At 41.9% G+C, this 144179-nt stretch overlaps 4 protein-coding genes and 2 long non-coding RNA genes across 10 annotated transcripts; 2 read left to right on the top strand and 4 right to left on the bottom strand.

The window, feature by feature from the left end:
* Window positions 1-6714: 6714 nt before the first annotated feature.
* On the bottom strand, window positions 6715-15761 carry LOC116039180. 2 transcript variants are annotated; one of them, XR_004102279.2, is made up of 3 exons: window positions 15561-15761; window positions 14650-14801; window positions 6715-6771 (listed from the first exon to the last, which is right to left on the bottom strand). It is a non-coding gene; the product is annotated as an uncharacterized LOC116039180 (long non-coding RNA). The 2 variants fall into 2 exon arrangements; XR_004102278.2 differs by having other exon boundaries at window positions 6727-6774.
* Window positions 15762-27855: 12094 nt separating this feature from the next.
* Window positions 27856-100382, top strand: vps13d (vacuolar protein sorting 13 homolog D). Of its 4 annotated transcripts, none has more exons than XM_036008501.1 (69): window positions 27856-28334; window positions 29046-29220; window positions 29761-29838; window positions 34602-34792; window positions 37023-37103; window positions 38148-38264; window positions 38525-38629; window positions 39428-39598; window positions 40991-41091; window positions 41344-41512; window positions 43449-43550; window positions 43786-43975; window positions 44275-44457; window positions 46947-47077; window positions 47224-47278; window positions 48056-48232; window positions 53685-53815; window positions 53910-54042; window positions 54138-56408; window positions 56546-56697; window positions 59182-60234; window positions 60847-60937; window positions 61059-61185; window positions 61278-61458; window positions 61694-61876; window positions 67514-67658; window positions 67798-67996; window positions 70184-70355; window positions 70525-70640; window positions 72775-72999; window positions 73084-73373; window positions 73904-74037; window positions 74600-74755; window positions 75961-76135; window positions 76647-76721; window positions 76828-77028; window positions 77197-77286; window positions 78224-78364; window positions 78452-78577; window positions 81395-81500; window positions 82006-82158; window positions 83102-83237; window positions 83345-83392; window positions 84372-84522; window positions 84705-84921; window positions 85008-85255; window positions 85351-85542; window positions 85667-85793; window positions 86069-86211; window positions 86988-87118; window positions 87369-87544; window positions 89719-89842; window positions 90000-90235; window positions 90334-90436; window positions 91246-91403; window positions 91580-91688; window positions 91974-92144; window positions 92529-92633; window positions 92811-92960; window positions 93320-93478; window positions 93593-93689; window positions 93796-93944; window positions 94822-94956; window positions 95358-95525; window positions 95712-95844; window positions 96158-96353; window positions 97216-97347; window positions 97432-97672; window positions 99635-100382. In XM_036008501.1, the coding sequence occupies exons 2-69, from the start codon at window positions 29124-29126 to the stop codon at window positions 99764-99766; spliced, it is 13041 nt and encodes a 4346-aa protein (XP_035864394.1). In that variant the 5' UTR covers window positions 27856-28334; window positions 29046-29123; the 3' UTR covers window positions 99767-100382. The 4 variants fall into 4 exon arrangements, with proteins under 4 accessions (XP_035864394.1, XP_031139845.1, XP_031139842.1 ...); XM_031283985.2 differs by having other exon boundaries at window positions 67511-67658; XM_031283982.2 differs by having other exon boundaries at window positions 61694-61918; window positions 67511-67658.
* A 7639-nt stretch (window positions 100383-108021) lies between these two features.
* Window positions 108022-112020, bottom strand: nppa (natriuretic peptide A). Its single transcript, XM_031283990.1, has 3 exons — window positions 111893-112020; window positions 108668-108986; window positions 108022-108089 (listed from the first exon to the last, which is right to left on the bottom strand). Exons 1-3 carry the CDS (start codon window positions 112001-112003, stop codon window positions 108085-108087), a joined length of 435 nt encoding a protein of 144 aa, XP_031139850.1. The 5' UTR covers window positions 112004-112020; the 3' UTR covers window positions 108022-108084.
* Window positions 109921-111989, top strand: LOC116039184. The gene is made up of 2 exons (XR_004102280.2): window positions 109921-110522; window positions 110560-111989. It is a non-coding gene; the product is annotated as an uncharacterized LOC116039184 (long non-coding RNA).
* A 7353-nt stretch (window positions 112021-119373) lies between the features above and the next one.
* On the bottom strand, window positions 119374-120778 carry nppb (natriuretic peptide B). Its single transcript, XM_031284044.1, has 3 exons — window positions 120561-120778; window positions 119746-120016; window positions 119374-119558 (listed from the first exon to the last, which is right to left on the bottom strand). Exons 1-3 carry the CDS (start codon window positions 120660-120662, stop codon window positions 119548-119550), a joined length of 384 nt encoding a protein of 127 aa, XP_031139904.1. The 5' UTR covers window positions 120663-120778; the 3' UTR covers window positions 119374-119547.
* A 3656-nt stretch (window positions 120779-124434) lies between these two features.
* Window positions 124435-126187, bottom strand: nppal (natriuretic peptide A-like). Its single transcript, XM_031283947.2, has 3 exons — window positions 125925-126187; window positions 125342-125661; window positions 124435-124620 (listed from the first exon to the last, which is right to left on the bottom strand). The coding sequence occupies exons 1-2, from the start codon at window positions 126006-126008 to the stop codon at window positions 125350-125352; spliced, it is 396 nt and encodes a 131-aa protein (XP_031139807.1). The 5' UTR covers window positions 126009-126187; the 3' UTR covers window positions 124435-124620; window positions 125342-125349.
* Between the last annotated feature and the right edge of the window lie 17992 nt (window positions 126188-144179).

The raw sequence follows: 144179 nt of genomic DNA, 5'->3' as shown, positions 1-144179 counted from the left end.
TGAATAAGCTACATCACTTATCTGCGGTGTACAATTAATTTATTGTGTCCATGCTTAAACTTTGCCGTGAAAGAAGACAGGTTATTTTAAACTTGAAAGGCAACTCTTTTTTGTTGCAACACACACACACATGCTTTTTTTTCAACTGATAACTTACATACCCAAGTTCAATCAACACATACATATCTGACAGAAAATTAAAATAGTCGACCCAATGAATAAATTAATAAAAAGTTTAACTTTCAAAAACTCATAAAGTTGAGTTCAAAATCCACAACTTCTATAAGCTCGTTCAGTTAAAAATAAGAAATAAGTGGACATAACTAAATTGGTCTGTAATGTTTTACAGTGTGGATATTTGGTTTTGTTCATCGTTAAGGTGTAACAGACTGACAAATTGACTGCTGAAATTCTATATCTTGAGATTTAGTTTTGTTCATCACTAAAGTGTCGCAACATTTCTGAATATCACCTATGAGTCACATCATTAGCCTTGCTTCTGTTCCAATATAAATGCCCTAATAGAATTTAGTTAAAAATAAGTATAAAAATCTCTTGAAAAGAAAAATGTGATACAGAATTGGTATCTTGTCATGGTAACGGTCGACTCGGTAATTATGTGTTATTAAACCCTAGGTTCATTTTGCGCTGGAATATTCCTTTAACTAACCATTATCAACAGTTAAAGGGTAACTATAGTTTTGTTCAACCTGGGCCCCATTTCCTCATGCATTTGTGTCTAATAGACTGATGTGACCAAAAATCTCTTTGGTCCAGTACTGAGCGAGATCACAATGAGGGGCCAGCACTAGGGCTAGGACGGTTACAGCATTACCGCAATACCGCGGTCACGTGACGCCTACCGGGGGTCTGAGCTCGTCACTGTCATCACCACAAAAAAACATTGGCCTACACGTTGTGTCTAATGACATGGATTCAATGTGTCTCATGAAATGGATTCATTGATTCTAATGACATGGATTGTGTCTGATGACATTGTGTCTTACATGGATTCAAGGATTTCTAAACAAAACTTATCATCAAAAGATGGAGCAAATCCGACCTTTCGCGAGTTGGGGAGCGCAATGTTCCATACCGTGTATTACGGTAGGAAAGGTAAAGACATTTCTCCGTTCTCAGCTGAGGTAGACACATCAACGTTACAGCTGTAGTGTTTACCATTGCACATTAGCCTAGCAGCTAGCAGAGTTTACTTCTGTTTATAGCTTTATCCTGATAAAGCATCACATTGAATTTCGGCCTGCATGCACGTTTTGTAGCCTAAAACAGAGCAGCTTATATCGGTAGAGAGAGCAACAAGTGAGTAACAACTGCCGAGTGACCGAGTCGCCCTCTCGGCTCTCCGTCTGCTCAGCTGCTAGACAGGCTGCACTCAGGCTGCAACATGTTGTAAGGTTTAAGCCGATGTTTTTTCAGAGGTAACTCCATTCACTTTACCGGCAGTATTGACAATAGATAAAGCCACCGTGGCTTGAGAAGCTCTAGCTTGTTGTTTTATTGTTCACTTTAAACTCACTTTTCATCATCTTTGCTATTTTCTTTTTCCTCTCTCTTTTCCTCACAGCGGCACTCTACTCTCCGTTACCGCTCGCTCTCCTTGCGCGACCACACGGGCACTGACTCTCGCTCTAACTTACGCTACTCTCATAAGGGGGTTGCGGTATACCGCTCTTCCGCGGGAATTTCTTGCTTTTCAACCGCGGTAGAAAAAAATACATACCGCCCCAGCCCTAGCCGGCGCGAACCAAGCTTGAATGTAACCTAATGGGGCAATTGTGGAGCCTTGCTTTTTGTCCAATAAAAGTGATTTTTGTTTTGCTACTGACAAGGTCAGATTGTTCTGTATTTAACCTACTACATACTGAAATTTAGGCAATATAGTAAATTGTTGAACTATCAAAATTAAGTAAGTCACTTATTGCATACGGAAAATTTAAAGTAATCAATTTCTTTACATTAACTTGATAAATTCAGCTATTATGTTTTCATTACTTAACTGAATCTAATCTAATCTCTTTTTTCACAAGGAAAGCACCTTCCCAAAATGATGATGATCTTTGTCCTTGTTCTTCTGTGTGTTGGTAAGTTCAAAATTATTAATTAAAAATAAATGTGCTGTAAAGAGAAGTCTTAAAATGTGGGATCAAAATCTGAATGTTATACTGATCAACCATGACATTGTTGAAAACCATCAGACAATGCACTTGTCAAATGAGTTTAAAATGTTAAACTAAATGTGCACCTGATCAAACAATTTCTACAACAGCTGCCCCAGCAGTAACTACAGCTGACCTAGAAATAATGACAGCTGCCCCAGCATCAACCACAGCTGCCCCAGCAGTAACAACAGCTGCCCCAGCATCAACCACAGCTGCCCCAGCAGTAACCACAGTGGCCCCAGCAGTAACCACAGCTCCCCCACCATCAACCACAGCTGCCCCACCAGTAACCACAGCTGCCCCAGCAGTAACCACAGCTTCCCCAGCATCAACCACAGCTGCCCCAGCATTAACAACAGCGGCCCCAGCAGTTACCACAGCCGCCCCTGCAGTAACCACAGCTGCCCCAGCAGTGACGACAGCAGCCCCAGCAGTAATAACACCTTTGACAACCACAGCTGCAGCAACAACAAGCACAGCTGCCCCAACAACAAGCACAGCTGCCCCAACAACAACGAGTGCTGCACCTACAACAGTTGCACCTACAACTGTAGCTCTTACAACTGCTGTAACTACTACAACAGCAGCACCAATCACTTTGGCCCCTGAACCAGTTTATAGCCTCTCAGTAGACTTGACAGCAGTACCTTTGTCACCTGCCCTTACTGACCCCAGCAACACTGAATTCAAAAATCTTGCACAACGAGTCATAAATACTGTGAGTGCATTTTCAAATTATACACTTGTCATTGATTGCATCAGTGTTTTGAATGAGGATTGCATAGAATATTTTACCTAAAACACAAATCTGTTAAGATTTGTATACATTTCATTAATTACAGTGAAATTGTATGTACTTGAAATCTACTTAAGGTCCCTCAATATTGTTTTCTTGCAGTGTACTGCGATTTACCAAAAACAATTTGGAAGACATTTTAACAGATGCAATGTGAAAACGTTCAGGTAAAATCATTTTTTCTATAGTGGTTTATTGATTTGACTTCATATGCAAGGTTTTGATCTTGAAATTGGTATAATCTAATGTTAATAGTATCCTGTGTAAAACGCACATGACACCAGGCAATCAAAACCAGTCATATAATTTATTAACTCTTGTCCCATTTGGTTTTTTGATACAGTGCCATACCTTCACGAGCAACTGGAACTGAAGCGGTATTGGAGGTTGTGTTCAATAGAACTACTCCTATTGCAGATCTCCCACAAAATAATGACATTGGTAAAATCTTAGTAACAGCTGTGAGTAATCCCAACAATACCTTCGAAGTGAGCATAGATCCAGGATCAGTCAAAGTATTAGGTAAGTAAACATAAACATTTTGCTCTTCTTATGTAAAACCCCTTCATAAAGACAACTTCCGTGTTGTACAGTTCAATCCATGAAGGATGAGCTATTCTCTAAGCTACCTTGTATGCAGTCAGAATGCTTGTTATGTAAAGAATGTGTCATTCACTTTAACATTTTATTTACATTGGCCACTTCAGGACTACATAAGATGCTATTAAGTCTGCAAAGCCAACTATTTGTAAACATTTTATGATGGTTCTTATAAGTCTGTGAAACTGGCACCAAAGTCAGTTTGACATCAAACAAGGAACAAGAAATCCTTTTCGTTTGGACACCAATAATTTCTTTAAAAATATGTTTTTACAGCAGGTCCATTTCCAAATACAACTGAAGCACCTACAACTGCTGCGCCTACTACAGTTGCACCTACAACTACTGTATCCACTACTGCTGCACCTACAACTATAGCACTCACAACAGCTAGGGTGTCTTTCAGATCTGTTAAAAGCACTTTTACAAACGACTTGCTGAATCCATCATCAACAGCTTTTAAAAATCGAGCTGCAATAATAAAGGGACAGGTAAGCACTCACCAAAGAACTGAACAATCCCTTGACAGTCTACATATAAAAACGTCACTTGTCCAAATTTCCAGAAAGAATCGATGACAGAGACATTAAAGGGAATACGTTAGGAAGATAAAACTACACCTCCAGCTCACTGTACAACTTATATGTTCAAAGTAAAAAGTCTTTAAATACAACTTATTTTGTTTCTGCAGCTTGAACCTGTCTTCCAAAGGACATTCTCTTCCTCCTTCAGGTCTTTGACAGTGGTGGCATTCAGGTAATTTAATTTATGTTCAGGTAATATAATTTAAGAATAGTGGACTTAATCTGATATTTCAAACTATATTATGTGTTTCTCTTTATGCAGCAGTGGATCAGTCATCAACACCATGGACCTTAGCTTTGTAAGCACGTTTGCTCCTAATAACACTCAGATTGGAAGGGCTTTGATCAACGCAGCTTCAAGCGTCAGTGGCTTCGACATTGAAGGCAGCTCCATCAACGTGAATGGCATCTGTAAGCAATACTGAGTGCTACTTGATAAAAATATTTTTAAAAAGGTACACAACTGTTTGTTAAACTAATGTCCTTCTCCTCATTTACAGCTTCGGGTGGAGTAAGCCACAAAATCAGTCTCGTCACTGCATCCTGCCTGGTACTGTTGTCATGGCTACTGTAAAGCAAGCAATAGCATCCGTGCTGTTGTATGTACGCATGCATTTGTGTATATGTGCATGTATGTGTGTGTGTATGTGTGTGTATGTATGTGCTACATAAGCTTATATGAAGTTGTACAGGTGTTCCTATAAGGTCAAAAAAATGTACCACATAGTTTAACTTTGTTGTCTGTAAACATCTTTTATTTTTGATATTTTAAAGGCCCTTCTAACAGGCATTAGAAATTAGCAGTAGCTATAAATGTAAGATACATCACATTGGATAAGTGTATTAAAGTAAATTACTTAAATGGACACAGTAATGACAGTGGACAGGAATGTTTGTCGAACTGAACACATTTCAGTGTGGGATTGTCCAGAATGCTGGGCTGGACAGAATGACACAGACAACTTTAAGCACCTGGTCCACTGAATCATCACTAGAATATAAGCCAAACCATTTAAAATCAAGCCCTGGGATGTCAAAAAGAGTGCTATAGCAATATTTAACTTAGTAACAGTTACTAATGCTGTCCTGTTTAGTCACTGCAAAAACTAAACAAGTACAAGTATTATCATATGGTATACATGATATATATATTTTTACAAAACAATGCACTGTCAATGTTCTTATTTTTACAAAGTGTATTTATGTAATCATGCATATCTGTATTCTGTGAGATTTCTTGTAGTTTGTACAATTTCTGATTAACTTTACAATGATCACAATACAAAGAAGAAAATAAATTGTCTCTTGTGTGATGTTTTGCAATGTATTTGGGTAAAGAAAAAGTTTATCAGGGCATGCTGTCAAAGACAAAGTTGACAAAGAAGCCACTTCTGTTATCGTTAGAAATAAAGGTGCAGATTACTTGTGAATTTGTGACACAAATGCTTGTAAGGTAGTTTATGAGCTAAGTCTTAGCAAGACACACATTTTTAGTTAAAGCAGCCATATTATGCTCATTTTCAGGTTCATAATTGTATTTTAAGGTTGTACCAGAATAGGTTTACATGGTTTAATTTTCAAAAAACACCATATTTGTGTTGTACTGCACCGCTCTATCTCACTGCTGCAGATCCTCTTTTCAGCTGGTCTCTGTTTTAGCTACAGAGTGAGACCTCTTTTCTTCTTCTTCTTCTGTACTATCTTTGATTGCACTGCACATGCCCAGTAGCTCAGATGTAGATCATGTCAGCTAGCTAGCTCCATAGACAGTAAAAGAAAGGCTGTTTCTACAACTTCAGTCAGTTACAAGGCAGGATTAGCTGGGAGACTTCAAAATGAGGGCGCACATGTAAGTAGTTCTTTTGTAGATTATGGTGAACTTGTGTGTGTTGTAGCAGTGCTTTGCTATTGAGAACGAGGTAGCATGCTAGCGTTAGCATGCTAGCGTTAGCATGCTAGCGTTAGCCATAGCGTTAGCATGCTAACGCTACGAGCTAATGGTTGCGGTTAGCCTGCTCGTTTCGGCTTGTGACGTCACAAGCCGTGCCGATTTTGAACAGCTCACCCAGAGACTGAAGGCAGGACACATTCAGAAACCGTATCTCACTATAAACAGCATGGATGGATTTTTTTCAAAGTTTGTATGTGTGTGGAAGCACCAGAGACACAACATAACACCCCAAATCCCAGAAAAAGTGATTTTTTCATAATATGGGCACTTTAAGAAAACAAAGACTTTGGGTTAGAATTATGGCGTACCACATCTTTAGTCCTTACAATCTTGACTATTATTTTTGAACAGCGACTACACCTGCTCAAAAAAATCATAATCATATACTAAACTGTAACTGTTCCTTCCATCCACAAAACAAACTTAAAAGAATCCAAAACCCATTTTTCAACTACTTTTCGAAAAGAAAAACAAAGGAAACAAAATATCCTAAAGAGATTCAATACAACAGTCAAAGGTGACATGTCACAAATTTGTGTTAAAGCGAGAGCATTCTGTCAACCATACATCACATGATGAACCCATTTGATCAAACACTGGAAAGAGCATCTTTACCATGTTACATTAGGTCAGGTAGCATCAGAAGCCATCTCTGCAGATCTGCTGAATGCAAAGGAAATAGGTGAGAAGGCATTTGTTGAATTCTTTCAGCAATGTCTCAACACAGATGAGGTTGAATTTTATGCACCATTGAAAAAAATGAAACTCAAGACATTTAAGGACACAGCTACCTCAAGTGTCACCAAAGTGAGAGGCCGGGAGATAGCCCTCAAAGCAGATAGAGATCTCTTCGCAAGGCTTATTGTGGTTGGAACAGTGAGGAAGATAGACATAGGGGAAATGCTGGTCTATAGTCTGGGGCCCTTGCCTGCAGCAATTGCAAACGTTGATGGCTCGATTGTAAAAGCAGACAAAGCTAAATTAATACACTTTCTAGAAAGGTCAGTAAATCCACCAGCCACAGTTGAAATCCCTGATGGCTCAACCTGGGTGTGTGATGCAATGGCACTAGTACAAGCCATGAAACCCCAAAATACATTTGGAAGATTTGCCAACAATGTACTTATGTACCTGATCAATACAGCCAAAGCAAGTAAATCAAAAGTTGTGCATTTTGTCCCTGATACCTACAAACAGATGAGCATAAAGAACACGGAACGAGACAGACGAGCTACAAAAGGATGTCAGTTGACTAAAATATATTCGGCTGACCAGAAAACACCAAAACAATAGTCCAAGTTCTTGTCTTGTGGTGACAACAAGGAGCAACTGCAACAGTTTTTCTTTGAGTCGTGGTCTAAGCATAGACTGTATATATTAATGGACAGAGCATGTGTGACGTCACCCATTGGTTTGTGGAGATCAGTTATCCGTCGTCGAGTTTGCGTTTATGGGCGCAGCCATCCTGGTTGCGGATGTGACGTTTTTAGACGAGAGGGCGTAGTGAGGGAGGAGCCATACCGACTGTTGGGCGGTGTCTGACTTTTTTTTTTGGAGTTGACAACGCTGCCTACACTCTACGTTACCTTACACACGTTCACTGGCAATCTGGATGCAACTGCTGCTGAAAGCTAGCATACATAATTCGAGGTAAGATATAGCTTCGCTAGGTTTTAAATATATCTTTGTCCAATAGTTATGTTATAAGATGAGTCACATTGTAAAGTAAATGTATCTGAAGTTACCATGTAAATTGTCTGTAATGTTAGCTAGCCACTGGTAAAACATGCTAACGTTAATTTTCTGCAAATCGAAGTTTACGTTGTCCTAATTTAAACGTAGTGTCAGCGAAATGCAAAACGGGGATTGTTAATGCTTATCATTATCTAACACTAAGTATTAGCAGATGTATAACAAAGTTTCTTAGAACGTTTGGTTAACTGTAATAACCATAATGCACTGATAATGTCTTGCTACTGTTTGCTCCATCAGTCTATGGTTGGCACAATTAGCCTTTACATGCTTTTAAGAGCTAACATTAGCAGAAATAAGCTCATTTAACTAAATTAAAGTTACACTAAAGAACAATAGACTGTTGTTGATTCATCTGTATTCTCCCCCGATAATTAATGAAGTACAGTTACATGCTAGTGTGCATATATATTTAACTATGAGGGGCTCAAATGGAAATTGATGACTCTTTCTTTCAGAAATAGAAGTGTGGAGAGCCACGATGGCATGTGCACCCACCCAATACCTCAGAAGTAAGTCCATTTTCTCTGGCATCACCCAGAGATGCAGGTGGAGAGCTGTTAACAATCCGGGGAAGATCGACAAGGCTCGCAGGTTTTTTTTTTCTTTTTCCACTGTGCATTACAGACAACCAACAGACTGTCACACTATGCTCACTTTAATTGTAAAGGCAGCTTTTATTTCTTTACCCAGGCATTTGGACTTGACTGAACAGAGTGCTGCACAAGTGTTTTAAGCTTTATATGTTAAGCTATATTTTTATATTGTGGTTTGTAATGTCAACCATTTCTACTGTAATTAACAATGTGACACTAGTGATTCAACTACCCTTTTTTTTTTCATATGCAGACATGTCTTACCTTGACCCACAGCAGTGTTTTATGTGTGGAATGTACACCGGATTGTAAAAGGTGAACTACATTATTTAATTCATCAATTTAACCCCTAACCCTAACATAATCTTAAAAATATTGCCAGTGTTTGTGGTTTATGTAGTTTTTGTAGTTAATGCCCATTTCAATGTGAAATAAAGGTCTTTCTAAAGCTACATTTGTTTTTCTGAAACAACTATAGGAACATACACAATATTGTAGTCATACAAGAAGACATTGGTAATTTGATAGAATTTGTAATTGATTAAAAGTGTCTATTTTGGCTTTAATCAACACAAATATGATTTCTCAAATGTTACCATATTTGAATGTTGACAAAGAAGGATCAGGGAAATGTAGTTTGTGCTTTTCTTGTGTGTCTTTATGTACTTGTCAATTTTAATCACCATGAAAACACTTCACCAAAATCCTTTTAGATTAATTTATAGACATATTTATTTTGACATACATAGTCAAGTGTTTACACCCTCTCCTGGAACCATCACCTTATCGTGGTGGAGAGGTTTGTGTGTCCCTATGAACCTGAGGGCTGTGTTGTCTGGAGCTTTGTGCTCCTGGTAGGGTCTCCCAAGGCAAAGTGGTCTCAGGGGAGGGGCCAGACAAAGAATGGTTCAAAAACCCTATGAAAAAACGAGGTAGAGATGGAGTGACCCTGCCCGGAGGAAGCCCGGGGCCCCCGTCTGGAGCCAGGCCCAGATGGAGGGCCCGTCAGCGAGCGCCTGGTGGCCGGGTTTGCCACGGAGCCCGGCCGGGCACAGCCCGAAAAAGCTACGTGGCACCTCTCTCTCCAACCCATGGGCCCACCACCTGTGGGAGGAACCGCTGGGGTCGGGTGCGCTGCCACATGGGTGGCAGTGAAGGTCAGGATCCTCGACGGACCAGACCCGGGCAGCAGACGCTGGCTCTGGGGACTTGGAACGTCACCTCTCTGTGGGGGAAGGAGCCGGAACTTGTGCGGGAGGTGGAGCGCTACCAGTTGGATCTGGTGGGGCTTACCTCTACGCACAGTCTCGGTTCTGGAACCATACTCCTGGATAGGGGTTGGACTCTTTTCTTCTCCGGAGTTGCCCAGGGTGTGAGGCGCCGGGCGGGTGTGGGGATACTCACAAGCCCCCAGCTGAGCGCCGCTACGTTGGAGTTTACCCCGGTGGACGAGAGGGTCGCCTCCCTACGCCTGCGGGTTGTGGGGGGGAAAACTCTGACTGTTGTTTGTGCGTATGCACCAAACAAGAGCTCGGAGTATTCGGCCTTCTTGGAGACCTTGAATGGAGTCCTGTATGGGGCTCCAGTGGGGGACTCCATAGTTCTGCTGGGGGACTTCAACGTGCACGTGGGAAATGATGGAGACACATGGAGAGGCGTGATTGGGAGGAACGGCCTCCCTGATCTAAACCAGAGTGGTTGTTTGTTGTTGGACTTCTGTGCTAGTCATGGATTGTCTATAACGAACACCATGTTCGAACATAGGGATGCTCATAAGTGTACTTGGTACCAGAGCACCCTAGGCCAAAGGTCAATGATCGATTTTATAATCGTTTCATCTGATCTGAGGCCGTATGTTTTGGACACTCGGGTGAAGAGAGGGGCAGAACTGTCAACTGATCACCATCTGGTGGTGAGTTGGGTCAGAGGGTGTGGGAAGACTCTGGACAGACCTGGTAAGCCCAAACGGGTAGTGTGGGTAAATTGGGAACGTCTGGAGGAGGCCCCTGTCCGACAGACTTTCAACTCACACCTCCGGCGGAGCTTTTCGTGCATCCCTGTGGAGGCTGGGGGCATTGAACCTGAGTGGACAATGTTCAAAGTTTCCATTGCTGAAGCTGCGGCGGGGAGCTGTGGTCTTAGGGTCTTAGGTGCCTCAAGGGGCGGTAACCCACGAACACCGTGGTGGACACCGGTGGTCAGGGAAGCCGTCCGACTGAAGAAGGAGTCTTTCCAGGATATGTTATCCCAGAGGACTCCGGAGGCAGTTGCAAGGTACCGAAGGGCCCGAAGGGCTGCAGCCTCTGCCGTGAAAGAGGCAAAGCAGCGGGTGTGGGGGAAGTTCGGAGAAGACATGGAGAAGGACTTGCGGGCGGCACCAAGGTGCTTCTGGAAAACCGTTTGCCACCTCAGGAGGGGGAAGCGGGGAACCATCCAAGCTGTGTACAGTAAGGATGGGACGCTGTTGACCTCAACTGAGGAGGTAATAGGGCGGTGGAAGGAGCACTTTGAGGAACTCCTAAATCTGACTAATACGCCCTCTATGGTAGAGGCAGAGCTGGAGGATGATGGGGGATTGTCGTCAATTTCCCTGGTGGAAGTTGCTGAGGTAGTTAAACAACTCCACAGTGGCAAAGCCCCAGGGATTGATGAGATCCGTCCAGAAATGCTTAAAGCTCTGGGTGTGGAGGGGTTGTCTTGGTTGACACGCCTCTTCAACATTGCGTGGAAGTCGGGGACGGTGCCTAAGGAGTGGCAGACCGGGGTGGTGGTTCCCCTTTTCAAAAAGGGGGACCAGAGGGTGTGTGCCAATTACAGGGGTATCACACTTCTCAGCCTCCCCGGTAAAGTCTACTCCAAGGTGCTGGAAAGGAGGGTTCGGTCGATAGTCGAACCTCAGGTTGAAGAAGAACAATGCAGATTCCGTCCTGGTCGTGGAACAACGGACCAGATCTTTACTCTCGCAAGGATCCTGGAGGGAGCCTGGGAGTATGCCCAACCGGTCTACATGTGCTTTGTGGATCTGGAGAAGGCGTATGACCGGGTCCCCCGGGAGATACTGTGGGAGGTGCTGCGGGAGTATGGGGTGAGGGGGTCCCTTCTCAGGGCCATCCAATCTCTGTACGACCAAAGCGAGAGCTGTGTCCGGGTTCTCGGCAGTAAGTCGGACTCGTTTCAGGTGAGAGTTGGCCTCCGCCAGGGCTGCGCTTTGTCACCAATCCTGTTTGTAGTATTTATGGACAGGATATTGAGGCGTAGTCGGGGTGGAGAGGGGTTGCAGTTTGGTGAGCTGGGGATCTCATCGCTGCTTTTTGCGGATGATGTGGTCCTGATGGCATCGTCGGCCTGTGACCTTCAGCACTCACTGGATCGGTTCGCAGCCGAGTGTGAAGCGGCTGGGATGAGGATCAGCACCTCTAAATCTGAGGCCATGGTTCTCAGCAGGAAACCGATGGAGTGCCTTCTCCAGGTAGGGAATGAGTCTTTACCCCAAGTGAAGGAGTTCAAGTACCTTGGGGTATTGTTCGCGAGTGAGGGGACAATGGAGCGGGAGATTGGTTGGAGAATCGGCGCAGCGGGTGCGGTATTACACTCAATCTATCGCACCGTTGTGGCCTCGGGAAGACCCAGGACTAGGTGGAGGGATTATATCTCCAACCTGGCCTGGAAACGCCTCGGGATCCCCCAGTCAGAGCTGGTTAATGTGGCTCGGGAAAGGGAAGTTTGGGGTCCCCTGCTGGAGCTGCTACCCCCGCGACCCGTTACCGGATAAGCGGAAGAAGATGGATGGATGGATGGATAGTCAAGTGTTTAGTAGGTAATTGAAAATGCACTAGGTGCTGTTTAATCTGTGTAAGGTTATTGCAAATTCATTATAACAAAAGTATTATCACAAATTGTTGGTTGATTGTGGTAGATGAGAGGCAGCTGGAACCCAGACTCCCACCCTCTAGACTCCACTCCTGCAATAAGAGACAGACAGAGAGAGGAGAGACAGACAGAGAGAGGGAGAGAGGAGAGACAGACAGAGAGAGGGAGGGAGGAGAGACAGACAGAGAGAGGGAGGGAGGAGAGACAGAGAAGCTACCTAGGAGCAGCAGGCCTAACAGTAACACAAGAGGACACATCTATTACAGGACTCACATTTTAAACCTCTAAATACCAATGATGCTAAAGTGCTAAAAGTTGGTCTGTCCTTTCAGCAGAAGAAGCTGAACCGAAAATGATTTTCTGGCATCGTTATAATCAGAACACATTTGAGAACTTTGGATGTGGTCAATTGCAATCAGTTTTCCACAACAAGATGATTGGCACCAAATACGCTGCTCTATACACCAGGTCTTCCCTCTGGCTCTGGTCATTCAGTTTTCAGTGTGGATACCTTTGTAAAGACAAACATGTAGTTAAGGCATGGTAGATCACAATGAATTATATTAATATATGAGCTTGTACATAAAGGTATGCTTCACTTGAGGACATGCAGTATTAAGTAAACATACTCCTACATGTCAAATTTATCTTAGACAATGTGTGTTGTACGCAACACTTTTTTAGTGATATGTACATTTTAGTAATAAACAGAATTTGTAGATTGTAACATGTATGTGACTCATCTTAAAACAGTTTAATGTGCTGACAGAAGGTCTTCAAATAGATTAGCAGACACAACTACAGTAAGTGGAAGAAAGACATCAGTGTAACAGCATCAGCAACAGTGGTTAGTAACTTCTGCAACATGCTTGTTAACAGTCTGAAATAATGTATTTAGAATTTTGAGAAAAGAATATTGAACCTGGTGCTTTATACAATACATTTGGCTGCAGAACTGAAGATTTTTCAAGATAGAACACTTATGTAACTTTACAATAATATATATATATTTTTTCATGTGCGACATTTTATTGCAAAAACGGATATTCTGGCCTACTGCCCCGTCCGTCGACGCGCTCCAGCACGGCTTTGTCCGAGGTGAGGGTGACGGTGATGCTGTGTGGGTGTCTGTGCCTGTCCTTCGGGCGCCTCCGGGTAACGTTGCCCAACTCTCGGGCGGGGTACATATATTTCAGTATATTCAAGTAAAAGCATCTCCGCTTGTCCCGTGCGAATGCCCCACACAAAACTCAGATGAGAGGGGGTACTTTCTAAATCACAAAATGTCCCAAAATGATTCTAATCCCGTACGAATAGGATTTATATGAATTTGCACTATAACGTTAGCTATATCAGGCTTTGACTTTAAGCTAACATTACCATTACATGCGCATCAATTAGCAATAACATCACATATGGTTAAAAACAGATTACCGGCGAGACCGTTGTGCATACCTACTGTATACGACTGTAACGTTAAATATATTAATTTGAATCCGTTTATACGGTCTGGTCTGCATAACGTTATTAGTTAGCCCGCTAGCTTGGTTAGCAAGGTGCAATCTAGCTAGCTAACTGATATTCATTGGGATGCTAACGTTGGCTAACGAAAAACGGTATTAAAACAAAATGTAACGTTACTTACCGGAAAAACTGAACTGCCGACTCCTTTGAGTGTCTTGTCGTACAACCGAACGTTGAACAAGACATTATTAGGCGACCAAGTGTCACAGTCACGAAGACGAAAGCTGGTCAACCCCCAAAGTGAAGTTTACATGCCATGGATAAGCTTTGCTGCTGGAATTCAGATAGAATGCAGGTTTAAGGCACTTCCGCATTTGCCGCATTTTGCTGAACCGGATGCGCTCGCTGTCCACTAATATATACAGTCTATGGGTCTAAGTCTAGGATTGATCAAATTGAGGCCATTACATTGGTAGTTGGACATGGCTCTGAGTGTCACATAATCAGCATAAACAACAGTGGCACAGACCTTGAGGTGTTACCACTGCCAGCATTGTCTACAATACAGGAGGAAGCATACAGTGCTCAGTATGGCGTTGGTAAAGTGAAGGCAATTAAAACACTGCTTTCTAACGAAGACCATTGTGCCACAATGAGTAGGTTGGGAACAGCTTTTCAACTGCCAGCAGAGCTGTATGAAGCTACAGAAGCATTTACCTGTGCACTCTATGACCTTAAAGACTGTAGGGATGTCAATTATGCAAGGTCTCAGCTGTTCAAGAGTGGAAAGTGCACAGACAGAAGTCTACCACCAAACAGGGATGCCTTGCATAACCACACCCAGCGGGCAAACTACCAGGCAGCCATATACAGAAGGTCCCTGAAGAGTCAGCCTGATGTTCCCCCACCAATGGCCCATGGTTGGAAGATTGAGGGAGACTTCTTTGGGATTGACTGGATGACACTTCCCCTAGCCCCTGTCGGCATCTTGGAGCTTGTGTACTGCTCCTGTAAAAAAACACAATGTGTCAAAGGGAGATGCACATGCAAATTGAAAGAGCTCCCATGTACAGACATGTGTCTTTGTGTGGACTGTGAGAACTTCCCAAATTAGGTATCAGCGTAGGCGTCTTTCTAGCAAGCGGAACGAGAAATGTAAAATAAATTTAGTTTTAATTGCTTTGTTGTTGTTTGATGACAAAATCTATAACATTAAGGATAAATATTGTAATGTAATGTTATTTAATACATGGTATCTCTTCCATGACTAGCTATTAGGATATCTGCTGTTGATGTAAACCTATGTAATACATGTTATCTCTTCCATGCCTAGCTAGTAACGTTAGGTCATCTGTAGTTGATGTAATCTTATGTAGCTAGCTAATAACGTTACATGTTATCTCTTCCATGACTAGCTATTAGGTGATGTAGCTAGTAGATGTAAACTTATATGATAAATGTTATCTTTTCCACTTTAATCTCTGTCTAGTAATCGTCTTTCATATCATAATTTCCGGCGCTACAGCCTGACAGAATAACTGTGTTTACGTTAACGTTAACATGCACTGCTAACATTACATCTAGCTAACGTTTACATGCTAACACGTTAGCTCTGTATCTGTGTGTATCTATGTCATTTCTAACAAATATAACGTTACCTGTAAATACAAACATAAAACGGAATAGCGTTATATGTTCACGGTTTACAGAGTTCATGCACTAAGCTGACATTAACGTTATAAGACAGGTATAAACAGCATTATTTACTAGAGCCATTACACCTGGAATCTTGGATGCCGCTGTTAATGTTTCTCGACTTTGGATAGGATTCCTGCTGGAAAATGTTTGATTGTGTAGTTTTCGTTAGAGAAGATTTTATGGTGATTTCCCCAAGATTTTACACTATAGAAAGTGCTCCCGCTGTTATGGCATGTGCTCATGGATGTAGCTAGCTAGCTAGAGAACACATATGCTACGCTACAGTCGTGGTATTGGCACTTCATTTTGAACGAATATTATTGGCAGACTTTATTCACGTGACGATAGAATTAGTTTTTTGATTGGATAGATGTATAGTACTCCCTCGCATTTGCCTAATCTGTTTATTAAACGTAAATTTAGTTTTCAAAAAAATATGATCGACTTGACATTGCCAACAAACGGATACGTGTTCAGAAAAAAATGATTTAGTTTGTGTAAAAAAAGCAGCTAGCAGCGTTCGGCCCACCACCTAGAGAGGTTAAGGGCTCCTTTGATCAAAAAACATGACTTTATGTACAAAAAACTGCAAAAGTAAAGCCGTAAATTAAATAGCACAGTGCATCATTAATCCCTACCAACTAAACAACGGGGGATACGACATAGCAGGACCGGTAAGGTGCAACAAACAAAAGCGCAGGTGTGCATGAATACAAGATCCCAAACTGGAAAAATGCCGCCGACAAACACAGCTAGATTCGACGATTTGGACAGTAAACTTGATAAGCTCCTGGCATTACAAACGGAGCGAGAGAAAAATCTAAAACTTTTCAATGTGCCAGAGTCAGAAGAAAGCAGCAAGGGGATTGTTCCCTTTCTAGTGAACCTAATACAGACTGAATGGGGTTTTAGCGCTACAGGAGACGGATATTGAGAAGGCGCATCGACTATGCCCATGCCAGCAAAAACCACGAAATCCACGAGGCATAATATTCCGGGTCCAGCACTTCCAAAGTTACAAATCTTGAAATCCGTTAATGCAAGCAAAGCAAACCAGGCAAATCTAACCGAGGAGACGGGGCCAAAGACCAGTAAGTACAGAATCATATCTGACATTTCTGTACAATTAAGGAAGAAATGTGATGCATTCTGGCCTCTGAGGGAGAAATTGCACGAGCTAAACATTACAACTAGGATGAGACATCCAGCAGTTCTGGGGGTTGTGATTGGAGATGAAGAACTAAGATTCCCCACTGTATGTGAAGCAAAACGCGAGCTGTGCAAAAGCTATCCATTGATTAAACTGCGAGAGAGGGCCAACTAACCAAGTAGGTCCTGAGGCAGCTGAGTGAGTGAAGAGAAGGATTTGAACTGAACTTTCTTTTTTAATTATTTTTATTTTTATTTTGACCCTTCTCTCCTTCTCAGTTTGGGAATTCAACGACTGGAGAACAAAAAACTAACTTTTTTTCATTGATAAATGTATTGTATCTCAAGGCTTTTTTTATCCTTTCTTCCACTTAACTGGGTTCCCCTTGAGATGTTTCCGTCCTCGACAATTAATGGATAAAAAATGGACAAGTAGGGTTACAGACATGTTTTGTTGTTGGCGGTGTTGCTGCCTGTCAAACCAACATAGACATATATGATACCCAAAGGACGGATCTGATGTCTGATTTAAGTTATAATAAGGGAGAGCTGTTTAAATTTGCGATACAAATTTTTATGATAGGGATGAGAGGGAGTGGGAGGATGGGTTAGGGATGGGGGGGAAGGTTTGTTTGCATAAGCCGACCGTCGGCAGAAAAGGCAGTCGGACTGATCAGTCGGGTCCCCGAGGTCCAAAAAAATGCCTCAGAACACACTGAGGCGACACCGACTTGAGCTTACGCTCTGCGCGTAATACGTCTCCATAGCAGCAGGGGGCGCTTCTCTATATTGTTTCCCAGAAAATGAAAACCGGCAGCTGATAGGACGAACGTGGCTCTTTTTTCTCTGGAAATTCACAGCCAGACTGTCATGGCGGCTTGTTCAGAATCAAGGGGGTAAGGTTCTCCTCACAACGCGTAGCTACTATGGCGCCATTTTGATGCTATCAAGCACTCACCTCCCGTTAGCATCCCATTGACTGCCATTCATTCTGACGTCACTTTGACAGAGAATAACTTTACATCTGAAGAGTTTAAAGACTCTATTTGTCCATTGTTTATTTCTAAAGAAACACAACAATGTATAAAAGGCTCCATTACCTTGTACCTCACGTTATGGCTCCGTAGCAGACGTTTTTATAAAAATAGGCTAACGATTGGGTCATAACCACGAGACTTACTGTCTCATAGTAGAGGAATTACCGTATAGTACAGGAGAAGCTCTCAGGCAGTTTGGACTTCCATTAGCTGTTTAAGTTTAATTACTAATGTTAACTATCATTTTAGTGATCAATAATTAGCCTGTGTCTATGTTATCTCCTTACATATACCTACGCTCTCCGTCTCTGCTAGATTGGGAATGATTGAGATTTCTCTTGGCACAGCTACCATAAGACTTCCAACTTTCAGACAGGTTGCTCACGTCACATCTACGTCTTCAAGCTCAGTTGGAGGCTGCTCAGTAACGCTCAGCCATCACCGGAAAAGTGCTTCTAATATCCTTCACTGGTCTCCGTCCAGAGAAACGGGACCTGTTGGTCCATTCTATATACAGTCTATGTTCAGAATACGATCTCATATTGTACTAAAATAGTTCACCAAAACGTGTTTCTGAAAACATTTTAAGCGAGAAATAGGCCATGCAGTTGCTGAATCTGTCTTCATTTTAGAACAGCACATCTGCTTTACAAATCAGAATCAAAATGGGATGTACCTTTCTGTTCTCTTGTAAAATAGTCTTATTTTTAAAGGCTGTTGAAAGTGAACCTCCTTTCCTGCAATGCGACCACTAGATGTCAGTGTTTACCAAGGATACCCCCCCATCATGTTCAAGCTAACTGACTGCAGGAGACTTCTCTCTTTAGGTCTCCTCACATGTTCACCAAGGATACCCCCCCGTCATGTTTAAGATAACTGACTGCAGGAGGCTTCTCTCTTTAGGTCTAACTCCAAACACTTTCAATGGAATCACAAGTTGACAAGAATCCTGGGATCACAATCTTCTGTGAAACAAAATGAGACACTCGACAATGAGTCACGTGTCGTTTATTTTAAAGTACTCTTAACAGAGTTTGGAGCAAACTGGAGTTCACTTGGACATCCAGCTGCTGGGTTAGGGTTAGAGTGGGTTAGGGTCTGTCACAGCATGTTCTAAAACAAAGCCACAACAATACCCAAAAAGGAAACAAAAATGTTGAAAGAAATGACAAAAAATAAAAAAAAAACCCCAACATAAATGGAAAAAGAGGCCAGAAATATTCAATGAAACAAGATGAGATACTTTGACGTGTGTTGTGTATTTGAAGCATATACTCTTAACACAGTTTTGTAGATGAACTGTAATATTATCATGCAGGAGAGTGGAGAGGAAAACACTGCCAGTTCCATGAAATCCAGTTCAGATTATTGACCTTTTCAAAGCTATATATGCATGTGTATTAAAAAGCAATTTACCAAGCTAAACACATGAACAAAGTTGGCTCTCCCAGCTGCAGGAACATATCTAATGATTACTATTATTACTATCCCAGACACATTACACTTACAGAGTAAGGATGAAAATGTTACTTTTGCATCCAGTTGAGGGCATGTTTTTGTATCTTTTAGCAAAAAGTTTGATAACTACCGTCAACACAAAGATGACTTTGTGTCTCTGAGACATTCTCCAGACTTTTCTTTCTGACTGATAATATGGCAGAACATTTTATTAATGAAGATAATATGTTACCTAGGAATGAACCATATTCTATAATCTTTACTTTTACTGAACGGCAGCAAGCCCCTATGATGTCCTGTGTGGCGAGTTGTTTGTTTTTGTTCTGTGGAGGAAAATACATGTGTAATAATCACTCACATTTCATATTTTGAAAATAATTTCTTACATTAGGTATTTGTTATAAACACTATAATCATTAGCGTACTTACACTGAACAACTTGAAAGACTGAATTCTGTAGAAAATCAAAAAGAGGAAGATATTAGGGTTAGGTTTGGGTTAAAACGGGCACAAGGGGACAGCTGATGTGGATAAAACACTTAAACACCTCCTTAAAATACCAAGTTGGGTTATATAAAACGCTGTTTAAAGGAAAGCCAGAGATTAGAAGCAGGTTAAAAGAACCACAGGACAGGACGGTCAGTGGGAGTATACAACTTTAAATAAAAGGTCACCTCCCCCCCTGCTCTCTCCTAGAAAGATTACAGATAAAAATAATCAAATAAATATAACAGCTCAAATATGTAGGAGTCATTTTCTCTTTCAGAAAGTTATTGAGAGTGCTGGCATCTCCACAACACCCCACAATAGTTAGATTTGAATCTCAGGTAAGACCATTTACAATACATCTTGACAAGTCTGCCGTGAGCTGAGGCAGGGATTCCCAGCTCACGGCAGACCCACGATGCCTTGTCCTTTATAGGACCTCCTGGACTGGACATCCTGGACTGGAATGTGTCCAGGATGTTCTGTAAAGGGACTTGTTTGGTTTTGTTCTGTGGAGGAAAATACATGTGTAATAATCAATTACATAGTTGAAATTAACTTCTTACATTAGGCATTTGTTATAAACAACATAATCATTAGCATACTTACATAGATCATCCTGAAGATAAACATTCTGTAGAAAATCAAAAGGAGGAAGATATTAGGGTTACATCATACATATTCTTACTGAATATACTGGTTAAAGGTACAATATGTAACATTTCTGCATTAAAACCAGGCATGTCGTTAGGCCTATTTTAGGGGGGCTGACGCTACCCAAAATGTCCCTAAGCCCCCCCAAATAAGGAAAATATTTTTATTTTTACAGCGCACTCTGTATCACTCACTTCTTTGAATCAATCTTCCTTCACCATTCATCTGTTGTTGTCGTCATGCACAGCAGTCTGTCGGTTTTATTTATACTACTATAGTATAGAGCCCGTTCAAAATGTGTCTGTTTGGAACGGGCTTGGGATTGCTTGGCCCACTTAATATGCAACTCCACTGTATAGCCTACTATCTTGACTTAGTGTAGGCTACATCTACATCAGAGGAAGACATTGTACTACTATATTTACCTGACAAAGAACGCTGCAGATTCAGAATGTAATCACAAAATATCACAATAAAAATGTGAAGTAATCAGACATTAGCCTCATGGACTCATGGCAGTGCACTTCCCACCCGGCCCGTTATGAGAGCTAATCAGCATGGAACCGGACCGTTTGTGTGTGTGTGTGTGTGTGTGTGTGTGTGTGTGTGTGTGTGTGTGTGTGTGTGTTTGTGTGTGTGTGGGTGTGCGCAGAGAGAGAGAGAGAGAGAGAGAGAGAGAGAGAGAGAGAGAGTGAGAGAGCGAGAGAGAGAGAGACACGTTGTCTCGTGTCGTATGATCGTTAACGAATTTAACATTTCAGCAGTGGCTTGACGGTTAACGGTGAAGTAGGGGATTTGATTCTCATGGGTATTTTGGTGACGGTAATGTTATTAGTTAGCTTAATTAACCCGGGGGGGGGGTCTGATGAAAAGTGCTGTGTCTGCCCGGTTCAGCTCTGAGATTTTTCTCACATTGCACAGCGCTGTGAAGGAATAATCTCAGAGATTAGGGGGAGAACCGTGTTGAATGAAACAGTTTTTAATTAAACGTCATTTACAAAGACATCGTAGAACACTGAAAGCTAATATTTTGTCACTAGCAACCTATATCTGTCCTCTGTCAAATACAGTTGCATTTTCAGCTCGGAACGAAACCGTTCGGGAGTTATTTAAGGAGAAGTCAGACGTGCGTTTTGTTTCATTCGTCCCTCCTGGCCTGGACGAATGAAACAGGCACGGGGGACGAAAGAAACATACAGTTCAAGCACTTCCCACAACTTCAATATTTGGCAACATATCATGAATGGTACTTAAGATAGGTGTTATTTCAGATAGATTGCTGCAGAGCTATACGTCTTGGTGAATGTCTGTTAACTCATTGCCGTCATCGTGAAGCGCGTATCTCGCGGTTATGGAAATACCATGCATTATGCCATTTATATAGCTAGAATAATACATGTTTCCAATTATATAATGTTTCTATAGTACAAAATGTTACTGCACTCTGTTCTTATGTGGGTAAGGCCACCGCCCATCCAAATAAGTGCCCTTCATGACCCACAGGCCGTCAGTCTCCATAGGTTAACATGGCAAAACTTGACCCCCTAACAGATAGCCCCAAATATATTTTCATCTTTCTAAAACCACTTTTCCATGTCTCACCTGCATAAAATATAGTATAAACACAGATATGTGTGCAATTACTTAGAATACATGGGGTTTACTGCCTGGTCGAAGACATTAAGCATTATAGGCTGTTCTGCATCCATTGCAAACAAACATGCAATGTGAAAGTCTGAGATTGGAGAGAGCACTAAATGGTCTACTGAATAAGCATGACGTTGAACCTTTACATGAAAAACACTCTTTAATAATCAAAAAAAATAAACTGCTAATGAAGTTTACTTTTGACTATCAAAAATCATTTATCGCCTGTAACTCTGATAAAAGGACGTAACAGGAAGGTATTTGGCTGAGCAACGGAGGTTAATATGTTCTATGTTTTGTCCAAATTATGTCTGTCTGTGGTCGTTGCACTCGGAGAAAAGTGGAATGTTTCATTCGTCCCCCGTTTCAATCGTCCCGGTTGTACCCTACGTTATGTTCTGCCTCTGTTTAGAAGTGGTGAATGTAGGATACAGCTCACAGCAACTTAATACTATATAGTGTCTGGCTTTTGTTTGATATTTAGTGTTGGCAAATGGCTTTTTGTTGAGTTTCCTCTTAGCGAAAAAATAGACACGGAAAAGCGTAGCGCCATTTTTTCCGCCAACCTTATTCCACACAACAGTTGCGATGTTCCTTTTAGCTATCTGCTTGTGCTCCAGGAAAGTGTTGTAAAGTGTTCTGCATGTGACATACAGGTTACTTTCCCACCAAACACGGACACAAACGCATACATACAGATACGTCTCGCTTTATTGGATAGATTTCGCGAACTGTCAACTGGTGGATAAGGCAGAGACAAGCGTCCGCGTGCACGTAACGGTATGTGAGCGAGCGAGGTAGAGAGTGACTGAAGAAAGAAGAGCGCCTGGCGGCAATAAAAAAGGCAGTAAATCAGAGAAATAAAACGTTTTCACAGATTTCTCACTCGAAATGCAACTGTAGCAAGCATACCGCCATCGCTAACGTTATCCAAATTCATATTTAGACGCAACAAATAATATATCCAGCTACAAAAAAGCAGAAAGTCGAAAGTTAAACAGAAGTACAGAGTCGATGGCAATGAAGATGATACACCATCATGTCTCATTTATCATGGTACAATGGCGGACTCAAATGCACGACTCAACACAGGGAATCACAAGTAAGTCTATTTATTGTTCAATGAACAATGCAGGCAAAGGTACAAAAAGTGGCAGGCAAAAATCGTAGTCAAAAAACAGTCAAAAGTCTAGAAAACACTGGGAATACAAACAACAAGGAAAACCGCTGGAGAGAGTGACTTACGTACAACTACAATCTGGCAGAGCTAAGTGGGACTGGTGAGTATTTATGCATGGGGCTTGGGGAAGATGAAAACAAACAGGTGAAACAAATTAGGGGCGGAGATAGTAATAATACAGGCAGGAAAGCAGACAAAGGGAGGAAGGGCAAGAGACCTGAAATGAGATAGACGGTGATATCAAAATAAAACAGGAAACGCAAACAAATAACCAAAACACAAAATAAAAGCAGGAGCTGAACATGACATCATTGGTGTAAACTGGCAGCATTCAGACCGGTGCGTTGCAGGTAGCTGCAGGATTCATCACGTCTTCATTTTTTTAAGGTTAAAATTAAGTGTATTGACTTCTTCAATTACAAAAAAACTCCTATACAATGTAGTATGCAGTTATATCATACTAATGTTGTATCTACTCACTCTCTTCTGTGCCTTCTGCTAATGTTTTCTATATGGTTCACACAGTCTTTCAATTACATTTACTTCATTCTATTTGGTAATTCTACTAAATCAATTCATTCAGACATAATTGAAAATATTACTAAAATCTACTCATTATTTATGGCTTGTTTACTTGATTTCAAAGCTTTGTAACTTACTCAGTATTTCTGAGTGTAGAAATGTTTCACTAATTAATGCAATATTTCTGATGGAGTATTTGCTGATGGCGGAGGAATAAAAGTTTCGATATGCATGTATGTATGTATGTATGTATGTATGGCCTACAACATCTACATACTTGTTTCAATTATTACAGCATAGTGAATGCAGAAAGTTAAGTTGGTCAGAATTCTGGTGCAAAATATTCTGCATTTAGTTTTCAGTGACAACATTCTGTGAGGACTGATACTTCAAGTAAATGTAGCTAAAGTTAAGCAAGTAAAAGTCATTAACAACAACTTACAATTACACTCTGTCTCACTCTCAAACACAGGTAAGAAAGGTTTAGAGCCTCTGAACTAACATTTATGGATATGCTATTTAGCCAGTAGAAATAAAGATTAATAATGACATATTTCCCTTCCTTGTCCATCTTAAGCTCCACCCCACCAAAGAAAACATCCTTAAAACAAAAAGAAAAATCCTTAACAAAATAGGTTTGGATAAATTCAAGGACATCTGACCAGAATTTTTCTGTTTAGGAACATCTCCTAAATAAATGGGAAATATTTTCATCTGACCTTTTACAGAAAGAGCATTCAGATTCCATATCTAGTTTATACCACATAAGCACACACTTTGCTGGGTAGAATCTATGAATTAATTTAAACATAACTTCTTTCACTTTATTATTAAGCAGATATTTGAAAGGCAAAGACCAAACGTTTTTCCAAGGGGCATTCTCTATTAAACTATTCCAATATGGGATTATATAAGGAATGGTAACAATATCTTTTTGGTATAGAGTCCTAATTGTTTTATTTTTAGTCCGGCACACCGCCGAAAAGCATAAACACGGATGTATTAAGAGAACTGTGTACCAGAGTTGGATCATTCAGATGAGAACTTCCCAGTGGAGAGTAAAATACTGTTCGCACAAGCTTTCACCTAATGATGAATACATCAGGGCCATCTGCCTACCACTATCAGGTAGAATAAATAAATAGTTTTAGCTGTCGGATAAGTAGGACTATCTCAACTAAATATGGCTTATGGCAAATAGCATCAAGCCTGGTTGGAACGAGCAGGTAGCAGAACTTCATGCCAAAGCTCGGTGTGCATTAAAGCCTGGATAGAGTCTGGTAGAGATAGACAGGGCTCTTTATTTGAAGAGAAGAAACGGGCAAATGCAAATTTTAAATATGCACTTAGATTTATAAAAAGGAATGAGAACTTGATGAGGTCTGACTCTTTGGCATGTAAGATGCATAATAGATGTTATAATGACTTCTCGAAAGAGGTCAGATCCATGAACAGTAGTAAAATGTCTTTACCCTCAAATATTGACGGAGTCAGTGGCTCAGATGTAATCTGCCAGATGTGGCGGCAACATTATAATGAGTTGTTTAACTGTATTGGGAGGAATACTTTTGAGGTGGAAAATATTGATCATAATGAAAATGTGGTTATTAATTCAGAAGAGGTACAATCTGCAGTATTGGGATTAGATGACAATAAAGTGTGTGGCGCCGATAAAATAACTGCTGAACATCTAAAATATGCAAGCAAGAAACTTATTCCTCTGTTTGCTATCTGTATGACAGGTTTCTTAGTTGAAGGGACTCAGCCTGAAACTATCTTACCTGTATTATTAGTGCCCGTCATCAAAGACAAAACTGGCAAAATAAACTGCATGGACAATTCTAGACCTATAGTCCTTGCTAGCATTGTATCTAAAGTGTTGGAGAGAATTATTCTCAACAGGTTGGAACAGTATATTCTTACCACTGACAACCAATTTGGTTTTGAACGTCAGTACGGTACAGACATGTGTATATTTGCCTTTAAGGAAATTTTAGATCATTATAATAGCCAGAATTCCACACCTTTTATGTGTTTTATAGATGCCTCTAAGGCATTTGATATAAACCAGGGGTCATCAACTACATTTTTCCAAGGGCCAGAATGTTTCTAAGCAGACACTCCGGGCCGGACTTACAAATAAAGAAAATAAAATGAATTTATACCTAATATGCCTATTCTTTTAGAAATTTTCACTTTCTTACTGAATTAATGCTATATTTAATTTTTTTTTTACATGTAAGCAAACTCCTAAAAAACATGGAAACTCCATAATGATAACTATCTCTTTAAGTAGAAAAAGATCTCAGACTATGAGGCAGTTCACTGAGGAGTGATGGTTAAAGTCTGTGATTAGGAAACATGGTTGTAGTATGCGGCGTCCTGATTGGTGGAGAATGCTTGCGGAAAGAACTGGCTGTTGTCAGGTAATGGTGAATGATGAATGGACTGATAAGCAGACTATGCATTCGTCATGTATGCCCCATTTGCAATGAAACCATGCTGTTGCAAAATAATACAACATCATCATCAACAATGAAGAACGCCAACATAACGATTGCGTCATTCACGTGCATATTAAGTAGCCACATGTATGTTTTGGTCTTAATGTACATCCACAGATTTACCGCTCCAGCGGAGAGGATGGCTCGTTCAGCCAGCAGTTAAATTCATAAGAATTTGTCCAAATTTCAAAATTCCCAGTAAACTAAGATAAACAGTTAGACTACAAACAGACAGCTTGTGTTTTAGTTTGTTTGTAAAAATTCTCTATTTGCAGAGTAGAGCTGTGTTCCCGTAAAACAGCGCGGTGGACAAGAGTGGACTGAGCAGATTGAAATATGGCTTTCTACATGTTTATGCCTGTCTGTACAGGTGAGTGCATTGATAAGTATTGACTTTTTACTCACAAAGGTTTTATGGTAGCCTACTTACAGTAACGAGACTAGCGTGAGTTCCGAGCGAGCGCAGGCATCGCTGTACAGAATCCCGGCATGTGAATAGAGATGTAAATACAGGGGCTGGGTTTGTGCTCTACCTGTGTAATGTTAACTGCTGTAAATGCTTGAAATGCTAAATAACAATAAATGTGGCCCGCTGGCCGCCAGTTGACGTTGGTTGGTGTAAACCATGAACAATTATTTCTTAAATTGCAACATAGAGGAGTCCCAAAAGTAATTCGAAGAATTCTAGTCTTCTGGTATTCTCATCAGTCTATGCAGGTGAATTGGGGGGGGGGGAGGTGGGGGTACTGTATCAGAACCATTTTTTGTTGGTAACGGAGTTCGTCAGGGTGGTATTTTGTCACCTTTCCTTTTTAATGTGTATATGGATGATTTGTCACAACAATTAAATAAATACAATACAGGATGTATGATAGGCTATACTCTCATTAATCACCTTATGTATGCAAATGATTTGGTAATAATTTGCCCATGTAGTGCTGGGTTACAACAACTTTTGAAGGTTTGTTCTCAGTACGGTGTGGATTTCGATATTAAATCTAATGCAAATAAGGGCAATATTATGATTGTTAGAAGTAAAGAAGACAGGAAATTAATATTTCCTGATTTCTGTTCATCTGGTACTGCCCTTAAAGTGTGTGATGAGATTAAATATCTTGGCCATCATATTGATTTATCAGATGATAAGGACATCAACAGACAGTATATGCTCAGGCTAATGAGCTTGCACGTACATTTGGCATGTGTTCTGCTAATGTTAAGGTAGCTTTATTCAAAGCATTCTGTACACCACTATATACTGCCCACTTGTGGCGGTCCTAGACTGAATGTAGCGCATAATGACGGCATGAGACTGCTGGGTTAGGGTTAGGGTTAGGGTTAGGATCCTTGACATTGAGAAACGCCTTCTGTCTCTGAAAACAGAATTATACAAGCGTTAGCCCACAATGATTTTAGCTCTGTCAGGTATGCATCTAGACTGTGGAGACATTGGCGCTCCTGTTTGTACATTACAGGTGAATGTTGTTGACCTTTTATTAATGAATATGAATTGTACTGCATATTTATTGCTATGTTTGTAAATATCATTTTTTTAATGTACTATGGACCTTCCACTTGTGGCCTGAATAAAGTCATTCTTCTTCTTATTATTATTATAAATATAATGCAACCCTGTTTTAAGTTGTGTATCAATAATACATTACAGTGCATTGTTTTCAGCGGTGGGACTTGAACGCCACACGAAGGAACGGTTTGTTTTCGTCACATGACAGGAAGTAGCTAGCTATGTGTTGGACGCTCGCTCTACGCTTTTAGGAAGTGTCTAAGACACAACTCCGAAGCTTTGAAATACCACAATATCCATTTATTGGAGAATTAAGTGTGTTCTCAATTAAAATGCACGCGCGTCGTGTTGTTTTTTGGTCGGATTTATCGCCAGCTGTCTGTTTTCGGCTGTAAATAATCAACCTTCGCAAGCTAGTTTTAGCAAAGTGGCTAACGTTAAGTAGGATCACAACCTTGCCCTGTCCGTCACCACAAACACGCTGTCTGCTGATGGAAACAGCTTTTCAATAAACCTGTCAACGTTAGTTAATGTCGGAACAGTGGCTGGCAGTCCGCAGTGTGCACTTGGTGTCCCTGTAGACATGTCCTGAGTGGGTCTGGACACGACATGATGACCACCTCCTGGCAGGGGACTTTGGCTGGCATGATGCAAAGCTAACGTTCCAACGGTCGTCTGGCGGTGAGTCACAAACATTACTTTAACGTTAGCTGTAACGTTAGCAAGGTCATGATACGATGCTGCTGTGGATGCTAACTTTAGTTGAATACCCTAAAGTTACTGTCACTCTGCCAACGCCGGATAACGTTACGTCAAGGCTGTCTTTGGTCACGTTAACTAACTATAATGCTGTCATGGAGACACGACGTCAGAAAGCTTCAGTCTGGTGTCGGCCTCCAAATTGTTGCTAATTAAATTAGCCTAGTTGTCTAGCTCAAAATTAAGAATACCAGTTATCCCTAAACAATAGCTATCTAGCGTTACACTTCGTTAAAAGACTTGACACAGACGAAAATAGCGTGGACAAAGACACGCCACTCCCTAATAGAACTAGCTAGACTTGAGTGGTCTTTGGTGTCCTCAGTCAGTATCAGGAATGACCATAGTCATATATCACATGAACTAACTTCGGCTGTTGTTAGGCACGTGCCTCATGCCTTGTATGATGACATGTATCATCACACTGTAGCATGTACAGTACCTACTTGTGGCTTTGAACAAAGTCCCTTTTTAAAATGCTTGATTTTAGAATGGACTTTGATGGACAATGATGGCTCCCCCTTACAGGAGAACAGAATGTATAGCCTAAAGACAGAGTTCAGATCAACTTAACATTTATGGAAACCACTATATCTCTACAGATTAATAAACTGTATGTCCGGTGTTTATTAGACATTGAACTCGTCCCCTGTGAGGTCTACAAGCGAGAGGCTGGTGCTTTACCCGCCTCAGCATCCCTGAGCCAGCAGGATGTTGGAGGGCCTTGTTGCCTGGGTGCTAAACACATACCTGGGGAAATATGTCAGCAACCTGAACACAGATCAGCTCTCCATCGCCCTTCTGAAAGGTAATTACATATGCTTCTTTCTTTCTGTTTCCATTTGCAAAGCATGCTGCAGTGTTCCAGATGTTGGAAGGTGTGTTCCTCTCCGTCCTCCTCCATCTCCTCCTGTATTAAATCAGCTTGCATAGACTCAACACTCAAAACGTTTGTGCTTAATTCTATTGGGTTATACTTACAGGTGCTTTTATTATTTTGTCCACCCCATTCATATCAATAAGGAGGCTAAATAACACAAAGCTGCTTCCAAATGATCATACAGTTGAGTTCAGCTTCCTAAAACCGTTTAACACAAACTGAACCATAGAACCATCATGAAGGGAGGAGTTATTGGATTACACTGCATTAGTTTTAGCTAAGTGGAACCAAAAAAACAGAGCACTTAGTGTGTGTTAAGGTAGGAGCCTTTACATTGGACAATCCTGTACTCACTGTGCAATGAACCGTTTTTACAACTTGAATTAGTTTAATTGAAATCTTGAACAGCTGTTGGAAAGGGGAGGCAGCCCAACTTTGAGTGTTTGTCTGTTTCCTTCCATTCCTCAGGTGCAGTGGAGCTGGAGAACCTCCCTTTGAGGAAAGATGCCCTCCGAGAGTTTGACCTGCCGTTTGAAGTTAAAGCAGGTGAGACACGCTAACTGATGACCTCACAAAGTTTAAACACGACTAACAAGTTACCCCTGTTTTACCGGGCGCTGCGTCCCAGAAGCGTGCGTGAAGCGGCTCTCCGCTCCACTAAAGAGGCTCCACCCCCCCCAATATTGTATAGGTCTCCTCTACAACACCATGGACAACGAGAGATTGGAGGTGGAAAAACATAATACGACATCACAGATCCTTTTTATCAGGACAATGCCAGAAAAGAGAAGTCATGGAGTTTAATTTTCCTGGCAGCTGATGGAGTCATTATGGCTGGTACATGACCATCACACAAATGTCATTATCTTAACTAGGTCCACTTCTTCAGTCAGCTACCAACACTGCTGCTATTGTTTGATTCAGTTGATCGAGTTTAAGGTCACCACCGTCAACCTAGCAGCTTGTTTTATTTCAAGCTCTTGGCACAGTACATTACCTGTGTTTTACATTGTGCCTGAGAATAGAAGATATCCAAAAATGTTCGGTGAATAAAGCAAGGTATGTTGGAGAGGAGTTGTGCAACAGGTTTAATTTTGATGGCCCAATCTCAACAAAATGTCTACTTTTTTAAATGATATTGTCTTAAAAGGTCAGTTCATGCAAATCACAAAAATCCTACAGATGAGCGACAAATTAAAGTAAGTAAGTAAAATATATTTATATAGCGCTTTTCACAGATAAAAATCACAGAGTGCTTTACATAAAGCATAGAGTATGATACATATTAAGACACATTGCACAATTAAAATCATAGAGTAATGAATACAAATAAAATGAAGTGTGGAGAGGTCATCCAAAGGCCTGTTTAAAAAGGTAGGTCTTCAACTGAGTCCACAAAGACAGCAGAGTGTATTGGAGGAGGTAGAGTGTTCCAGAGTCTCGGTGCTACGGACTCAAAAGAACGGTCCCCACTGGTCCTTAGTCGGGTGCAAGAAACAGTCAGGAGATTGGACATATTGGACCTTAGGGGGCGTGCTGAGAAATAGGGTTGTATGTTAGTGTGAGAAGTTTAAAGTGAATCATATTTCCCAGATGGAAAAACAAGATTGGGTTAGCTGCTTTACATGGAAAGGACAAACCAACATGCAGAATGGTAGAAAGGTAGTGTTTCACAAGCCTCTACCTGAGCTATGAAGCCTGTTTGTCAGATGCCAGAATAGAAAAGAAAGTCTCAGTTCAGTGTTTCTCGTTTCACTTTTAGTAGCTTGATTGCAAGTTTCTCCTGGAGGCCGTCATCAAAACAATCTGAATCAGGATTTTCCTGTCTGGTGACATGTGCTCTAATTAGGGGTGGTACGGTTCGGTTCGTATCAGGGTTTTAGGGCCACGGTTTTCGGTTCTGTACCGTTCTTGTTATTTTTTCTTTTAATCTTTAACACTCCAGAAATGTACTTCAGCATATGATATATAGCTAAAATTAGCATATTGAATTAGGGGTGGGAATTTTACGATACGATATCATCACGATACTTATGCCACGATATGATATTATTGCGATTTTAAACATATTGCAATATTCTGCAATATATTGCAATTCATTAACTTTTTTCCAACTTCTAATTTTTCCCAATTTCAAAGTATGTCCCCAAAAGGAAACTTTGTCAACATCTGTTTTATCTAAAAAGATATATTTCATCTGTTTGTTCATCTCACTTCAATTGTGTTGCTGCAAATATGGGATTGCCAAGCAGACAAACTGACCAACACATATATAATAAAAGATCCATACTTGGCGTCTGTGTGTCCATACAGTATTGCCACAGAAAATATTGCGATACTATGCGGTATCGATTTTTCCCCCACCCCTATATTGAATGCATGTTGCACAATACATGCATACAGTGGCAGTTCTATCTATTGTTTTATTTCCGCTGAAATCATAGGTAACATGAAATCCAAAATGTTCCCACACACCAGACTATATACAACGCTGGAGCATCCTCCAACTCCGGGCAGCCTTCCTTATCTCTCCCACTTACCATTTCTGCATGTGACGTGACCTGCAGCACTCCGCACGCCACCTGAGGAGCGGTCGGCTCGGCGCCTCTCAAAATCTGACGAAAATCTTTTAAACGGACCTTTGTCGAACAAAAAAACAGACAGATTCATCAACTGCATGGCCTATTTCTCGCTTAAAATGTTTTCAGAAACACTTTTCGGTGAACTATTTTCGTAAAATACGAGATCGTATTCAGAACGAGACGCCATTAGAGTCTGTTTTGAAATTCGGGAGCAGCAAGAACCACATGACGCGTTCGTCCAATCAGCTGCCATGTGTTGCGTTCATGTTGCTCATCCTCCTCGTCGTTTCCAGTAAGTGTTTTAACATAGGTGTATAAAGTGGTACTACAGCAGTAAGTGGTTAGTGACCATTAACAGTGGACTGACGATCCGTGAGACGCACACACGCTCCGAACAGAGACAAGCCAACCGAGCGGTTCGGATGGTTTTTCATGAACCGTACCACCCCTAGCTCTAATGTATGACGGAGGAGCAGCATTCTTCATCATACCTGCCTTCTCTCACTGCTGAAATGAAAAGAGTCTGAGGGAGTTTTGAGTGGTGCTGATAGAGGGAAAGTCAGGGAGAAACATCAGTGCTAGAAAGACCCAGCGGCAGACATGAATCCGTGGGCAGCCCAATGAAAACATAATGTATGGATCAGGCTGATTATACAGCACATTCTCCTTAAAGACAGAATCACTGTAATGTCGCCCTAACACAAAAATCATCATGTGTGACATCTGGCCGTTGATTTGAATTGTGAAGATATGTGAAATCAGCAAACTTGTTTCTTTCTGTTGCCATTTTCAGCTGTAACTGTAAGGTTTAAAGATACATAGTTAACACTGAGGTCCCACCTATCTGTGGTCGCTGCTGCAGGGCAGGTCTCTGCATTATTTGTACTTTAAACTGCTTTAAATTGTATATGGTTCAAGGTTGATTTATTAAAACCAGACGGACTCCTGGAGAATTCATTCCAGTCAGCTAGAGTGACACTTGCATGTAGGACATTAAATGGTACTTTCAAAGACCGTATTAAATATGGGCAAAAAAAATGACTGTTTGCTTGGAAAATTCCACCACTATAGGGTAGGCTAAACAACACCACAGTTGCTTTAAATAAGTTTGATGTATGTTTTTAAATTCTATCTTCAGTTGCTGTCATGTGTGTTTTGTGCCTGTGCCTGAACAAAAGACACGCACATACACACAAATGTTGAATAAGTGAAATACTCGAGATTCAACTTCAATTCTTTTTTTAAATTAATACTCACACATTGACTTGGTCAGTGTTCTGCCAGGCCAGCTCATTTTCTTTTGCTCTTGCAACTGTATTGCTCTTTTTCTTAAATATATGTTCATATTCCGCATGTCATCTGTATTCCATTGATGAGGGCTTTTTATATGCTCGTACATGCCCTTTACCCAGGGTTAACTTAAGTGATAGAAGATTGACCTCATTCTTATCACCTGTTCTGAAACAGGACACTCCGAGTTAAACCGGCTTTCTGAAATACCCCTCAGTCACACATTGTAGTAATCTTTTGATTTAATACAATAAATATATTGCATATTGGACCTTTTATTATTTCAGAAATTGAGTTTCAGTTTGTACGGTAGAAAAGCAGTTGTGCATAAAGTGGTAACATGCGTTGGCATATAAGGGGAGACACTAAAGCATTTATTGCTTTATTTCAAACAGGGATAAGATAGTGTAAGACAATACATGTATTGCATCAGATATAGCACAATGCTAATTTGCTAATGTTGTCTCTCAGCGTGTATATAGAAAAATATAATTCCACATAACACTAATAAGTACACCTGTAGGACAGACCAGTGTGTAAACATTCAGAGAGGCATGGTCAGACCTAATAACAACATGACTCTTTTAACAGTAGTTTTACACGGACTACAACTAATACACTAGTATTTGTGGGGAGAGCACTCGTTGTTGAGCAAAATAATCCCCTTGTGGATTATCTTCTTTGTCTTATTTCATCATGAGCTGTTAGAATAAATTGTTTAAGGGTTAGGAGAGCTGAACCATGCAGTATCTTATAAAGTAAAGACACATTGGTCATGAAACAATATTCTAAGCTCAATAAGTTGTATTTTTCATTTGCAATAATGGTATGAGTTTGTTTCTTTGTTTTCCAGTGCTTTAAGAGCTTGTTTGAAGGCTCAGCCTGGGTTAGCATACTGCATGATAAATCCATTTAATAGCTTCATTCTGCGTACTACTGATTATGTGCTGTTTGGGAACTTCATTGTTTTGAGCACATGGTGACAGTCCAAGGGCACTAAGATGAATAGATCCACATTATGATCATCATCCTCAGATGCTGCAAAGACCTATGGGAGGATATTCCACCACATTGAATTTGTTTTTACTGTTGCTTTTTATATATTGCTTTGTACTCAGTAGTGTCTTAGATTAGACCATCTCCAGATTGTAATGCACGCTGTCTGTTAAAAATGGTAAGTCTCAAGAACAGGCTGAGCTGTTTTTTGTTACCAGGCATTTAGTTGTTGTCACGGGCTCATTAGTGCTGCAAACACATTTCACAAGAAGACACTCAAACACAAGTTTAAGTTTAAAAAAGATTATCCAAAACATCTGCGGAAGCTTTACAAATGGCCTCTTATTTGGCGCCGAAAAACCAGATTTGGATGTTGTTTCAACAGAAATGAGCAGGCTGTGTCCTCTTGTGTGATCCATGCATCATGTTGTCTTTCACCAGGTTTCATTGGAAAGATTACTCTCCAGATCCCTTTCTACCGACCTCACAGTGACCCTTGGGTCATCTCCATGTCCCAGCTCAACCTGATCATCGGCCCCGCCCAGCTTCTAGACTATGATGGAGAGAAGGAGAGAGAGGAGGAGAGAGAGCGCAAAACACGCCTCCTCAAGGCTCTCGAAGACAAATTCAAAGTAGGTGGATCAATACTACAGATTATAAATTGTGCTTTTTGTATGGTAAGGATAAAAAAATTTAAAAACATTCATCAAGCAATGAAGTTTTCTTGTCTCTAATGAGCATCACAGCCTCAGAGTGACACTAGAGTAGCTACACTCTTGTGCATCATATTATAGCACACATCCTCTACACCAGCCTAGATTGCCTGGAAATGAAGGGAACCTATGTGAGATTGCTGTTCACTGACTACAGTTCAGCCTTTAACACTATAGTTCCTCCGGGCTCGTCACAAAGCTCAAGGACCTGGGATTAAACACCTCACTGTGCATGTGGATCCTTGACTTCCTGACAGGCAGAGCCAGCTGGTAAGGGTGGGCGGATACACCTCTTCCACTCTCACCCTTAACACCAGAGCACCCGAGGGCTGTGTTCCTACTTAGCCTGAATGGAATAAACCAAATGTTCTACCTCTGTGACAATGGCACAGTGAGATTGGCAGTCAAGGCTCCTTAGGGTCACCCCTAATTGGTTGATTTTTTTACACCAGGGGTCATCAACTACATTTTTCCAAGGACCAGAATTTTTCTAAGCTTACACTCCAGGGTCCAGACTTTCAAATCAAGAAAAACAAATGTCAAAGAGCCTGAAGCGAAAAGTTGACATGGAAAACCGCAGCTTTAATGAAGAATGGACTGATAGTAGGCTACACATTTGTTTAGTCGTCGTTCACGTGCATATTAAGTAGCCACATGGATTTGTTTTGGTCTATAATATATCCATGGATTTACCACTCCAGCGGAGAGGATGGTTTGTTTAGCCAGCAGCTAAGTTTACAAGAATTTGTCCAAATTTCAAGATTCCTGGCAAACTAAGATTAGCAGTTAGACTACAAACCCACATCTTTCATTTTAGCTTGTTTGTAAAAATTCACTAGGCTATTTGCAGAGTGGCGCGCTGTGTTTGTGTAAAACGGCTCAATGGACAAAAGTGGACTGCGCAGACGGAGCAGATTGAAATATCGCAAAATGTCTACATGTTTATGCCTGTAGACTGGTAAGTGTAATTACCAAAGAAACAAAAACAAACCCACAACAACCGTTCACATTTACTCATACGATGACCACAAAGTGGTCAAGCTGCTGGGGCTCCACACTCATGCCACCACGCACACACAAAGGCACAGCAGCCACACTGCTCAAACCCTTAATACCAGCAGCAACTATCTAAAGCAAGCAGCAATAGCTAGCAAAATCATTTAACTAAAATGCAGAAAAATCCATTTAACAAAATCTGCTCATGATTTGACGAAAAAGGACATCCTCCTTTCTTTCATTACCTTTACATCTAAAACTCTAAACGAACTTGAACGTTACTGCTACGGTTATGTAATGCTAGCTAGTTTGGCTTCTCGGCCACCGTTTACTAACTGGTCCAAAAAATGCCGACGTAGATGGCTAGCTGTCAAAGAATACGCCCAACAGGGCAAACTCGAAATTTGATTGGCTAAAGAATATGACAATCAACAACATTGTCTCCTGTTTGCTTAAACAGCAGAGGGATTCACTCGAAATTCTGAAGGCCTCAGATTAGACGCTCTAATTAATGAAATGCAATGGAAGCCGCAAAACTGAGGGAGAGAGTAGCAACGAAATTACCGTAATAGACTTGTGGGAACGGACTTTGTAAAATATATATATATATATATATATTTTAGAAATGAATATGGCCTCCAACAGGACTCCATGTTGCCTTTGGGTGCACCTTGTTAAACTAATGGTGTATTCAGTTGTGCCTTGTGAACTCTAACTGTTGTTGTAAAGTACCCTTCTGCCATCCAGTGGCTCTTATTGTGGCATTGCTGTCCCTGTTGAAATTTGTTTTTTAATTTAATGAATCGAATTGTGACCTTAAAATCCAAAGTCAAATTGAATCGTGACACCCCTATCCTGAACTATTGTTTCTATTGTGTTCTCACGGTGAAAGCACAGGTATCAGGTTGTTCTCGTAGCAGAAGAAAGGGTTTACATGTCTGAATTGTCCCACTCAGGAAAACCGACAACCTTACCTAAACCGAATAATGGAATTGAATTAGGTAGCTTGGCCTTTCACTTACTATATTGTGTATAACTTATATCATTCTCTGCTATCTTGCACTTTTATCTTAAAGGTTCTTGTAGTTGTAGTAGTTGTTGTGTATGTCTTCATGTTTATATATATATGATGGTATGTGTTTGGTTCCTGCAGAGTGAGTGTGAACAGAGAGGAGAGTCTTACTGGTCTTCTGTCACTGCCTCAGTGGTCACCAGGATTGTGGAAAACATTGAGGTAAGCCATCCAACATTAGATACCAGAGCTGGGACTGTTAAGCCCAGTTCATACCAAAGATTTGCGACGAGACAAAACCGTTTTAGAATCTTGCAGAGAAACGTTTCAAAGCTCTGAACTGGCCCGTCTCAGCTCGACTCAAACCAGCTGTGACTCCGCTCGTCAAGTCTTCAGAGGCCTGTCTATAATCCATTTTATTTCTGTTACAAACTGGTAACTGGTCGAAATGGCAGAGGTTTGTCGCATTGGTGTGAACTGGCAGGTTTTAGAACGCTCTAGACCGGTGCATTGCAAGTAGTTGCACGTTTTAACTTGTCTCGTTGTGAATCTTTGGTCTGAACTAGGCTTTAGAAACAACACATGTATTCTATAATCAGCTTAAACAGTCCCCCCCGCAATGTACAGTACCAGTCCAAAGTTTGGACACACCATCTCAATCAATGGTTGTCATTCATTTTTATTATTTCCTACATTGTAGATTTATATTAAAGACATCAAAACTATGAAGGAACACATTTGGAATGAAATAGTAAACAAAAAGTTTTAAACAATATGAATATGGTTTATATTTTAGATTCTTCAAAGTGGCCACCTTTTGCTTTGATGACAGCTTTGCACACTGTTGGCATTCTCTCAATCAGCTTCATGAGGTAGTCACCAGGAATGGTTGCTCAGAGGTGCTGAGCACTTGTTGGCTGCTTTGCCTTCACTCTGCGGTCCAACTCATCCCAAACCAGCTCAATTGGGTTAAGGTCGGGTGATTGTGGAGGCCAGGTCATCTGACACAGCACTCCATCACTCTCTTTCTTGCTCAGATAGCCCTTACATAGCCTGGAGGTATGTTTGGGATCATTACATTTAAAAACTAATGATGGTCCCACTAAGCACAAACCAGATCAGATGGCCTGTCGCTGCAGAAGGCTGTGGTAGCCATGCTGGTTAAGTGTACCAACCGTGTCACCTGCAAAGCACCCCCCCCCCCAAATGAATCATGTAGTTGTTCTTGTTGAGTAACAGACGGACTTTGATTTGGTTTGTCTGTAGCTGAAGATCCAAGATGTGCATCTTAGATTTGAGGATGACGTGTCCAACCCAGAGAAACCTTCTTCCTTTGGGGTTTGCATCAACAACTTTTCTGCTCAGAACCCCTCCAAAGAGACGGTTAGTGTTCACTCAAAGCGTGTGAAATCACACTTCATTACTTTTCATTTGGGCTTTTAGTGGATAGGAAGAATTTAAAGATTAGTGATATTAAGAACAGGTGCTACAGTAGTCAAAATTCCTTTTTCTAGGTCAGTAATCTGGAAGTCTTTCTAGTGATAACTTAGTATGTTATACCGTATTTATCCTTATTATCTTCATATTGTGCTTGATTCAGGACTAGCACGGGTCTTTGCATGAGATTGTGTTTGTATTTGCAGGTGCAGAAGCTCCTCCGACAAAAGCAGCTGGAGATAGAAGACTTCAGCGTCTACTGGGACACAGAGTGTGAAATGCTGGGAAAGCTGCCCACAAATCAGATCCAGGTCAGGACAGTTAAGAGTATTAGTGCTCAGTTCTTTATTTGAGTTTAAGTTTTCCATTTCACTTTTTGGCTTTGTCTTTTTTATAGCTGAGCAGTCTGAACCGTACAATAGAGCCCTTCCTGTTACTGCACACAGCACAGCATACAGTAATGAATGATTGTTGTTTGTATCTAGGGTTAGAACAGGCATGTTTTACTTCCAGGTGTTGTACAGTGAAAGACCACTATGGTTTCTGCCACTTTAGATTTAATCCAATAGACAAACTATCAATACGTCCACAGACCAGAGTTCTGGGACTGCCCTCGTTTGCTCTTCCTCAACAACCGTATATGTGCCTCAGTAAACTGAATGTGGGCTGTGAGAACTGAATGTTGAAGTATAGAGAGTTACATTTTGAGTGAGGATCAAATACAGTTTCAGAGCAACTGGATTCTATTTCATAACATTACATTCCGTTTCAAGTTTACTGGATTTCAGTTTGAAACTAATAAATTCAATTAAAATTAGGTGATTCAGTTAACCAAAACAAATGATTCAGTTTTTGCTTTTTTAGACACATATTTATGCCCATAGGCGTCCACCTGTCTGAAGGAAATACATTTACCCACATGACTAAAAACACTGTAATAAAGTCATGATGTCGGTTTAGGTATATCTGATAATTGAATGTCTAAGCATACCTGGTAATGAATCATTCTTTACTGAAGGTGGAGCTCTTGTACTGTCAGAACTGTGGAACCTGCTCTGGAATGATCTCTAGCCCTATATGAATAGTGTGATTGTTTTGTACCTGTGCAGGATGCCATGACCCAGTGTATGCAGAGCCGTGAGCATCAGTACATCTTTGAACCAGTGTGTGCCTCCGTGCTGCTCAGACGAAACACCTCCAAGGAGCCCCTGAGGTCCCGACACACCCCACGCATTGAAGGCCAAGTTCAGCTGGAGCCCATGTCCCTACGCCTGTCTCAGGTCTGTACCAACACCTGACAGCCTTCTTTAGTTCAGCTGGAGCCCATGTCCCTATGCCTAATTCAAGGAAAACTGCTAGGTGAGAAAACATAAGGGCTCCAGGGAATAAGCCTCCCAGAGCTAGGTTTGTAACAAGCATTTCTGAGGCATGAGTGCACACAGATGGAAAGAGCGAGGAGAGATGAGCTCAGTGTGTCAAAGGGAGGAAGTCCCCCGGCAGTCTAAAACTATAACAGCATAACTAAGAGCTGGTGCAAGGCAAACCTGAGCCAGCTCTGTAATGGTTGGTAGATGAATCTGACCACTATGAAGAGAAGCAGACTCCTCCCTCTGACACAGCGCTCTTTAATTTACTCATTCATTCTTTCACTTAACTCTGAGTGAACCTACTCTGAGTTGATTGAACCAACTCTAATCAGCTGTTCTGGAGCCGAAAACTCAGTTTCCATCTCAGGGTAAATCTACTCAGACATCAGGGTTAGACTCAGAGGTTGTTAAACCTCCTTCCTGAAACAGACCCCTGCACTTTTAGCGTGTATAGAGCCAGCATATCTCCACATGTAAATGGGTGAATTAAGGGTTTATTTCTACCAAATCAGAGTGGTGATTCTTGGACCAGTGGAAAGACGAACAAATACAGCTTTTGATTGTTTAATTTTATTTATGTTGACTTTGATTAAAGTGTCTTTTATGATGATTAAAGTACTGTTTATTTACATGGAGTCTAGTGGGTTTGGTGATGGTGATTTTGGGGCTGCTTTTAGTCACTTAGACACCAATGCATGGGAAAATAGGATCCAAGTTGAAAAATACTGAAACATCATTATTTATGCAAATTAGCACATATTTGTCATCTCATTTGCATAATTAAACATAAAAGTTCAGAAAACTTGTAATACAAAACAGTATTGTTAATGTAAGTAATCAACTGGGGAAGTTCCATGCTGATATCTGTTAGTTCAAATATTTTCCCTATTTGCCTGTAGTGTAACCAATTTCACTAATTTTCAATGCTTTCCACCATTTGCATTTCTTCAGACTTTTTATATGTTGCATAATGTCTGTACTATTAAACTGACCTTTTGAAAACAGCAAACAGCAAAGCTAACGTTGCTACACCGAAACTCCTCCAACTGCAGAACGGCTGCGGATCGGCTCCGCTGCGTGTCAGCGCCGTGCTCCGCCGTCCTTCAATACCCACCAGGTCCGGATTTGTTGCGTAACGGCTGCGGCCATGACTGGCAGCTGTAGTCATGAGGACCCACGAGATCTCGCAAATTAACGTAGAATAGAACCACAAAACCAACAACAGTTTGTTTCCATCCAGAGGAGTAGAGGGGACAGGAGCATGCAGACAGAGCACTGACTGACTGTGTTTCTCTTCTCTCGTAGGTCCAATACCAGCAGATCATGGCATTCCTTAAAGAGCTGGACCGTTGGGAGAGAGAGATGCTTTACCAAAAGTGGAGACCAAAAGTGCCAATTTCTGGGAAGTAAGTTCACAGTCACAGTCCAACAGTCAATTGACTTTCTTACATCGGGAAACTTCTTCAGGCACAAAAAACTGGTTCAGACTCTGTCTCTTAAACAAAGTCAAATGGAATTATCCAACTGTCTTATTTTTCACACTAGTCTTTTAGCACAGCCTTAAGAGCACGCTACATCACATTTCGCTACACATTTTGTGTGTGTAATAATCCGCCTTTGAATCAGATTTGAGCTTGTAACATAGTTTTTCCCTGCAGCTGCCGGCAGTGGTGGATGTTTGCCATTCAGGCCAACCTGAGTGAAATCAGAGAGCAGCGGCGGCGAGGCAGCTGGGGCTTTGCCCTGCAGCGGGCCCGAGATGCCCAGACATACACCAGCCTCTACTTCCGAAGGCTCAAAGGAATCCCACTGAGTTCTCAGGAAGAGGTACTACACCGTAACACAGACATGATGTATCAACAAACATTTAGGGAAATAGATTGCTCAGATCCTTAAACACCCAAATACTGCATCTGAACAACAAAGACTACCAAATATTGTCCCTCATATTCCCTTCAGTTTACTAATAGAACTCATAAAATGATCCGATTTAACAATGCCACAAATCTTTTCATAAGATAAAATGGAAGAAAACAGAAAATCAAAGCTAAGCAGTTTGATTAACCGTCTGAAAACGACGGCCTTTGTTCATGAACAGAACCTTCTTTGAAGATGGGACGGAGAACACAGTGAGCATGCTAAATGATCTGGACATGGGATGGAACGCAGGTTACTATCTAAGATATAAGATAAGATATAAGACCTAGTATTGCCTTTTTATTTGGATTTCCCCCCCAAAGAAGATTACAATTAAGGTACGGTTTTATTATTTAATAATAATATTTCACAAAACAATAAAACAGAGCAGTCATAAAAACATCAGGTTTTTAAAACAAAAACAAATAAACAATTTGGTGTACAAAAACCTGTACGGTGAAGGTAAGAAGAGTTCAGAGGAGGTTCAAGCATTGTGTAAATATGTTATGACTAAATATAATACAAACTTATATTTAAACAATTTCCCACTAATTAAATGCATAAATACATTTTAAATATACATTTTTATACATGTGCAATGTAGTAGGCTACTCCTATGTACATAGTGTCCTCCTAATGTAGATATAAAGTGAGGTGTTTAACCCCAGCTCCTTGAGGAGGAACTATAGTGTTAAAGGCTGAACTGTAGCAGTGTGTGTGTTTATGGTATCCTGGATGGTTCTGGTAATCCATGCTTTCTTGTTGGGGAATGATTAAACTGTAGTTTTGGCTACAGTTGTTTCTGTTGTTTCACAAATGTAATCTACAACAGACTCCGTGAATCCATTGATGTCATCGGTGATGTTGACGGTGGTGTCCTGGAACATGCTCCAGACTGCGTCCTGTAGTGTAGACTGTAGGGCGGCCTCTGATTGGCTTGACCATTTCCTGACCTCACGTGTCACTGGGGGCACGTGCCATAGTTTGTTTACTTACTTTGACCTCAACAAGATGGCTGCATGGTCGCTGTTCTCAGCATCGCGGGTAGCGAATCTTCTCTGTAGCCGTTTTTGAATGGTGTATAGCAGTGATCCAGAGTGTTTGTTCCCCTTGAGCACAGTCAAGGTGTTGATGGAAATCAAGTTAAGGTTAGCTTGATGGAAGTTTCCAGCATCAATGAGCACAGCATCAGAATTATCAGTCTGTGAGCAGTTCACGTCTTTGCAAAAATCCGACAGGGCAGCCTCTGTACTCGCTCATGGTGGGATGTCCACCACTGTGATGATGGCTGATGTAGATTCCCTTGGTACAAAGTGCGGCATTTGATTGACAGCCACTCCAGATCAGGTGGGCAGAAACTGGATTTTAGTATTTTAATATTCCTGCTGTCACATCAGTCCTAATTCACCATAAAGCACCTCTGACAGACAGTGTCTCCCTGAAGACATGCATAGTTTAGTCAAGAATGAAAAAGAGCTGAGAGAAGTTCACAGCCTGGCTCCTTTCTCACCTCTGTACAGCTAACCAATCACACCGTGAAGCCTGTGTGAATGTCACATTGTCGGTTTCGGAAATCTACAGAAGTTGTCGGATGCTGACCCCCTTATCTGACATCAGAAAGGTGTGGGGGGGAGTGGTTTTCTAAAGCTATTTGAACATCTGACAAGCAGTTCTAATGAAGCATATTTGCAGCTTAAAGGTTACCACACTATGTGGTACAATGTCTGAGCCGCCTGCCCCCAAGTACATGAATAGGCCCCCCAGTTTAACCCAGTTTGTTATTTTGAGAACACACTGACAAACACACATCAATGAACTGATGCCTGAGTTTGTCTTCATCACCTAGATTGAGCTGGAGCGAGTGGAAGAGGAGCAGACGTTGGAGGAGCTGCAGAGTCTCCGAGAAATTGTCCACGACTGGTTTCGAAAGCAGGAAGAGATCGCAGAGGTAAGCTTAGATGATTCATACACTTGTGTTTACTGGTCTTTGTGGCCTTTGAGGGAAGAGAAGTGGCCTCTCTGTTAACGTTACTCAGCTTTCAACGGTTCAACAGACTGTGTGTTTGTGAACTCACAAATGACACAGATGACTGACCACAATCAATCATCAAACTTTCACTGATCTTCTAAATGTGTCCTTGTTATAGTTTCAGCCTGTGTCCTACCCCTGTCTCCTCTTCCAGAATGTGCGTGAGCCCAGCAGTGACCCCCAGCCCTGTTTACCCACCACATCCATCCCCAAGAGTGGGAGCTCAGGGATGATCCAGTACCTGCAGTCTTGGTTCCCAGGCTGGGGAGGCTGGTATGGAGATTCCCAGGACCCAGACCGGCCTGAAGAGCTCCTGCCAAGTCCATCCTCCTGGGATATTTTAGGTGAGAGACTCACTCCTGTCTGGTCCCAGAGAAGGGCTGACAACATTAAGCATCTTCTTTAGTCTGCTCTAGCAGAAGTTGCTACCACAAGACTGGTTTGATTTGCATTACGTATTCTGGTACATTAAATAATGGTGGAATAAGTCTGGACTCCTGTATAATAAGTTAGGTTTATGTGTTTTGTATCATCTGATATTCTGTAGTGTTGGTTGAAATCTTATTACTGTATGACAAGCAAAAAACTCCTAGGATATCAAGGCATTCTGGCTGCTGACCATGGTGATACAATGCTTCTCCAGCAGAGACAGAAGACTTGTTCGATCCATTGGAGGACTCTCACACTCTGAACACGTTCACCAGGCGAGATCACCTGTTTGCCCGGCTGGAGTTCTTACTGGAGAAGGGCGCTGTCACGCTCTTTCACCAGGACAGGAGGGAGGACACGCTGCATGAGAGTGGGCTCATCCAGTTGGAATTCTCAGGTACACAGGAGCAGTGTGGGACAAATAGAAACATTATTCAGGGTTTTTTGGGTTAAGAGTGTAATATTTGGCAATTTGGAAGTGCATCAATATTCAGATTTTATCCAGATTGGTGGTGTTGGATATTGTTAGTGCGAAGACATTTAGTTAGGGGTGGGTGATATGGATAAAACATTTTATCACTGTACACAGTATAGGTAATATTATATGAATACATATAGTGATAAAATACACACTTGAGCAACTGTGTACACGTTTTTTGGCTAATCCACTCAATTTAATACCTTAGAAATCAAGGTTCTTTATTAAATTGACGCAAAATCTTTCTGTAAATCTAATATTGCCATGTAACCATCCTGCTGTTTGCATTTATTTGAAAATTGAATTTCCCACAACGGTTTGAAATACAACCAGAGATACCAAATAGATAACCTTGGTAGATTTGATCTGGTTGATCATCTTCTTACTATATGGCCCCGTTTTCACCTAGTTTTAAAATCCATCCTGAGTGATCCAATTGCAGGGGACAGCTCTACGACAAGTGAAAACGCACCCAGGACGCATAGAAATCCGATCACTCGGACCACATTCACAGATAGATTGCGGCAGACAATAACCTTATACTGTTTCATAGAACATCCCCGAATTCACGAATATGAAGGATATCACCACAGATATTTAGGTTCTTACGTAGCAACGTCTGCTGTTTAGAAGCTGGCAAGCTTAGTGATCAAAGAGCAGCTGTAAAACAGTTTCATTTCATATACATTCTTCATAATAAAAGTCCCCTGTTATTTTGTTATTTAAATGCCTTTATTATGAAGCAGCCAAATCAGGAAATGTTGGGTCTCAGCAGTAAATTTACATGACTCCTATTAGCGAACATAAAATAAAATAAAGGAGACTGTACAAACAAAAGTCCAAACATTACACATACCGCTGTCAGGTGGAGAAAAGTTCTGCCTTTGGCAGCCACACAGACAATAGGCAGCGCTATTTCATTAGTCATCACACGTTTCTGTAATAATGTAGGGTTTATGTCAGAGTAAAAAATGGTAATAATATATAGCGCTTTTCTAGTCTTACCGACCACTCAACTCAATTTAATTCTATTTCTAGTGTCAAATCCTAACAAAAGTTATCTCAGGACACTTTACAGATAGAGTAGGTCTAGACCACACTCTTCTTCTTTATCTGTTTAATATCTTATGCCAGGAACAGACTACACACTTTTTTGTCTTTCACAACAATAACTATGTCAGACTAGACAGACAAATTGCCAAAAAATCTTGGACAGAAGAGTGGCAATACTACAAGTATGATACTGACCGATAATCGCAGGCTGTCGTGAAGAGTTCGTAGTTCATAGGCCGATGCTTTGGTGGAGCAACAGCCTCTCAAAAACTCACGAAAATCTATTCAACTGACTGTTTTCGATCTGAAATATATACAGATTCAGCAACTGCATAGCTTATTTCTTTCTTCAAATGTTTTCAGAAACACGTTTTGGTGAACTATTTTTGTAAAATAAGAGATTGTTATCCAAACAAGCAGCCATTATGGTCTGTTTTGAAATCCGGGAGCCCCACATGTAGCGTTCGCCCAATCAGGTGCAGCCATCGTGGTTATAAGATGGTGGAGCCTGTTTCCTTTGCTTGTCAGTGGACAAAGTGAAGAGATAACTGCTAGCGGCTAGCCCGCTGGCGGGCAACGCTGGGAAGCGGGGCGATGCCTGCTGTGAAGACAATGTGTATATGGGCACTGTGTGTATCTTTCCTCCAGCAGACAGCAGCAGTAGCATCTCTCCTTTTCACTGTGTGTGTGTGTGTGTGTGTGTGTGTGTGTGTGTGTGTGTGTGTGTGTGTGTGTGTGTGTGTGTGTGTGTGTGAAAAAGACAACACGTTCTGACATGCTAGACTTTCTGCGTCAGGGTCGTGAAGCGCCCCAGATGTTAGATCTCTGTTCTTTGATGATGTCACACTACAAGAGGTAAAGACACATGTTTGTCGGTCCCGACCCTCATTATTGGGCACGACTTTGAACGTTTGTCTGCGACGTTTCTCTCGGGTCAAATCCGGCTGAATTTGTGTAGTCTGATCCTGGCAAAGTGAATACGTTCAGGGTTTGGACTGTAGTTCAGACAAAACAAGACATCTTTTCAATTCTTATCCTTGTTTTCATCTCATCAATTTCCATTATTTTCCAACAGTTTATTTAGATTAATGCATTAATCAATTCATTGTAAAGATAGTTAACAGATGAATTGATTATGAAAATAATCCTTAGTTGCATCCCAAGAGATTCTATGGGTGAATATTAAGGGCTAGAGAGTTCTATATTATTATCAACTCCCCTCTATTGTTTTTGAGACAAAAAGGTCTCTTTGACAATGGGTAGTCTACTGAGTTAAAGGTGTTTTCGTCCCATAGACATCCCACAGTTGTTCCAATAGACTCAGAGCATGTGTACTGCTGCCTTGATTTCCACAGGAGTGAAGGTGATTTTGGAGTCTCTCCCTCGCTCGGAGTCTTCCCTGCTATCTGTTAAGCTGGGTGGTTTGTTCTTGAGAGACTTGACTACTCAGGGCACCATCTTCCCTGTCCTGGTGTCTCCTAAAACGGTAGGCAGTGATGGACAGGGGTGGGCAGAGTTCATAATGTGAAGTAAAGTTTGAAAAAGTGAATTGCAGCTACCCAAGTGCATGATAATTGTCCTATTTTCTACTGTATGTTGTGTCATGTTTTCAACACCTGTCACTTGTTATAGGATAAAGTTGTTGTCGCCATTAACCAGCCATCGGGCCAGTCCAGCAGTACCTCTGGTAAGATTTAATGATTGATGATTAATACTTTCTCAGTTCAAACAATATTAGATAATACTTTCACTGAGCCTGTGACGTTAGCTGAGTTTCCTATTATGTATTTATATTCACATTTCACAGAACTGAAAAAATTCAATACAACTTTCACAATTTTGCAGAAAAAGGTTTAACCCTCGCTTGAGGAGGTTTTTGTCTTTGTGGGAAAACGTTGATTTGCTAAATGGGATATGGAAACGCCTTTGCCGAATAAGTTCTGACATAGCAAAAATGTTACTCACATAATCAGCTGTTTCTGCTGTCTGTGTCCTGGATAGTCCCATAGCATCTTCGTTTCTGGACAAAGAATAATTCAAACTTGCTCAGTTACCAGAGCTGTGCAAAAATCAGGGTGAAGAAGCAGAGCATGCATTTTGCTATCTGTTTCCATTTCAGTTAGGTTTGTAGTAATTTTGAGACACAAGTTTAGAGCTTGCCATGTTGTTATGTGTTGCTCTGTGTGCAATGACATAGCAACAATAGACTGTGGTTTATTGGGGACTGCTGATTGAAATCATCGACTTGTAGGGGAAAGTCCTGATGCTGAAAATGTTCATATTGTGTGTGATGACAATGCAAGCCTCTAGGGGCTGCTTGCAGGGCTTTGGACTTTTAGTATGGATGTATGAATAATCCAATTTTGGTAGCAGTATGAGTAGCAACACATTTACTCCCACCAGCTTTTACTAACATGTTTGTCTCTTAATAGATACCATGTTTGTATTGTTTTTGTGTTGTCAGGATGCAATGCAGAGTGCTCATCACCGGTGTTTGAGATGATTTATGAGCGTAACCCTGTGAGGTGTAAGTTTGAGAGGAGGCTGGAAGTCAACACTAGTCCATTGAACATCATCTACAACCCACAAGCAATCAAAAAAGTGACTGAGTTCTTCTACAAAGGAAGAGTTCATACCTCAGGTAAGTAGTGAAATAAAATGTTTACAAAGACTGGTGAAATTTCACAGAGGCAGCAATAAGCTAGCCATTGGGAGCACTATTGCCGTTGTTAGCTCGTGGCTTGCATTGCGCTGCTGTATGTATGTATGTATATATGTGTGCAGGGAAAACACTGGAGCCATAGAACAAAGGTAATGAACACATTTTTAGTGTGTAGGTGTGAAAGCAGGAATTTCCTCACTGTCCTCATGACAGAACAACCAACAATTACAGCATCCTTCAAGACACATAAAAAGACCTAGTACATAACCCCCACCCCATAAAACATTAAATACATCCTTGGATGTAAGATATTAACAGTCCAAGAGGAAAGTATAGTGCAAAGAATAAAGTGCCAGGTGCTTTATAATACTTAGTAATACTTAATTAGTTGCTTTTGTTAAGTGCTGGTGCAGATTTGGGAGGAAACGGGATGTCTTAGGTTTGAATGAGTCTTTTTCCTTAAGGGGAGAGTTATTAAGAGGCGGTTGACAGGGTGCGCGGAGTCCTGTTGTATCTTTTAGAACTTTGCGCTGAATGCAGAACTCGTAGATGTCAAGGATGGGGTGAGTTTAAAGATGTTGAATTTCTTTTGGCGGAGCAAACAATTCTGTCCAGCTGCTTCTTCTGCTGAGATTTGTAGTTGACATACCACACAAATATATATGCCAAGAAAATAACAAATAACAACAAAAAAACAACACCCAGAACTTCTTAAAAATATAATTTTGCCCTGGATAGGTCTTGGGTCAGTCACATATACCTGTATTTGTATATAAACAGCAAATTGTCCATAAGTATAATATAAGGTTGGACTAATACATTTTTTTCTTGAAAGAGAAAAATAGCATTTAAGAAAAGTCTCATGTTTCCAACAGAAAAGAATAGGACTAATGTTTCTTTTTCTTGTGTCCATGAATGTAGCTTCTGTGACAGCCACATCAAATTCATTTTGATGTGACAAATTGGACTACATTAACTGAGTCGATAAGGTGCAAACTGAGCTCTCTTAAACAGCATACTTGCATGAAAAATATATATCTTTAGTAAGCATTAAATAACTTGAATGACCATTCTCAGTATAAGCTGAGATTTGAGCTGAGATGAGACCCCTTTACATTTTTCACTCTTTGTTTCATTACAGCCATTTGCTAAAATCAAAAAAGTTCATGTTATTTCTCATTAACTCAGCACCCCATCTTGACAGAAAAAAAACAAATGTAGAAATTAAAAAAAAAATAATTTATTAATAAAGAATACTTATGACCATGTGATACAGTGAGGAAAATAAGTATTTGAACACCCTGCTATTTTGCAAGTTCTACCACTTAGAAATCATGGAGGGTCTGAAATTGTCATCGTAGGTGCATGTCCACTGTGAGAGACATAATCTAAAAAAAGAAATCCAGAAATCACAATGTATGATTTTTAAACTATTTATTTGTATGATACAGCTGCAAATAAGTATTTGAACACCTGAGAAAATCAGTGTTTGGTATATTTGGTACAGTAGCCTTTGTTTGCAATTACAGAGGTCAAACGTTTCCTGTAGTTTTTCACCAGGTTTGCACACACTGCAGGAGGGATTTTGGCCCACTCCTCCACTCTTCTCTAGATCAGTCAGGTTTCTGGGCTGTCGCTGAGAAACACGGAGTTGGAGCTCCCTCCAAAGATTCTCTATTGGGTTTAAGTCTGGAGACTGGCTAGGCCACGCCAGAACCTTGATATGCTTCTTCCAGAGCCACTCCTTGGTTATCCTGGCTATGTGCTTCGGGTCATTGTCATGTTGGAAGACCCAGCCTCGACCCATCTTCAATGCTCTAACTGAGGGAAGGAGGTTGTTCCCCAAAATCTCGCAATACATGGCCCCGGTCATCCTCTCCTTAATACAGTGCAGTCGCCCTGTCCCATGTGCAGAAAAACCCCCCCAAAGCATGATGCTACCACCCCCATGCTTCACAGTAGGGATGGTGTTCTTGGGATGGTACTCATCATTCTTCTTCCTCCAAACACGGTTAGTGGAATTATGACCAAAAAGTTCTGTTTTGGTCTCATCTGACCACATGACTTTCTCCCATGACTCCTCTGGATCATCCAAATGGTCATTGGCGAACTTAAGACGGGCCTTGACATGTGCTGGTTTAAGCAGGGGAACCTTCCGTGCCATGCATGATTTCAAACCATGACGTCTTAGTGTATTACCAACAGTAACCTTGGAAACGGTGGTCCCAGCTCTTTTCAGGTCATTGACCAGCTCCTCCCGTGTAGTTCTGGGCTGATTTCTCACCTTTCTTAGGATCATTGAGACCCCACGAGGTGAGATCTTGCATGGAGCCCCAGTCCGAGGGAGATTGACAGTCATGTTTAGCTTCTTCCATTTTCTAATGATTGCTCCAACAGTGGACCTTTTTTCACCAAGCTGCTTGGCAATTTCCCCGTAGCCCTTTCCAGCCTTGTGGAGGTGTACAATTTAGTCTCTAGTGTCTTTGGACAGCTCTTTGGTCTTGGCCATGTTAGTAGTTGGATTCTTACTGATTGTATGGGGTGGACAGGTGTCTTTATGCAGCTAACAACCTCAAACAGGTGCATCTAATTTAGGATAATAAATGGAGTGGAGGTGGACATTTTAAAGGCAGACTAACAGGTCTTTGAGGGTCAGAATTCTAGCTGATAGACAGGTGTTCAAATACTTATTTGCAGCTGTATCATACAAATAAATAGTTAAAAAAATCATATATTGTGATTTCTGGATTTTTTTTTTTAGATTATGTCTCTCACAGTGGACACGCACCTACGATGACAATTTCAGACCCCTCCATGATTTCTAAGTGGGAGAACTTGCAAAATAGCAGGGTGTTCAAATACTTATTTTCCTCACTGTATCACATGGTCATAAGTATTCAGACCCTTTGCTCAGTATTGAGTAGAAGCACCCTTTTGAGCTAGTACAGCCATGAGTCTTCTTGGGAATGATGCAACAAGTTTTTCACACCTGGATTTGGGGATCCTCTGCCATTCTTCCTTGCAGATCCTCTCCAGTTCCGTCAGGTTGGATGGTGAACGTTGGTGGACAGCCATTTTCAGGTCTCTCCAGAGATGCTCAATTGGGTTTAGGTCAGGGCTCTGGCTGGGCCAGTCAAGAATGGTCACAGAGTTGTTCCGAAGCCACTCCTTTGTTATTTTAGCTGTGTGCTTAGGGTCATTGTCTTGTTGGAAGGTGAACCTTCGGCCCAGCCTGAGGTCCTGAGCACTCTGGATGAGGTTTTCTTCCAGGATATCTCTGTACTTGGCCGCATTCATCTTTCCTTCAATTGCAACCAGTCGTCCTGTCCCTGCAGCTGAAAAACACCCCCATAGCATGATGCTGCCACCACGTTTCACGTTTCAGAGAATCTTATTTCTCATAGTCTGGGAGTCCTTCATGTGTTTTATGGCAAACTCTATGCAGGCTTTCATATGTCTTGCACTGAGGAGAGGCTTCCGTCGGGCCACTCTGCCATAAAGCCCCGACTGGTGGAGGGCTGCAGTGATAGGTGACTTTGTGGAACTTTCTCCCATCTCCCTACTGCATCTCTGGAGCTCAGCCACAGTGATCTTTGGGTTCTTCTTTACCTCTCTCACCAAGGCTCTTCTCCCACGATTGCTCAGTTTGGCTGGACGGCCAGGTCTAGAAGGGTTCTGGTCGTCCCAAACTTCTTCCATTTAAGGATTATGGAGGCCACTGTGCTCTTAGGAACCTTGAGTGCTGCAGAAATTCTTTTGTAACCTTGGCCAGATCTGTGCCTTGCCACAATTCTGTCTCTGAGCTCCTTGAGCAGTTCCTTCGACCTCATGATTCTCATTTGCTCTGACATGCACTGTGAGCTGTAAGGTCTTATATAGACAGGTGTGTGCCTTTCCTAATCAAGTCCAATCAGTTTAATTAAACACAGCAGGACTCCAATGAAGGAGTAGAACCATCTCAAGGAGGATCAGAAGAAATGGACAGCATGTGAGTTAAATATGAGTGTCACAGCAAAGGGTCTGAATACTTATGACCATGTGATATTTCAGTTTTTCTTTTTTAATAAATTTGCAAAAAATTCTACATTTCTGTTTTTTTCTGTCAAGATGGGGTGCTGAGTCAAGTCAGCACAGTACATTAATGAGAAATAAAATAAACTTTTTTGATTTTAGCAAATGACTGCAATGAAACAAAGTGAAAAATTGAAAGGGGTCTGAATACTTTCCGTACCCACTGTACATCTGCATAGACTTCTTATGTTACCTCTGAACAGTCAATCTTCTCTCCACTTATGAAGACAAAAGGGCCACTCTTTGACTGCTTTCTCTTCATGGGACAGTGCTTATGTGAGCCTTAGTTTGTTGTCTAGAAGAAACTTTGAGCCTTTCGCCTCCTTCCAGACAGCATCACGAAAACGTTGCATTGCAAAAAGGATGATGGTTGATCTACTTGAGCCGTCTTGTGGTCGCTGCCCGATGCGATGGACGATGTCGACCCCCTCCTTCGGGCTGCGAATATTAGGAGCCACTTTACCCAGAATCTGGATGATTCTGCTCTTGATCTTTTCTCCATCTTCCTCCCTCACGCTGGGAATCTTCAGGGACCACCTTGGCTGTAACTCTGACAGTCAGCAATGTTTGCCTTGAGAGTTTTATTTTCTGCTTGTAATATATTTATCTCTTTTTTCATGCCTTCCAGTGTGTGTTTGTTGTATTTCAAGCTGCTGAACGGTCAAGGTTAGCTTTTCCTTCTGTTTCGAAGTTGACTGCGGCTTATTTTTCTATAGCAGAGATTTTCCGCAAAGTCTTATCAAGTTTCCCAGATAACACATCTGTGGTCACGTTTGACCTTTGTTGGAGGTTTTAACGGAATATCTAGAAGTGGAGTCGCAAGGGCCTCAGATTCAAATTGTGCGTCTGGACTTGCCTCAAACCACTCACCAGCTTTTTCTAGTGTTTTTTTTAGTGTTGTGAGTTTTCTCCAGTCTCAGTCTCCTTTTTGCCTTTCCTTTTGGCCATTCATTTGCTGATGGTGGACAGTGGTAGGGTTAATCTTGTACGACATGGAACCGAACAATTCCAAAACTAAAGAGCTGGTGGTCGACTTTCCAAGAGATGGGAGGGCTCTCCTTTTACTGACCAGGGCCTGGAGGTGGAAAGGGTTGACAACCTTAAGCCTGTGAAACATTTATTTGATAGAATAACACAGTCTCACTCAATTTACTAAGAATTATTATTAGTAACAAATACATTTTCTCTCTGATTATAGTCCGTAAAATATTTCAACACCACTTTAAAGAAACAACATTACTCACTCACATTCTAGGTTATTTCAAACTACGTAGTTTTAGTATAATTTCTCATATACTTCTGACACTTTTGAATAAGAAAGCAGATTATTGTATCTTAAACATATCTCTTTCTCTCTCAGGTTTTGGCTATCAGTCAGAGCTGGAGCTGAGAGTAGCAGAGGCTGCCAGGAGGCAGTACAACAAGCTGAAGATGCAGACCAAGGCAGAGATCCGACAAACAATTGATCAGCTACTCGTGGGAGAGTTTATTGTAAGAGAGACTCTCTGGATGGGGGCATGAAGTATAGTAGAAATAATTGGCAGTTAAATCATTTCTAAATGCAACTAATGTGTTTGCTTTATAGGAAAACAGTAAGCGTTGGACCATGAAATTGGACATCTGTGCACCCCAGGTGATTTTCCCTGATGACTTCCAGTCAGAGGACCCGATGCTAGTAGTTGTTGATTTAGGCAGGATTCTCCTCACAAACTCTCAAGGTAAAACAAAAAGGATATACCCAAAAATCTTCATTTTTTTGCCTAATGAGATTTCTAACTCAGCTCATACCTGTTGTTATTTGTTTTATTTGAAGACGACACTAAGGCCAGCTCAAAAGCTACTCAACCTGAAAGGGAAGACATGAGTGATGATGAGTACCAGACACCCCTTGCCACCCCACCAGAGTCTCCACCACCTGAACTAGACATTCCTTTGACCGAGCAGCTCAAAAGCCCTGAACTTCCCAGCCTCAGATCCCCTGAAAGTACACAGGCCTACAGCAAAAAACTTTACGAAAAATACTCGTTGTCCTTTAAGGACCTGCAGATAATGGTTGGTCGCTGGAAGGACAACTGGAAACACCTTCAAGAGAGTGAGGTAGGGCCTACTCATGTGGTGGAGAAGTTTAATGTGCTGTTGCAGCTTGAGCAGAGACTCCGCTACACATCAGACCCCCAGCTCCCTGGGGCTGTGCTGTCAGGAACTCTACCAGACCTCAAGGTCCATATCAATCTTGAGAAGATGACTGCCCTTAGGAGTTGTTTGGCTAGGCTAAGCAGTCCATCTGTGAGTGAAGGGGACAAAAGCCCAGAGAGAGGCCCAAATATAAGGTCTCCTGACCCCCTTACTCTCCGCTATGACAAGATCTTTCAAAGGGAGGACAGCTCCTGGAAGTTGCAAGGTTCAGCAAAGAACCTGACCCAGAGCGTGATGACTTTAGAGCAGCACACACGGGAAGTCCTGGTGGAATCCCGTCTGCTTTTAGCTGAATTCAACATTAACTACATGCAGCTTGGTGTAGAAAGTGATGGCCGCTACATATCTGTTCTGAAAGTATTTGGCACAAATGCTTATTTTGTGAAGCGGCCTTATGATGCTGAAGTCTCTCTGACTGTCCATGGTCTTCTGCTGGTGGACACCTTACAGACCTATGGCTCAGACTTCGACCTCCTTGTGGCTTCTCATAAGAATCTCAGTTTTGACATACCCACCGGCAGCCTCCGAGAGAGCCAGCCTTCGTCCCCTGTGTCGTCTGATGGTAGGTCTCCCGGGCATCAGGGCCATCATACTGAGTCATCCTCTGGTATGCCCGTGGACCAAATCTCCCCCTTCAGTTCCTTTCTCAAGGACCAGGAGGCCCTAATTAAGCTTGAATACCAGTTTGTGAGTTCGGATTGCCCCTCCATGAATCTGGACAGCTCCCTTCAGGTGACAAGCATGCAGGTCAATAACTTGGACATCATTCTCAACCCTGAGACCGTGGTGGAGCTACTGAAGTTTCTCCAGAAGTCTTTCCCCAAAGAAGAAAGCACCTGGACTTCGTCAGTGCAACAACATACAACACAGCCTTGCAGTGAGGAAGAGGAGGGGACATATCAGGCCACCTATGATCAGAACAAAGAGCTGACCGTGGAGATCCACCGTCTTAACCTGCTTCTCCTTCGGACCGTGTCCACTGGCACTGTCCTGGGTGCTGAGAAGAAAGGGTTGAAGATCGCCACTGCCAGCATCACTGGCACCAAGGTCAATGTGTCCATGGGTAGTCGGTTGGACATAAATGGTTCACTTGGGTCAATGCAGTTGGTGGACCTGACCCAAGAAGGAGGCCGAAGTCAGTTTGTGGTCAGCATTGGTAGTGCTGACAGTTGCTCAACTCTTGACGGCTTAGCATTCCTTTCTGACACAGGAGGTTCTCCCTCAGAAGCTTTAAATTTTCGCCTTATGGAGAAATCCCAAGGGGAGTGTTCCTTGCAACTACAAATGGCATCGCTGCACTATAACCACTCAGCCAAGTTCCTGAAGGAGCTGAGTCTGTCTGCCAATGAGGTAGAAGACAATTTCCGCTCCATGCTGAAAAATGCTGCCACCAAAGTGTCAACAGTTCTAGCCACCAAGACGGCAGAGTACAGCGGTATGGTATCGCTCTTTGAGACTCCCTCAAGGAGAACTCGAACTCAAAGTCAGAGCTGCAGTTATCCATTTGAGGATGAGGAGGATCTTCCCATGGAGGAGCCTGAATCCACCTTAGACACATTCTTGGTGAAGCTGACCCTTAATATTAGCATTGAATCACCAGTTGTGTCTATTCCCCGTAAACCTGGGCACCCTGAGCTATTGGTTGGTCATCTGGGAAGCATAACAATCCAGAATTTTGTTACTGGGCAAGATTCCGAAGGAGAGAAGTTGCAGGTGTTGGTGAAGGATATTCGACTGTATTCAGTCAACATGAGTCATTTGGTTTTGAAGATGGCACACAAAGGGGAAAAGGCTGGCAGCATGTCACCATCCCACCATAAGAGCATTAATCAGGAGGAACCACAGTTCACGCGTCATGACTTCTTTGAATCCCTCAGCCGCGGAAAAGGTGAGAATGTCGGATATTTTAAGGATAGTTGTATTTCAAATGCTAGATTCTATGTGCTTGGTAATGTAAATAATGCAAGCATACATTTTATATGCAGTTTGTGACACAAGCTCACGTATTTTTTTTTTCTTCATCAGCTTTCCATATATTGAAAGACACCACTATACAGTTCACGCTGGAAAAAGTTCCCGTTGATGAAGACAACCAGTTTACATTCCTCACCACAGAAGAACCATGCAAGAGCAAAGGGTTACTGAAAATTGAGGGCAAATTCGTCAACCCTGTTCAGGTATACATATCAATACTGGAAATCTTTCAATACAAGCCGGTATTCAAATAATGTCCAGGTCTCAAATACTAGCAGCATTTGTATTGTTGCAAACTTGAATATAGAAAGAGCAGTTCCTAAGACAAGTTCCTTTTCAAGGTAAAAAAAAAAAATAGGGATGTCAAGTACCAAAAGTGAGAAGAATGGAGGGGGCTTGGAGAGCGTGAGTTACATGTAATCTGGAGAAAAGGTCAGTCTTCTGGACCCAGAGCCCGCTGCTCTGAAGCCTGACACCACACAGCCAGTGTACGCCAACATCTTCCATGAGTTCACCCGGAACTCCCAAACAGCAAGCATGTTTAGTTAGTCTGTACTCTCTGCTGTTGCTGTTCTTCACACAGAACCGGGCTGGTTAAGTTAAGGTTAAGTTAACTTAACTAATGTTATAGAGGTCCGCTAAAACAAGTGCTAAAGTAAGCTATCGTAGCTATGTAACGTTAGGCTGTGACAGACAACGGCAGAGAGAATCAGATTTACTTTCTGTTTGGGAGCTCCAGGTGAAGTTGTGAAAGCCGTTGCTTTAAATGTAATGTTAAGGTAAAGCCAGAGGCTGACTGCTGTCAAGGCGTCAGTGTGCACCGTGCACATAGATGAGGCGCTCTGTTTTTTTGTGCTGGTAGGCAGACTAGAGCACTTGTAAGCATATACTGCCCCCATTAGGTCCGGAAGAATGGCATCCCCCGGTATTTTAAAAAAACGAGTACCGTTACGTTTTGAGAATTTTTAAAGAACAGTTATGTCATTCTCTCACCACTCTACTGCTCTGTTACTCTACTGTTTACATTTACTCATAAATTCCAAACTACTTTACCATTCTTTCCATCACTGTTAAATTAACTTTCATGAAAATCAGCAGTTCCTGCAGATGTTTCACAAAAGCTACCATGAAAGAGATTACTTCCATTAATCTAGTGGAAGGTTTTTAATGTGATCTATGCAGGAAGGGTTGAGTTTCGTTTAAGTTTACACTGAATAAAATTATAAAGTAGAACAAGTGGAATAAGTTAGTTTACTTTTGACTATATTATGGGTCTTCTGAAAATGTGACAAAATCTACTGGGTCAAAAATATACATACAGCAACCTCAACGATCATAAACCTTCATTAGACCCAAACGTAATGATGGACAAGTCTAAGGAGCTCAGCACGGATCTAAAGAGACGGATCATTGACTTGAACAAGTCAGGAAAGTCACTTGGAGCCATTTCAAAGCAGCTACAGGTCCAAAGAACCACTGTGCAAACAATTGTTTGTAAGTATAAAGTGCATGGCACAGTTGTGTCACTGCCATGATCACGATCAGGAAGACCACGCAAGCTATCAACTGCTTTGGTCAGGATGGTCAGGAGTCGACCTAGAACCACCAAAAAGCAGGTCTGCAATGAATTACAAGCTGCTGGAACACAGGTGTCAGTGTCCACAGTTAAGCGTGTTTTACATCGCCATGGGCTGAAAGGCTGCCGTGCAAGGACGAAGCCCTTGCTCCAGAAGCGGCACCTTAAGGCTCGACTTATTTTTTCTATGACACAACTGTGCCATGCACTTTATACTTACAAACAATTGTTTGCACAGTGGTTCTTTGGACCTGTAGCTGCTTTGAAATGGCTCCAAGTGACTTTCCTGACTTGTTCAAGTCAATGATCCGTCTCTTTAGATCCGTGCTGAGCTCCTTAGACTTGTCCTTATCATTACGTTTGTGGTTGAGTCTAATGAATGTTTGTGATCGTTGAGGTTGCTGTATGTGTATTTTTTTTATACACACTATATTTGTTAGTGGATTTGGTCACATTTTCAGAAGACCTGTAATAACGTCAAAAAAGACCCAAATTTCATGACTCCATTCCATCACAGAAAGAGTTGTATTAATTATTGGAAACTCAAACTTCCATGTTCTTTACAACTGTATGTAAACTTTTGGCCGCAACTGTACATAGTGTGAGTATGATACGACTTCTGTTAACAGCAGGTATAATAATTCCAGTGGATATGAACGCTATTGTCTGACAATTGTCTAACATTGACTGTGGAAAAATTGGGAATAAAGACCTGTCTCTAATATAAGCCTGTTTCAGACAAAGGCCTGGCCAAATGTAGCAGCCTTTTTTTTTTAAACTGACTTAGAACAGAATCGTTGGTCAACGTTTTTAAAGGCCCTACACACCCATGGTAAACTTACACTGCTAATTATAATTAATCTGGCTCATTACACCTCATCTCATCACTTATTAAGGGAAGGACACATTACACCTGTATCATTCTTAATGCATGGAGTTTGGTGACCTCATGTAATTCAGCATAGCTCTACCCATCCTCTAGTTGAGCAGAGGTTGAATCAGCCAGAATACGTGACATCTGTGTGGGTGTGCACAGCCTTTACATGAAACTTTTGATTTGGGGTTACTGACTGGTAATTAATTGTAAAAATATTTGACACTCTTGTTATAGGTGTTCCTCTGCAAGCCTGTATATGAACAGGTCCTCCAGACATTGGACAATCTGTCCCTGATTGAGGAGCAACGTGTCACACCCAGCCAACCGCCCACACCCCCTCCACCAACTCCTTCTTCCACCAGACCTCACCGCTTTCCTGACCCCCAGGGAGGGCTGTTTGCAAGGGACCCTCCCTATATCAGCTTTACCCACTCGTCGCTTTCCTCTCCTTTGCCTCTGCAGTTGCACAAACCTGCTCTTCACACCTCGTTCACTCAGCTAAAAATCACCTTACACGTGGCAGAATTGCAGGTCCAGCTCAGTGCTGACCTGACCCAGGGATCCCAGGGCTTGGTCAGTCTGCGCTTCCAAGATCTTGAGGGAGACTTTACCAAAGACCACCCTCATCTACTATCAGTCCAGCTGGCTCTGCGCTCGCTACTAATGGAGGACCTCCTGGAGCAGAACCCTGAGTCTAAGTACAAACATTTGATGGTGTCTCGCGGAGCTCCCAAGCCCTCCACCTTCAGTCCAAAGGAGTACCTTTCCCAAAGCTGTCCATCATCATCCAATGCCCTGTACCCAGACATGCCCCGCTCACTGCCTGCACACATAGAGGAAGCCCAGAATGTCTTCCAGCTCTACCAGAGGCATCCCAGCACCCCTTCAGCTAGCAGTCGCAAATCCAAGAGGGACCCGGACTGTCCCAGCACTCCACCTCCCTCTCCTACCCACCATACACCGTCCCCACAGCCAAGACCAGACTTTGATGACTCTTTAGTTCATATCAATGTGCTGCTGGTGGACCAGAACCACCCAGAGTTCAAAACACGCTATGGCAGAGTGGGACGAAGTATCGATGTTGACTTTAACTGCTTGGACATTTTGATCACACTGCAGACCTGGGTGGTTATCCTGGACTTCTTTAGTATTGGCTCCACAGCGAATAATCATGCAGTGAAGGGGCTCCCTATGTCACCTCAACCTGAGCCAGGAAATCCTCTGTATGAGCCAGACATCAGTGAGGAGGAAACAACAGAGGTCGTCAACACTAAAGTCGACCTAAAGGTAGGCCACTGGACTTGGTGCATCTTGTTGTAATGGCTGGGCTGTCCAAAGGATACAAGTTAATGTACAGTTGTGCAAATGTTGCAGATACCATCTGAAAAAATAGTGTTATTTCTATGTTTAAGCCACACAAGCTGCATTGCTCTAGGGACGCTAATGGTTCATCTGTCCATCCACCACATTGATGAATGTTATTTAATTATTTAATGAATTGTCATTACATTTTGTACTACATTTACAGTATGTTGCCCAGAGGATGATAGCTACTGACTTTTCCTCCAGCACCACAGTAGTTGACACTTTTCAGTGCAATATCTCACAATCTTTGGATAGATTTGGAAAATATAGAACAAATACATACAAGGGCATTACTCAGAGAATTATGACAAAATAATCAATAGATTAATCAACAATATAAAAGTTACTATAGCTGCTTTACATCACAGAGCTATTGTATATCATTGTCAGCAGATTATTGCATGGCAATACAACATCTAGTGTGGTGACTACTAACATTCTACTTGCTAGCGTTTCCTTTCTTGGTGTGGCTTTTAAAGTCAGTTCTGAAATGAATATTTCATTTTCTAAACCTGTCCATGTCTTCATATTTAGGTTCATTCTTTGTCTCTTGTACTGAACAAGAAACTCAACGAGCTTGCCAGAGCAAGTGTGTCAAAATTATCTGCTCATCTGGAAATGTTGGGTGTGTATGAAAAAATGTACCGTGCTTAGAAAAAACCACAACACAATTGTCTTTTGACTTCAATAGGTTGACTTGTGAAAATAATCTGTTTAATGTTACCACATTGTGTCTTATAATTTAGATGGCAACCTGGCATTACAAGGCAGTTTAGGAAGTTTGTCCCTGAGTGACCTTACTCCACATGGTGATCTCTACCGAGAGCGCTTCACCACACGAGGGGGGGAAGCACTTATTTTCAACATCCATAAGTAAATATCACAACATAGAATTATTCTGCATGATACTTAATAACCTGGAAGAAGTCTTTCTTTAAGTCACCTTTCTATCCTGGTCCTTTCAGGTATGGCCAGCCTGATCCTCACCTGGAGCGGGAATGTGACATCAAGGTGTCTTTGCAAATGGCCTCAGTGCAGTACGTCCACACCCAGCGCTTCCAGGCTGAGGTGGTGGCCTTCATCCAACATTTCACCCAGCTACAGGATGTCCTTGGCAGGCAGAGGGCTGCAATGGAGGGCCAGGCTGTAAGTACTACCTTTTGGGGGAGAGAACTGAAGCTGATGTGAATTCTCAGTTAAATTGATAACAAAATTTGAAGGTGAAGAGCATCACAGAATGAGATGTAAATTAAGAGGTATATTGAATTTGTTCCTACTCTTTACTCTGTCTTTTCTCTCTACCTTCTCTTGTCCCTTTCCCCTCTCTTTCAAAACATGTTCCTATTTCTCTCTGCTCTTTGTCTCCTGGTTCTCCCTGCAGGTGCGGGATCATCCTCAGCGGGCTTCCAGGGTTCTGCTGGATATTGAAGCCGGTGCTCCAGTTATTCTCATCCCAGAGAGCTCGCGCTCGCCAAGGGTCATTGTGGCCAACCTCGGCCAGCTGAGGGTGCAGAACTGCTTCTTGCCAGCAGGGGCTCATGGGACTTTTTCCCTCCGAGACAAGGTAGAGAAACTCACCATGGCACATGCCTTTTTCCCTTCTCTGGTGAGTCACGCTGCCCGTTCATCTACCCATGCAATACGCCCTGGCCGTCATTTCTCTTCCTTTTGTCTAATTTCACTGTATTCATTTATGCATTGAATGGTACTACCCAAGTGCACATTCATGATTACATCATGCCACTTGGTTTTTGATACTACCAACCACATAGCAGGCTCACTGAAAAGCAATGGAAATCCTGCACTGATGATTTCTCATCATCTTATTTTAGTAACTGGCCTTACGTGAATCTGATCTGAAATGCTCAATGAATACAGCATTGCCTGATGGTGAAGTGTGGTTCCATAACTATACCATGTCAAGGTTTCTAATTGTCTGTGGTTTTGTGTAAATGTAATGTTTTTAAAGAAACAGTCCAACATTTGTGGTATCTTACCTAGTATCAGACAAGATTTAGTCCAAGGCCCTATTATTAAAATGTGGCTAAACTAAACTAAACCTTTTAAGTCTCATATAAGTGGCTAAAATGATGCTCTTCAGTGTCATTTCAATTTCAATGATCCTGTTCATTCTTATTCTACCTGAAATGAACCTGCTAATTCTTATCCAGTTAACTTGATTCCCCAAACTCAGTTACAGGATTGATTTGTTAATTTTGGGTGACAATATTGTAGTTGCAACACCTTAAAATGCATTACAAATAAGCCTAACAAAAGCAGTTAAAGATTATCAAAAATAATTATTATATTGAATAATATAACTATTTGTGGATTAATTAGTGGGTGCTGCTCTCGCCGCCTGGTTAGTATGCACAACCTGTACAGACAGTCCAGCCCTCCTCAGCCTGTCCCTCTCAGGAGCCAGGCCTGAAGAGGTTTGCTCGAGTGGGCAGCACGCCTATCGCCCCCGCCTCCTGAGACAGAGCCCCCAAGAACTGGGGAATGTTGCAGGGCCGGTCCGCCATCATTTGAGTCATTTCCAGGATGACCTGTCTCACCCTCTCACAGGGGAGGAAAGAGGCGGAGCGATGTAAAGGCATAAAGCAGCTTTCTTGGCCATGGCACGTGTGCGTCCACACCCAGCAGCGGATCTTCTCGCAGCGTTAGGGAGAAGCACAGCGGGCAGTGGGTGTTCTGCCGGTTGGCCGACAAATTTACCTCCACCTTCCCAAAATGAGTCCAAATCTGCCTTGCTACCTCGGGGTAAAGCATCCACTCGTCTGGCAGGGGCCTGCCCCTCGATATGAGGTCGGCGTCCCTGTTCTCCAGTCCAAGAATGTTGACAGCCCTCAGAGATAGAACTGCCTGATGGTTAGCATCTGGAATGTTTTGTGATAATTACATCGGTTCAATATGCAAAGATCCAAAATGAGTCAGAAATAAAAACCCTTCTGTCTGTCGTGCCTGGGGACGACCGACACCGCCTGCTTCTGTAGCAGGTCATAGGATTACCTCCTTGACGCTTATGATCGGAGGAGGCATGCTGCAGAACTGGAGAGAAAAACCCAGTCATAGCGTCCTGTCTATCCAATCTGGTACCGCGCATTGCTCCGCCAGTCCCCATAAAACTGTGTCGGGACGAGCAGCTAGCTGCGTTGCAGTAGCTAAGAAACTGTGATCTCCCCTCTCACCCCTCTCCACCGCAAAACCTTCCATAAATGGAAGATTGGCCCATGGGGGGCCGACACGGAAAGGGCCAAGCTGATGATGGTGTCCGTGAACGCAACATTGCTGGCTCGTTTGTAGAACACGCAGGTAGAACACACAGCAGCTGACACTGTCACCATGATTAATCCCACTCTCCTGTAGGGAGATCTGAGAGGGAGAAATAGATGCACGTTCACCCTCCCACTCTGAGTTAAGCCAGTGAAAGGTGTAATCATTCCCCTCAGAGGGATAATGCAACCTGACATCTCAGCAGTTGCAGCAGTGGACACCTGTTCTGCTACATTTTAGAGAATGCAATATATATTGTCCTCCTCATTAATGATGTATTATTGTACCCACCCACAACTATCTAACCCTTATAACTGTAAACTGCTCATAACTAATATGTACAGTAGATTTGTAGGATTAACACATTATACTTATCTTGCATAAATTTACCAATCCTTTTCATAAAATCATACTAATTGGATACTATAATACTAGAAAATAATTTTGATAGCCATGGTTTTATATTATGTTTTTGTAATATATTTTAAGGTGTTTTGAGTTCAAATTATATGAAAAACCTTCAAAAAAACGTATCATTTCAATCTCACTTGAAAAATGTACCTATGATTTATTATTCTGACTCAGATGTTTTCAATTTAACTGAAATAAATTAATCATTTTAATTTAACTGTACATTTTATAGTTATAATTCAACAGTGAATACATTTTAGTGTTTAACGGCAGTCATGATTATGTCAACATGTTTTCTAATGATGCCCATAATGAAGGAAGTGAAAATGATTTGGTGAAGAGGAAAGTTTTTGAAGGTGATGATTGAAGGTCTAATATGTAATACTGACAGCTAGCATTTAAAATAGTTACTGCAGTCCAAATTCAAAATACTGGAGAGAGCCGCCTCCCCGGCATCTCCTCCCCAGCGTCGAATTTTAAGGAGGTTGCCAGGTTGCACTAAACCCAATGTCCCACAATGTCAATGTTAGCTAGAAGCTAGTCTCGTATTGCCAGACATGACTCCACAGCGCAGTGGAGTAGCTAGAGGCTGCTATGTTGACGGTTATAAAAGCCTGTGCTCTCGCGGAGCTCTGTACCCGATTGACAGTCACCTTTTATCGACTAAACGTAACAACAACGTCTGCTAAAAAGGCCACAACCTCGCAGAGCTTTGTACCTGACTGACAGCCACCCTTTCTCGGCTTAACATCACTGCAACAGCCGCTAAAAAGACCCTGACCTCGAGGTAGTTGTACCCAGGGCACAGTCACTGAACAGAAGCAGGGAAAGAATTTTGGCAGAGGGGAGATTTTCGGTACTAATACTTTCCAGACCCCGTTACACAGCTTGTCTATACACTCGACATTACACATTATGGTTGCATGCCAGTTTGTAACAAAGTGGGAATCATCTTATCACAACCTTGAAGCTGGCAATGGTAACGTTAGCCACAAGAATATTCCATAACATAATGTTACATTGCAGAGCGACCTGTAGAGAACGTAAGCTGTGTCCCAATCCAACACTTCAGGCTACAGGGTGGTTTTGCCAAAGTTGAATAGATTCCATTATGAGGAGTCAAACTTGCGGTTTCTGTCATATGTTCGTCACGGTGGTTATAAACAGCTGTGGCCCGCTTGCCTGGTCCTCTGGTAACGTTAGCAGTTACCATGTGTTAGCATGGCGGCGTTAGCACCAGTCGGGATCCCTTCACCGGCTGTGTCTCATTTTTTTGCGAGTAACTAATATGGGTATTACTTTTTTGATTAAATACAGTAAATATATTACATATTGGACCTTTAATATGGAGTTCAACTTATAAAGAGCTGGTCATGAACCAGCAAACTGTAAATATGATTTTTGGGTTTAAGGCTGTGACCAAATTTCCATTTTAAGCCACTTCCAGGCTTGTGTCTTATCATCAACAATCACATGAAGCAGTCAGTCTCGTGTGAAGAACAGGGCCCTGTTCACACGGCCATTTGTTTGGGAGATTAAAGTTTTTGGAAAGAGGTACACTAGGTAAATGTTGTATTGGTCTTTCATATGCATCTTGTGTTTTTCTGTGAAGAATTTTATACTGCATGCAAATTCCTACAAGGATCCATCCCATTACAAGGTACAATGGCATGCTTTTGCTTTGGTGTGGAAAAGGGTTGTCACAACAGTTTTACCTTTCAATTTCACCCTACACCAAGTTTTGCAGTACCAGAAACTATCCCTGTAACACACTACAGGCAGCTGACAGATGACAGTTGTGTCAATGTGTTCTTGGACATAGGCAAAACGGTGTCACTCTTAGCTGCCCTTAAAAGCAGTTGTGAAATTTGTGAGAGCATTTGGTTTGGGTTAAGGATAAATGATCCTGTATTTCAGAACCTCTGGTGATACAGTTTCAAATAATTTGGTGTTACATTGCTTTAGTTGTAACAAAGTATTGTCCAGCACTGGTTTTTCTGTTTGCGGTTGGGTGTGTGTTAGACTGAGCTATTGTCTAAAGAAATACACCAACTTTCCAAGTTCCTTGACTGTGCTTGTATGACTTAATTTATAAGGTTTTATTGAGATTTCTCAACATATACAATCTACATCATATAGAATTCATGCACCAACAAAACAAAAAACAAAACCTACAACATCACACATTTACACCACATATAACACTAACTATAACAACACTAACAAGCTCAACCTAAGTGTCTTCATAACTCAAATCGGAAAAAAATGTAATGGCGGGTATCTGCAAAGATACAAAATAAATAAAGAACTTATATTTCGGATTTAATCAGAATCAGCTTTATTGGCCAAGTAAGTGTAAACACAAGGGAATTTGAGTCCGGCTTTTTGTTGCTCTCAACACAGAATTGGAAATAAAGTTACGGCTAAAAACGAAGCTGAGCGTGGTAAATATGAACATCTCAGTCACGTGTACGTGTGGTGGCGGCGTACTTATCAACGACGATGTAGTCTATCCACACGTTAGAGTCACACGACAGTCTCATTCGGTAGGTTATCCTTGGCACAATCCACTCGCCATACGCAGTTAACTAATCACTCCCGGACCCTCCCCCTCTCACACACATTGGCCAACTCTGGCAGACTCGCTCCCTCCTCGTTTTTCAACATGAAATTGAAATGTGGTCAAATTTGCAGGTCGCATATGTGCGAGTTGTTGTAAAAAATACTTCAACTGTCTCAAAAATTTGTCACAAAATGCGACCATTTGGTCACAGTCTGGAGCCCTGCACTGTATGATTGTCAAGTCAACATCAACTGGCCTGTACTTGCATCTTGGTTTAATCAGTGTTAATCTCTGTTTAAGTCATGCACTATATACACTGATCAGAGAACTTACTGGCAAAAGTTGGTGTATTGTTTTGATACTGAATCAAAAAAAAAATCCAATTTGATCTTAAAATGTGTTTGTTGATTTTTACTTTGCTGTGTTTGACCCACTGGATTAAAATGTTCCCAAATAATAGCTTGAGTACTTTTTTGTAAAAAGGTAGACTTATTTATTTAAGTTACAAACAGTAGAAAAGACTCCCTGCTGTGTTGAATTGTTTTCTTCTGGCTCAGAAGGTAATGGCATAATGTCATTCAGTTATTTCTTAAAGAGGATTTCAGTGAGCTATCACCTTTAGTGAACAGGAGGTACATTGACAAAACCACCTGTTCTCTTACACTGATCATTGGCACAACCCGAGCCCTTACATGCCATTACTGAGTTTTAGCACTGTCCTCTACTATTTAGAAGTTAATAATGAGGATTGTTAATGTCTTTCCAATTGTAAAACAAGGCATAGAAATGGAATCATTAGTATTTATAAAAACTTGGTTAAATAAGTTGTGTTTATGTTGTGCTCTTTGGCCTCTTCAAAAATTAAGTATGTGCTTTTTTGACTATGTAATGAATATATTGCTAACTGGATTTAATGTGCAATGTCTCACCTCTTCTCTCTTGAAAAAGGAGCGTGTGCGGAGTGCAGCAGGGAGGAGTAGTGAGCAGAAGCCTAGGAGCCCCCCCTCCAGCTCCTCCTCCACAGGGTTTACCCTCGGCAGGCCACAGGCCCCAGACACAGCGAGGGCCTCTGAGGGGGATGAACCTCACAGCTTAGGTTAGCATCGCTGTGTAGTTTGAAAGAGCCATACAGTGCATCAGTGCAAGTACTTAATGTGGGAGGTAGAGCTGAGACTAAAAAAGTATTTTAATAGCTAAATAGCTGTTTGTGCCACTCTGTGTGTTTTTCCCATTAGAAGAGCATGTGTGCCTGCTGGACTGCATTGCCCTGGATCTGCAGGAGATGGATATATTTGCAGCAGAGCGTCTGCCCTGTGGTAATCCTCCCGAGTCCTCAGACCTCATCTTTCCTTCCTACTCTGTCCGTCGCACCGGAGACAACCTGCTAAAAGACTGCTGCCGCCTCAAGCTTAAAGTGGAACGCAACCTGGACAAGTACGCTCTGCTTTTAGTTTTATTGGTGGCAAGGGCTATGGTCCTGGACATGGTCTCTACTTGTCCATCTAATTGTGTTTATTGTTGTCATACTGGTATCTCTGTCAAAAGAACATACTTGATAGAAACGTTTGACTTCCACCTTGTACAACAGTCAGCCAATAGTGGCTTGTGGGCCAAAGCCAGCCCTCCAACATCAACAGTACTTTCTTCCAACCATAGGGCAGGCCTCTTTCTATCCTGTGTGAAGAACCTATCAAATGAGTAGCAATGAGCCTCTGGACCTCCATCAGTATTTATTTAATAATGGAAATGATTACATTTGCCCTAAAACAAGCAATTAATCAATCAATCAAGCGTTCTTGACTGTCCTGAGCCAATCCTAAAGATTGGTATTGAGGCTGACACCGGGAACACACCGTATAGCAGCCTAGCGCAGCTATTTTTATATTTCGGTGCCCATGTTATCCAATCTGTCCGGCCACACCGGGCACGTAGCATCTGCATATGCCCGCGCTGCAGCGATAGTTTCAGGCTATTGTATTTTTTATGCGATATGCGAGTGTATGTGTCAGGCTGGGCAGGTAATCACATACTACTTTAAACACAAAAATAAACACATTGCAAAATAAAACAGCCATGTTTATGGTGATTTCGACTGTCTTGACGCGATCAGGCACACAGGGAAAGAGACCGACGGACGGACGGACAGAGAGAGTGACACACACACACACACACACACACACGCACACAACCACATATAGGCTACAATTACCACAGTTTTCCCCACTCATCCGGTCTCTTTCTATCGGGGGGAGAGAGAGAAGGATCGCTTTGTGACTGGCGCGTAGAAATACGCGTCCAATGTGAAAGGCCAGGCACACGATCAGGCACTTATTTACACTACGCAACACTCACGCAGGCCGTGTGTTCCCAGTGTAATCTGGGCATATTTTAAAGGATCTGTATCGGCTAAAATTAAGCCGATGAAATCCAGTCTTTTGTTACGCTACACTATTTAATTTGGTCACCTCAGCCTGCAGCACTGCTCTCCTAAATGAAAGTGCAGCATTTTCCCTGCTTATGAGAGTGAAAATCGTCTAAATGTAAACATTATTTAGGCACACCGGTGCCGATGACTCCTGAGTTTTAGGTTGGCAATATACATAGATTTGCTAAACCTTCTTATCAAAGAGCAGTGACCAAAACATTAAAGTTGCCGTTATTTAAATGATTTTTATTAGGAACTGACTGCTGGCGTCAGGTCATATCTGCTGACACTAATTAAGGTGAATTCCGTGAGTAACTTGAAGAAAAGGCCAAAGTTAAACTTGGCTGTTATCAGGTTTGTATGCTGTCTGTACTCAGCCAAAGATCATTTGTGAGGGAAGAAGCTCCACTATGTACCACCTCTGATCAATCGCTGATTCCACCACTCACACTTTGAGGTGTCTCAAATGTAATAGCTTGAAGCTGTTGTTTTAATGTGTCAGATACATATTCAGGGCCAAAACACTTGATCATACCTATTTAAATACATTAAAATAATTCTCAAACAAACAAAACATATAGGCTTTGCATCTCCACTGCACCTGTCACATGACAATGCTGAGAAACACGGGCTGGAGGTTTAATGTAATTGGTGACTCCTGCTGTACAGCTTATTTCCCAAAAACTGATGAGTAGATGTTGAAACACCATGCTAAATAAATGACAAACTTTTATTCAATTTTCTTAAAACCTGTGTTACTCCTTAATGTTTAAAAATACAAGTGGAGTTAAAAACACCACCCATATTTTTGTTAGATTCATTAGCATAGATAAAGCTGCATCAAGTCATTTTGACCACTTTTTGTCGTACTACTGGCCAATTAATTTGTTATGGCTTACGCATCGGCATCCTGTTGGAGTCCTCGTTCCTACCAGCTGAAGTCCAGTATTTATTAGCATCATTTGGTTCTAGTGAGGAGTCTTCAGCGTCCCACTGCTTGGCACAGAGCTGTAGTATGTCAGCATTATGCCTCCTGTTTTACACTGTGGCAAGTCTTTTCCATGTATATTGGGGCTGGCTTATAGAGAGCAGTTGTTCCCTAGAGACTTGGCTTGGTTTACTTTGAGACAGCATCTATGAATGTAGGCAGTGTCAGTGTAGGACCATACTCATCATGTGTTGGTTCATGTTGTCAGGGAGCTGAGCCATGCAGTACCTGACATGTCCATCCACGGCAGCCTGTCGTCAGTTCTCTGCTCTCTGGACCTGGAGCACTACCAGCTGATCAGAGGGCTGCTGGAGAACAACCTGGGGGAGCCTGTGGAAGACTTTCTGCGGCCCTACAACCTGCAGGACCCCAGCACCTATGTGAGAGTCGTTTACTGCAGCCTGTGCAACATGTCTACACTTTTTATAGTTATTTCTGAGGACACTCTCTGTCTCTTTTAATGATCATTTTGTCAAGATTATGATGTCATTGTTCCAAGTAGTCCCCTGTATGTCTTAGCTGATGAACTGCTGTTTTGTCTCCGTTCAGACTGTGTTAAGTGGAGATGTCTATACCAACTTGTCCTTCCTGGTGGACATGATGGATGTCAGTCTGGAGCTCTTGGACAGCCCCACACCCACTGAACAGAAACGCTCATTAGCAAGGTGGGCCTTTTTTCTTTCTTCTTACAAGGGTGGGCCCGCTTTGATATTAAAGCCAAACACCAGACTGGACCGGTATACCCAATTTTATGTTGCACTTGACTCAGCTGGGAGAGTCCCCTCCAGTCTACATGATGGCGCTAATGCACCTTTATGCTGGTTAACACTAAATAAGAAGAAAAGGTAGCAGAGAGTAAAGTGCCACAACAGTCAGCAGGACTACGTCTGTTTTTCAGCGGATTCAAATCCAAAGTATGGCGACATTAGCACATTTTTGGTTTTCTTTGAGACTAGGGTTGGGCATCGAGAACCGATTCCTACTTGGAATCGGTTCAAAAATTATGATTCCAGTAGAATCGTTTCTTTATTGGAATCGTTTGGAATCGTTTAGAGGATTTGGTTTCAAATCCGATCATCGCTTCCCAATTTAATATGCGCACGTTTTGGTTTCTGAAGCGGCCAGGCGCTTGTTGTGATGCAGCCATGGAGCACAGTAAGCAGCGCTCTAGTGTGGCTTTATTATTTTACATTGAAAAAGCTGTAAAACTGCAAACCACCATTGAATCAAAATAAAACTTTCCTCTTATTTGTGAAAATAGGCATGTGACCCGTTTCAACTCCACCCCTCAAAGAATCGGATAAGAACCGGAATTGAAAGGAAGAATCGGAATTGGAATCAGAATCGTTAAAATCCAAACGATGCCCAACCCTATTTGAGACTTACTTTGCCGTGTCTCGTCTCGTCACCCCAAAAACACACATGACATTTCTAGTAAACAAACAGAAGCTCCCACCTCTACTGGGATCTCCTTCATGGTCTGTCAGACACTAGTGCCTCCTTTAAACAAACATATTACCATGTTAATCACGTTGTCATATTGCTTATTACTAATAAAATGTAAATTGGAATTAGGGCCATGAGGCTGTCGGCACATGTCGTGGATGTTGGTTACTTTTTAATTTGTGTCATAATGACAAACGCCAGATTGCATCAAATCAAACTGATTTAAGCTTGTACACCAGAGCAGAACAGCGAAACCAACAATCACACCTACTCTACTTCTTACAGCCCTATATAGATTTAATTTAGATTTGCCTTTTTCCCAAATATATGAAGTATACATGCAATGTACGGTGGAAACGTCTCAGGTCACACAAAGATAATCGACTCTCAAGCTGACTTCTCTCACAGAAGTCCAGATGCCAGCATAGTATTTCTATTAAATACAAATAAAATCCAGAATCATACGGAAATAATATGAATGACCTCAAAGCTTCACACAACAACACATTCACCAGGTCTTAGGCCAGTACCATGGCACCAACCATTTCACAGCTTCCCACTCTGTGTTTGAGTTCACAGAGCCCCTGTCATACTCCTTTTCACTGTCATTTTGTATATCTCTTGGGGTCTACTGGAATAGGTTTACATGCGTTGATGTTCAGGAAACCTATGCACTCTACCATCCTTCAAACAGGCCCTCAAAACTCACCTCTTCCAACTTGCTTTTTCCTGTTAACAGACTTTCCCAGTTTTTCCCTCTTTTTCAATGCCCACCTCTCCTGCTTTGCCTGTGCTTGTCCATGCACTTATGTGTTTTCCTTTTCTTTTTGTCTGTCATGCAATCTTGTCTACGTACCTTTTGTTTGTTTGTAACCAAAACTATAAAGCGTCTTTGAGTGTTTAGAAAAGCGCTATAAAAAATAAATGTATTATTATTATTATTATTATTATTATTATTATTATTATATGATGTTTCTTATACTGCCCATTGCTGCAGCTCCTCTGCCTGAAACACAAGCACAAGCCACTGGGTGGGCTGTGCTTGCTCAGGCAGCACCAATGGGCAGCACCAATGGGCAGCACATATGAAAAACTGGGCAGGCATTCTCAATCAGTGACATCATTAATTGAGGAATTTCAAACAGGAATGTGGACAAGTTTTCTGGCAGTTGAGAAAAAGTGCCGTCTGTGGGGGGTGTGCTCAGAAATGTGTACTGAAGATAGCTTTCTTGGACTGGTTGAAGATTTGGTTGCTGTGTTTTGTCATGGTTGACAGTCGTATTAAGAGCTTTATCTACAGTAGAGTTACCAATGATGCCTTTTTAATATTTGGTTGGTATTTCTCTTGCACAGGTTTGACTTCATGAAATCCAAGCTGCTCTTTGAGAGTTTCTCCAATGGATCCAAGTCTGTCAACTTGGTGTCTCACTCCCTGCTGGCATACGACACTCGCTGCACCGGGCCCAATACAAGCTCTGCTGGAGTTGATGGGGCAAGGCGCAATGTCTTTGACTGCATCCTGCAGCCCTCCAAAACTGGCACTAACCGGGCGTCACTGCAGCTGGAACTGCATTACAGGTATCACTGGACAATTGTCCAAACAGAAGTAGAAATGGAGCTTTTAGCTGGTGTTAGGTGGTAACATACAGTGTGTTCCTGCAGATCCACCCGGGACTCGTCCTGCTTCACGGTGGTCCTCAACAACCTGAGGGTCTTTCTCATCTTTGACTGGCTTCAGCTGGTGCGAGACTTCCTGCGGCTGCCAGGGGAGAAGGCGGCGGGCGCTGCTGAGCCTCGTCGGGGCTGGCCCAGTCACACTAGCACGGACTCAGGTCCCAGCAGCAGCACCGGGGCCGTCATGCCAAAGACAGTCAAGAGTGGCGTGGTCACCAAGAGGTCCACAGTGCCGGTCACCCAGGACCACTGCCTGGAACTCAAGATCAACGTCACAGGTCAGAGAAGAGTGAGCCCGCACTGAGAATAAAGAATGTACCATGTACACCCTTCTAAAGCCAACCCTCACAGCCTGTACGATGATTATACAGTAGTGATAGAATGGTCTGTAGTTGACCATTCTATCACTACTGTATAATCATCGTCACTACCAGATTATTGATAGAAAATAGAAACCGCTACCCTTCATAACAGGAGCTATGGGCTCGGCCCTCCCATACATGATCTTCCACTAAAAATGAAGAAAGCCCCTAAATAGCCAGTAAGCTCACGGGTTTTGTTTAGTCAGCATTTACACTTTCATTAATGAGGGTCATTTGTTGTCAACTGATACAACTGTGTGTAGCATATTTCATTTCAAGTATTTCATAAATATAAAAATGCTATTGAGCTGTCCCTTGACAAAATAAAATGTTGGTCAACAGTAAAGGTTCTTCTTCTGGACTTTGAACTTATCCAGAGTAAGTTGTAAGTTGATTAGGAGCTCCTGCATGTGGACCTTAATGATCTGGCCTGTGTGTGTCTTCAGGCACGGAGTTTGTGGTCGTGGAGGACTCGTCTTGTCTGGATACCAACGCCATCATCCTGAAAGGCACCACTGTCCTCACCTACAAACCGCGGCTGCTGGACAGGCCCTTCTCTGGCAGCCTGGCAGGAATAGAGGTTATCTCCCGCTGTCAAACAATACTACTGACACTACTAGTTGAGGATTCTTTTAACCAAGTATACCAATCTCAAAGAGACTACTTCAAATAGATTACAAATTAACTCAAATACTGCTGCTACTATTCAACGTTATTTATAGTATCAAATCATAACAAGTTATCTCAAGACACTTTACAGATAGAGTAGGTCTAGACCACACTCTATAACATACAAAGACCCAAAAATTCCCCCCAAGAGAAAGCATTTAGTGCGACAGTGGCGAGGAAAAACTTTAAACGGGTAGATACCTCAGACAGAAGCTGGTTCTTGGTGGGCAGCCATCTGATGCAACCATATTATTATTAATGCTCCACTAACCTACTTGTTCTTGCCAACATTTATACAGCTCAAACTCCTCCCCAACCCCCTCCTACCCTGGATAGACACAAAGTATGGAGTGTCGCTCAGGACAAAGTGATTCTTGTGGTTTTCATATGTAATATGGGATTGGTAGTCCAGGAGTGCTACTAACTAGAATCAGCATGTTATTAGCCATGATTCCGAGCTATCCTGTCCCCAGGTGTTCTCGTGTCGGCTGGGCAGTGAGCTGGAGACGGCCTTGTCCATAATCGACCCAGTCAATATCCAGGTGGAGCTGTGTGGGAGCCCCACATACCAGAGCAGCTCTGGTCTACTGGACGCCTTCAATGTGGAGGACATCCCACCACTGCTGGAGGTCAGGCATTAACACAGCACTCAACCAAAATTAAATTTGCAACATGTTACTGGGTTACCTGGCAGCAGAGTCAGCTGTACGATGAACATGTTCTACAACTTTTCAAAAGATTAGAAGGTTCCTTAAGCCCATTGTTGTCTGCGTTTTCACCGCGGGTTAAAGACCGGTGAAGATTAGGCACATTAGTCCGCTGCAGTATACAGCAACATGACGGGACGAGGGCTGCTGGGGGTGCAGGGGTGAACACCGTGTGCAGCCTGCAGCTCAGTGTGCCTGCTCGTTTCAGCTCAGAAACACTTGGAAAAAGAAAGAACCTTAGGTTTTGTCTCACTGTGACTGCATGTTGGATGTAATTAATGGGATGCAGAGGAGGAAAATGAAACTAAGAGTATCCCTCTCCACAGTAAATCATCTGTTTGATGGTTATTTATTCATGCTTTAAAACATAACTGTGTGAAACAGTCAGAAAATAAGGTTTTATTCCTCTTTTCCACAGCTTGAATGTGCTCTCAGCTGGCTAGCACAAACTCGCTTGGTCTTTTTTAAAATGAGTCAGGAAGCTGACAGCAAAGCCTAACTTTTGTTTTAATGTTTTCAGCCAAAGAGAAATATTCTCCCTTTTTCCTGAAATGGTCATAAATCAACACTGGAGTACTTCCTTGTTTTATGAATAGAGCGGTACATGCATTTTGTACCTATTATTGCCTTCACATGTTTAATTTAGGTCTACCAAATGTACAAAGTGTTCTTCTGGTCATAAGCACACCATTCTGCCTGTATAAGACTCTTTACTGCCGTGATACGAACAATATATTTTTACTTCTTGCTTAGTGCTGAAGTCTGTCAGTGTCATTTCATTTCATGAGCACTTTCTAAACTGTTGGCTCTAAAAAGAAGACTCCAGTGATTTAGTCTCTAGTATGGGTCAAACTCCTATATTCTCCTTATATTCCCTATAATAAAGTTCTCAAACTCCACGCCTCCAGTTTGTAACACAGGCTTCCTCTTCTGAATGTGTAGTCTGGAGGACCAGGCTGAGACAGCAACGTCACTCAAATCATTTTCTCAGATTGGACAACTCAAAACCACAGAAGACATACCACAGTTTTCACAGGATGACTAGTACTCAGCATTAGTAGTGATGTGACTTTGGCTTGTAAACTGGGTGGATTGGCCCTTAAATTGTGCATGTGATTCTCTGGCAGATTCAGTTTCCTACTCTGGACATCCGTCTGTCCTACAACGACATTCAGCTCTTCTTGGCCATCGCCAAGTCCCTCCCTACTGCCAGCTCTGCGGCGCCCTCTGACAGTGATGCCAGCAGCGAGCCTGTGGTTGCACCCAAAGACAGCTTCAGGCAGAAGACAGAGGCCCTCATAGGTATGTGAAGACCAGCCAATAGAGGGATTTGAAACTGAAGCTTTTCCATCCCGACAAAAGTATAAAATCTTTTTTTGTCACAATTATTATCAGTGTCTACGATACATCAAAATATTGTAGTCGGAGCACATCTTCAGTTGTTTGAAATTGTTATTATTAATGTCATTTGGCTTAAAAGTTAGCAAGGCAACTGTTTAGTTCCAGTAGTGGCATATAGGAAGACTGTGTCACAGCTGGCTGTACAGATACCAACCTAGAGCTCAATGTCAACCAGACGCCCCCACCATCATCAGCAACGCAGCTGTAAAGCCCAGCTCAGCACATGATGCTCGCACCAAACACAGACCGAAACACATCTCAGCCAGCTCAGGGCCTCTCATCAATAACTCATCCTAATTCCCTCCTTCATCCCCCCACTGCCCACCATGCATCGTCTGATTCTGATGCTGTTATCCCACTGCTTATTCCCGCTCTCAGAAAAACATTTTATGAATGTGTTTTGTCTCCACAGAGGGCCAGCTGACCCATCTACAAGACCTTGGCTTCAGGAAAGAGGACTGCAAAAGAGCCCTGGTCCACTGTAAAGGTGAGTGAGACCTTTACCACTGTTCTCCACACCTAGTAAACTGACAGTAGTCCCTCACCATTGTTGATTGAGAACCTATATAAAGACAGAACAATGCATCCCTCAGGCCAGCTGGACCAGGCTGCCACGTGGCTGCTGGAGAACGCTGAGAACATAGTGGGCCATGCCAGAGCCAGGACGGACTCTGGCTCCAGCAGCCACTCAGCTCCTCTGTCTGGGGTGGAGCTGAAGGCTGAGGGCGTCTGCATCTGCTTCATCGATGACTGTCTGGACTGTGACATCCCACTGGCTGAGCTCACCTTCTCCAGTAAGTCTCATTTACACAAGATACTGCATCAGACATTAAGGACTCTAAATGTAAGTATTTGAGAACTGTCAGTCATTATACTACGAACAGTGCTTCATAAACAATTAATAACTGAAGTTGAGGATGAATACGTTGTATCTCAGCCTGATCATGTCCCTGTCATTGCAGGGCTTTATGTGCTGCAGCGCATCGGTTCCACTCAGGAAGGCAACGCCAGCTTCACTCTGTCTGGAGACTACTACAACAGAGAGTTGTCGGGTAATAAGATTAACTTGTAGCATTTATTTCATGTTTCAATGATCTATTGTGAACATTTTCCTGAGCGTGAAGGGAATTCAGCTGCCTGTTTGTTCAAACCTATCAAAACCTAAAACAATAGTTCAGTTCCCAACAATATGATGCAGAATGTGTAGTGTGTCACTCTCATCGAGTTTGGACGTGTGAAACACAACCACAACACAACCCAACCACACCCTAAGACATCGCAGAATACAACTAGAGAACATATCACCAGATCACATCAGCCGCCAAATCAGGCATAAAGTGATGCCTTTGCTCGCTTCACACCCATCTCCAAACTCTGCCTTCGTTTTGATCTCAACTTCTCTCGACAGGACAGACAGAGACACACACACACACACACACACACACACACACACACACACTTGGCAAGTACTCCAAACCTCCTCTGTGGTACTTCCCGCTACAGAAGGTGTCTTAGGACCACATGTTGCCATGATAACACACACATGCCCACGTGCCCACACACACACACACACACACACACACACACACACACACACACACACACACACACACAGAGCAAGACATTGGTTTAGAGACACTGTGTTAAAACTAAGGATAAAACCATTTCACAGTAATGTCACATCAATCAAGATGTTACTACAGCAAAGTGCAGAGCATGTGAGATATTATCAACACATTGATCAGACCTGTAAGAAAAGTGCTTGAAAATATTGCTTTTCATGAATGACAAATCCTATCTCAGTTTAAAGCTGCTGGGTCCAGTGATGGCTGATTCCTTGGTGTGTGTGTGTGTGTGTGTGTGTGTGTGTGTGTGTGTGTGTGTGTGTGTCTGTGTGTGTGTGTGTGTGTGTGTGTGTGTGTGTGTGTGTGTGTGTGTGTGTGTGTGTGTGTGTGTCTCTGTGTGTGTGTGTGTGTGTGTGTGTGTCAGGCTGGGAGCCCTTCATCGAGCCCTGGCCCTGCTTCCTGTCCTGGCAGCAGCAGGCCGCCGGCCGTCTCCACCCTCCACGTTTCAAGATGGGGATTCGAGCCAAGCAGAGACTTGACGTCAACATCACGTCTGTCCTGTTGGGTGAGTAAGGGCTTCTCTGCACATTCACTTTGAGGTTCACACAGTGTTCTGTCAGATCATTCAGTACCACTTATCTGGTCCTTGCAGAGCAATACAACACCACCAAGAGTTCCTGGATAGCTGACTACTGTAACAAGGAGGGACAGACCCCCCTGTCTTCACCCCCCCTGCCCTGGATGGGCTCCTCAGTTGACCCACCCAGCTTTGGCCAGAGTGAGTTCCAGCTACACACAGTGCCACAAAGAGATTCTTCACAGAAAAGTTTTGAATTGATTTAATGGATGGCCAGGGATGGATAACAAATCAGGGCTCTGCAGTACAGTTGCTAGGTTACCATTTTTTGAAATTGGCAACCTAATCTTGGCACTTTTTAACATATAACAAATAAGGACAGTAAACTGCAAAAAAAAAGTCTTAATATTTGTTGCTTTAGAATAGTGGTAATTATTAGAGGTGTGACGAGATCTCGTCCCATGAGATCTCGCGAGATTAAAACATGACGATCTCTCTCTCTCTCTCTCTCTTTCTCTCACTCACTCACTCACACACACACACACACTCTCTCTCTCTCTCTCTCTCTCTCTCTCTCTCTCTCTCTCTCTCTCTCTCTCTCTCGCTCTCTCTCTTGGCCGAGACCGTTTGTGGCAAAATCTTATTTCTTCATTGTAGTTTTCTGTAAAATAGTGTTAAAATCTCGTCTCGATCTCATGAAGCCAATCTCGTGTCTCGTCTTGTGAGCTGGGTGTCTCGCCCCACCCCTAGTAATTATTACTGTTGCAGTCAGAACCAGAGAACTGCACGCGACAACGCCGCACGCAACAAAGCTGCACACATACATAATCCATAACAGACTTTTGATTTAGAGACAGTGGTGAGCAAAGGAAGTTATTTGAAAAGTTGGACTAACCCTTCAGCATCACAATGCTAAACTGCTCAAATTGATTGAAGTGACAAAGAACCAGATGAACCTGAATGAAAAACAAAAAGGACATTTGGTCATTTTTGGGACTTTGATGTTCATTTATTAGGCTGACCTATAACTGCATTGTATCTTAATTACTCCAAATATAAATGGAAACCATATATTCACTTCACCAACCAGAAGCTGATGCTTGCTTGCCAGCCTGGCAACCCTTTTTAAAAGTTAGTGTTGTCCTGCAAATGTTAATTTATTTAAAAAAATCAAATGAAGAAAAGATAACAGAATAGCCATGTGACCGTTTAGACACCTTAGATGGCCTCTTGTTCTTTGTCTTTGTGCTAAAGGATTTCATCTTTATTTGCTTTAATTGCCTTATTTGCTTTTAGTTTAAAAAAACAAACCGTGTCATACCGAACTGACATGCTAACATGGCAACACAACCTGCACAACATTTCCACTCTTGGACATTTGCACAGTTACATACACATTGAAGATGATCTTTGGTCAGTTAAATGTTGATCAATCAACTTAAAGGCCAATAAAAGACACTGTTGCTGGTGTCTGGTTCTATATTTTCCTTTATGTCAACAAATCTCATTTTAACAAACAACAACAGTGAATGTATCTACTAACTGTTGTATTGGTGCGTAGCCTGATAGCTACAGCCTGATATGTCTCCTTTTCCTCTGTGTACTAGTGTTGTTAAAACGTATCAGTGAGCCACACTGTTGTTCCTTCATCACCATGAACACACACACACACACACACACACACACACACTGTACTTTATTCTGATTCCGCCCCACACACACTGTCCTGCTGACACAAACACTCTTTCACAAATACTACCAAACAAACGTTCATAGGTGAAAAGTGCACTGCTTATGTCAGTTATCGAGCTAGAAAGCTAGCTGGTCAGCTGCAGCAGCAGCATATAAACTTACCTGCAAATGTCACTTGGGCCCATTCAGACGCTGGTGTGGTCCTTACTCTTTAATAACATGACACTGTCCGTCCAGAAGATGTAAGCTACAGCCAAGTTTATTGACTAATTCTCTCCTTTTGTGTTACCTGTGGAGCTCCCCCCTGCCAGCTGCTGTCAATCCAACACTAGTTTGCATTGCCAGACCTTTCTACACTAGAAAGCAATCCCACCAATCAGTCCCAAAACGTTGGCATTTGTAGGATGGTTCTCCATTTGTTAGTGCCAACAAATGTTTCTGCTGGTCCATAAACGGGAGAACTGTTGTTTCATCCATGTCTTTATCTTGCCCTTGGTAATAAGATTTTTCTATAACCGGTGGGCAAACATGCTAACACGTACCAGTTAGATAGTAAGTGTCGTAAACATATTCCTTCAAAACTTTCCATTTCAGCGTCTAGCTGCTAGCTCGGAGGTTGTTGTTGTTGTTTCCCGTAGCGAAGGGATTTTGAGAACGGCAAAACACAGAGAGCGGAAGGAGAGGGGCAAAGCCTCCTGTAAATGGACTTCCATTGCAACACACTAATCTAACACGGACACGTCTCTCCTATACAGCTCTATCAATTTTCATATCTCACTTTCTGTGAAATTTCCTTTTCTTTTTCTCTGATCCTCCATAAAAATATTGCTGAAAATGATTAATGCTTAGCTCCACATAAGCAAGTCAATGGGAGATTGTTAACAATGTATCCTAGCAATGTATGCGCTGCTGGCAATAGCCATCGTCACGTGATTATTCACATGAGCATGCATCGCAAAGACCGACCGCAGTACAAAGACCATCTTTGTATGGTACAGAGACCATCTTAGCAGTTAGGTCCAGCCGGCTCCAGGAGCAGAGATATCATGACTTTTAGTCCCTAGTATATCCCTAGTAAAGCATCTTTTCACATCCCTAGTTCATGATGTAAGCTTTGTGTTCAATTTTCTGTTTGTAATCACCAAACCCAAGCTGAGTTATTGTATCGGAGCCGCACCTGTGCCTGGTCAGGCTTTTTACGTCCCACAGCTCAAGAAGGAAGGAAGTGCATGACTGTTAGAGTTGATACTAAAGTTAGTAATGAATAATGTTGAAGGCCAAGCACCCTCACCTTCTCTCTGATTTGGTTTTCATTTCTGTTTCCAGCAGATGTCAAGCTGTCCAAAAGGAGGCAGCCATTTGTGCCATACGCTCTGCGTAACCACACAGGGTGTACCATGTGGTTTGCCACTCTGACTACCACACCCACAAGGTAGGTGTAGCCATAAGGATGACACCATGTACATTTGTGTAACGTTATATCAGCATTTCAAGAAAAGGATTTTTTTTTTTTTTTTTCAAATTCGGGAAGACAATAATAGGGGACATACTAGATGTGCATACCTTATTTGGTCACATAGAAAAAATTGAAGTATTGTGAGCTTAAAAAAAATAAGATTATGTACCATGTTATGTAATCTGGATCACATTTAGTACCTGCATACAACATTTTGAATAATTTGAAGTTATTGAAGCTGTGGTGACCATGAGCTAAAATATTATTATGATAATTCTAGGAAAGTGTCTGACAACACATTTGGTAGGACAATACTGGAGGTCCAACTGTACCTGCCATCCTGACATTATTAACATTGCCAGGTTTCCTACGGCTGATGCTCTGAGAATATGTTGTTTCTGTTTGAAGATGTGTAGACAACGTGAAATGAATGTTTAACTTTAGAGGGTAGACACTGAACTCAGATACATGTTCCCCACAGGGTGGCACTGTCTCACAGCAGTAGTGCAGACTCCATCTCAGAAGTCCATGGTCCAGGAGCTGATGACATTCACAATGTGAGCCAGTGGAGAGAGGTGCTGCCTGGGGAGGAGATTCCCTTTGAGTTTGAAGCCCGCGAGAAGCTCCGCCACCGGTACAGCTCTGATTCACATTCACCTGTGCATTTTATTCAAATTAATATGATATTTGTTATGAGACTGTTAAAACCCACTGCTACATATATTATATACAATTGAGTTGAATATTAAACTGGGCCGGATAAATAAAAATGGATGGATGGATATTCCCATATTATTTATTCACCATGTTTTAATGTTAAACATACATAGAAAGGTGAAGTTGAACGATGGTTATGCCATTATAACCGTAGTTCTATAAGCACAGGCGTAGCAAAGGCTAGTCGCCGCTAGACATGGGCCGGTTACCGGTTTCAAGGTATACCAGGGTTTGAAAAAGTTACGGTTTCAAAACCACTAGCATTTTCTGTCATACCGTTCCTCAGTTATGAGCTGTTTTTCATGAGTGGTCAAGGACAGAAAGTGCAGTTTAGAAATCCCTCTCCCTGCCACTGTGCAGTGTGTTTAAAAATAAAATACATTGTGTTCAATGGAAAAAAAGTTGTTGTATTTTACCCAGACTTTTCAAAAATAATACATTTATAGCAAACATTGATTCTGAGGAAGATCAGTTAAAGATCTCTGTGTTAGAGTGATGACAACTTAATTGGATTTTGGATTTGGAGGGTTTTATTATTTGAACGTGTACATGAACATCAGTGATGTGGTCCTCGGCAAATGTTCACTAATTTTTGATTAAGGGGTACATTGCCGATTTTAGACCAGTTTTGTGTCATCTTTGTGTTGGCAGTGCGTCAAAAGGATTGGTGTTTGTCGTTCATCTAAATACACGCAAAAATATCAGCAAAGTATCTTACTGTGCTTAGGGTCGTGCAACATGACTGTAAAACTCAGTCTAGTATAGGAGGATTGAGCGATGACTTCCACAGTTTTTCCACAAATGCATTTAGTAGATTATGATTCTGTATAACTGATCCATTGCTGCCTCCTGCTCTGCAGACACACTCATGAGCTGAAGCTGCACCAGCTGCTGGTTCGGGTGTGTGGATGGGAGCAAGTCAAGCCGGTGTCTGTGGACAAAGTGGGTGTTTTCTTCCGTTATGCAGCTCCAGACAGAAACAACTCTTCCAATACTGTGAGCGCAAGTCATAAAACTCAAAAACAAAATTCCTTTTGATGATGTTTAGGGTTTCTGACAAATTGACCTAGTTTTATGTAAAACCTTCTTTTTCTCCTTTACAGGTTGGCAGTCCTATTAGCAGAACCAACATTATCCACCCTCATGTTTATGTAAGTCTTGGTTTTAAATCAGTGAGCAGTCAAAGTAAGCATTTAGAATAGAGTTTATTGCCACTATAACAGCTGTAATGCTCATTATACACTGGGAACAAAATATTTAGATGGATTAAAAATGAAGAAGAACTTTGCTATTCTTGCCTCTAACGAGTCAAAAATTAAAGAGCATGAAAGAACATGAAAGCATATACCATAGAGTTTCAAGTAAAAGCAGGTTTTCAAATAGTGTCTGTTATGGAAGCACAACTCATATATATATATATATATATATATATATATATATATATATATATACACATATATACACGTGAAAAAGGTTCGGGAGATTTTGATGACTTACACAGAAGCATTTAATGAAATCTCGATCGAGGAGAATTTAGGATTTAACAGAACAGTGTAGTGCCATCCCAACTTCTAAAGTTCCTGTCTTCTTGTCGGCATATTTAAAATGCTGGAGGCGTTAACTTTAGCTGAACCTTCAATGAAAACAAAGAAAAAACGTTAAAGGCCAGAAACACAGATGCTTACCTAAATCATGAACCCAAACACCTCAGCACAGACTGAAAACAATGACAGCTAGACCAAACTGCAGTAGAGCCTATCCTTAGGTGTGTGTGTATGAATGTACTGTATGTGATGTGTTAACTTCCTCCCTGACCTTGGTGGGATGGGAGCGCTTGAGACTTGAGGTCTTATTATCCAGCTGTCTCCCGTCATCTATGGAGACAGAGAGTTGAACTACTACTCTGCCTGAGACAGGTTATGACCTATTGCAACATTATGTCAGACACTGACCTGAATGAGACCTGGGTACCCGTCTCAACTTACACAGCATGAGTTTACAAGCTGGAAATACATATATATATATATATATATATATATATAAATAAATAAATAAATAAAAGCCTGGTATTTCATGGCAGCAGTATGAATTGAAAGCTGATGGTGACTGGCTCCTTTTGTGGCCCTTCAGTTCTCGGCCCTGCCTCCAGTTAGAGTGGTCTTCTCCATCACAATGGAGGGCAGTGCCAGGAAGGTCATCACTGTCCGCTCTGCCCTCATGGTGAAGAACAGGCTGGATGTTCCTATGGACGTCAGACTCGACAGCCCCTCTGCCCCTGACAGTAAGACACTCCTCTATTTTGTTTGATTTCTATCCATTTTAGGTCAATTTACTAAGCAGGTTGTCCGTGCTGGTCAAAAAATGTTTTTAGTTTTGTTTAGTTTAATTTAATTATATTTATTTAACATAATCATTTCATGTCGTGTCATTTAATTTAAGCCAGCTGTGTTGCTGTGTTGACAGAACCAGTGGTGTTGCCTCCTATCCTGCCTGGCCAGGCCTTGGCGGTCCCTCTCCACCTCACGTCTTGGCGGCTGCAGGCCCGGCCCAAAGGCCTGGGCTTGTTCTTCTGTAAGGTTCCCATCCACTGGACCAGCGTGGAGCGGCCCGGAGAGATCAGCAGCAGTAAGAGGGAGTGTCAGTCAGCAGACTTTGATGACAGCCGCAAGCATAATTTCAGGTATATACAGTCACTCGGACGTTTGTTCTTGGTTCCTGTCTTCCTTTTATCTGGTACCATTCCCCTCATTTCTCTGCATCTCACAGGTTTTGTGTGGTCATCAAAAAAGAGAACTACCCCGAGCAGCAGCCTGCCAAGAGTGTTTCTGGCAGTGCAAAGCAGATCTATCGACAGCCAGGCCATAGCATCTACCTGCTGCCCACCATGGTGCTAGCCAACTTGCTGCCGTGTGACCTCAACTACTACATCAAGGGAACGTCCATCAAAGGCTCACTGCAGCCGGGAAAAGAGGCGGAGCTTCACGCTGCTGACACCTCACAGAACATGGAGCTAGGTCAGGATTTGTCATAAACCAGTCACTGGCTGGTGTTTACTTCCCAAACATGTTCCTTGTCCTCACTCCTGGTGTTGCTGATGTGTGTCTTTCAGGAGTCCTCCTGGAGAACTTTCCTGTGTGCAAAGAGCTGCTGATTCCTCCTGGGACTCAGAACTACGTGGTCCGCATGAGGCTGTATGACACCAACAAACATCTGCTTTGCCTCACCATCCGCATCATCCTGCGAGCGCAGGGGGCTCTGAAGATCCTGATCTCCGCCCCCTACTGGCTTATCAACAAGACTGGTAATGTTTTCTTTGTTGTAATAAAGTACAGTCAGTAGTTCATTTTACGAGAGAAAACAAACAAACAATCCAGGCATTACTTTAAGAACAAGCTTTTCTATTATTGTTATCATTTCTCCCTCAGGTCTGCCGTTAATTTTCCGTCAGGACAATGGCAAAGCCGATGCTGCAGGCCAGTTTGAGGAGCACGAGTTGGCCCGAAGCCTCAGTCCATTACTATTCTGCTACACTGACAAGGAGCAGCCTGCTATGTAAGTGGGTGTCAAGAGTGTCAGAGCACAGACATCTGGATTATACATAATGTCTTAGGGAGTGAGCAAAGTTCTACCTCCAGGAGTTTTTATTGTAAATGATAAATGGACCGCACACACACATACCGATGGCGACAGCTTGGCTGGGGTTCAGTGTCTTGCCCAGACACCTCGACATGTGCACAGGATAGAATCCCCACCCTGTGATTAGTGGACTACCCGTTGTACCTCCTGAGTCACAGCCACCCCGTTCTCACATCCCATGTTTTCCTCAGGTGTACTATGCGGATCGGGAAAGGGATCCACCCAGACGGAGTTCCAGGCTGGTGCCAGGGCTTCTCCCTGGACGGAGGGAGTGGAGTCAGGGCCGTAAAGGTTATCCAACATGGGAACAGGCCTGGCCTCATCTACAACATAGGCACGTTGCTACATTTACAGTACAAATGAAAGCACTAACTGGACTGGGTTAAAGGTCCTCCAATGACGTTCCGTCTCTCATCCGAGAGACCTTCTTAAGTTCTGAAGAAGTGAAGAAGTCTCTGGGATTAGAGACGAAACGTCTTTGGAGCACCTTTAACCAAGTCCAGTAGCCCTGAAGTTTAACTCTTAATTGGATAACTAACCTGAATGACTGAGACATTGAGATTTATGACTGAGCCATGTCATATATATATATATATATATATATATATATATATATATATATATATATATATAAGTTTGCTTTCCTATTACTCATGACATTCTTTTCTAGCTTAATGTCCCTGTATACAGTATCTCATTTTGCATGCACAAAGGCATATAAGAAGAGAAATGAAAATTGCAGTAGCATAATAGAATGGATTAGTGGCCTTTGATCAGGACTCCAATAGTACCTTTCTTATAATAATCTCCCTTCTTTGTATGCTTTGCATGAAAGGTCTGCAGCCTATGTTTGGCCATTAATAATAATATATTTTTGGATTTAATCTATTGTCCTTTTTCTTGTGTGGACAGTTGGTTATATGATCTTTGGCATAAACTTCTTTACTGCTTATCTGTCACTTTGATGCATGTAGCAAAGATCTGTACTATACAACACATATCTTGACATTTCTTCTTCAGATGTTGATAGTATTACTAAAATGTCTCTGCTGTGACATTCTCAATGAAATGTTTGTCAGGCAATCATTGTTCGCTGTCTGATCAACACAGGCATCAGTGTGCGGAAAGGTAAAGGACGCTACCGGGACACTCACATAGTGACCTTTGCCCCACGCTACCTGCTGGACAACCACTCCACACACAAACTGGCCTTCGCTCAGAGAGAGTTTGCAAGAGGGAAGGTGAGGAATTCACTTAGAAATGAAACCTTCACAGGGTATTCTGGGACACACCATACAGTGAACGCATCCCCATTTCAAACCTTTATTTTATATCTCTCTCTCAATTTTTCAATTTAATGGCTTCATTTAACTCTCACCTTTTCCAGCATTAAATGAGCTGTTGATGGTCTAAAGCTCCTGGTTATACTCCTTCAGGGGGACAATAAATACAATATGACAGGGGTCATTAATGAAAACCTTTGTGTTGTAGGGTACGGCCAACCCTGAGGGCTACATCTCCACCCTGCCTGGCTCCAGCGTTGTCTTCCACTGGCCCCGCAACGACTACGACCAGCTGCTGTGTGTGCGTCTCATGGACACCCCCAACTGCACCTGGTCTGGAGGCTTTGAGGTCAACAAACTCAAGTCCTTCCACGTCAACATGAGGCGAGCTCCAAATACATTTACACTGCCTCTGGAAGCACCTGTTTAAATCCATCTTTGCTTTCCTTTACAAATTACAATGCATTTTTATTGGAGAAAATCACAATGTATAACTTTTGCAAATCACAACAGGAGTTATCTCAGGACACTTTACAGTTAGAGTAGGTCTATACTACACTCTATAATTTACAAAGACTCAAACATTTCCCACAAGCAAGCATTTGGTGCGACAGTGGCGATTTAAACAGACAGAAACCTGGGACAGACCCAGACTCTTGGTGGGCGGCCATCTGCCGCTGCCGGTTGGGACACAGAGACACAGATACAGATATACAGAAAAATTATTCATAACAATTATATCAGTTGGCATGATGCGCCATGGCACTTATAGTAACAATAAAGATAATAGAACTATGACTAGAAGTAATAGATGTAGCAGTGCAGGGCGTCGAGCAGGACCACAGCAGCAGCTGCCAAAAGCGATCCACCTGAACCACCAGCTCTGCAAGGCGAGAAAGCATAAGAACTCCAGGGAATAAGCTCCCTGGAGCTAGGTTAGTAACAAGCATTAACGGGACATGAATGCACACATGGAAAGCTCAGGTTGTCATAGGAAGTCCCCTGGCACTCTAAAACTATAGCAGCATAACTAAGAACTGGTCCGAGGCAAACCTGGGCCAGCCCTGACTATAAGCTTTATCAAAGAGGAGAGTTTTAAGTTTACTCTTAAATGTAGTGACGGTGTCTGCCTCCCAGACCCAGACTGGGAGCTGGTTCCACAGGAGAGGAGCCTGATAGCTGAAGGCTCTGGCTCCCATCCTACTTTTAGAGACTCTAGGAACCACAAGTAACTCTGCATTCTGGGAGCGCAGTGCTCTAGTGGGACAATAAGGTACTAAGAGCTCTTCAAGATATGTAGGTACTTTACCGTTTAGAGCTTTGTAGGTCAGGAGAAGGATTTAAAATTCAATCCTGGATTTTACAGGAAGCCAATACTGGAAAAATATGATCTCTTTTCTTAGTTCTTGTCAGAACACGTGCTGCAGCATTCTGGATCAGCTGGAGAGTCTTAAGGGACTTATTTGATCAACCTGATAGTAAGGAATTACAGTAGTCCAGCCTGCAAGTAACGAATGCATGGACTAGTTTTTCTGCATCGTTTTGAGGCAGCATATGCCGAAATTTGGCAATGTTACACAAATGGAATAAAGCGGTTCTTGAGATTTGTTTTAAGTGGGCGTTAAAGTATATACCCTGGTCATAAATAACTGCAATACTGCATACAAGATTTCTGACAGTAGTTGGAGGCCAGGGCAATGCCATCCAGAGTAGCTATATCTTTAGATAATGAGGTTAGGAGGTGTTTAGGGCCCAGCACAATAACTTTTTTGTCTGAGTTTAACATCAGGGAATTTTAGGTCATCCAGGATTTTATGTCCTTAATGTATGCTTGAAGTTTAAAGCTATAGTGCGTAGTTTCTGTCTCCCCCATGAGGAATTCTAAGCAATGACAACAAAACTGTCAGCACGTCCACATGATACAAGCCTTCCGCGCGCACCAACACCCCCTATATATATATATATATATATATATATATATATTAGAACTGTCAATCAAATAATATTTGAATATTTAATGCTCAAATGCAGCCTGTTATAAATATGTCCTACACTACTCAGGCTTATGCATTGTCAATGCCACTATCAGCATGTGGTTGTTGTTACATGTTCTGTCCACTAGAGGGACTACCAACATTAGCCTGGCCTCGAAGGGGACCTACATCATGGCACATTCCATTTCTGGCACGCCACTTTGTTTACATTCATTTTCCACCACGAGCACACAGCGACAAACACAAATCAGCAGAGAACTCTGGAACGAAATATTATCTAACAAGTGTAGTGAAGCAGCTCTGTTGTAAAGGCTAACGGTGCTCGGTTAGCACAATGACATCATGGTAGAAAGCACAGCCGAAACGTTTTGTCATAAACTAAGTAACAATAGTGTTAGCCACGAAGCTAACTGCATTGATAACTAAGCCAAACGATGCTGTCACTACGATTTTAGTGATTTATAAGCAACCTGCTTCTTGCAGATTGTCACGTTACTGAGAATACAGCTGTTAGAAGGTAATATATGAAGTTGACAGGTTTTAAGTGGATCTTGTTTTAAACAGGGACACACTGGGGAACTGTTTCTTCCTGCGGACTGAGATCACCCTGAAAGGAGCCACCTACCAGATCTCCTTCTCTGACACTGACCAGCTGCCTCCACCCTTCCGCATCGACAACATCTCTGAGGTGAGCCACTGGTAGGGCAGCTTCACAGCTGTTACTCAGGGTGGACACGAGAACTTAATGGACTACCAGTTGTCTCTCCATGAGCTCCATGTGTCTTTGTGGTCTGGACACGATGAAACCATGAGATCAACACATTCCATTGTTTGAATGCCTTCAGGTGCCGATCCAGTTCTGGCAGCATGGTGTGGCTGACCTGCGCCTGCACACTGAGGTGAAGGCCGGCTCGGTGCTGGACTATGCCTGTGATGAGCCCACACTGCCCCCCTACCTGACACTGACCGTGAAGGGAGCTGGATCCTCAGAAGTCACATCCGACATGAACTTCTTCAGAGAATACAACAAGCTCTACTACGAGAACTTCATCTACATCGCAGCCACACACACGTTCTCACCGTATGGACCAACTCATAATAGCAACATTGAATGAAACAGATTTCATTACGTTTTCTGGTATTTAAAGTTTATTAAGCAGCATAATTTTGTTGATGCAGGAATATTGAGAAGAGACCTGTTGGGAAGAAGCGGCTGGTGAGCTGTGCTGAACTGGTTCTCGATGTGGACACCAAGACTCAAAGGGTCATCCTGAAAAAGAAGGTACTGTGTTAGTTTAATATGACCCAGAATGAACAAAGAGATAAAAGTGTTTTTAAAAAGTTGGAAAAAGCATGGGCTGTTTAAATAGTCATTGTTGTGCAAGTTTAGAGGGGGAAACAGTTGATTGATTGATTGATTGATTGATTGCCAGAAAATAAAAACTAATAATGATAATTAGGGATGTCCCGATCCAGATTGCAAGTAGCGGATCAGAACCGATATGGCAATTTTTTAACTGATCAGAGATCAGCATTCACTCCAAATACCTTACTAAGTTCATTTACATCACCTCCTTTAATCACACACAGCCTGCGCCACAGACACACCGCCAGACTGCCTGGATGCCAGAACTTTCCAACCAACATGGCGTCCAGAGAGTCTCGTAGCTTGCCAGCCCTTGGCAACAAGTAAAAAAAGTCCTTCTTCGTTAATCATCCGTTTTACAGAAGCAGTCTACTCCAATTCTCCACACTTCTTCTAGTATAGTATCTTCTATAGTTCTCCCCTTGGGGAAGTGAAGTGAACTCTTGGATAATCAATGGTGAATTCAAATTATACCACCTTGTAGCACTACAGGGACATCCCTAATGATGTAAAGTGAATATTTGACTGTGGCACAAAATAAGATCTTTCCTTGGGCTCTGGGAAATGGTGATTGGCAATTGTATCACAATTGTCTGGCTTTTTTAGACTTAAATTGGAAAAAAAAACAATCTTGTGGTTGTATCCAATAGTTGCAGCCCATGACAAGCATAGAGACAAATTGCACTAATGACTGTGTTGTAAGGTGTAGTGTGATTGTGGTGCAGGAGCCGGGGAAGCGCTCCCAGCTGTGGAGGATGACCGGTGCTGGCATGCTGTGTCATGAAGGCTCGTCTCCACCACAGAGCAAGCCGGCACAGCCACGCCCACTGGACTCCTCTTTGGTGCTGGACATCGCCGGGCTGGCAGCTGTTAGTGACAACAGGTCTGTACTGTGTATATAAGCTCCACACACACACAAGCAGACACAGACAGACAGACAGACACACACACACACACATACAGATATTTCTCCCAGTCAGCTGTGGACACTGGACCATAACCTGGGAGGAAGATTGGATGTGACAGGTGTCTCTTTCTCTACCTGTTGGTCTCTCCCAGCTTTGAGCCGCTGATGCTGAGAAGGCCGGACTCCCGCCGCAGCACCACCCAGACGTGGTACTTCAGCTCAGGCATGCTGACCTGCGGCCTTCCCCGGCTGGTAGTACAGGTGGGTGTTTTCCATTTCACTATGCATCATGTGACTGATAGGACAGGAAGAAAGGGTAACAGTAGCGGGAGGGACGGGTAACATAATAACAATGGGTCAGCTCTCCCTAAGTGGAAATCTGCTCTAGTGGCTACAACAAGCTATGTTTGCAAGTATGTTGTTCATTTAATATTTCCACACATCAACATGTCTTCGATGTGAAAATATTGCGAGTTTCCTCTGCACTGCTGTGGAGTTGAGAGTCCTTGTTGAGTTGTATTTGTGACCGAAGCCTTGTGCGTTCAGGTGAAGGGCGGGGGGGCAGGTCTGTGTGACGGAGCACAGGTAGTGCTGGGACCAGACTCTGGGCTGATGGAGCCGGGCCCCGGGCAGCAGTTTATCAACCAGAAGATGAGACCTGGTTCTGGGGTGCTGTCGGTCCAGGTGCTGCCAGACGGACCCACCCGTGTCCTGCAGGTGAGACAGTCCCGGGGGCACGCCAGGTCCTGTGCAGAGCATTTGATGTTACAGGAAAGATCAAAAGCAGCTACAGTTTGCCCTTTCTGGAGTTCCACACACCATGATGCGTTTAATGAAATACAAATGAAACGGGAAGACTACCGAAACAATAAAGTCACATAGCGTAGGTTGCTATGGCAATACATATAAATGTTACAAAGTCCATATTGCGTTACCATACTATATATATTACACATGTACATAGATTGTTTCTCCTTGTGTTCAGACACTGAAAATCAGATAACAGCTTTGTTCAGAATGTAAAAGATCCCCCAACAGCTGATAATATCTACATTTTCATTTACAGTGGTGGTGAACCTAATCTTTTGTGTTTGTTTGTAGATCAGTGACTTCAATCAGAGGAGAATGATCCGGAGCTCAGCCAGCACAGAGCAGGACAGGGCCAAAGACCCTGTGAAGAAGGGGGAGCCTGAGCAGGAGCTGGAGGTATGAGTAACCACGCTCTGTCACTGACATTCATCAATCCCCACTTGTTCCTTATGTTTAGTACATTTTCCATCATATGTGTTCCTGATTTTGTTTATGTTTAAAAACCATCTGTGTCCGGTACCGGGCGGTGTGTCTCTCTGAGAGAGCTGTCATCTTCTTTGTATTCCTTCCCAGGTGTTGGTGAACCTGGAGGAAGGTGTGGGCGTGTCTCTGGTCAACAAGGTTCCTGAGGAGCTCGTCTTCACGACGCTGTCTGGTATCAATGTCCACTTCACCCGCATTGCTGCCAACCAGGTGCTGGAGCTCAGCATTCAAAACATCCAGGTGAGGGATTTGTACAACACTATTTCATACAAAAGCAGTTCAGAATGCTTACATGATAATAAAACGGTAACACAGAAAGGCAGAGGACTGACTGCATGTCTCAGACAGTGAAATGAGTTGTGTGTCGTCGTCGCATTGCTGTGTTTTCTGATGTAGCCAAGGGAAAGGGAGCTGGGACAAAAAGGCCGCGTACAGTATGTTTATTGGAAAGAGTGTGCCCACCCACTGAAGGACAGTGTCCCTCTCAGTTCATCATCATACCCAGCACAGTCCCATTCAGAAGGAAACAGCTGGTGTAAAAACAGCTGGTTCCCAGGGCTGACCTCACCATTCCGATCAAATGTTTGTGTGCTCATCAGATGGACAACCAGCTGCTGGGCACCACCCAGCCCGTGATGCTGTGTGTGACGCCCAGCTCCAGCGACAGCAGCGACAGCAGCGCCAGCGACAGCGGGCCCGCCCTGCAGCTCAACTCGGTCAAGGTTCCCAGCAGCCTGGTGCTCACCCATCTGTTCAAGGTGAGTGTCACTGAATCACTGCTGTGTTACCGTCAAAAGAAGAACATCACAGACATTTGTAGTGTGCCAGAGAATACTGGACAGTAACATCAGGAACTGCTGATGTGTTGACAGCACCTGATGGTGACGGCCCGGCGCTTCACAGTCATCATCGAGGAGAAGCTGCTGCTCAAGCTGCTCAGCTTCTTTGGATACGGACAGACAGGAGCTGGTGGGGCATTAGTTGAATGTCATTGTTCTGTTTGTGTGATGCTGTCACTTAAATGGTTGTTTTTGCTTAAAAGTAAAAAAAAATAACGAATGAATAATGAATGCAGAGCTGGAGAAGTTGGATGAAAACATCCACGAGAAGCCCAGCGAGGACGCAGGATCTCCCAAACGTTACTACTTTGAGAACCTGAAGATCAGCATCCCGCAGGTCAAACTGAGTGTCTTCACCTCGCACAAGCTGCCTCCTGATCTCAAGGTAACCCAACATGACATGTATGATCCTCAAGAAAATAGAAAGAGAGCAGCTCCCCCTAAAACCAATCTCCTTCCTATAATAAGACTCAAAAAAATTATTCATACAATTAATTACATTATAATTACATTACATGTCATTTAGCTGACGCTTTTATCCAAAGCGACATACACTTGCTGTACGAAGCCACTAGGGGTTAAGTGCCTTGCTCAGGGACACGTTGGGTGATGTATCACAGTGGGAATCTAACCCAGATCTCCCACACCAAAGGCATGGGTCATATCCACTGCACCACCCCCATATTAACAGCAATAAACTCGTTGAAAGTGATCATTAAGATGTAGTTGCAGATAGTCTGTTATGCTGAGAAATACACCCAAAAAAGGCACATAGAAGCAGAAATATTTTTAATGTGACAATAATTTACAATAACAGAGAATTGCATAGATCACTTACCTGATAGAATATTTTATTGTATTGTTTATTTATCAGGGACAATACCTATAACATTATCACAACCAGATGTGAAAGATGCCCTCCGCTAATATGCAGTTTTATAGCTTTAATAGTACCAATAAAGTCATGTCAATTATCAATTACTCAAAAATCTGTCCTAACATTGCTAACAAGACCTTAGCACTGCCAGCTGACAGCAAAGTATTGAAACAGCAGTAGATTCATGATTTATAAACTGCACTGATAAGAGGTTGTGGTTAAACGTGATTTTAGTTGTAAGCTTTGTCCATCAGGGATCACAGAAATGTCATGCTACTTCCTGTTAGCACATGATGGCAATGTGTGACTTCCTGTTCCACCAGCTGCTCTGCCTTCCCATGGTTTCTCATGTATTCTTCATATGGATGTGTTTTTGTCCCTCGAGGCTCTGAAAGGCACGCTGGGCTTTCCTCTGGTTCGCTTTGAAGATGCTGTCATCAACATGTACCCGTTCACCAGAGTGCACCCCTACGAAACCCAGGAGATCATCATCAACGACATCCTCAAGCACTTCAGAGAGGTGAACCCATTTGGAAGTTTAGTCTGAACTCTCAACAATATCAGAATTTCTAAATAACACAATGCCCATCCAGCACAGTCACGCTACTCTTTGGCATCCTACCTTCTACAGAAGGAGTAACCCTGAAGCATTTCTGACACTGCCATTCTTTATAGATTTAAGATACCTTCCACTATGCTCAGTAACCTATGGGATGTATGTGGAAAAGCTTTCCTCTTTCACTGTTCCAGAGAAACACATAGTACAGCTGCTACACCTTGTACTTAAAGTGGAAATATGAATTCTATTTTTGCAAAGTAAAGATCATTTCCATCGCTACATGGACATATCTAACAGACACAGGTGAGTGATGTGATGTGGTTTTTGTCAGGTCAGTACTGTGTAGTGTTTCCTGTGTGTAGGAGCTGATCAGCCAGGCAGCTCAGATTCTGGGCTCTGTGGACTTCCTGGGAAACCCCATGGGCCTCCTCAACGACGTCAGCGAGGGCGTCTCTGAGCTCATCAAGTACGGCAACGTGGGGGGGCTCATACGCAATGTGACCCATGGTGTGTCCAACTCTGCTGCCAAGGTACGCCTCTGTGTACACGTGTTCCAGCTGTATGCTCCCGCATGTTCAGCAGGTGGACATTCAAATAGAATGATTTGTGATGCCCAGTGTGAACAGAAAAGAAGGTTGTAAAAATGTAGCAGAGTAAATAAAAGCATGTGAACATTGATATGGTGTGAACACCTTCCTGTGTTGTCTGGATGTCAGTTTGCAGGGACTTTATCAGACGGGCTGGGGAAGACCATGGACAACCGGCACCAGAGCGAGCGAGAGTACATCAGATACCACGGAGCCACCAGTGGAGAGCACCTGGTCGCAGGGATCCATGGACTGGCTCATGGTACCCACTGGCTCCAGCTGCTGGGCAAAACATCATTTACACCTACAAATCTCATATTTTTATTTGCAAAAATAAAATACTGAACCAGTGCCTGCAAACTTATAAAAAAAAATTGTTATAAACAAGTTAATATGATGCTTGCGAACATGGCAGGTAGAAAAAATGAATGTACTTTTAGTGCCATAATCTGTACAAATGGCAAAAGTAATGAATATCCCAACATGCTTTCATGTTAGCTCAGCTAGTGATCTGTCAGGTAAACCTGGTGAGGAAGAATTGTCGCTCCCACTGTTGCTGAGTGTTTCTGCCCCAGGTATCATTGGAGGCATGACGAGCATCATCACATCCACAGTGGAGGGCGTGAAGACGGAGGGTGGAGTCAGCGGCTTCTTCTCAGGCCTGGGTAAAGGTCTGGTGGGCACTGTGACCAAACCGGTGGCTGGAGCTCTGGACTTTGCCTCGGAGACGGCACAGACGGTCCGGGAAATGGCTAGTCTCAGTAACCACAGGTAGGTGGAGAATTATGGCACATTATGAGGTATGGTCAATGTCTTTTTAGAATGATGACATGATGAACTGACATTGTGTTCAGTGTCCCTGGTAGTGGCCCCGGCACTACTGAGCTTTATAATGAGTTTCACACATAGTCAAGTTATCCGTTCAGTTCACTCTCAGCACTTTCATAGCAATATTTCCGGCTGCAGCAGGCAGCTGTTGTCAGTGATACGCTGTCCTCTACCTGCTCAGCACCAAACCGCAGACAAGACACAGTTATAGAGACGAGCTGGTGAACATAGTGGAGCATTTAGCAGCTTAAGAGACGGAGATTTCCCTCAGGAGCTAGTGGACACCAAAAGCAAAGAGTAATAATTGGACACCAGTCCAAATAAACGATTATTTTGCTGCGTAACTGCTGGATGTTAAAATAACCCTAACTGATAGCTAACAAATGACCCCTATCAACTGAAAGAGTGATTAAATGTCACGGTTGCTGCTGCCCCCAAGTGACCAAACAAATCCGTTCTTGTGTTTTAAGGTTCTGGAAAGATGGTGATTTTAGTTCCATATTGAGAAAGTGAATGCATGTTGCTTTGGGTCACTTTTGGCTTTCAAACCTCAACCAAACGCTTTAATGTTGAAAGACAAATCTAAAAACATGCTGTATTTTCCATGAGAGTGTATTGTAAAGATTTGAAAATAAACATTTTGCAGATTGATCAGTGTGAACATTTTGCCGTTTCATTTTTGTATTGCATAAATGTATAAAACAAATGGGCGAGCAGACAAAGAAATTCAAACTCCTCATCAACATGGGTATAAACATGTGGCCTGTACCAACACTATGAAGTGTGTGCTTGCTGTGTTGATCAGGCTCAGTGTACAGCGCGTCAGGAAGCCTCGCTGCTGTAAGGGCCCTCAGGGTCTGCTGCCTCGACACTCGGCCACGCAGGCCGACGGCCAAGAACAGCTGTTCCGCCTCACTGACAACATCCACTCGGAGTTGTGAGTCTCACTCATTGCACTGCATTCCCCACGCTGTGTGCTCTGATACCCTGATCACCCTCATCCCTCTGTTTTTCACACCAGCTTCATCGCTGTGGAGCCCATCGACAGCTACTGCGTCCTTATCTCCTCCAAAGTGGTGTACTTCCTGCGGCCGGGGGAATACGTGGACCGCGAGGCCATCTTCCTGGAGGTCAAGTACGACGACCTGTACCACTGTCTGGTCTCTAAGGATCATGGGAAGGTATATGTGCAGCTTACCAAGAAAGCTGAGAGCACCAGCAGTGGTATGGCCATCCCTGGCCCCTCCCACCAGAAACCCATGGTGAGACACTCTGACTCATTTCAGATTGACAGTCTCTGGATAGTACGACTGGTTAAGGATCATCCAAATTACATAAAAATATTAAATATAATTCTCCTGTATCTGTCCATGCAGCTGCTTCTGGTTCTGTTTGTCTCTGAGGTTTCTGCCTAAACCCCAATGCAATGGAGCTGAAAGGAATTTAGTTTTTGCTACCTTGAAAAGATTGACTGTAACTGTAAACATTTTTCATTTTTGGTAGGAATTATTCCATAAATTCAGTCCTAGACATATTCAATGACGCGGGATGAGGTTTTAGTAAAACCTTGGAATCCCGCAACTGCATACATGACAGGTTTACTGACGGTCACATTAGCAGTGTGACCAATTGAAGCTGTACCTGTTGCAATGGCTCGAAAGGTCTGCATGCAGTGCTCCACCCGCTTCCCCTCACAGTGTTTCTGCATGGTGGCTACCGCTGGGCTGAATAAGCTTTTCGGGTCCACAGGGATGTCAAGAAGTCGAGTCTTCATTTTCCTCGAGAGGCTAGATAGCTAGCTGTCTTTTGAGTGAACGCAGGCAGCCAGAAATCTGTCACCACTCCCAGTTCTTCCCCCAGGTGTGGTTGAGGTTCAGCCTGGTGCCTGCTGGAGTTTCCCCTTGTAGTGAGACGTGGTGGTCAGTGAGGACTTCTGACAGTGAGTACATGCTGTTTGGAGATCCGCTGCACTCCCCACCCCACCTCATTGGCTTTGCAGCCGCTGGGAGATTAAAGGGCTTAACATCCTCCTCGTCTTTTCCAGAAGCGAGGTTAATGGACCTGAGTCCGAGTCATCCCACGCCATGTTCCCGTGCTCCGCCGTGGGGCTGGCCTCGTTGCTCGTTGGTTAGCTGGGACACGGCGTCAGCTGGGTGACGTCACTGCTGCTACGTCCATTATTTTTGTAGTCTAAAGTTGAGAGTAAACTTACACAACTAACAGCTCTTAAACAAACTTATTTTTTCAAACACCGTGAAAACCGACAATGACAGATGGGTCAGTCACTGCTGATTGGTTAGACAAAACGGCAGCTTACCCTGATTATCAGGCTCATGTTGCTCTATTTGTATATCTGTATGTGTACTGACTGTAGAATTAGATATCCTCTGGGATTTTAAATCTAATTATATTATTGGTGGAGATCTTGAAACCTGAATAAAAAAAAAAAAACCTTAACACTGATGCACTGACCAGTTTGAAATCAGCTAAATTCCCCTTTGACAAGCCCCTTTTTATCTGATCTGTTACTCGATTCATATCAATTAGCAACTTGGAGTTAGTCCGAGGCATCTCTCTGTTCTTCATGACAACCTTTCTTAAGTTGCGATCTAGGGTTGGGTAGCGAACTCTGTACTTTTTTTGGGTACCGACCGAATTACGTCTATACCACCGAGGACCGATTCACGTTAAATCAAGCAGTACCAAATGACGGTCCCTGAGAGCTGAGTACCAAAAAAAAAGCTACTGTTGGGTACTGAAATCAAATTTCAGGTACCAGTAACAATGTGAACAGTAACCAACCCTATTGCGATCAGACTACACAACATTTAAGTCTTTCACTGTGTCAGGTTGTATCACAATCAGCCCAATAACGGACCAACCCCACACATTTCGGGTGTCGGAAACAAAATATAAGACAGTTGCTGGGTTTATCGTGTGAAGTGAGGCAAAGTAGGAGACAACCAAGACATCACCTGAAATGCCTGAAGATGTCGGGGAAAAGGACTACTGTGTCCAAATATATTTTCCTTCTCCCACAGTGACACTTGTACAACGTGTCCGGTGACCCAGAGTGCTCTTCAGCTGTAAATATGGAGAAGACACTAGTGATGCTTGACTTAATTAGAGTAACCAATGCCCCTCATCTGTCTGTCTGTCTGTCTGTCTGATCCCAGCATTGGTGTTTCCACTCTGGTAAAAGCTTGTAACAATCCTCTCCACAGGTCCATGTGAAGAGTGAGAGTCTCGCCATCAAAATCTCTCAGGAAATCAACTATGCCAAGAGTCTGTACTACGAGCAGCAGCTAATGCTGCCTGCCAGCGAGAACGAAGACTGCTTACTGCTGGAGTCCTGATCACATGACTTTCTTAGAAGGATTACTAATGTTTTTAAATCCTGAGAAGGTGATGGCTTTTATTGATTTTTGTAGGCCTCAGTATTTTAAAGAGGTAGGCAAACTGCAGTAAAGGGAACAGTCAGTCTAGTCACGTGGCCTGATGTTTGGCAAAGCACATGACATAAATCACATATGCAAGGCAGTGTTAGTTTGACTGAGTATATGTAGAAAACACTGGTTTCTCTGTGTTTCTATGGCTGCTGATGGCAGCAGGTGTACACAGTACTATGTTTGTGAATACAGAAATGTAAATAGAGCTACATACCAATACTATAAACCAGTGTACATACTGTATTAATAATGAAGTATGAAGAATAATGTGAAATGTAACAAACTGCCTTTGCAACTCTATTTTGTGTATAAGAGACTATTAGTTGAGGGGGGGGGGGTTGAATTGCACTGACACAGGGAGGGAAGGGACCTGCAGCGCCCCTTTCTCCCACTGAAGCTGCCTGTCATTGTCTTTGCCTTTTACAATCGCAGACCTCCAGGTCTGACATGTCTACTTTTATTTACCAAGCCTTTTTTAACGAGGCCAGTCTTTCTACGCAGAGTTCTCTAAAGGACACAGTGTGCACGTCCTTCCTTCTAACCAGATTCACTCTAAAACATACACAACTTGTTGAAGAATATTGGTCTTTGGGTTTTGGTTTGGTGTCAGATAAGATTTTCTAGAGTGGAGTTGAGAACAGGTGGTAGTGGACTATGGTGGAGATGTGAGATATATATATATATATATATATATATATACACACACACACACACAAATAACGTTCACATGGACACTGCTTCAAATAAAGATCTACAACTGGAGCACTCACTGTGTGGGACTTATTATTTCCAAACCTTTGGTCGATGTGGAATCCTATTTAAAACTGCTGGCTAAAGATAATTGTAAATACAGTACGATTATTATTCACGAAGGTGGTAATGATACCCGATTATGCAAATCGGAGATCAGTAAAATTAATGTTGTATGTGCATATGCAAAGACAATGTCGGACTCTTTCTCTGGACCCCTGCCAAACTTGATCAGCGATGACATGTACAGCCACCAGTGTTGTAGTCGAGTCACCAACTGTCGAGTCCGAGTTGAGTCTCGAGTCCCCAGTGTTCGAGTCCAAGTCCGAGTCACCATTACCTGAGTTTGAGTCCAAGTCAAGTCGTCAAGGTTGAGTCTGTGTTGAATTCCAAGACTGCCTACATTTCTCCACTCTGGCACCTTTAAAGAGCTGATCTACTAATAAAAGAGGGTCTACATTAAACAAAAATGACTCCACTGTCACGATTGCAAAGGGAGTTTATTTACTGACTTTTTTCTAAACAACATTTAGCGGTGCTCTTTCCAGCATTGGATATAAAATCTGTGTAGGCGAACTTCACGATTCGGGGCCCTTCTCTCTGGATTTTCCAAATGTGAACATGTAGTAGGGAACCCGCGAATCATGCACTACAGTTGCATATATCAATATAAATTCCTTTGTTACGAGAGTAGTGAAAGTAAGAGCGAGAATGCAGCATTGAGTGAGTGATATCAGTGAGTGTGTTGTCAAGCAAGGAGAGCGAGTGGTAGCAGTGTCCGACTGAGAAGCGTATGTGTGGCTGTGAAGAAAAAGTGAGAGAAAAAAAGAGATCCCAAAGATGATGTAAAGTGAGTTAACAATAAACAAGAAGCTTTTCAAGACATGGTGACTTCATTTTTTGTCGGTGAAGTAAAGGGTGTTACCCCCAAAAGAACATCAGCCCTGGATAGACGTACGTCTCCCCAGCTGCTTCCCGGCCGGTCTTGGAGTCCGAAACAGGAAAAGTGTAACATCTTATATCAAATTTTTATAACCTATTAAGTCAGAAACTTCATCCAACGTCTGATTTTATATATCCTCGAGTCGAGTCTCAAGTCCACAGTCCGAGTCAAGTCACGAGTCCAGAGAATAGATTCTTGAGTCGGACTCGAGTACTCCATCACTGATAGCCACGTCTCATCATTCCACCGCTGGTTGTCGGGGTGGTGCCCAGTTAATGATGTGGGCTACTTAGATAACTGGAGGGCGTTCTGGGGAAAGCCTGGTCTGATTAGGAGAGACGGCATTCATCCCAGAGTCTAATACCGGTCCTAAACCATGACAACCCAGAGTTGAAACCAGGAATCAGAGGTGCAGTGCTACGGGCTTCTCTGTGCTTCTGTTGCAGCAGTCGCCCACTCATAGTCCCATAACCACGGTGTCTGTTCCCCGGCTCAGATCAGTTAAATTAAAAGTAAACAAAAGAGGAGTTAAACTCAAAAACCTCATGAAAATTAAAACCACCACTGCAATAGATCATAATAGGATAATTAAATTTGGACTTTTAAATATCAGATCTCTGTCTTCTAAAGCAGTACTAGTAAACAAGCTGATATCAGATAATAATATTGATCTATTCTGTCTTACCGAAACATGAGGGAGAGTTGCAGCCATCTTTGATTCAAGCCTGTTAATTAATCCTAAAACCAAACTAATTTATAACTCGTTTGAAAGCCTTGTTTTTAATCTTCAACATCCAACATGGAAAACATTACAGCCTATTATATTTGTTGTTGCTATCTGACAGTGCTATAGCTAGATTTAAGGAAGATATTCCAGCAGCATTTAATTCAATGCTGTGCTTTAATATAACAGAGGACTCTTATGTTAACTTTAGTCCCTCCCAAATTGATAATTTTGTAGACGCTGCTACGGCCTGCCTACGGTCGACTTTAGACTCTGTTGCTCCCCTCAAAAAGAAATGATGAAGCAAAGGAAACTAACTCCTTGGTATAACTCCCAAACTCGCAAATTAAAACAAACCTCACGAAAACTTGAAAGTAAATGTCGTTCCTGTTCATGATCTTCTTTAATGATAAAATCATAACAATTAGAGATACCATTCATCACCTCCTGCCCTTAACTTCTAACGGTTTAGCTTCAAACACAGGAACACTAGAAACAGCTTTAAAACCTGACATATATTTAGACAGCTTTTCTCCTATTGATCTTCACCAATTAATGCAAAATATTTCTTCAGCTAAGCCATCTGACAAATTAAAGAAAATTGAAAATTACTAATAATTAATAATTAAATGACCTTCTAACTGCTTCAGACAAAGGACTTGTCTCCGTACTTCTCTTACTAGATCTTAGTGCTGCATTCGACACTATTGACCATAGCATCCTGATACAGAGACTAGAACATTTAGTTGGCATTAAAGGGATCGCACTAAGCTGGTTTGAGTCCTATTTATCAGATCAATCTCAATTTGTTAATGTTAACGATGAATCCTGCAGGTACGCTAAAGTTAGCCATGGCGTTCCACAAGGCTCAGTGCTTGGACCAATTCTATTCACCTAATATATGCTTCCTATAGGCAATATTATTAGGGAACACTTAATTTTCACTTTTATGCGGATGATACCCAATTATACCTATCAATCAAGCCAGACGAAACCAGTCAGTTAAACTTCAAGCATGCATTAAGGACTTCCTGGATGACCTACAATTTCCTGATCTTAAACTCAGACAAAACTGAGGTTATTGTACTGGGCTAGCTGCTTTTGGACTAGCTGCAGGCATTGAATAGATTACTGGTCTAAACCCATATACAAAGAATTACAGTAATCAAGTTATGAAGTTATGAAGGCTTTGATCAACCTCTCTAAGTCATTAAGACGTAGACAGGCCTTTACCTTGGCTATATTTCTCAGCTGAAAGAAGCTAGACCTGACAATGGAGGAAATCTGCTTTTCAAATTTAAAGGCGCTGGCGAAATAGACACCGAGACTCTTTACAGTGGAGCAAATATTAGGAGCTAGTGGGCCTAGAGTGCCGACATCAACCAGATCGCGATGTCCAAACACTATAACCTCGGTCTTGTCTCTGTTGAGGTTGAGGAAGTTTAGGATCATCCATCTTTTAATGTAATTTAGATAATCAAGCAGGGGCTGCAATGAGCCCTTATTTTTTAGATTTAAAGGCATATCAATTTGCACATCTGCAAAACAGTGGAAAGAGACCTCATGTTCTTCAAATATGGACGCCAAGGGCAGCATATATAATGAGAATAGGATAGGGCCTAGACTGAGCCTTGAGGGACACTGCAGGTTAATGGGGCTGTCTCGGAAGAGTAATCGCCAAGGTGGTCAGAGAAGCTCCTATCTGTGAGGTATGATTGGAACCACCTGAGTACAGTACCTTTAATTCCTACACACTGTTCCAAGCGTGACAAGAGGATTGAGTGGTCAACAGTGTCGAAGGCAGCGGTGAGGTCTAAGAGTACCAGGATGGCAGGGACTCAATAGTTAAGATTAGATCATTATAAACTCTTAAAAAGGCGGGTTCAGTGCTATGACAAGGTTTAAAACCAGACTGAAACTTTTCATAAACATTATGAGTAACTAAAAATGTTTGCAGCTGGGTCAAAACTACTTTCTCCAGGACTTTAAAGAGGAACGGCAGTTTCGAGATAGGCCTGTGGTTAGACAGAACAGAGGAGTTGAGCTTTTCCTTTTTTAACAAGGGCTGCACACCAGCATGTTTAAAAACAGCTGGCACATTACCAGACACAAGACAGGTATTTATCAGTGATAGGACACATGGTCCAACAGTGTCAAAGACTTCCTTGGGTAGACGAGAGGGATGCAGGAGAAGACTTGACCACAGAGCATCGGACTGTACTCTGAAATGATTTGATATACAAGTGTCATAGATTTCATTGATATGAGCACACAAGCCATGGGACAGCACAAGGGCTGATGTGGGTGGAGCCAGACACCCACTGGGTGAGGTTAAAGGAATAACTACAATTCAAAAAGTCTTTAACCATAGGTTTATCCTCACAACATATGTGTATATTAAAATCACCACAAATTAGAAAGTGGTCATACTTTAACATGATACCCGCTATAAAATCAACAAACTCTTGCATGAAGTCCTTGTTGGATTTCGGTGGACGGTATACAACCGCAACCAGCATCAGAGGTGAGGCATTTAGCTCAAAAAGCTGCAGCTCAAAGCTAGAATAGGTGACAGATGGCGATAGTCGACACTGGAAGATGGATTTAAATACCGTGGCAAGCCCTCCACCTTTGCCAGTGGTCCGAGGAGAGCTAAAAAATGTACAGTTGGGAGGGAGAAGCTGAGCCGAGGGGCGCAGGCATCTGCTACACCTACGTACAATGTGGGGTCTCACCTGAAAGGACTGCCTATTTGTAACAACCGTAGGGATGGGATATTTAACAGGTGAAGTTACTAAAACAGGAGATTTAATCAGGCCAGCATTTGTACAGGAGACTGGTGTCAAATTATGGGGTCTGGAAAATGAATGCCCATTCTGCTTGGTGTGGGAACAGGTTATTGTATAGGGGCTCAGGGGGGGTATCAGCAGCTTGACGAGACCAGTAGGGGGAGCTAGTGAAGGGAATTGGATTGTGAGCAATTATACTAGGCAGGGAAGAAGACTCTGTGGAGGGGCTGTGTGGTGTAAACAGTCAATCACATGGAGAGGACTATGCTGCGTGCAGTATGTTAGCCGCTTGCATCGAGTTGCCCAGCTTGTTTGGGTGGACACAATTGTTCCTTTAAAATTGTCAATAAATCTAAAGTTATGGGCACAGCAGGTGGACTGGAGCCAGGTGTTTAGGGTGAGGAGTCGGCTGAAGGCCAGCGTTGGCAGGGGACCACTGATAAACACAGATTTCCCGCATGACTTGTCTGAAGACAGCGGCGTGGAGTGTGGAAGGTGAGTCAGGTAAAAGGCATTCTGGGAGTTTGTTGTTTTGGAGAACAGAAATTGTAGGCTCCTGTTATCTAAAAGATGTTCGGTGCCATGGCTCAATATTTAAATGCTTTCAACAATGTGGATGAGGTCATCACGTTTTCGATGGCTGCCCGTATTCATTTTGAATATACGGACAAAGAGAGAGAGTGGCAAAAACACCCTGTGTTAGCACATGTTAAACACTGGGGAAAATACTCTAGACACTTGGTAATCTATGGGCCTATTTGTACCTCCTCCACTCCTCGGAAATCGTTCTCAGCGCGCCATGTTGAAGGATGTCCCAATCCTAAAATGCACATCGAGGAGTGAGGATCGAGCATGTTTTGTTGAACAAATTGGATGTTGAATTGAATATAAAAGGTAGCACTAAATGGTCACGTTATTGAATCTATTGATTCGTGTACTGAACACGTTAATGTCGTTATTTTCGTGTGGTGAGCACGAATTTTAAAGTAATGTATTTCAATGGGAAGTATATTTCGTGATCACAGAACGATTACGGTAGCGAGTAGTATTGATAAGGCAAAAATCCGCGTAGGGAGGTTGGTCGGGGTGGTGGATGGGTCAAACAGCACAGGACTTTCACCCAGGAGACCGGGGATTGCACCCTTCGTGTGACGGTTCCTTTCCTCGTTCTTCTTTCCTAACCACAACCGTCCCGCGTGTGGCGGTCCGTCCCGTTGTTGCGGCCGGCGTGTGGCGTTTCATTTCCTCGTTGTTGCGTCCCCCAGAGCAGCCCAGTGTCATGGCAGTTCGTGAAATGGTCAATGGTTGAAAATCGTGACCTGTACACAAAATAAACGAGAAAATCGTGACCTACATGTGTACATAAACCAACGATAGACTTCAGTGTTAACAAGCTCACCTCACCAGCTGTTCGCGGCGTGTCCATGGTAACGTCAATCAGAGGCGTCACTGTTATGCTTAGGATTGTGGGTAGTGTAGTACTTCTCCATAACATTGTTAACATGTTAAAACGTTGATTCCTTCTACATGAACAGAAACCTTTGTTTCACAATCTCTGATGCTGCATTCAAAACAGTTTGGGAAAACAGGACAAACCCCGTCCCGTATTGAATCAAAACGGGATGCCCTATTTTATTTTGAAATACGGGCCAATTCGGTATTTTAAGGGATGGGTGGCAACCCTAGCTACAGCGTCGTCATTTACGGTGACCTTACTAGTTCAACAAAGCCCAACAGTAAAATAAACACAATAGACGGACTGACTACATTACTAAAACATGTGTAAAGGTGCTTCGTGGATATTTCCTCTGGTCTGTGAAGCTACAGGGTGCATGCCTGTATTGTAAAAGTGTTCGATGGATCCACACAAAAGTGTGACCCGTCTTATTCCTATCAATCTTTTTCAAGTTCAGACTCATTCCAGAGCGAGTGAACTTGACAGTTGTATAGAGTGAGAATGAATGGTTGCATGTTCATGCTGGATATCCACTTTGATACTGTAGATCTCTAAAGAGCAGTTCCAAGTTTTCCACATGGTATGAACCGGTAACGTGGCTCTCTCTGATAAGGTGCATAGTTAGCAATATGGTCAGTCTGATCTACATTGGAAACAAAACCTGCACCTGTCCTTATCACCACTATGATCAGACTGCACTGGCACCAGCACCCCCTCAACACTCTGTTCTGTCCTGCTCCAATGGCATTAAACACATGGGGTCAAAAATGGACTCATGTCCGTTTTGGTAGTTTTACCTCAACAACTGTCTGGTTGGTTGCTGCCATCAGGTGAAATGCTTAAGTGGTATGTTACCTCTTCCGCTTTACCGTAATTAATCTCCATAATGTAACTGGACAGAACCGTGTGACGGAAACTTTGTCATAACCCACAGTGACGTCTCCTTCTTGTTGCCTTGTCTAATGCACGTTGATAGGTGAGTCACAGCCATGTTTCCTGCATGAATCACTCTCTCTCTCTCTCTCTCTCTCTCTCTCTCTCTCTCTCTCTCTCTCTCTCTCTCTCTCTCTTTCTTTCAACAATCTTTGTTTATTTGTTAGCAAGTTAGAAGCATTAGATGGAATTAGTTTTCATCTGTCTATTCATTTTCAATCCCTGGTTATTCTGTTCAGGTTTGCAAAAGGATTTGCACAAGTTTCCTCATGTCACTGCTGCTGTGTAGAATGAAGAGAGAGCTCGACTAAACTAAACTTTGAGTACTTAATGGTGCAGGTTTGAAAGAAAGACAGAATGCTACATATGAAAAAACGAGTTTATTTTATTTGTTATCAACCCAAATGTATTTTCTTAGGGCGTTAATGTTACACAGTATATAATGGAATCAACAGAATTTGTTAGTTGTGAAGCAGCCCATTTGTCACTTCAAACTAACAAAAAAACACATACAAGACACACACAGTTGAACTTTGACTAATGCAAAATCATACATATGCAATATATTTGGTTGTGTCCTCAGTTGGAGATCAAACTATAATCCAACATGTGTCCCAGGAAACTGTCAGACTAGCCTGAAGGGAAAATGACACAAACACAAAAAAGGATTTGTTATAAATAACTAGTAATTTAGTGTGACTTGTATTTGTGCATATGTTGTGTCATGCAGTGGTCGTTACATCCCACAATAAGAGACAGTACAAACAGAGCTGTAGTCAGGAAGTGGTTACCTTAGCTTTGCATAAAGACTGGAGGCAGGGGTAAACAGTTAGCCTGCCGCTTTGCAAAGTTAAAAAATACACCTTCCACCACCTCTAAAGCCTACTGATGAATGTGTTGTTTCTGGTATAATGGTATAATGACAATTTATGATTTTAGGGGGAGTAACATGGTGAGAACAACTTGTTAACCAAAAACACAGGATATTTGAAACTGATGGTGAGGTAAGGTCGGGACTTTACCGCAATGCCACATAACATCATCCTCTGGGGACCATGAATAACCAGAGTTCTATGATTGCATGTATAGTCAAAATGCATATTGTCTCTTCCAATGACCACCAAACCAGCACAAGCTTTTGACCCTATGCTTCAGTATATTTGATCTAAATCCTAATTTGATTTCCTTCTGCCATCCTCAGCTGCAGTCTTACCTCTACCACTGTTGCATCCCAGACCGCTGGCATTTCCTATTCGATCCATCCTGGCTCCAAAGCAGCCAGAGGCCCGTTTCCTGGCAGTCATCAGCAGGTCCAGCAGACGGCTCCTTTGACTTGCAGTCCTGCTGTGGCCCTCAGCTGGTAATTGAGATCTTTCTGACATTAAAGGTTCTTGGTCCCCCTCCTGGTCCTGGTTCCGACCCTGGCTGGCCTGGCTGTTCTCAGGCTGTTGATTTGTCCCTTCATAATCAGCTTCAGAGTCCTCCTCCTGGGCTGCATCAGCAAGAGTCTCCTCAAAGCGCTCCAGTATAGACTGGTATGGAGAGTTGAAGATGGGTTAAAACTCAAAACTCAGACTGTTAACATTCCCACTGGTTATGTTACAGTTAGACATTAACAGGAAACACATAAGCCTTCTAGTAAATCTGTAACTAGGGATAGCCCAGAACTTGGTGTCAGTGTTTCTGGTGGTGGTGTTTGTTGGCTGCTAGAAATGGGATTTTAAATTGTTTTATTTTTATTTAAATAAATATAAAATATGAAAATTAAAAAAATATATATGAAAATTAAAAAAAACTATGGCATTAAAGTATAAATTCAGACCTTGACTTTGCACGTCCCAAGGCGATTGGTAAGCAGAGAGCATAGCTGTATAGGGCTTTAACAGACCGGTTTAGTACACGTCTGTCGACTTAGGCATGTTCAGAAGAGTGCACACTTCCTGGAACTGATCCAGCCTTGGACCACAAGGATCATTTAGTCTGTGTCTGTAACAAACCTTTTCTCAACTAGAAGGGCACTCCGAGAGTGCAGACCTTCGCCAAGGCATGCCCTATCTCACAATGTTAATGCAGTGTGAATTTTCACAGTCAGGAAGTAATTCAAAGTTATTTCAACACCACATAAGTGCAGCACAAATGCCCTATCTCGCAATGTTGATAAAAGTGAAAAATAATTTGTGTATCTCCCCATGATTGGGATCCACTTCAAGATGTAATGGGTTCTTCCTTGGCCCCCGCTACACCCTTAAACCAAGTTTAATAAAAATCAAGCCAAACGAACGCTGGCTGGACTACAGTAGAGCTGTTTGGAGCAGTTTGTGAACAGTGTTTTCTGTTGGAGATGGTAAGTCCCTTTGGGGGGGACTTTGGGCTTTTTCACTTTGTAAACCTATAACATGCACAAAAAAAGATATACATGTATAACATGAAAGGGAAAAAGCCAAAAAAAAGCATAATATGAGCACTTTGAAAAGTGGAAATGGCACAAATTTGATAAAAATTGAGGTTCAGGTTGAATTGTGGCAAAAAAAATCTTATATATATAAGGACACAGACTTAGTGAAAAAAATCACGATATACATGAAACTCTTCTTTGTAATGGTTTAGTGGCATTGACTAGAGAATTAGTGCCACCAGCAGTTTATCTCACGTTGCCGGCCCTATCTCCAAGTATGGTCTGGATACACCACTTATCTATTCTGGGATAGGGAAAAAAAGCTCTGGCTTGTGTGTATTTCTTTAAACCAAACAGAACTTTCCTGGGCGGCACTAAGCCAGGAATGCAGCGACGGTGCCCCTACAAATTAGATAGCGGAGATAGCTAAAGGAAAGGGACGGGATGTCAGGCTTTTATCCCAGCAATGTACATCCGTTGAGCCAGACTACGATGCCTCCAAGTCCTGATATTCACATAACAGTAACGGATGGAAACGCACAATTACTGCTGCTGGAGTTGATAAAGGTTGTTGAGTTCTTAATACACTTTTAAAAGAACAGTTAAGAACTATTCTTGTTACCCAGGGTTAGATGTGGGTTAGGTTCAGGGTTGGGAGATCTGTTTCATCTCTGTGCCTCTAGTAAAAAGATGGGCAGGGACATGTTTAGCCTCAGCTTGCATCTTATGAGGTGCATGTTGGATTGTGACAGTATCTGAAACCTCCTTTTCATGAATACCTTTGAGGAGAGACCGAGATCATGTGCACCATGAATTGTGCATTTGGAATGTGTGGCTTAATTCCCTGGGAAATATCATCTAGATACCTAACATATCACAGTTTTATCAATTCTCAAGCAAACTTGGAATTTGGATGGAAGTGACAATTAAACATGAAAATCTTGTTTTTGACTAAAATTTGTTATCAACTATCCTCACTGTCCACAGTTTCTTTGGTATAAATTAGTTCAGAAACCCTGTCAAATTAAATGTCACCATTTTATTTCCCACCATGAAGCTCTAAATGCTATAATAATAATTTCCAACACCCTTGTCCACACTGTCAGATATAAAATTCTGCAATAAACACAAATAAACACAGGCGCCAAAAGTGGAAAAGTTGGAAAAGGGTAACAATAAGTTCTGCAAACACACTCTCTGACTTCATTATCATTATTATCATTAGCCCCGCCAAGGAGGTTATGTTTTCAGTTTGGTTTGTCAGCAAGGTTACATAACAACTACGGCCAGATTTCCATGAAACTTGGTTGAAGGGTGAAGCATGGACCAAGGAAGAACCCATTATATTTTGGAGTGGATCCGAATCAAGGGGCATACTCAAATTTTCACTCGTTACAATGTGAAATAATTCATGGCCTTGGTGGAAGTCTGCACTCTCCAAGTGCCATTATAGTTATTGTTATTATCATTATTATGATATACAATATAATTATGATTATTATTGTTATGATTAACATAGGTAGTAGTAGTGGTGGTGGTGGTTGTAGTACCAGTAGTACTATTGGTGGCGGCAAATATTACTGTTAGCATTATAGACTCCTTCCCAGTCTGACACACAGACACACGGATCGGTGCATCCCTTATTGTTTCTGTCTATTGTCATGCAATAAATAAATAAAAAACTATTGAAGTATTGAATAAAACATTGGATATAAAAAATACTGTAATCAGTCTGAGAACTGTGACAGTTTTTAATAACGTAAAATAGTACTGAAAAAAGTACAGAGGACATGACCTCAGTGTCCTCAGTGGTAGCTATGGAGTCAGTGGCGGAAACCAAAACTAGGAGGAGTTTTTGGACACAATGTGGATAAACACAACAGCCCCAACAGCTACTGTAAAACATTTTCTCATTTTTTGGCCTTAGAATTCACAACATTGTTAACTTACTCCCTGGCTTTAATTATGAATATACCTGACCTTCCAATGTGCAGTCATCAGACAGAAAGGTGTGATGACTAAAAGGGTTACATGGTTTCTTACCTTGAGCTGAGCCAGGTCACTGGTTGAAGAGGTCCTACCCAGTATGTGGCTGCTAACCAGTGTGTGCTGACACAGCAGGGCCAGCAGGCCCCACAGGACCGCAGTCCTCATGTTATCCTTTTGCTGCGAATACTGATACTACAGGCTGCACTGCAAGATTTTATATACATGCCAACACACACACACACACACACACACACACTCACTATGCAACAGACATTCAGTGTCAGTGGCTCATCATTTGGTAGATTACCTCGAGTGCATTCTGACACCTCTGCATGATAAGGCAGCTGGTCAGATGTCCCTTTAAGTGGTGCCTGGTGGTAGGTGATGTGTGTGTGTCTGTGTATCATCACACTTACCGACCAACAGTGGCATGACCTCAGGAGCCATCTTGGAGCTCTGAGCTCAGACATGGTGTGTATTGACAGGAATGCAGCATTCACCATGCAAATACTTAACACTGTTCACACTCCTGAGCCTTAAAAATACCATAGTAGGTTAAAACTGCTTCCCCTGGGTTACAGGGAGGCTACGTGGTTTAGATTAGTAGAAGAAGGAAACAATGTCATTAATATTTATTGTACACAATATTTATAATGATTCTGTTTGGTTTTGAGTTATGTTTCAGTTTGTAAGGAAGGGTTGAGAAGGTTATGCTAAATTGAATGCAAGCAGTACCAAACATTACTAAATTAGCCCCATGTCATGTCCCAAGTATAAAGTTGGCGAATAACATAAATGACACACTGAAAAAGGCCTAGGCTAATCTACAAACTCCCATCACTCAACCCTGTCTCCTAAAGAACTACATTCCCATACAACTAAACTGCATTCTGAATGACGTTTTAAGGGAAACAGATTTTCTCCTGGATTACACATCCTTGTACCTGCAACAGGTGCACGTTACAGCGCTTTTGCTCAATACTGGACCAATTTCAAATTTCTTTTTCACATTAGTCATTTAGATTGAAAAACACCAAAATTACCGTTTAAGTATGTTACATAAGTTAACGTATGCACGTGTTAAAATAAGTCAACATTGACTTGTGGTTTCACGTGGAACACGAAGAGCGTTCTCCTTGGTTCTCCCATGTTTGTTTGACTCATCAACTCTAACCTCCCAACGGAGAGTTTGAACACGGACTTTGATTAGAAATTGGGGTAAGCGTCTGTCAACAACCTGTAGCTCCTATGGCGCCATTTTGATGCTACCAAGCCATCAGCTCCCGTTTGCATCCCATTGACTGCCATTCATTTTGACGTCACTTTGACAGAGAATAACTTTACATCTGAAGAGTTTAAAGACTCTATTTGTCCATTGTTTATTTCTGAAGAAACACGACAATGTATAAAAGGCTCCATTACCTTGTAGCTCACGTTATGGCTCCGTAGCAGACGTTTTTATAAAAATAGGCTAACGATTGGGTCATAACCACGAGACTTACTGTCTCATAGTAGAGGAATTACCGTATAGTACAGGAGAAGCTCTCAGGCAGTTTGGACTTCCATTAGCTGTTTAAGTTTAATTACTAATGTTAACTATCATTTTAGTGATCAATAATTAGCCTGTGTCTATGTTATCTCCTTACATATACCTACGCTCTCCGTCTCTGCTAGATTGGGAATGATTGAGATTTCTCTTGGCACAGCTACCAGAAGACTTCCAACTTTCAGACAGGTTGTTCACGTCACATCTACGTCTTCAAGCTCAGTTGGAGGCTGCTCAGTAACGCTCAGCCATCACCGGGAAAGAGCTTCTAATATCCTTCACTGGTCTCCGTCCAGAGACACGGGATCTGTTGGTCCATTATATATATGCCAATGGTGAATACAGGTGCAGCAGCCATGGGCAGTATGAAAAACATAAAGTTTTTTTGAACATTAAAGCATGTAAACATGTTCTAGTAGAATCATAAAATACAAGTATGAATCTGAAAACAGTATATAATAGTTCTCCTTTAATCATTTTGCTCTTTAACTCTGACAATACAGTGACTGTAAATAGCAGAACAATATTCCAATCCAATCGCTTGGTTCCATCTAACCCTAGTCTGTTGGAGTACTTCTTTGGTACAACCTTAGTTGGGGGGGATTTGCTCTGTTGCTCTATTCCTCTTCGCAGATATGCAACGTAGTAATCACTGGGGCACTATAATCTACAGACTGCAGTGAAAGAAAAGGCTAAAGTAACACAAATAAAATATCAGCTCATGTAAGTACACAATGAGAGAGAGAGAGAGACGAGAGAGAAAACGCTGATTTTGTGGATTAGCTCTTTGTTTTTTTTTTGTTATCGCACGGCTTTCAGGATGTCAGGACGACAAATCGCAATAATCTGAAGACTCTGTTTTCAATCCTCAACAGAGCAGTGTTGGCATTAACCAACAAGATCATCATGGAAAGGATCAGCGGGGAGAATACACCTTTAACAGAGCGTTTAATAAAACAAGGAACATTTATTTTAACAAATGTTACTCTGTATTCTCAGATTTCAAAGAGCTGAACGACCGTTCAAAGTTAAAAATCCTCCTGGGAGAAGAAGACAGGGCATATTACGCTGCCCTTTATATATATATAAAGATGCTACAACCTGAGGGACAGTCAATGACACACACACACACACACACACACACACACACATATAATAATGTGAATCAATACAATAATTGTTTAGGTCATTTTTGGGCATTACATAGACTTACAAATATAAGGGGGTACACACGCACACGCATACACACACACACACACACACACACACACACGGACATTCTCATTCAATATTCATACTTTCACACATGGTCAAAATAATATATTCATATCTGTAGTGACCACTGAGGGGCGATTGGATGAACTTCTTTTATACTAAAAATACAGTAAACCAATGTCCAGTGCTGTACAGGCCTATTAATGGTGATTACACCATAGATAGAGAACAACCTTGTTGAATACTTGATTCTGATTGGTTACAGCATTCTACAGTCTGTTATTTCTGTACAGTAAAGCGTTGCCATGGCCAGAGTTCTGATTATAGCTTGTGGAGGACCATTTTTAAATCAATAAAAGTCAGCAATAAAGACCGGCTTGCTCTACAATAACCTTTACCTATTATTATTATTGTGTTCCTGAGTTTGCTATTCCTGCTAATGTCTTGTCTGTTGGCTGAGCCTGTTCCTGAGTTGGCTGTTCCTGCTGACGTCTTTTTAGTCTACTTCTGCCACGCCCCAAGATTTGTATTGACTTTTTTTACTATTTAAATTATATTCGACTCCCGGAATTTGTTCCAAGAACCCTAGTATTACAGTAACATAGTTAGTGTTTTATCACCGGCCTTGAAAATGGGGGTTACCACAGCTGTTTTCCAAGGGCTTGGGAAAATACCTTGTTTAATAGATAGATTGATTAAATGTGTAAGAGGTTTGATTAAAGACTGTTTATGAGTTTTTGTACAGAATCAAGACCAAAGGCATCTTTAGCTTTTGAGTTCCTTAATGAATTTATGGTATTCTCTACCTCAAGTTCACTAATTTCCTCAATTCTAAAAACAGGTTTGTCAATATCAATAGGAATGCTCACTGTATTACTAGCAATGCAATTCTGTGTCAATTCTTCAACTGATTGAATAAAAAAATTGTTAAAGGTGCTAGCTATAATGTCGTCTTCTCTGGTTATGATTCCATTTAATTTCAGTTCAAGTGCCGGTGCGCAATGCTGAATATCTTTCCCAAGTAATTTATTAAGATTGTTCCAGATTCATTTCCCATCTCCCTTTGCAGCATCAATTGCTTTTATGTAGAAATCTGCTTTGGCTTTCCTTATGTTCCTTACTACTCTATTTCTGAGAGATGTATAACTATACCAGTCACTTCTAAGTCCTGACTTAAATGCAATCTTTAGTGAGGAATCTCTGTCCCTCATCTGTTTCCAGAGAGCCTCATTGAGCCAAGGTGGAGAATTTTTCTGTCTTGGTCTATGTCTCATTATTCTGCTATATGCGGATATTATAGTATTAACAGTGCCTGAAAACAGATTGCAACTGTTCTCTATATCTTCAATAGCCAAAAGATCAGTCCAGTCGATGTCATTTAAAGCAGATTTGAATTTACCCATATCATTTTTAGGAATACTTGGATGATAGTGTTTCACTGTGGTTGTGTTCTTAAAACGTTTTTTAGTGAGTTTCTTTCCCAGTAATGTCATGTTATGGTCAGATAAACCTGTTAATAAATTGTATGATTTTGTTATCCTTTCCGGTCTGTTTGTAAACATTAAATCAATTTGCGTCTGAGAGGAGTGAGTGATGCGGGTGGGACCAATAACTAACTGGGTAAGATTAAATTTGTCTGTTATGTATTTAAGTTTATTCCGGTCAAAGTTATTTTCCCAGTTTATATTAAAATCGCCCATTAAAATTAGCTCCTTTCTTTCTTGACATTGTTTTAACAGTTTATGTAAATTATCATAAAAAGCAATGGTAGATGAAGGAGGACGATACAAGCAAATTAAAATAAATGACATTTCAGGGGATAACCAATCTATCCAATATCTAATACAGGCGACTATTCAATCAGATTACATTTGATTGTGTCTTTGACATAGATTAACACGCCTCCCCCTCGTCCTTTGTCTCTGTCCTTTCTGAAGACATTGTATCCAGATACAATAACGACTGCCTCTGGGGAATATTTACTTAACCACGTTTCTGAGACACCAAGAAAATCCAGGTTGGAATTATTTAGTAAATGTTCCATTTGATCGCTCTTTGAGACCATGCTATGGATATTAATGTGTCCGCCTAGTAATCCCCTTGGTTTGAAGCGTGGGTCCCATAGAATTTTTGCATGGTTTAGAGTTTGGAAAAATGTAAACTTACAGTGTTTCCTGATAGCTGGATTGAGATCAGCAAGTTTTCATTTAACACGAACAGACCGCTTTACCGGTGTAGAGATCCCCAGCGTCTGTGGCATGAGTGATGAAAGCTCACCGCTGGCATGCGTCAAAGTTCCGGAGTATTCCTCGCTCCAAACCGGAGGCCACACATGGATTCAGCGCATCCTGGGAAGACTGCAACATGATGTCCATCGATGCCATCCACGAGCACCCGCATGGTCTTCGGCCTCCTCCCACGTTCAAACTCCGATTGCTGTTGTTGTCCCACCAGTAGTCCAGAAGAGGTCCCAAGCGATAGCCATGCGCGTCTATGGAGAGGCCGGCGTCACCAATACCGGATCTGTACGGACCAGGGTTAAGCTCGACATCTCCAGCCAAGAGAATGATTGTCAGCAGCAGAAGGTTATCCTGGTAGGGCCATCTTGATTTTATTTTCCTTCGGATACCTGTATGATTTGGCAGGGTAGCTTGGCCATTGTTTAGCAGAGCTTCATAAATAGCATGTTGGCTCAATGCGTTTGGTCTAATGCCGTGCTGAGACTTTCCAAGCCCAGCTAAACCGGCACAACAACATCGCACAGGGAGTAGGGGTAGCACCAAGACTAAACTTGCTACAAACAAACTTTTAGTGATCGTAGCACTTTGCCTTGACGATATGAGATGGCGTGAGCCACTTTTGTACGACGACAAGGGTTTTGCGTAATTAGCAATATTGTTTGAGTATACGGCGACAGCAGCAGCAGTCCACATGCGAGTCGCCATGTTCATTCAACTATAAAACTGGACCAACAGACCCCGTTGCTCTGGACGGAGACCAGTGAAGGCCTTTAGAAGCACTTTTCCGGTGAGCGCTGAGCGTTACTGAGCAGCCTCCAACTGAGAGAGACGACGTAAATGTGACGTGAACAACCTGTCTGAAAGTTGGAAGTCTTCTGGTAGCTGTGCCGAGAGAAATCCCAATCATTCCCAATCTAGCAGAGACGGAGAGCGTAGGTATATGTAAGGAGATAACATAGGCACAGGCTAATTATTGATCACTAAAATGATAGTTAACATTAGTAATTAAACTTAAACAGCTAATGAAAGTCCAAACTGCCTGAGAGCTTCTCCTGTACTATACGGTAATTCCTCTACTATGAGACAGTAAGTCTCGTGGTTATGACCCAATCGTTAGCCTATTTTTATAAAAACGTCTGCTACGGAGCCATAACGTGAGGTACAAGGTAATGGAGCCTTTTATACATTGTTGTGTTTCTTTAGAAATAAACAATGGACAAATAGAGTCTTTAAACTCTTCAGATGTAAAGTTATTCTCTGTCAAAGTGACGTCAAAATGAATGGCAGTCAATGGGATGCTAACGGGGGGTGAGTGCTTATTAGCATCAAAATGGCGCCATAGGAGGTTCGGGTTGTGATGAGACGCTTACCCCCTTGGTTACTAGCTAGTGTGTGATTCGTTTTTTGGGGCTTTAATCGTTACTGTGCTGGAGAGGATGTTCATTTTACTTGCACAGTGTGATAATTGTACATTTTATTTCAGTATTTGTTAATATTTGTTATTTTTAATATAATATTATATATTTAATATTTGTTAATTCCTTTGCCTACAGCCAAAGGAATTGTGAGTCTCCTTTAGGCTAAACATTTGAAATAATATAAACAATATGATATTCAAACTTTTGACTACTTTCTTTAATAACTACATAACACAATACTTGTACTTTTACTTTCAGTACTTGAGTAGTACATTTTAAAATAAACTACTACTAAATACTTAAGTACAAAAAATGTTGAATACTTTAGTACTTCTACTTAAGTGTAGTGCTTAAAGAGCACTTCAACTTCTACTCAAGTCACTTTTTTGATAGAGCACTTGTACTTTTACTCAAGTCTGGGTCTGTAGTACTTTATACATGTCTGGTTATCAGTTATTGTCCCTCACAGTCTCGACAGAGTCACACCATTATCTATTATTATTATTAGAGAGCGTTTCAGTAGCGTTTATGACAATGCTTCAGTAGCGTTTATGAGAGTGTTTCAGTAGTGTTTACGAGCATTTCAGTTGTGTGTGCATGAGGTTTCAGTATAGTATGTGAGAGTATAATTTTTCACTAGTGTGTATGAAAGCATTTCACTAGAGTGTGTGAGAGCATTTCACTTGTATGTTTGTGAGGGAATTGTGAATAATGTCCCAGATGGCCCCTCATAATCTTGTGTCTGTGTTTCTCTTATCATCTCAGTGTCTGTCTCTGGCAGTCTCATGTTAGATAGATGTAGGACAATAACAGCCATGTGACTGGGACATTTACTGCCAGCAGCAGAAGTTGGGTTTCTCATGTTGAAATCAACCTTCTACCCCAGGCTGCAGGGTTTTTTACCCCCTTATATTTGTAAGTCTATGTAATGTCCCAAAAAATGACCTAAACAATTATAGAATTGATTCACATTATTATCTCTGTGTGTGTGTGTGTGTGTGTGTGTGTGTGTGTGTGTGTGTGTGTGTGTGTGTGTGTGTGTGTGTGTGTGTGTGTGTGGTTACTAACTATTTTGCTGTGCATGATGATGCTCAAACAATGCTCGGTTCAATGGTGTGTAGTCGTAAACATTTATTAAAACATTCAACAGTACATAAAGAACAGTCCTATAAATATATGTGTAAGCCACCATCAATATTCAATAAATATTAGTAAATAAATAGCATTCAAATAAAAATATATTTTGTAGAGACGTTGCAGTTCCAGAATTCCGATGTTAAGACTTCATCTTCACTTTGGATCTGCAAGAGAACACGATAACAACAGCAGCTGTTAAGATTATTCATACATCCTGATACCGTTCATTAATGATACAAATGTGCATGTATAATATCAGAATAAATACATTATGAAGAAAGCATAAAGGGAAAAATACACTTGGAGCTATTTTTTTTACTGTTTTCTGTGGATGTCGTTAGTGTAACTTACTGCCGACAGTGTTGCACCCCAGGGAGCTCATGGAGCCTATTCTGTCCATCCGTCGACCGAAGCAGCCTGAGGTTTTCCTGGGCGAGTTGTTGCCGACGCTCTTCAGGTTCTTTGCTAAGAAAAACTCCCTGATTGCTTCCTCATCCAGTCCTGTTTGGGGCTGCTGTCCATCTGCTGCCTCTTCTATGTTCAGGCTGTCCAGACTGTCCCTCCTTGCAGGGACTCTCTGGTCCACATTAGGAACTGACTCCTCTAATCTTTGAAGGAGCACCTGCAACAAACACATATACTGTAGGCTAAATCTTGCATAATAAAAACATACATGTCATTTTTCCAATGAGGATAAACATTTACAGGAGAAGCCTTCAGACATTTCTGGAAGCAAATTCAAGCATTGTTATGCCTAAGAAGCAGATTTTTAGACAATAAGAAGCATTAGTGATCTTTTCCAACAGTGAAGGCTCCAAATAAACATGTCCTTTAAGTAAATGTTGTCAACTTTAGACTACAGCATTATGTATTTATTACATACTCATTACACTTAGTATTTGCTTAGAGCACCAAATTGAACTTCAGTAACCACATATCAAATCATAGAGTCCTATTAAATTATACATGGTCCCAGAGGTTCCATAAAGGAAGTTGTGTTGAGTGATGATCTTTATACAATACAATCTATAACTGGGATTATTAAAGTTAAATAAAATAAAAAGCTGCTGCAGATTTCCTAAAATTGTACCCATGTTCCCTAGAACTGTCTAGAAAACGTGAACTTTCCAAACCCAAGTTTCAGAATCACTCCTTTAAAGACTCACCTTTAAGATGTCTATGTCAGTGTCAGTCAAGCCTGTGCTGATGGGATATGTGCTGAACAGCTGCAGGTTTAGGATGAGGAGGAGGAAACAGGACAGATGCATGATTCCCTGGGAGTTCCTGTTGGTCGTATCAATAGATGGATGGATGGATGGATGGATGATCTATGTCTTCTTTGCCTGGGAGCTGTTTGGCTGCTAGAGTCCACAGCAGCAGTCTGCCCTCTTTTATGCATAGACTTGACACACGTAGGTATGCCAGGAATTGGACTGCCATTCCTGACACCTGATTCTGATAACAGGAGCTGTCGGAAACTGCTCCTTTTAAAGCGTTGTCTCTTAGATATGGGGCATTCGTATGACATAGCTGCTTCCATATGCTACTTTGTTTCAGAAACATACTCCAACCCCCCTGTACACTGGGCATTGTTGTCAATGAGCTACGGGAAGTAGTAAACTAACAGACAGTGTTACTAAATTAAGAGGGTGAACATGATTGTGGTGTGGTGTGCTGGTTCAGCCTTCAAAGGGCGGAACAAAATTCAGATCACCACTCTACTAAAGAGTTCCTGAAAATGATGCAAATGTCCCACCAGCTCTCAGGGTGCTGCTCTATGGCAGACTGTGACCTCTTTTTTATTTTATTTTTTATTTGCACACACACAAGACTGCATAAACTTTAGATGATGAAAAAAGTAACAGTATGTAATGTGACAGGAGAAGTCAAGAAGCCACAGTTGTGGGAAGCAAGAACATCAAAGTCTCACATTACATAGTTATTACAATCTGTCTTATATTAACTGTAATTAGAAATTTGAAGGCTGCAATCAATATTTTATATTAGTAACTGATCAAATGACTATCTATAATGTCAAAGGGGTCACCTATTACGAACCCACAGAGAATGACCCCCTCAGATCTAACTGTACACTTCTGTTCAGCAGGAAACAGCACAGACCATAGACTGTAAAATAGTGGACGTACCATCCATGACATCACCCATTGGTTTGTGGATTGCTGGTTTAGTGGTAGGGGCCATTTTAGTTTTGTTGCAACTGAACATGGCCATTTTTGACGAGAGGGTGGAGCTGGGGAGGATGACACGGCCAAGCCAGTGGTGTTTATGGTTGGCTGCAATAGCGCTGCGCTAAGCTAAACGCTGAAGTTGGAAAAGTTGCTGATTTTCAATCCTTCTGAAGCGAGTCATCCAGCTAGAGTTATTTACCTGCTGGTAACAGGGACCTCCAGGTACCTGCACCATTCATCTGCATGTAGCCTATGGCCCAACAGAAAATTGCCAAACCTTCCCTTAAGTTACCAGCTAACGCTAGCGGTAGCTTGGTTATCAGAAAGCTGAAGGCATTTCTAGGCGACCAAATATGTTCCAATAAACTTTCATGAAGTTATGTGTCTGTCTAAGCTGCCATAAGGACAGCAGAGGAATAATGATAATAGTGTACCACAATGTAAAAATACTCCATTAGAAGTAAGTAACAGGTAGTCCTGCATTCAAAAATGTACTTAAGACATTATAATGTACTTAAAGAATCAATAATAAAACTGACTGCCGTTATTGTATTATTGTTAATACAGTGGTGGGGACAACGATCTGCAACACAAATCTGTTTTCACATTTTGGATTTTTCTCTATTGTTTGCTTCTATTTGTAAAATATTGGATAATACGACCTTGGTTATTCTAATGAAACCATGGAGGAGAAGAAGTCTCTTTGGGGGGGCGTCTGAAACATGACGAGGAGCCCCAACCAGAAGCAGACACTGTTGTCTTTTTTCTTTGTGTTTGTTTCTTAAGAGCTCACCAGCCAAAAAGGTTGTTTATTATTTAACAGTGTATTGTATTTTACAAGCTCTAACCAGTACTATAAATTTGTTTCCATTTGTGTGCATCCTTGTCCCAGAAATGCTTGTTACTAACCTAGCTCTGGGGAGCTTACGCCCTGCAGTGTCCTGCTACGTCCTGTAACGCCCTGCCGTGCCCTGCTACGCCATGAACTACTACAACTACTATTTCTAGTCATAGTTCCATTATCTTTATTGTGACTGTTATTGCCACTGTTCATCACACCCCCAACCGGCACCGGCAGACAACCATCCACCAAGAGCCTGGGTCTGTCCCAGGTTTCTCCCTAAAAGGGAGTTTTTCCTCACCACTGTCACACTAAATGCTTGCTCTTGGGGGAATTACTAGAATTGTTGGGTCTTTGTAAAGTATAGAGTGGTCTAGACCTACTCTATCTGTAAAGTGTCTCAAGATAACTCTTGTTATGATTTGATACTATAAATAAAATTGAATTGAAATTGAAAGTACAAAGTAGGATATACACAAATATTTCTGACATGTAGTAGATAGAAGTATAAAGTAGCATAAAATAGAAACACTTAGGCTAAGTAAAAGTACCTCAAATTCGTACATAAGTACATTATTTGAGTAGGCCTACGGTGTTAGTTCTTCTTTGTTCACCACTGCTTCAGAAGGACTTTTAAAAGTTAAGTTGTTGTAGAAAATGATTTTTCTCAAGCGAAATTATTGTAGGCTTTAACATTGTAAAATAATTACATTTCCATTCAACATATTTGTTAATAAATATGTGTGATATGTAACAGGCTAATCAGCAGGTGTAGGAGTGATGCTGTAACTAAGACGTGTGTGTGGATCTTGCCTAAACACACTTTACGCGCACATTCTGCGTACATTCAAGTTGGACATGCTCATCTGTAGAATATGTGGCCAAAGTCAATAAATTAGTGTTAAATAAATTAGTAAGTTAGAGTCAATTACATGTTGGTGACAGATCCCGTCGTCACTGTGGAACCACATGATATTATGTCTCTGCATTATGAGTTTTGTATTTTAGTAGGTCACCCGCTCTAATATCCAGACTATGACACTAATGAAGCTCAGCATAAATTCTTTCAGGAAGACTTCTAAACTTCATCCACCTCTCTCTTTTCCTAAAACTGATCAGCTGTTTCGAGGTGTTCACGTTTCTGTTAAACCAACCAGAATTGGCCATGAATTTCATGAGCCAATCACAGCATGGCATCCCTGCTTTAATTCTGTTCTTCTCTCTGCTGCTGTCAGCTGTCATTTCAGGCAAAGCGTGCAACCCTCCTCCTCCCCTTCCACCTCCAGTCATCGTCACCCGCAGCACCCTGGGGACGGTCCGGTCTTCGGGCTCCTTCACCACCACCAGTGTCTAGACTCCATCGGGGGGATATGTCTTGGCTTCTCTACCCCTTTAAAATTATTTTACGGTGGAGTCTAATCTCCAAGGACTCTGTACATTTCATATTATGCATATGTACAATAAACCTTTGCATATTTGCAAAAAAGTCTCTCCTGATTGAATTGTTATGCGACTAACATCTGGATTTGTTGATGTTTCACCAGGTTTTTATCTTTTATCTGAAGGTTTTAGACTTTTTAACTTTCATAATCTATTATTATTATTATATATAATTGGATTATTATAGGTTTGTTGTGTCCAATCAAGGACATCTTGTGTGTCATCTTGAAACTTGAAATCAGTCGTGTTACTCAACTAAAACATAAACTGTTCATATGTGATTCAAATATCACCTGCACCACATGTTTATTTTCAAACCGTGGCGTCTTTTACAACCCAAAATAGTTCAAATTGAACATGTAACTTCTGACATCTGATGGTAATGTAAACATGAAATTATTATGAATGACATGTTCCCTGTCTAACACATTGGCTTAATAAACGTGCACCCAGCATGACAATATTCCCTGAAAATGAGTAAACTGCTTTCAAATGTGCACATAAAAGAATCACAGACTCAACTATTATGCAAAATAATTATTTTTACTACAATGAAATCTATTGCAACTCTACTTTATGCAACAAAAATGCAAAATAAATAATAAATACATTTACAATAATTTATTTTTTAATAGCTGACATATGAGAAAGGGAACCATGGACAGGAGAGCCTTGTCAGTGTCAGTTAAAGGTGTGGGACTGTGAGAGGAGCTCTGCTGCTGCTTATGGTCACACTGATCCCCGCGTCATCTACGCCTGTTGACAGAACAAAAATCCATTACTGCACCACATTAAAATATGTTGCCATATAACTGCAGCTGCTGCCCTGATGCCCTTGAGCAATGAGCCACTTGGCCTCCAGCAGCTGCAGTGCAGATGCTCAGTGGCACCATTCCCAGTGTCTCGTAATAATAAAGGTTTTTGATGCACTTTCATTTTCAGTGCAACTAATTACAATGAACTCTTTCTGAAATACATCACAAACTATTCATGGGATAGATTTTTAAACAATTTTCTGAATCTGTATTCTTCTATCGGCCCTTTTGTTCATTAATCCCAATAGTTTTCTTCATTTTCGGCTTTGGGCATGTGAGTGCTGCATTATGTATAGATTAGCAAAATGCATGTATGTATAAGATTAAACACCTAAATGTGTCTCTTCTCCTAGTTGTGTAAAGCCACCTTCATTTATTATACTAGGCTATATAGTCATGTGCTGTAGTAGTTTGAGTTTTTTTCTACACTTAGCCCTGATATTCTGCATCACACACTACATAACACCCGTGAGTGTGAAAAGAAATTGTCATCCATTTACTATTGTCACATATTTGCCCACACCTTGAGGACTAAATTGACAGTAGCCTACCTCTGCTTCACGTTATAGAAAGCTCTATTCTCCGACTCTTTTTCTCTCTGTTGCGATTATTAAAAATGAATAAACAGGAGGATTCCATTCATATCTCTCCCCAGTTCCTACCTTCATCTTCAGCATCCCAGTCCACTGAAGGAACCGATCCTCTCCAGGCGGACACCGAAGCAGCTCCTCAGCCCGCCCTTCTTGTACCGGCTCCACGAGCGCTTGGAGGTCCTCATCAGATCTTTGAAGAGACGCGCTCGGACGTTGTCTTTGGCCGCCTGCAGTGCCGAGTTGCTGGGGTCGGAGGAGTCCCACGGGTGCTGCTCTGGAGCTCCGAACACCGACTTGACTGTGTTTCCATCTCTCCCCTCCACCTCCATCTCCTCGGAGGAGTAATACGGCGCGGCGTTGATCTCCTCTTCTAGAAGCTGCTTTAAACTCTGGGGGGGGGATGAAGACCACAAACCTGAACTGAAAACATTTTCCTCATAATGTATTTCGCTGAAACATCTACTGTAGTCATGGTAGTTATAACACAAACACACAATAATAATGAACTCAGCCTGGCTGTACGTTGTTTGCACACATCTATAAATATAAAAAATAAATATGTACACTAACTTTATTTTTAGACAGACGTATTGATTGGCCTATGGCATCTTCATGTCACCTTAGTTTGTCATCAGTTAAAAGGTCAACTCACCTGTAGATCAGAAAGGGATTTGGCTCCTACCAGATGAAGCAGTAAAAGCAGAGATAAACTGAACACTGAGATATTTGGGTTCATTTTCTTTTGTAATTTTCTAAATTCTTTTTTCTGTACGGACAAGCTGCCGCGCGACTCAGTCCTCCCTGCTCTTGTGTCTCTTGCTGTGGCCAGGTGCCTCCTTTATACCCGACCTGATTCCATCACGAAGCCTGGGAAAATTAACGAGCTGGGACTAATGCTATGAAACACGTGGGAGTCCAGGCTGACTGTTTCCAGGTTGGAAGTGCTCTGGAGCTGTCAGACAGCAGATCAGGACTCACACCTTAAAGTCTAACTCAAACTAAACATACCTACTTTTTATTTTCTATTGGTTTTGTTTAGAATAACTATCATCATTTGTCGTTTCAAGTAGACACTTGTTCCTTTGCCAGATTGACAACTCTTTTTCTCCACAGCAGGGATTAATAGGAAAACAACCTTGACTTAATATCACCTGAGAAATGTGCTCTTTTATTGTTTGGGAAATCGTAGTCTTGTAACAAGAACAGAAAATGCTTCTGGTAATCAAAATTGCAGTAAAAATGAGAAAACACAAGTGAGCTGCTCCTCAAAGTAATATAATAAAACAATAATTGATTCAACTACACAATGTTACGCTGCAAATGGTATTCAAACGGTAAAATCCACTGTGAATCTATAAAGTATTACATTTTAAACTGATTTTGAGTCCTTTTTTATCAGATTTTGTCACACTTGTTAGGACTAGACTGCAGTTTTGTCTCCATTTCTGTGCTAATTTAGGCTGTTGTCCTAAGCCTTCATGAGCTATCTCTGCAGTGAGCTGACAAATGAAAGTCCTATGCTTTCTCCACTAGCTGCTCTGCTGCTGAGTGTACACAGAAGTAGTTTAAACCAACCGTTGCTGTCACTTTTCTCTGTCTTACCTCACAAATACTCTAAGGGGCTGATACAGTATGTGCACCTGTGTGTTTTTGTGTGTGTGCTTTCCTTGTGTTTGTACTCTTGATCCTTCAAACTCCCATCATGCCCCCCTCCCCTTGCAACCATCCAGACAGGTTCCAGGGGTAAATGATGAGCGATTAGCCCTGGACCCTGTGAAGCTGAGCACACTGTGTGGAGGGGGCTGGCGGTTAATTGGCATTTCACCGCGCTTCTCAACTGGAGGGCTATCATAGGAAATTGACTCAGGCCTCAGGGCAACAGTTAACGTTCCACATGTTTGGAAAGAATCTAAGCTCTCCTAATTCGATCTGTTGGTCCTGTCACGCACACAGATGAGATACTGTCAGACAGATGTAGTCAGAAATGTCATTTACATTTTAGTGTAAAATATGTTTCTGAAAACATCTGATGCAAGAAATAGGCAGCAACAGAATCTTGATTCATATTTGATCAGCGCTGCCTAGTTTGACAGTGTGATTGCAGTTCACGAGCAGTCATTGACACTGTGTTAGAGACTACTCTGCTCTGATTGGTTGTTGATCTTCTGGAGCGGTGGAAACTTGCAAATGTAATTAGGAGCCCGAGGGGAGGCTTGATTTTTTTCACAGATTATCTGTCTCATGTGCTACTGTTAGGATATAGTGACAGTTTAAGCAAATACGACAAAAAGTGATTTTTAGTTACTGGACCTTTAAGTATCAAAAGTGCTCCATGGGAAAACAAATGTGAAAGTAGCAGTGAAGTAGTGTTGTAGTTGGTCCAGGTGAAGGTCGTTTTTAACTATTTGATCTATTGTTTAATACATGAAATTATAACAATGCATCATGTTTTATAAAATCACAATATATTGTGCATGAAAAACCAAATTTGAAAAGTAAATATTAAATACAGATGTTAAATAAATGCAGTGCAGTACAAAGTACAATATTTCCCTTTGAAATGTAGTGGAGTTATAATGTAGTATAAAATGGAAATACTCAAGTAAAGTACAGGCACATCAAAACTGTACTTAAGTACAATACTTGAGAAAATGTACTTTCCACCCCTGCAAATGCCTGTGGATTAGGTTTAGCCGAATGTACAGTATATGTGGGCTTTAAAGTCAGATATGGTTCTATTGTGTGTCAGTCACATGACTGACGAACACTGATTGACTATGCATACACCTTATTGTATTCCAACAGAGTTTTAGGGTTATTCTGTTTCATAACCTTTTTCAAGCCTAAACATTAATATAAGCATGGATCTCAAAACTCAATCCCTTGTTGGAACATTTTAGTTTTTGTTTGACATGCAATGAGTGCTTTTAATGTCAAAATAATTTGACATTGTTGTGAATAACATTCATTTGTTCCATGTTAATGCTCTGTTATACGAGGACAGGTGTCAGTATTTTATCAGTAGCCAATATTTAGCAAAATTTCCCTGTAGGTCTCTACATGTAGGTCTCTACAGCTTCAGAAGGACTGAGCCATGCAGTGTGCTAGTTTCCACTCCTTAGCCAGTTGGTAAGACTGGCTGACATTTAAACCTCTTAACTGTCACCAGATGAAGAATGTACAGTCCACCCTCACACCGTTCCCCTCCATTAAAGGCCTTAATTAGTACATGAGCGCCTCATCATCTAAACAATGGAGCTTGCTGAACTCTGAATTGAAAGGCATACATACTGACGTCAGACAACACAGCAGGGGTTCCTTCAGGAGGATCTCCCCACTGAAATGGCCAGTTTGGTCAATCATCATTGGTTAATCATTTCTAGCAAAAGGATGAATAGTTTATTAATCCTTTTGCTAGAAATGATTGATAATGAGAACAACTAATTTACTTCTTTCTCCCACCACTGTAGAATACTGAGAAAAAACATGGTTAATGTTTGCACTTTTTAGCTACACTGGAGTAGCAATGTCAGTATCAAGTATCAATACTTTGGTCCAGATTAAAATATCTGCACAAATACTGTATCGACTGTATGGATCATACAGATATTCATGGTCTCCAGAAGATGACTCCTATTCTCTCCTGGTTAGGGTTTTATTAGTGTTAATTGTTCAGGTTTTTAGCAGAAGCCAAATGATCCACAAAGGTCTCCTCCTCTCCGACGCTAATGGCCCAGTGATTACTGTGAAACCACTGAATAAAGCTGTTTCACTTTAAAAATCTCCGATGCTGTTTGGTGGAGGGGCTGTGGGGGGAGCTCGGCTGGTTTCTCCAAGATCCAGACATCTGATGACTGAAATTAAAATATACTGTTAAAAACAACAACTAAAGAAATGGATCTTAACCCTTGTGTTGTCTTGCATCGTCCTCCCGTTTCAAAACTGAAAAGCTTTCTCTAGGTCTCTTTTTATTTTTGGAATTCATGGTCAATAATAATCCTCATTTATAGGAAATCATATCTAATTCTTGAGTTAAAAAAGCAGAAATTATGAATTATTTAGACTAATATTAAATAATTACGTTCAGTGAGGATACTGTTTCAAAACATGAAAAATTCAAATGCTAAAAAATTTAATAAAACGCCCCAAATTCAACGAAAGTAGAGATTCAATCTTTCTTGCGAAGCACTTTGTATGGAATCATCTGTGTTATTTTTGGGCAATTAAAATTAGGTAGTTAAAAGGAAACCCATATTTCTGATATAGACAGAAAACATTTGGATAGACCAACAACCAATCAGAGCAACGGAGTATGTGACGCATGTCTTCTTAGCAACCATCGGGGCCAGCTGATAAATTAAACTTTTGCCGAATCCCGTAGGAAGGACGGCAAAAACATCTTTCCAATCAACAAATGCCTTGATCGCGGTCCTCTGCTCCTCTTTTAAAATGAATGCGCTGTCGATATCTTCTATGCCCTGACAATTTGATTGGTCCGAACAGCTCTGGTTCGAGCATAGTTGCTCCACAACGGATCAAGTCCAGACCGAACTTCCCAATCTCAAATGTTGTGGGCGGGGCTAAGTTCGGCTGACATCCAGGTCTGTGATGTTCAACTTGTTGTACTGTACATCGCACCCGATACACGTGTCAACGTCAACATACTGCGCAGGCATTAAGACTTGGGCTCACCATTCATCATTGCGGCTGAAGACTTACTGTAATGGAACATAGCAGCACTTTCTAGTCAGGAGGAGGATTAGGTAGTCTAACGTTACCTAGTCTCCTGCTTTTATTTGCTAATAGATAATAGATTTAAATCTCCTGTCTTCTTTTTATGTAAGAACAAATAATCAAATAATGATTGCTTGTTAAGTGGTTTTCTCATAGCTTACTTTGCCATTAGAATATCCTTTTATTCCATTACATCAGTCAATAAAGAGAGCTTGGTTATGTGTTTTGTATGGGTTAATACGAGGAAAGGACAAAACACGCATTATGGTAATGTTTCAACAACAGCATCACCTGAGACAGACACACTGTGACAGTGCTAACATGCTAATGACAACACCATGGATGTTGAACCCTGTGCCCACATTGTGTGTGGTGTAAGCAGGGAATGTGGCACCTGATAGATGAAGGGACAGAGAGACCGTCTTGAATGCTCATCTGAGCCATCCTGTCAACACTGCTCCAGCACTTCCTCCCCTTAGCAGATTAGCTTATCACCAAGAATCCTGAGCTGGAAGAATCCTGAGCTGCCTGCCCTTAACCGGCTGCTCAAGCAGAACGCCATTATACTTTTCAATGAAACATTAAGAGTTTCACGGAAAAGCTTACCTTTTACCCACTCATAGTGTGATATGTGTAACTCATTGGCTTGCATTGACTTAGGTTGTTGGACTGAAAACTGGCAGAATTTAACTTTTTAATGGAGTGCCCCCCAGGGCCTTGTAACGAAGGGCAACTTTATTACTAGTGACTGACGGCTTTGGCCTTGTAAATATTGTAATATAACTTTTGTTTTGTTGTATTAATTGCACTTTTAACAAACAACTTGCTAAAGCTTTTTGCTAATGGCATTTTTGCACTTTGGTAGCAATATTTGTTAATAAAAGTTGCACAGTACATTTTGCACATTTTGTATCAACTATGTGTTGAAGCTATTTATTGATTATTTGTAGTGTACTTGTTGAGTATTTTAATTGTGGTGTCTTCTGGGAATGTGAGACTAGAGTAGAAATGATGACTCTGACATATGGCCTGTGCTGCATCATGCACTCCTCTGTCCTTAAACTGGATCAATGGAAATACATTTCCAGGATAATCTCCTGAGGGAAGGGGAGGGACATCCCATCCCAAGTACACACAGCGATACACATGTATCCAGCTCATTTAACTGCAGTCTGTGAACACTTCACTTTATTAAATATTTTATGTGACGTTTTCTTTTGCGTGGTGCAAATGTTCCATTACAACAAGTTCCTTCTTGAGACTATTTAGCAGAACCACCGTCGCTGCGTCTGGAGCTTAGCGTCGCCCATGACGATTATGATTGGTTTAAAGAAATGCAAACAACCCAGAGTGTTTTTCTCCTATTCTAGCATGTATCAGTGGTGTCGCCAGACCCACAGCGCTGTGGAGATGCAAGACTACTCTATCCCTGTTTATGACTCCCTTTTTTCTGTTTAATATCAGTGGATCCACAGAGCGTAATAGGTCTGAAACCCAGCCTCCTCAGTTTATCACAGGAATTTAAGAGTTTTAACTTCACTTGTGGGAGGAAACCCACACACACACACGGGATGAACATTAAGTAAGGGTTGAAACCCCTACACTGAATATGTGGAAGGTTCAGATGATGGAAACTGTGGCATGAGAAAAGATGCTGGGAAGACTGAGCTGGAAAAATGACATAGTTAATGAGCAACAGGACAGCTTCAACAGATACATATGAATGGAGTAAACAAGTCAATCCTGTAAAGACACTGATGAAAAGACACAAAGTTAGGTCAGAGGTGCAGTGTACGTACTTCCTGCAGCTGGTGTGTTAGCGCTATCCTGTGGTGTTCAAAGGACCAGCCACTGAAGGACTACTCTGTGTTGGAAATAAAAGATTTACTTTTTCTTTTAATGTAACTTAGCACGGTGAACAGTCACTTTTACCAGACCTCCTTTAGTATGTGTCCTATATCACTTATTTATGGACACCCTGCAGCCAACCAGAATTGAGTATTTACCCAGACTATGGTATAACTACTTTAATTTCAATGTGGGCACAGGGTTCCTTAATTTCCTTCGGGATTAATAAAGTATCTCTATCTATAACGTGAATTAATTCCGCTCCCCCCATCTCCTCTTGCTGTGAAGTGATGGTGTTAACCACAGCACCACATACAATATGGATTATAGAAATGCTAACTAAATACAAACAAATACAGAACACACAAACAGAAATGTGCTGCAAGGGGCACACGCAACAGTTTCCAGGGGACATTAAAGAGTGACGCACCCGGACACACTTGGGCCAAGCTGTTGCCATGGTTTGTGTGGCTCACACTGAAGTTACTGAATGACTCATCCGACAGCAGTGTTGGAAAATGAGCAAACTATTTCAGTTTGTTTTAGTGTTACCATTCTGATTGCAGATATTTATTGGTTACTTGCAGCGTTTCTGCCTTTGTTGTGTTTTTTCTCTGATCATTTGTTATTAAAGTGTTCTGGGTTTTCCCCATACAGATATCCAGGTACAGACCACAGACATTTTGAATCCAAAATCTGTATTTATGGCCTACTGTTACATTACATTTTAGAATGTCACAAATAAACATTTGAGCGTTTTCATCGCAAGAGTAAAACAAGAAGTAAATACACTGTACCTCACCCAGAGACATGTTAGTTTGCTCTGTTCAACCCCCCTCCCCCCATTCATTTCTTCTCTATTCCCCAAATAATAATGTTGTTTACTCAGACAAAATAGTGACTTGGACACAAAGCTGTTTCCTGTTTCAGGCTCCATATCAGCCAGTCACCGTCAGGTCACCTAATGATGATGTCCTTAAAGTCCTGGGAAAATGTTGCCAAAATTCAACATACTATTGGAATTGTTAACAGTAACTGCTGTCAAGCTAAAGTTACAGTTCTGCACCTGACATCTTAGTGGCTTTGAATTTATACATTTACTTTTACACCTGCACAGTAGACTTATTGATCACTACTTCACTGTGCATAGGGATAATGGTTTAGTGTCTCTAGTATAGTCTCAATCCTGCTCAGTCATGTGATTGACACGGTCTGTTACCCCGCCCCAGTCATTTTAAAAGGTAAACACACAGTTTTCAGAGAATCCTAGTTGCTGGTGCTTTGAGTTGTTACTTCAGTGTGACTCCATTCCACCTTGCTAATGGCTAAACCTGCCACAAAACAGCGTTTTAACCTTCATGGCGTCCATCAGCCCTACTATTCCTGTCCTGGACTGATCCCAGACTCCCACGCCATTACATCATGCCTTCCCCTTCCTGTCGGCTGTGGAAAGAGTAGCATGCATATTTTGTAAATGTGACCCCTCTAGTGCCACCTTTACACAGATAAGGCTATTTTCACACAACAAGGATGGTGTTGCATATATATTTAGCATTTGTTCATGCTATAGTGAACACGGATCACTTCAATTAACCAAGTAAGTACTTTTTTAGTCACAATTGCTGGCCACTGGATCAGGTGTTGACATTTATGTTTTAATATAAAAAAAATAGTGTTATAGCATAATAAAACATATTCAATTCTGACAACCTCCATTTCACTGGGTCGGACCTTGTAAGTGTATACTGATTAGTGCTGTAGATATCCATTTTCAATTTATTAAAATGAGTCATATAGCACTGTCAGTTACAATCTTTATTCTGGCCCCTAATTACTGTAACTCTGGGCTTCTGTTAAGTGATGGGTTTGATAGGTGTTCAAGGCCTTAATTGTCATTAGCATCGCCTCTAGTCCACTGGACAGGAAATAAGATGCCCTTTATTCATTTCACATTGAATTAGCTTCTTATCTTCTTCATCTTTGGTACATGTTGGAGCTGGAGTGACTGAGCTCAACTGTGTTTTTCTTAATGTTATCACTTACTACAAAAAGGCAAATAATATAATTTAGCTGTAAATATTATTAAAACAATTGCAGTAAAACACATTCAATCAATAAATAAACTCCAATTTACCAATCCCACCTTTGGATCCTAATTCACAGGTTTATTTCAGTTTCTTTAGAGGTGTGATGCGTGTGAAGAGAGGGTAGATAGTACTTATTGAGTTTATTGCCGGTCTTTTTTTGATTTCATTCCAGCAGTCCTGGAGGGCCGACAGTTCAAGTGCAGCTTGGACCAAGTACAGTGTGGGGTGCTATCCTATAAGGCAGCCACCTCACTCACCTCACTCTGACATCCATACATGAATGCATGTGTGCATTCATGTATGGATGCACTCGTGCATGTGTGTATTTCAGGCCTGTGTGTATTCATTTCCAAATGACCATTTTATTTTATGATTTCGCTTTTAATGACAATCTTTGACAATCAAGTCAAACTGGGCAGTTATGTGGTTGCCTGTTGCTTTTTTTTGTTGTTGTCTTTATTGAATTATTTCACATTTGAATGGTTATTACATATGTTGTCTCCATAATTTCTTTAAAAAACTAATATATTTTTCCTGATTTTGAACACTTTGAGTCTCCATAATATTGACCTTCAAAAGCCAGTATCTAGTCGAGGTTACAATGTATAAGGGCCAACATGGAAGCTACATAATGTGAAAAAAGGTTCCATAAAAGTTATATATATATATATATATTTAATACTGGAAACAGTTTAGGTCCCTATTCGCCATAAGTGTTTCTCCAAAGCAACTAAAAAACAATAAAATATGTTCCAGTGTGTAACTCTTTATATGCCTCCAAGACATAGTTATCACACAGATGCAAAGAACTGCTTACAATGTCATTAAAACCTCTTTAGCACCCCCCTTCCCCCACTGCTTGCCTCCCACTGCGTCCTGACAGATATCAATGGCATTACCTCGGGCTGCCGGACCCCCACAGTCACTAATGCCCTGGCAACAGCACCCGAAGAACAGAAAATATCCCAGTATCTAGGAATAACCAGGCCACTCAGGCTCACAAATACCCTGTATATATAAAATATAAATATACTGTATAAAGGTGAAACACAAATCTGAAGCCATCGAGTCCCTGGGAAGCCATTTTGAGTTCTCCACAGAAACCCTTATGACAGCATGACACCTCCCACAGTCCACCTGTGAATAATCATTTGGTCATTTGAGTACTTCATAAAAGCACATGGGATTCCATATCACTTATTTTCCATTAAACCTAATATTGTATAACACAACGTACCAAAGATGTACCTGTAGATAAACATAAGTGACAGAGCCATGGTTACACCTTTATAATGGATCTGGTTGTTGAGCTTTCTAATAGTGTTCTGTTAGGAAGGGGAAGCAGAGCGACGGAGCAGCCCACTCCGGCTGGCTAGTTAGCCTTACGGGCAGTCGCAGGCCAGGCAACTTGTGTTGTGAAATGGTGAAACCAACAACTTATCTGGAAGTGTGGCATTTATATTCTGGACAGAGAAAAAGGAACACAAATGCAGCATAAGAATGAGCAGGCTTCTCCTTCACCACAGGGTAACTCAGAAATCTCTGCAAAGACTGAGGCAAAAGAGATATAATAAAATCAAATAAAATGTTACACAAACATGGGAACTCCACGCAGTCAAACTAGCTTAACAGTTTAGCCTGCTAAAATATTCGCCCATTCGTCTGTGACTCCTCCAGCTGATATTTTGGTGCAGCATGTCCTCAAGCAAGACTGCATTACTGCCACGAGCAACATATTCAATAGCATAATCAAAAGGATTCAGAACAGCCAGTGGAGGGAAACTATTTTGTACTTTTTCATAAATAAAGTGCCCTGTATTGTGCCCTTCTATTAGATAAAAAAATATAAAATGCCATGTAGGGTGCCCTACTATTGGATAAAACATGATAAAGTGCTCTCAGATAGTCCACCACTGCACCTCTTTGCAGCATCTCCCGTGGTTGCCTGGCAACCTCACTGTGTCTACAAGACTCCAAAGTCACCACGCCTGGCTGCTGTTCTTTAGGAAATAGTTCCAACATCACCAATCTCTCTCTAAAACAAATTCATGTCTACATTTCTGTCTGTGCACAGCTTAAACAGATAGATATAGATGCATGTTAATCAGTGAGCTGTACAGGTGTTAGAAGGTGGACTGGAAAGAGCCAGGCTCGCTGTTCCCCCTATTTCCACTATAGTTCCAGGTAAAAAACAGAAGGAAATAAGACTTCAAGCATAAGAATATGCTTAGAGTTGAGGTTACGTACATACACATAACGAGTGAAACGCGAGCCAACACGTATTGATTAAAATATTGTATAATCAAAGAAATAAAACAAAAGGATTGAGCATTTGAGAAGGACAGAAAGGAAGTCAGACAGAAAGTCACTAATCCCTGCAGCTGTCCAGTCATCATGCTGTCCTCCCTTGTGACAGTTTCATTATCAGAGCTGGTATGCAACACAAGAGTAATTTGGCCTAATGATCTCAGCCGCCTTCCACACCTCAGGACAAGTGAGTGTGGCTGATATGAGCAGACGGGGAAGGGGAGGGAGAGAGGAAGGGAGGACACTGGAGGAAGTATATATTAAGGAAAGAACATGAGAATAAATAAGATTTTTTTGTGTTGGACTGAACGGAAGCAGCTACTGTTAATGGGGCATATAAAACATAAATACTAATGAGATTATAGTACATTAGTATTGAATAACGTAAATTAAAGCTTTAGTGCGTAACTTTTTTACAATCACAGAAGGCTTGGATCATGTGGACGCGCCGACAGTGTTGTCATTACTTAGAGTTCCTCATGTGGGGGGGACAGAAACTACGCACTATAGCTTTAAGTAATCCTGCATGTGTAAAATATTTTCAGCTCAAGTCATCCACAATTCTAGTACACTAGTCATAGTGGTAATTCAAGATTTCCACAATAACATTATAGATATCTACAACTTTGATTGTAGTAGTCAAAACTAAATTTAAATTCCTTAATTGCTAGGCTAGATATTTTTTGCTGTAATTCAATTCTTCCTAATAATTTCAGATATCCACAACCACATTCTTCCTATCCAGAATGAACATGTTGGATATCTGCAATATCATTTTTACTAGGAAGAACTCCAATTTTAGATATCTATATACTCCAATAGTTACTAGTCCTAATTTTGATTTTAGATATAGTTAGTTTGCAGTTCTGCTACCATTTTAGTAATAGTAATAAATGCTATAATCTTTAGCCTGGATCCAACTAACCCTAGATAGTGCATGCCATGATGTTTCAAATCAAATCTATGAGGAACTTAAATGGTTTTGGGCAACCTCTTGCTTGAACTGCACTAACAAAGCAATCAAGCATAAATCTAATGTATTCTTGACTGCATGTTAAAATAAAAGTACTTCAATGTGAGACGCTAAAAGTGAAAGCAGGTCATCAGCGTTACGTGGCTGATGACATTTTCAGGACAATTATTCTACTTAGTTGAATTGTGAAAAGGAACTGAAGGAGCTGAAAGACTGATCTTGTTAGAGATGACGCTTTGAGAGACTCATCAGGAGCAGTAGGATTGCTGTGAATTGAAACTAGAGAGGAGATGATAAAGCAAATTAATGAGATACTGTGAGGGAGGCGAGGGTGGCTCAAAGTGGCATACCTGTGACCCATCTTAACTTCTGCAGTTCATTCATTCCATTAGGTCTGATTTGCTGACCACCAGCCATCAGGTCACTTCTGTGCGAAATTACATAATGCATTATAACACATTTCACACACAGATTTCTTCTTTAACAGCAGCAGCCTGCTTACAGTTATTTGTCATCACTGCTACAAGATTGTCTACAATTACATACAGTATACAAGTGTTTCTTCTACTCCTATCTTGCTAATCCAGTATAATGATAGAGGGCTGCTTTTCACCTCGACACATCTACTCACCCATTATGCAGAACAAGCCATGGTTCAATTACCCCACAGGTTGAAGGTGAAGCTTTTTTACTGGCTGGATTAAACAGAGGTAAATGACAGCACGGCATTCAATCAGCCCCGGTTGCATGATAAGAGCCTCTTGTAAATATCATCATCTCTCATCATGATGTTTGAGTGTTTAGGGTCAGTTACGGCAGTTGGAATATGAAGTGCCATAAATTAATCTTTCTGATATGCTCACTGCTGATGAGGAGATGAATCCTTTGGTTAAAAATAAGTTGGATGTAAAGTGACAGGCGAACCCTTTTCAAAATTCTTTGTCTTTCTGCCAGCTCAACCACCGCCCCCCATCCTGCTATCAAACTAGAGGCCGAAGCATCTACAGCCTAAAAGTAAGGTTCCACAGTTTGTTTTTTTCTGTTACTGAGACATTTCTTTTGTTTACACCTCTGCATTTCTGCTTTGTCAGAGCTGGTTAATGCTTAACTGCACCTGAGTTGCCCGAGTATCTGTTGGTCTCAGGTCTGTCATTTGCCACTTAGGCACCTGGTCATGCTATAATGAGATTCACAGGGCTGTCATACTTTATTGGCTGGGTCCACAGAGCTCAGTAAATAATATATTAAATATCAAGCTTCGGGGGAAAATACAGTTAATTCACGCATGTTGTGGTAAATTTGCAGCCTATTTAGTTTTTGGGGTAAATGTTACAGAAGATATTTTGTAAGAGTAGGAAATGCACAGGTGTAAATAATGAAATGATTGATGGCTGAATTCCATTTAGCTGTTTCAGTTTCAGGGTCCTGGTATTGTACATGCTGGCTCGCTGTCACACTGTCATAGCTTACTGGGACATGTGAACTTAAGGGAGCCATCATTAAAGTTATTAGTAACACCTGTGCTTTTATGCACATCTGGCTGTAAGCTTGGTGATCTAGTGCCCACTTGCAGGGCAAGTTGACAAACTACTGTAGCATATTCTTGTTCTAGTCAGCCACAACAGCACTCCGAGCTCTGACCTTGTTTCCCAACTGCCAGGTAGCCCGCAAGATAGCTTGGTTGCTAACCAGACAATAAGTTAACAGTTAGTTCAAGGGATTTACAGTGAGGAAAATAAGTATTTGAACACCCTGCTATTTTGCAAGTTCTCCCACTTAGAAATCATGGAGGGGTCTGAAATTGTCATCGCAGGTGCATGTCCACTGTGAGAGACATAATCTAAAAAGAAAAATCCAGAAATCACAATGTTTGATTTTTTAACTATTTATTTGTATGATACAGCTGCAAATAAGTATTTGAACACCTGAGAAAATCAATGTTAATATTTGGTACAGTAGCCTTTGTTTGCAATTACAGAGGTCAAACGTTTCCTGTAGTTTTTCACCAGGTTTGCACACACTGCAGGAGGGATTTTGGCCCACTCCTCCACACAGATCATCTCTAGATCAGTCAGGTTTCTGGGCTGTCGCTAAGAAACACGGAGTTTGAGCTCCCTCCAAAGATTCTCTATTGGGTTCAGGTCTGGAGACTGGCTAGGCCACGCCAGAACCTTGATATGCTTCTTACAGAGCCACTCCTTGGTTATCCTGGCTGTGTGCTTCGGGTCATTGTCATGTTGGAAGACCCAGCCTCGACCCATCTTCAATGCTCTAACTGAGGGAAGGAGGTTGTTCCACAAAATCTCGCAATACATGGCCCCGGCCATCCTCTCCTTAATACAGTGCAGTCGCCCTGTCCCATGTGCAGAAAAACACCCCCAAAGCATGATGCTACCACCCCCATGCTTCACAGTAGGGATGGTGTTCTTGGGATGGTACTCATCATTCTTCTTCCTCCAAACACGGTTAGAGGAATTATGACCAAAAAGTTCTATTTTGGTCTCATCTGACCACATGACTTTCTCCCATGACTCCTCTGGATCATCCAAATGGTCATTGGCGAACTTAAGACGGGCCTTGACATGTGCTGGTTTAAGCAGGGGAACCTTCCGTGCCATGCATGATTTCAAACCATGACGTCTTAGTGTATTGCCAACAGTAACCTTGGAAACGGTGGTCCCAGCTCTTTTCAGGTCATTGACCAGCTCCTCCCGTGTAGTTCTGGGCTGATTTCTCACCTTTCTTAGGATCATTGAGACCCCACGAGGTGAGATCTTGCATGGAGCCCCAGTCCGAGGGAGATTGACAGTCATGTTTAGCTTCTTCCATTTTCTAATGATTGCTCCAACAGTGGACCTTTTTTCACCAAGCTGCTTGGCAATTTCCCCGTAGCCCTTTCCAGCCTTGTGGAGGTGTACAATTTTGTCTCTAGTGTCTTTGGACAGCTCTTTGGTCTTGGCCATGTTAGTAGTTGGATTCTTACTGATTGTATGGGGTGGACAGGTGTCTTTATGCAGCTAACGACCTCAAACAGGGGCATCTAATTTAGGATAATAAATGGAGTGGAGGTGGACATTTTAAAGGCAGACTAACAGGTCTTTGAGGGTCAGAATTCTAGCTGATAGACAGGTGTTCAAATACTTATTTGCAGCTGTATCATACAAATAAATAGTTAAAAAATCATACATTGTGATTTCTGGATTTTTTTTTAGATTATGTCTCTCACAGTGGACATGCACCTACGATGACAATTTCAGACCCCTCCATGATTTCTAAGTGGGAGAACTTGCAAAATAGCAGGGTGTTCAAATACTTATTTTCCTCACTGTATGTGTAAAAGGACTTCTGTCTGAACTGTCAGCAAACCATGCTTCTCTGGTGGAGTGGTTAAAAACGGGAGGGTGCAACACGGCAAATTTGAAAGCTACTTTCTCACAAGGTTGGAGACGTGCTGATGTGCTACGGACGTGCTACGGTAAGCACATTGTCTCATTTCCGGTGCTTCTCTGTGTCCAGAATGCTAATTTTGCTGCTCCAGCTGAACTCAGTCAACTTTGTTTTATACTTATACCATTATAGCGGTGAATTACCCGCTTTACTACACTAGTTCTACTCAAGCACTCGTAGTTTCTCTTCTCTTACAGCGACTGTCTCGTGAATCTCACAGTTGTTTACATGCTATTAGCTCTGTTAGCTACTTCAGTTTAGCCATTAGCAAAGGCTTCTTTCTCTCCATCTTCTGCTCTCTCTTGCTCTATGTGTCAAATGTTTAGCTATTCTTTAGTGTTAATGATACATGTAGTGTATTTGCTGCGCTGGAGGCGAGGCTTAGTGAATAAAAGGCCCAGCTCCGCACCATGGAATCAAAATCGTATGCTTCTGTAGCTAGCCAGCACCCTTAAGCCCCTGACACACCAACCCGACGGCCGACCGTTGGCAGAAAAGGCAGTCGGACTGATCAGTCGGCTCCCCAAGGTCCAAAAAGTGCCTCAGAACACACCGAAGCAACACCGACTTGAGAGTACATACTGCGCATACGGGAGACGGAATACGTCTCCATAACAGCAGGCAGCGCTAATCTGTATTGTAGCCCAAAAAATTAAAACCAGCAGCTGATTGGACGAACATGTCACGTGGGTCTGGCTGCTCCCGGATTTTTCAACCGGGCATAATGGCGGCTTCGTTCGGAATACGATCTTCATATTTTACGAAGATAGTTCACCGAAACGTGTTTCTGAAAACATTTGAAGAGAGAAATAGGCCGTGCAGTTGCTGAATCTGTCTTCATTTCAGATCAACAAAGGTCAGTTTGAAAGATTTTCGTCAGATTTTGAAAGGCTTAGTCACGCTCATCCCGCTCGCCATTTCCGGGTTAGCACTCCACCAATCAGATTGGTCATTGAATCGGACTGCCCGCCCTCCGACCCAGCAAGTCAGATCAGCCAAAATGAAGGCCAACAGCTCATCCAACGGACGATGGCACGGAACACACTGAACAGCCTCGAGTCACTGACCTCGCCAGACTGTCTGACGGCCGATTATCGGGTTTGTGTGTCAGGGCCATTAGCGTAGTTGGTGCGGACCGACATAATGTAGCTTCTGCTAGCAGTGCTCCGGGAGCCCCAGAGCAGCCGGGAGAGTGGTGGTACGTTTCAAGTCGCACAATTCAGTACTTACACTAGCTATTTTGAGTACATAATGTGTTCAAATTGTCGAAGTGTGGTCAAATGCAGTGCACTACGAGTACCCGGATGGTGCACTCATAACGGTCAAAATGTTGGGTGTGGAACGATGGACACTTTTCACCCTCAATGGTCGCTATCTTGGCTACGTAGTGGAAGGGGCGGAGCTACCAAAAGTTGCAAAACTATCAATAATGGCGGCCGAGGACGCGGTGGCGAGTCCCGCAACAGAGCAATACAAATGTAAGTTGAACATCAGTCTTTTTGCTATACTTGTATAACATATAAGCCACCTGTATGTTTATTTGGTTAATTTTGCAGAAGTTAGCGGCACCAGTAGCCATAGTCAAATGTATCCCTGGGGCCAGAGCTTGAGTAGCCATGACTAACAGCTGCATGTCATCATTCCACCACTTACTGTCAAGGTGGTACCCAATAAATGATGTGGAAAATTTGAAAGTAAATGGTGTTCCACCAATATGGAAGAATCCCGCTTAGACTGGCAAGACAGTCTGAAAACCTATAGGATGACCCTCAGAAATGCCAGATCAGACTATTACTCATCACTAATAGAAGAAAATAAGAACAACCCAAGGTTTCCTTTCAGCACTGTAGCCAGGCTGACAGAGAGTCACAGCTCTATTGAGCCATCTATTCCTATAGCTCTGAGTAGTGACGACTTCATGAGCTTCTTTAATGATAAAATTATAACAATTAGAGATAAAATTCATCACCTCTTGCCCTCTTCTTTTTCCAGTGTATCTTTAAACACAGGACCACTAGAAACAGCTTTAAAACCTGACATATATTTAGACTGCTTTTCTCCTATTGACCTTTACCAAAAAACACCAAAGATTTCTTCAGCTAAGCCATCTACCTGTCTCTTAGACCCCATTCCAATGAGGCTACTTAAAGAAGCTTTACCCTTGGTTAACACTTCTTTACTAGATATGATCAATATGTCTTTATTGACAGGGTATGTCCTGATGTCTTAGCCAACTATAGACCTATATCTAACCTTCCCTTTCTCTCCAAGATCCTTGAGAAGGTAGTTGCTAATCAGTTATGTGACTTCCTACATAGCAATAGTTTATTTGAGGATTTTGAGTCAGGATTTAGAATGCATCATAGCACAGAGACAGCACTGGTGAAAACTACTAATAATTAATAATTAAATGACCTTCTAATTGCTTCAGACAAAGGACTTGTCTCCGTCCTTGTCTTATTAGATCTTAGTGCTGCATTCGACACTATTGACCATAGCATCCTATTACAGACACTGGAACATTTAGTTGGCATTAAAGGAACCGCACTAAGCTGGTTTAAGTCGTAGTTATTGTCATGTCTCGTCCCTGAGTCAAGTTTCTGTTTTTAGTTTGTTTCATGTTTTCTGTTAGTTTTTCCATTTCCTGTTTTATTTTGTAGATTCTCTGTTCTCCCATGTGTTGTCTTGTTTTACTTCCTGTCTTTTATTTTCCCACCTGTGTGATTACCTGTCCCCGCCCTAATGTTTTGCACCTGTGTCTGATTGTCTCCCTGTGTATTTAAGTTCTGTCTTCCCCTTACCCCAGTGCGAGAGCGGGATCGAGGGATGACGTTACTCGCGATCAGCTGTGTGAACTAAGCGCGTGTAAACGGTCGTTGAAATAGCGCCTAGTTTGTTGATTATAACAGGCATATACAGTGTTTTGTGGTTGGATATTGGTATAGGACTGAGTATTGTGGGAAACAGTTAGTGGGAAGATCGGCCGACGGCCTGTATAGGTCCGGTATCGGTGTTTCTGCTTTGTTCTCTGCGAACTCTGACAGGATGGCAGGGACGGAGACTGATGGTGGCAATAGTAGTTTGATGATAAGTGAGGAGGAAGAGAGAAGGGAGGGTGATTGGGAAGAGGTTAGTGAGTAGAGCGAAGAAAGAGAGTGGTAGTAGGAAAAGGAAAAAAGGACAAACTGGCGCTAGTGGGTCGGATAGTGAAGGGAGAGAAGTTGGGAGGAGAGATCCGAAATCTGGATTTACTAATATGGTGGTGAGATTCGAGAAAGAAGGGGGGGGGGGGGGGAAGAAACTTGATCCTCTAAAGTTGACACAAATCATTAGAAGGCAAGTTGGTGAGGTGAGATACGCGAGCGTTTTGGGAGATGGGAATTTGCTAATAGGCTGTAATACAGAAGAGGAGGTGCAAAAGGAGAAAAAAATGGGAAAGTCAAGATATCCCGGGTTGTAAAGGTTGGGGAAAAGAGGTTCAATGGTTGTAAGGGGGTGATTTTTGGGATTC

The sequence above is a fragment of the Sander lucioperca genome, chromosome 12, assembly GCF_008315115.2.
Source record: "Sander lucioperca isolate FBNREF2018 chromosome 12, SLUC_FBN_1.2, whole genome shotgun sequence".
In the NCBI taxonomy this organism is placed as follows: Eukaryota; Metazoa; Chordata; class Actinopteri; order Perciformes; family Percidae; genus Sander; species Sander lucioperca.
The sequence above is the reverse complement of the archived record's forward strand: the minus strand, read 5'-3'. Positions and strand labels throughout refer to the sequence as shown.

Bases quoted from the DNA above. Each gene is read 5' to 3' on its own strand.
- vps13d (XM_031283982.2), top strand. From the start codon at position 29,124: ATGTTGGAGGGCCTTGTTGCCTGGGTGCTAAACACATACCTGGGGAAA. The intron at 78,365-78,451 runs GTGAGTAAGGGC...TGGTCCTTGCAG, and splicing joins CATCACGTCTGTCCTGTTGG to AGCAATACAACACCACCAAG. The intron at 85,543-85,666 runs GTAATGTTTTCT...TTTCTCCCTCAG, and splicing joins CTGGCTTATCAACAAGACTG to GTCTGCCGTTAATTTTCCGT.
- nppa (XM_031283990.1), bottom strand. From the start codon at position 112,003: ATGAGGACTGCGGTCCTGTGGGGCCTGCTGGCCCTGCTGTGTCAGCAC. The intron at 108,987-111,892 runs GTAAGAAACCAT...TCTCCATACCAG, and splicing joins GTGACCTGGCTCAGCTCAAG to TCTATACTGGAGCGCTTTGA.
- nppb (XM_031284044.1), bottom strand. From the start codon at position 120,662: ATGCATCTGTCCTGTTTCCTCCTCCTCATCCTAAACCTGCAGCTGTTC. The intron at 120,017-120,560 runs GTGAGTCTTTAA...TGTTTGTTGCAG, and splicing joins CTGACATAGACATCTTAAAG to GTGCTCCTTCAAAGATTAGA.
- nppal (XM_031283947.2), bottom strand. From the start codon at position 126,008: ATGAACCCAAATATCTCAGTGTTCAGTTTATCTCTGCTTTTACTGCTT. The intron at 125,662-125,924 runs GTGAGTTGACCT...TCCCCCCCCCAG, and splicing joins AATCCCTTTCTGATCTACAG to AGTTTAAAGCAGCTTCTAGA.